This window comes from Gossypium arboreum, chromosome 11, assembly GCF_025698485.1.
Source record: "Gossypium arboreum isolate Shixiya-1 chromosome 11, ASM2569848v2, whole genome shotgun sequence".
Classification (NCBI taxonomy): Eukaryota; Viridiplantae; Streptophyta; class Magnoliopsida; order Malvales; family Malvaceae; genus Gossypium; species Gossypium arboreum.
This window is the reverse complement of record NC_069080.1, coordinates 1,014,771-1,146,441: the sequence shown is the minus strand read 5'-3', so window position 1 is coordinate 1,146,441 and position 131,671 is coordinate 1,014,771. Positions and strand designations below refer to the sequence as shown.

The 131,671-nt window shown below is 31.7% G+C and overlaps 10 protein-coding genes and 1 pseudogene across 14 annotated transcripts; 5 read left to right on the top strand and 6 right to left on the bottom strand.

The window, feature by feature from the left end:
* Window positions 1-21,297: 21,297 nt before the first annotated feature.
* On the top strand, window positions 21,298-25,631 carry LOC108454669 (silicon efflux transporter LSI2-like). The gene is made up of 5 exons (XM_017753200.2): window positions 21,298-22,669; window positions 22,763-22,952; window positions 23,856-24,212; window positions 24,301-24,570; window positions 24,656-25,631. The coding sequence occupies exons 1-3, from the start codon at window positions 21,536-21,538 to the stop codon at window positions 24,116-24,118; spliced, it is 1,587 nt and encodes a 528-aa protein (XP_017608689.2). The 5' UTR covers window positions 21,298-21,535; the 3' UTR covers window positions 24,119-24,212; window positions 24,301-24,570; window positions 24,656-25,631.
* Window positions 24,209-25,631, top strand: LOC108454670 (cell division cycle 20.2, cofactor of APC complex-like; annotated as a pseudogene).
* Window positions 25,632-27,725: 2,094 nt separating this feature from the next.
* On the top strand, window positions 27,726-30,638 carry LOC108457515 (silicon efflux transporter LSI2-like). The gene is made up of 3 exons (XM_017756632.2): window positions 27,726-29,047; window positions 29,143-29,332; window positions 30,258-30,638. Exons 1-3 carry the CDS (start codon window positions 27,923-27,925, stop codon window positions 30,518-30,520), a joined length of 1,578 nt encoding a protein of 525 aa, XP_017612121.1. The 5' UTR covers window positions 27,726-27,922; the 3' UTR covers window positions 30,521-30,638.
* Window positions 30,639-32,669: 2,031 nt separating this feature from the next.
* Window positions 32,670-36,012, top strand: LOC108456784 (silicon efflux transporter LSI2-like). Its single transcript, XM_017755448.2, has 3 exons — window positions 32,670-33,955; window positions 34,295-34,484; window positions 35,635-36,012. The coding sequence occupies exons 1-3, from the start codon at window positions 32,972-32,974 to the stop codon at window positions 35,898-35,900; spliced, it is 1,440 nt and encodes a 479-aa protein (XP_017610937.1). The 5' UTR covers window positions 32,670-32,971; the 3' UTR covers window positions 35,901-36,012.
* On the bottom strand, window positions 36,002-38,463 carry LOC108456786 (cell division cycle 20.2, cofactor of APC complex-like). Its single transcript, XM_017755453.2, has 5 exons — window positions 37,960-38,463; window positions 37,529-37,804; window positions 37,171-37,440; window positions 36,275-37,083; window positions 36,002-36,167 (listed from the first exon to the last, which is right to left on the bottom strand). The coding sequence occupies exons 1-4, from the start codon at window positions 38,056-38,058 to the stop codon at window positions 36,361-36,363; spliced, it is 1,368 nt and encodes a 455-aa protein (XP_017610942.1). The 5' UTR covers window positions 38,059-38,463; the 3' UTR covers window positions 36,002-36,167; window positions 36,275-36,360.
* Window positions 38,464-40,207: 1,744 nt separating this feature from the next.
* Window positions 40,208-42,603, bottom strand: LOC108456785 (cell division cycle 20.2, cofactor of APC complex-like). Of its 3 annotated transcripts, none has more exons than XM_053020907.1 (5): window positions 42,453-42,603; window positions 42,044-42,278; window positions 41,543-41,818; window positions 41,186-41,455; window positions 40,208-41,105 (listed from the first exon to the last, which is right to left on the bottom strand). In XM_053020907.1, exons 2-5 carry the CDS (start codon window positions 42,140-42,142, stop codon window positions 40,383-40,385), a joined length of 1,368 nt encoding a protein of 455 aa, XP_052876867.1. In that variant the 5' UTR covers window positions 42,143-42,278; window positions 42,453-42,603; the 3' UTR covers window positions 40,208-40,382. The 3 variants fall into 3 exon arrangements, with proteins under 3 accessions (XP_052876867.1, XP_017610941.1, XP_017610940.1); XM_017755452.2 differs by having other exon boundaries at window positions 42,044-42,132; window positions 42,453-42,602; XM_017755451.2 differs by having other exon boundaries at window positions 42,044-42,603.
* Window positions 42,604-43,550: 947 nt separating this feature from the next.
* On the bottom strand, window positions 43,551-46,999 carry LOC108457499 (signal peptide peptidase-like 1). Of its 3 annotated transcripts, XM_053021072.1 has the most exons (5): window positions 46,878-46,991; window positions 46,240-46,307; window positions 45,117-46,022; window positions 44,049-44,249; window positions 43,551-43,914 (listed from the first exon to the last, which is right to left on the bottom strand). In XM_053021072.1, exons 3-5 carry the CDS (start codon window positions 45,912-45,914, stop codon window positions 43,798-43,800), a joined length of 1,116 nt encoding a protein of 371 aa, XP_052877032.1. In that variant the 5' UTR covers window positions 45,915-46,022; window positions 46,240-46,307; window positions 46,878-46,991; the 3' UTR covers window positions 43,551-43,797. The 3 variants fall into 3 exon arrangements, with proteins under 3 accessions (XP_052877032.1, XP_052877030.1, XP_052877031.1); XM_053021070.1 differs by lacking the exon at window positions 46,240-46,307 and having other exon boundaries at window positions 46,878-46,999; XM_053021071.1 differs by lacking the exons at window positions 46,240-46,307; window positions 46,878-46,991 and adding an exon at window positions 46,544-46,742.
* A 3,011-nt stretch (window positions 47,000-50,010) lies between these two features.
* Window positions 50,011-64,222, top strand: LOC108456728 (tripeptidyl-peptidase 2-like). Its single transcript, XM_017755351.2, has 34 exons — window positions 50,011-50,519; window positions 50,646-50,724; window positions 50,827-50,900; window positions 51,736-51,845; window positions 51,962-52,042; window positions 52,602-52,688; window positions 52,769-52,911; window positions 53,204-53,354; window positions 53,439-53,561; window positions 53,887-53,970; window positions 54,069-54,256; window positions 54,376-54,550; window positions 54,668-54,789; window positions 54,870-54,949; window positions 55,463-55,521; window positions 55,755-55,909; window positions 56,453-56,631; window positions 56,752-56,864; window positions 56,930-57,100; window positions 57,558-57,686; window positions 57,834-57,934; window positions 58,040-58,157; window positions 58,374-58,453; window positions 58,991-59,063; window positions 59,338-59,423; window positions 59,533-59,584; window positions 59,659-59,787; window positions 59,964-60,035; window positions 60,355-60,447; window positions 61,027-61,122; window positions 61,740-61,838; window positions 62,121-62,213; window positions 62,815-62,991; window positions 63,879-64,222. The coding sequence occupies exons 1-34, from the start codon at window positions 50,318-50,320 to the stop codon at window positions 64,035-64,037; spliced, it is 3,933 nt and encodes a 1,310-aa protein (XP_017610840.1). The 5' UTR covers window positions 50,011-50,317; the 3' UTR covers window positions 64,038-64,222.
* A 2,815-nt stretch (window positions 64,223-67,037) lies between these two features.
* LOC108456512 (transcription factor LAF1-like) lies at window positions 67,038-68,504 on the bottom strand. Its single transcript, XM_017755071.2, has 3 exons — window positions 68,257-68,504; window positions 67,857-67,986; window positions 67,038-67,681 (listed from the first exon to the last, which is right to left on the bottom strand). Exons 1-3 carry the CDS (start codon window positions 68,393-68,395, stop codon window positions 67,108-67,110), a joined length of 843 nt encoding a protein of 280 aa, XP_017610560.1. The 5' UTR covers window positions 68,396-68,504; the 3' UTR covers window positions 67,038-67,107.
* Window positions 68,505-99,848: 31,344 nt separating this feature from the next.
* LOC108456119 (tetrahydroberberine oxidase-like) lies at window positions 99,849-101,756 on the bottom strand. Its single transcript, XM_017754718.2, has one exon. It carries the CDS (start codon window positions 101,723-101,725, stop codon window positions 100,124-100,126), a length of 1,602 nt encoding a protein of 533 aa, XP_017610207.1. The 5' UTR covers window positions 101,726-101,756; the 3' UTR covers window positions 99,849-100,123.
* Window positions 101,757-106,206: 4,450 nt separating this feature from the next.
* On the bottom strand, window positions 106,207-108,098 carry LOC108454411 (tetrahydroberberine oxidase-like). The gene has a single exon (XM_017752864.2). It carries the CDS (start codon window positions 108,083-108,085, stop codon window positions 106,424-106,426), a length of 1,662 nt encoding a protein of 553 aa, XP_017608353.2. The 5' UTR covers window positions 108,086-108,098; the 3' UTR covers window positions 106,207-106,423.
* Window positions 108,099-131,671: the final 23,573 nt, after the last annotated feature.

The window sequence follows — 131,671 nt, the reverse complement described above, 5'->3', positions numbered from 1 at the left end:
CTGAAAGATTATTTGATCAGAGATTGTCTAAAAGTGTCAGAAAGTGTTATAGAATAGTCTGCGAGAGGCAGCTCGCTCCATAAAGAGGTAGACGACCTGGAATTTCTGGTGGTATTAGTAGTGGTACAAGATTTGTGAGAGAAATAGTCGATAGATCTAAATTCCAGATACTTCTGATTTATGTTATCAGAACACAAGAAGAGGGAGATGCTCCTGATGTGCTTACTGGTAAATTCTCTTTATTTGATTCTTCTATAATTGTACTAATTGATCCTGGCTCTACGTATTCATATATATGTACATTCGTGAAAGAAAGAGAGTTATCAGTAGAACCTACAAAATACGAAGTAGTAGTTACTAACCTTTTCGGGCAAAGTGAGAAAGTTAATAAAGTGTGAAGAAGATTTCCCTTAAAAATTCATGATTATGAATTTCCAGTAGACCTTATGGCACTTACGTTTCATGAGTTTAATGTGATATTAGGTATGGATGGGTTGATTGCAGAAGAAAAAGAATTTATTTGAGAACTTTAGATGGAGAGGAAGTGATTGTAATCGGTGAAAAATATAGTGCATTGACGAATGTGGTGTCTACAATAAAGGCTTCTAAGATGATGAGAAGAGGATATATTATTTTTCTTGCTTACATTTTAGATACCCGTGTAACGAATTTTGAGATTGAAAAGATACCGGTGGTTCGAGATTTTATTGACATATTTCTAGAGGAATTACCAGGTTTGCCCCCAGAAAGAGAAGTAGAGTTTAGGATTAAGTTAATTTTAGGCACTGCACCAATATCTATAGCACCTTATCGAATGACACCCACTGAGTTGAAAGAATTGAAAATGCAATTACAATAGTTACTGGACAAGGGATTCGTATGTCCTAGTGTGTTACCATAGGGAGCACCAGTATTGTTCGTAAAGAAAAAATATGGGTCTTTGAGGCTTTGTATAGATTACCGTCAGTTGAATAAAGTGACTGTAAAGAGCAAATATTCGTTGCCCAGGATTGATGATTTGTTTGATCAATTAAAAAGATCCAGTGTATTTTCTAATATTGATTTCAGATTAGGGTATTATCAATTACGAGTGAAGGAATTTAATGTGTTGAAAACTGCCTTTAGAACTCGGTACGGTCATTATGAGTTCTTGGTTATGCCATTTGGATTGACTGATGCTCCAGTCGCCTTCATTGATCTTATAAATAGAATTTTTCAGCCTTATTTAGATCATTTTGTGGTGGTATTTATAGATGATATTCTAGTGTAACAGCCCTTTTTTTTAGGGTTGATCGGAACAGTGGTTTCGGGGCCACCAAATCCGAACGAGTAGGTTGGTAAATATTATATTTAATATTTACGAGTTAATTGTGATTTTAAAAATGTTTTTGATATTGTGATTTTTGTTTTATAAGCGATTTATTAAGTTCAAGTGGTATGGCCCTAAGGTCAAGTGGGTTTAGAAAATGAGGTATCGGGGCTTGTTTCTATAAACCGAGTCGTAAATATTTTTATAAATATTTACGTAGTGGCAATAAGATTGTATTAAAGTTTCGTTGAAAAATTTTATCATTTCGATAGTTAATTAAACAAAAAGGACTAAATTGTGTAAAGTGCAAAAGTTGTGTTCTATAACCTAAAGGTATTAAATAGATATAGAACTTAAAAGTAGAAGTCCTTATTTGGTAATTAGCCCATTAAAGAGATAGTGGGATATGATGGCTTGGCATTTGGTGTAATAAATAAGTGGGATATGATGGCTTGGCATTTGGTGTAATAAATAAAGTGTGTAAAGGTTAATATTGTAAATTGGTTAAAAATAATAATAAAATGAATATAATAAAACAATCAAGGTGTCATCCTTTTCATTCTCTTTCTACCAGCCGAATAAGAAGGCTTGAGAAGCCATGGAAGAAGCTTCCAACTTTCAACTAATGCATGGTAGGCATTTCTAGTCCGCTTTTAATTATTTTTATATTTTCGGATCGTTGTTGCTTAATCTATCTAATGAGGGACTATTTTGCAAAAACATTGAATAATTTGATATTTTTCATTGATGAGTATAATAGGGTTTTGAAGTTTAATGGAAGAATATGAGTCCTTATTGATAGTTAAACACTTTTTGTTAAGTGATTTTTTGTGAAATTGACAATTAAGGGCTAAATTGATAAATGTGAAAAATTTGTGGTTAAAATGTCAAATAAATGAAATGTGTGGGCTGCTAGAGACACTAGTGATATTCGTCTATAGTAGAATTTTACTCAATTTCATGAATTTGCATTTTTATGATATAGGGACTAAAGTGTAAAGAAGTTGAAATATTAGGGGCAAAACTATAATTTTTTCATAAAGTGAATTATGGACTGTTTTGATACCATGAACATTTGGCTAAGCTTAATTATGGTTTAAAATGGTTAATTTGCATGTTTTGAGCTTAGGGACTAAAATGAATAAAAGTAAAACTTTAGGGGTAATTTTGTAAAAATGACAAAAATGACCAAATTGTATGAAATGAGGTGTTTTAATGTCTAAATTAATATACTGAATGAAATTATTAATTTAGATCAAGATCGGGTGGAAAATAGAGAAAAATGAGAAAATTACCAAAATGCCCCTGAACTTTGGTATCTCTACAATTTAGCCAGGTAAGTTCGTATGCAATAAGCATTGTTAAATTGATGTTGCTAATGCTTTAATATTGTATAAATTGTATATACGTGAATATTTTAATGTCTGACGACATATCGAGAAAATGTGGCACTTAGTGTGCGGGGCAATCAAATATGATACTCAGTGTACGAAATATTGAGAATGGCACTTAGTGTGCAAGATATTGAGAATGACACTTAGTGTGCAAAATATCGAATGATTCAAAGGGAAATTATAAATTGTGATTGAATGATTAAATAAAGCAAAGTGAACAGGTATACATGCTATATTATATGAATTGTTTATGAGACGACTTTATAATGGTAATATTTGGGCTTTGAGCCTAGCAAGCTTTAAGCTGGTGAATAATATTATCGGGTTTAAAACCTAGCAGGCTAAATGCTGGTGATTTGATAAAAGTCTAAGACTATGAGACCTTGTGTTAAATCGGTAATTGAATTTGTTCAATGCATTAAGTTGGCCAGGTATGTGATATATTCTTATGCATGTTAGATCGATTGGAATTGAATCATGAATGTGAAATGAGAAGCATAGGTGAAAATGCCTATGTCATATATGTGAGTAAGGGCAAAACCATCGTAAATTATCGATAAGGGTGGACTATGTGCGGAATCATCTTATAATTGCTAATTTGAACGGTTGTGTGCGAATCATTGAGCATGATGTATTGTATTGAGATTATGCTTGAGTGAAATTATAGATATGTGATGAAATTTATTGGTGATATACATGTTTAAATAATGTGAATGCAAAGAATGTGTGAAAGAGTAAATTTGTAATAAATCACTTGGGACAAGAAGATAACGTGATTTTGGAAAATCACCATAAATTGTTGGAGTTGAGTTAGAAGCTGAATAAATTATGTAATTAAAGCTTAATGAGTCTAGTTTCTTATAAAAGAAACCTGTAAGCAAAAGAATTGCTGATAATGAGATATTTGAAGTGGCGTGGGATAGAGTCAAATAACTTCGGGGTTACGAGACATTACCAGTCAATACGGTCCAATTTCGGTCATTAATTAAAGTAAATATTTACACACATCCTAGTTTTAAGATGTCGTCCCTTTAATGGGCCCTCGCGGTCCAATATGAACAGTAAATTCAATTTGGGACTAATTTAGAATCACTACGAATTTTTAGTAAATTTTAAAATTCATACTACATACCGTTGCCAACCATAATTTACTCATTTCATGAGTACATCTACAACCTAAATGACTCTCATAAAACATCCTAGGTACATGCCATTACCAATAATTAACACACTTTACCTTAATGAATTCGGGATCGAACTGGGATGCTGATTCAACGTTCTATCTTTACTAAACTGCATGCGAAACAAACCGTCTGCAGAGTATGGTATACTCAATGGTATTTCCATAATCCGAACACTTAATAATATAACAATTAAACTTAAAATCACAATAACAATTATAAGTATTCATTTGTTTGTTTTATAGATAAATTTTCAATTACTTACCATATAAATTCTATACAAGTCATATAACAAACACAATAGCATATTTGTTCAATTCTTTTCATTTACTTACCGTATAAATTCTATACAATATATTCACAATTCACTTGTTTTCACATTTTATTTCTTAACAATATACTATCTTAATTCATTCTAACATCAATCATCATCCATTTGAACTTCACTCATTTCATGAACCTTTTGGTTCATGTTTTCAATCTCATATCTCAATTTCAATTCTCAATTCAATTTCTCATTTCATTCCAATAGCTCAATCAATCAAATTCACTCGACTTATCTTTTCACTTATTTACCCCTATTAACAAGACTCGGACCTTGGCGGATACACGGATCCAACCAAACACACCAATATGGCACCCATTGCCTCATCGGATAGTTCGAAGCAATATTTGACACCAGTGTCTCATCGGCCTAGCCAAGTAAAGTTGGTACCAGTACCTCATCGAATCTATCCAAGAAATATAGTGACACCCAGTGTCTCATCGACTCGAGTCGAAGAATCCTGAACACTTCCAATCCTATGGCATGCCAACTATATCCGACTCAAATTTCGACATCTTTTAATAGGGTATTCAATTCACTTTCAATTTTTTCAATCAATACACATTTTAATTAATCACATAAATTCGTAATCCAATACAATTCAATTCACTTTTCAATAACAAATATCCAAATATCACAAATCTCATATTTAAAATTTTCAAACAATTTATATTTCAATTCAATTCAAATAATCAATATATATTCAATATTCAATATATATATCTATATATATATACGCCAATTCAATCAATATAAATTCAATAATTTCATCACATACTATATCAATCCATTTCAGTTGCAAAACACAATAATTCTTACTTCAAAACACTTAATATACATATTAAGAAATAAATTCAACAATTAAGTATTAGGTTCGGATTATAGAAATACAAACCGTAATTTTCGAGCTAACTCCCGTTGACTTTGTCTTGTCCTTTCTTAGCCGAGATTTCAAATTAAACTTTGAGCCTTGAAACCCAAATTTTCCTTTTTCTTTTTCTTTCTTTCTTTCTCCCCTGTTTCTTCTCTGTTTCGTTTGCTTTCATTCTGTTTCTTATGTTTCTTTACTTATTTATATAATATAATATATAATATAATATACTATAATATAATAATAATTTAATATATATATTTTAACACATAAAAAATCTCGATTTTTATGTTTATGTCACCTCACTTAGGACAAATGGCATAATTGCCATTTTGGTCCTCTTCATTTTCTTTTAATCTATAATTCAACTTTCATCCTTTATTCAATTTAGTCATTTTTCCTAATTACTCTTAATTAAACTAAATTTACTTAATTAAACTCTAATTAACCACTCAATTGACTTCGTAAATATTTTTAATAAATATTTACGAATCCATTTTTCGAAACGGAGACCGAAAATACACTTTTTCTAAGTAATGAAGAAAATTCAGGTCGTTACACACATTGTCAAGTCTACGCTATCGGTGTAAGTAAATCTTAGTGTTTCGAGTCTATGGCATGTATAGGGTTGTAAAGTTGAGTAAGTAAATAATACAAGACAAAGATATTGGTAAATATTTAATAATACCTCATGAATATTTTGGGCCTTGTAAGCCCGATTAAAGGATAATATACGTGTGTATGAAAAGTTTAAAATTGATCAAAAATTTTTACGGTCTGGTTTTATATAAATGGATGAGTTTAAATCTGGTAGCACCTCGAACCCTGTTCCGGCGAGGGATACGGGCGAAGGGTGTTACAAGACATCTTCAGATTATGCTACAGATTTTAAGAGAAAAATAGTTGTATGCTAAATTGAATAAGTGAGAATTTTAGTTCAAAGAAGTCACTTTTCTGGGACACATTATATCAGTAGATGGTATTCGGGTAGATCCGAAAAAGGTAGAATCTATACTTGAATAGAAATCACCAAAGAATGTGACAGAAGTAAGGAGTTTTCTCGGATTGGCTGGTTATTATAGAAGATTTGTTGAAGGATTCTCTATGATAGCATCATCATTAACAAAATTGTTGCAGAAAAATGTGAAATTTGAACGGGCAGAAAAGTGTCAGCAAAGCTTTGCGAAATTAAAAGCAGCATTAACATAAGCTCCTGTGTTGATTCAACCAGAATCTGGTAAAGAGTACGTGAGTTTTAATGATGCTTCATACAGTGGTTTGAGTTGTGTGCTAATGCAAGGAGGAAAGGTAGTAGCATATGTTTCTAGACAATTGAAGTCACATGAAAAGAATTACCCGATGCATAATCTAAAATTGGCTGCAGTAGTGTTTGCGTTAAAAATATGGAGACATTATTTGTAAGGGAAAAATGTTATATCTACACTGACCATAAGAGTTTGAAGTACTTGCTAACACAGAAAGAGTTGAACTTGAAACAGAGAAGATGGGTTGAATGATTAAAGAAGTATGATTAAATCATTGATTATCACCCCAGGAAGGTGAATGTAGTAGTAGATGCTTTAAGCAGAAAATCATTGGCAGCTTTGAAAACAATGAATGCACATTTAGAGATTAAACAAGTTGAAACAAACTTTGTTGCAAGAGGTGAAAGATGCTCAAAAAGAAGATGAAGAATTATCGATGAAAGATATTGAATATAATATGGGTGAAAAAGTATTTTTGAAAGTGTCACCATGAAAAAAAGTTCTCTGGTTTGGGAAGAAAGGGAAGCTGAGTCCAAGACATTGAGCCGTATGAGATTTTGGAACGGGTTGATCTAGTTGTTTATTGGTTAGCTCTACCACCGGAGTTGGATAAAATTCACAATGTTTTTTATGTCTTATTGTTACAAAGATATCGATCTGACTTGTAATGACCTAAAATTCACGGACATCAGAAAAATGTGTTGTCGGGCCTCCGTCTTAGTAAAACGAATTCATAAATATTTATTAAAAATATTTACGAAGCTAGTTGTGTGTTTAATTAGGTTCTAGTTAGGTGAATTTGATTTAATTAGGAGTACTTAAGAAAAAGGATTAAATTATAATAGAGGTAAAAGTTTAATTATAGATTAAAGAAAGTAAAAAGGACTAAATAGGCAATTAAGTCATTTTAGTTAATTGAGGCGGTTTAACATTGAAATATCAAAGATTTTAGTTAATATTTTATTATAATATATTATTTTATTATTATATCAATATTACATTATATTAAATTATTATATTATATATATATAACAAAAGAAACAAAAGGAATAAAACAAAAGAAACATAAACTTGGGAGAAATTTTGATTTGTATTACTATAATTTGAATTTATTTATTATTAATTGTGAATAGTGATTAATATGCATGGTAAGAGAAATTAATGTGAGTATTGATACTGGATTGAATGAAAATGTATTGAATTGTGAAAATGTGAGAATATATGGATTGAATATTGATTGAAAGGTGGAAAAATGATTGAATTGAAAACGTGAGAGATTGGAAGTGTTCAGGGATACTTCGATCTTGAGTTGATGAGACACTGGGTGTCACTATATTATTTCGGATAGATTCGATGAGGTATTGGGTACCAACTTACTTCGTCTTGGCCGATGAGACATTGGGTGTCAATTATTTGCTTCGAACTATCCGATGAGACACTAAGTGTAACACCCCTAACCCGTATCCGCTGCCAGAACAGGGTTTCAGAGCATTACTACCATTTGCAGATCACTTAAAAAAATTAAAATACTTACCGATTCAATGCATCATATAAAATAAATATATTACCATTTAATCAACAGTTTGGCACTTGTATAAGCATCAAACAACAACATTGTTAGTATACTTGCACATATCTCATATAAATTCAACATTGATATATCTTTTTTCTCGACATGTCGCACTTGAGTTTAATAATAGCCTCAATTACATAATTTCCTTGTATCAACATATCAAAGATAATCATATAAGTACATGTCATGAAACATATCATGCTCTTACCGTTTCTTCACAAGCATATATCATTCATTTCATTATATCAATATTTTATGCTTCATCATTTCCATATATTTATGTATATTTATTCTGGTAATAGCTTATATCAAACTTAACATAAATTATATTCCATGTACTTATAGTTATTTCGTTTATCCATTTTCATAATTATTTCATACAACGCTTTTGTACATATATTTCCATATGACCGGTTCTTGTAAACATTTCACACAACCATTTCATATAACCATTCGTCATCTGATACATTTTACCTGAATATCAATTGTTCAACAGATGTTATAGCGTCTCCCATCCACGGTCTTATTTATCTTTGACGTGATGCCATAGTGTCTTTCAACTATGGTCTTACTCATTTTCTGTCATGTTGCCATGGTATCTTTCAACCATGGTCTTATTCTTTTCATGTCACGTTGCCATGGTATCTTTCAACCACGGTCTTATTCTTTTCATGTCACGTTGCCATGGTATCTTTCAACCATGGTCTTATTCTTTTCATGTCACGTTGCCATGGTATCTTTCAACCATGGTCTTACACATCTCATATCAAGTTGCCATGGTATCTATCAACCATGGTCTTACACATTTCATATCAGGTTGCCATGGTATCTTTCAACCATGGTCTTACACACAGGTTCCCATGGTATCTTTCAACCATGGTCTTACACATTTCATATCAGGTTGCCATGGTATCTTTCAACCATGGTCTTACACATTTCATATCAAAGAGCACACTCCATGAACCTCATCCTTACGGTGGGATTATCGGTCAAAGCTAAATCCTAGCGACAATTACTCTAATGAGCTTGGATCCAATTACCAGTCCAGGCTAAATTGAGACCTAATTGGATTACCCATCCGGCTAAATCCATTTTACACATATTCTTCGGGAGGGCTATATCAGGATAGGATCACCCGTCTAGGCTAGATCCTTTTTACCGTCAATTCCTTTTCAGAGATCTATCGAATTTTCCTTTCATTCAACCGAGATTTCTTCTCCTTTTATCAAATTTATCAATGTTTCATAAATTTTCATACAATGAACATTCAAATCATATTCACATAAATAACATACAATCTCAAACATTTAAGAATATAATTCAAGTTACACGAACTTACCTCATTGTTTGTTTGTGTTTATAATTTCATTAATCTGATATCTTTTCTTTTCCACGATCAAGTCTCATATTTGAGTCGTCTAGATCTTTATAAATAAATTTGATCATCATTTTCATTCATTTCATATTCTAATGCATTTAATTAATGCTCTAGGCAAAATTACCATTTTGCCCCTAAACTTTTAATTAATGACGATTTCATCCTTAGGGTCAGGACAATAAAATTCTTGCAATTTAATCCTTATTTCCAGCTATTATTCTCATATATATTGATAACAATCCATGAATTCTATAAAATATCAGAATTTTTTATAATTTCAACACTTTTCAATTTAATCCCTAAAACATGTTTTCCCGATCTTGAACTAGATTAATAATTTCATTCAATTTTGTAATTTAAATAATAAAATAATCATTTCATGCAATTTGGTCATTTCTGACATGTTTACAAAATTGCCCATAAAGTTTTACTTTTATTCAATTTAGTCCCTGAGCCTAAAATATGCAAATTAGCCATGTTAGATGAATATTCATACATATTTTCCTCCTCCTCCTCTCCATTCCACATCCTTAATGTAGATAACACACTGTAAGTAACATTATCCATAATTTTTATTATTTACTTTTATGAATATTCAAGTCGTCTATCTCATCATAGTCACTAAATTATTTATATCTGGATATATAGAACTCCAAATTAATATCCAATAATTTTCCCTGAATCTAGAATCATATATATTCTTACCATAAAAATTTCAGAATTTTTGGTTTAGCCAATAAGTACAGTTTATTCTTTAAAGTTACCCCTATTCTGTTGTCCATGATTCGACCCCTCTTCACCAAAAATTAATTATCTCCTCATACAGGATTCAAATGATGTTCTTGTTTGTTTCTCTTAAAAATAGACCCATTCAAGATTTTATAAATATAAAATTTAAGCCCCTAATTATTTTTATTCAAATTTTTATGATTTTTCAAATTCAGAATAGGGGAACCCGAATTCATTCTGACCTTATCTCACAAAATTCATTATATCTCAAAATTTAAAAATCCATTGCTTACAATATTTCTTCTATGAAAAACTATACTCAATAATCTTTAATTCCATATTTTTTTCATCTTCTAATTCGACTTCTAAAATTTATGGTGATTTTTCAAAGTTAGTCTACTGCTGCCGTCCAAACTGTTTTTGTGCAAGCTATTAATTACCATGTTATAACACCCTTATTTTCTTTTTCTACACAATTTCTCATCACTTTCTCTTATTTTCTCTTCACTAACATATCAAAAACATAGGACCTTATGTAAGAAAACTCTACTATAACATTATTTCCATGCTTTGTCAATAATAACAAACTTAAAAACATATTGAAATCTTGATATACTTACCTTGTTCAATTGATACTAATCTTTAACTTGATTTTCTCTCTCCTCCAGCTTCTATTTCTTGAATCCAACTTGATATTCTAACTCCTCATGCTCTCCTTAACATTTTTGTCTCTTAGTAGCTATGGAAATTCATTTGATTTTTGGGTGAAAATGGTGAATTTTTGGTAAAATGACCAAATTGTAAAGAAAGCAAAACTTTCTTTCTTCCTCTCTTTCTCTCACGTTAGTGCATGGGAAAATATGGATGAGAATTTCTCATCTTTCTTTCTTTATATACTAATAAAATAATAATAAAATATCTATTAAAGTATTAATAAAATAATATTTATCTAATTAAATAATTATAAAATATCAAAATATCTCTAGCATCATTATTACTTTCTAGATTTCTCTCTCTTCCAGTTAACCATTTTGCCCTTCATTATCTTTTAAAATTCCATCCTTGAGTCATCATTTAATTTGGTAAAATTGCAATTTAGTCCCTCATAGTTCTTTATCTATTCAATTTGGTCCTAATTCATCCATTTTCCTTAGTTTCTAGATCATTCCACTCTTAAATTATTTACACTATTGGTCCTTCAACTTTTTCATATTTATACTTTAACCCCTCAAATTATGAATATTTACTCTTGTGCAACAAAACTTTTCTCACTATTACAATTTAGTCCTTTCTTGAATTAATATATCATAATATACTTCTCAATATTGACTTAACTCAAAATTTCCCTTTTTGTCAATTTATTTCCTTATTTTACTATATCAAAGATAATATCTTACTGTAAAAATTTTTAGGGTATTATACTAAGTGCCATACCAGAGTGTTTGGTTGGATCCGTGTATATGCCAAAGTCTGCGTCTTGTTAATAGGGGTAACGAATGAAATGGTAAAATTGAATGAAAGTAAATGAAATAAGAAATTGAAATTGAGAAATAAGAATGAATGAATGAACCAAAGGTTCAGGGAATGATTGATGAATCAATGAAATGAGATTATGAAAATGCATAGTATGAATCATTGTTCACGAATAGACAATAGTCTATTGATGAATGAAATGAGTAAAGAAAAGCTATTTAAAATGGCTATGGTTGTTATGTAATGAATAAGTATATTTTGTTGATTTGTCAATTTTAATAAGCATGATTTGTATGTTATATCAAGTAATTTGAATTATTGTAATACTACTGAGTATATCCATACTCAGCGTACGGTTGTTTTCTGTGCCCAAATTAGTTGAAGTCAAACGTTCCGATCCAGCATCCAAAGCCAATCCCGATCTCAGAAAACTTTGGTGATGTATATTTCTTTTGGTAAATGTAACATTCCGAAATAGGGCCTAAACGGAACAGTGGTTGCGAAACCACAAATTCAGGGTAAAAAAAAATATATATATATATTTTATTATTATTTTGAGGTTCATGGTATGATTACATGATTGTGTGAAAATTTCGTGATAAAATTCTATGCATAAAGTGCTTAAATTGAGGTTAGGGACTAAATCGAATAATTTGCAAAACTTGCATTCTAGAAGTTTTAGTATGAAATTATTTTGGAATATTAATTAGGAGATCTTAAATGGTAATTTGACCAATTTTAAGTTCATGGACAAAATTAGGACATGAAAGGAATTTTTGAAAGTTTAGTAAGGAGGGCATTTTGGTCATTTGGTTATTAACATTAATAAAAGGTGAAAAGATGATAAAATTGTATCATCTTCTTCAAGTTACCAGCAGAACCTTACCTCTCTCCATAGCTGGGGTTTCTTCAACTTTCAAGCTTCATAGTAAGTGATTCCAAGCCCGCTTTTAATGATCTTTACGTTTTGAAGTCCGTTAGCTCAATAAAGCTTATGCTAGCAATAATTTAAGTTAGGAATCAAATTTGGAAAAATACCCATAGGTGATATTTGTGTATTTTGATGTTTTATGATGGAATATGAGGTTTTAAATTATGTTAGACAACTTGTGCTACTTGGTTTTAAGTGAAAACGAGTAAAAGGCTTAATCGGTAAAATACCTAATAGTCATAAGTACATGTTAGTGTGTGAATTTGATGTTGCCATAGAAGGAAAAATGATCAGAATGTCATAAAACATAAGAAAATAGGATGAAGTTTAATTTACGAGCCTTGGGGCAAAAGTGCAAATATGTGAAAGTTTAGGGCAAAATGTAATTTTGCCAAAGTTTGAGTAAAGGGTTGTTTTGATAAATGTTGATATTAAATAAGCTAAATTTGCTATTATAGATCAAGAAGAGCGAAATTAGAGTAGATCGGGAAAAGAAAAGTAAAGGACTAAATTGTAAAGTTTAGTCACATTTTGTATCGAGGTAAGTTTACAGTAAATAAATGCAATATTCTTTTATTTTACATTATTATTGTCAATTTCAGCATTTATATATTTATGTTATGAAAATATTTAAAGTCGAATTTAAGGTGAAGTGACAGAGGAAAAGTGTTAGAAAGCCGGTTGAACCCTAGGAATGTTAGGATATTAGGGTTGACAGAGACGAACGAAATGAGCCATGTAAGTCCATATTAGAAATATGGCTTTGGAGACAGGATTGAGCCATGTAAGTCCATATTATATATGGCATTGGAGACAGAATAATTCATGTAAGTCCATGTCAAAGACATGGCATTGGCGAGATATTGATAGACGAGAAGCGACCCTAGTATCCTTAGTATTCCGAGTGGTTCAACGGGTCAGGATACGAGTTAAATTACAGTGAATTAACAGCAAAGGAAAAGTAGATTATACTTATGAAAAGGAAAGGTCGTAAGAAAGAAGGTAAGGGAATAAAGAAGAAGATAGAAATTGAGAAGTAAAGAAATTTATGATGTTAGATGATATTATGCATAATTATCCATTATGTTGAATGTTGTGATTTATTTGCTTGTAAGCTTACTAAGCCTAGTGCTTAATCTCTTTATTTTCTTCTTCTTATAGTACTTATCTAGCCACTCGGGGATCGAAGGAAACGTCGGAGGCCAATCACACTATCAAAGAAATAACTCGGTATAATTAGACGTTTTGTTTTGTGTATGGCATGTATAGAAACTTAGCCACTTTTGGTATAATATGAACAATGAATGATGTGTAAATACTTGCTAGTGATTAGCTAATAAAATGGCCGATGATATGCATGTTTATTAATATGTATGATTGAATGGTGATTATCACATGAAAATTATGAAAATGTGAAAGTAACCTAAAAACAGATTCAAGTAACAGCAATGACATAACTTTGAAAAATCACTAAAAATTTTATAAACATAGTTTGAAGATGAATAATATATGAAATTAAAGCTTATTATGTCTATTTTCTTATGGAATAAGAAAAATAGGTAAAGGTATTATATTTCATGATATATCTGAGTTTTAGTGAAACAGGGTCAGAGCAATTTCTGGAACCCCTGTTTCAACTTTGGAAATTCACCATAAATTGTACAAAACTAATTATAAGGTATAATTTATATGGTTATAATCCTTGTTGAGTCTAGTTTTAAGAGAAACAAACGGCTTAGTGATATGAATTTTGTACAGGAAGAAACATGGTTCATAATAACAAGAGGTTAGTGCAGTCGAGTTTTGAAACAGGGGAAACTTTAACTAATAAACTGTACTAATTGGCCAAGTAAAAAATCTATGAAAAAAATTAGTAGATAGATATATGAGTCTAGTTTCAGGAAAAATTTACGGATCTTAATTTCGAGTTTCGGAACTCAAGATATGAATTTTTAGGCGACTACGACGCAGAATGGCAGCACATTCTGAAATGCTTAAATAAACAATTTAAACCTATTTAAGGGATAGAATAAGTTTAGTAATGCCTCGTGCTCGATTCTGGAAACAGTCTCGGGTAAGGAGTGTTACAGTAAAAGTGACATGTACCTAGGTTATGTATGAGTCATTTTGGAATTGGTAGTGAATGATGTGTTTGAATGGTTATGTGAAATGGTAAGACTATGAAATGGTACTTTTGATATAAAGTTTAAAAATGGAAATTAATGAAATTAACTAAATTAGTTTAAATATTATATGTAAAATTCTTATGATTATACCTTGAGTAAATTAAAAGTTTGATGTTTTGATTTGATTCAAGTGCAATTGTATATAAAATTGTATTGGTTGTGATATTGGTTTGAATTGGGTACGTTTTAAGTTTGCAGGGTTGGCTAGATGATTAAAAAGGGGTTATATTGAGTCCACATGGCCTGGTCTACACGAACGTGTAAGCCCTATACTTGAGAAAAATTTCTTGAGCACTCGAATTTGTTCCGAATCACTAACACGTATTTTGGGCCTCGAGGGTCCTTAAAAGGGATATTATGAATGTTTTACAATTTATATGTTATTTATTTGTATAATGTTTGTAATATGTCTGAAAGGTCTGGTAATACTTCGTAACCCTGTTTCAGTAACAGTTTAGGGTTAAGGGGTGTTACAATTATTAGTATAAGAGCTATTTAGGTTTAGCCGATTCTCGGACTAAATCGAGCTCGTAAATGAGTCTAGAGGTACATACCACTGTTGAGTCGAAACTGAGTGGGGATTTGGATGCTGATATAATTATTTGTTTTGTTTTATAGTTAAAATGTCAGATGAACATATGGACAATGTAGATTAAGAAATGTACACTGGAGATAGAGAATTAGATGAAACAGAATCATCTACACCAAGTGTAAATTTATTAAGTAATCAACCTCCTAATATAGAACGGGAAAATGTTAGAGACAGAGATGAATCCCATTTACTGAGAGTTATAGCCGATGCCTTGCAACGAGTAGCGGGGACTGCACCTGCTATGACATCTACTCCTTCTACTAGACGGGCCCCAATCAAATAATTACGTAAATAATGTGCCATTAAATTTTTGGAAAGTCATACCATACATGTTTTGTAATACCTCGAAAATCTTTACAGTAATATATTATTCTTGATATAATAAAATAAGGAAATAAAGTAATGAAAAGGGAATTTTTGAGTTATGGCAACATTGGGAAGTAAATTATGATATCTTGATTCAGGAAATGACTAAATTGTAAAAGTCAGAAAATTTTTGTTGCCTAAGAGTAAATACTCAAGACTTAAGGGGTTAAAGTGTAAATATTTTAAGGGTAAAATGATCTAGAAACTAAGGAAAATGGATAAATTAGGACCAAATTGAATAAGTAAGAACTATGAGGGACTAAATTGTAATTTTATCAAATTAAATGATGACTCAATGATGGAATTCTAAAAGATCATGAAGGGCAAAATGGTCAATTAGTAAGAGAGAGAATTCTAGAATGTAATGATTATGTTGATGATATTTTAAATTAATTAATTAAATAAATATTATTTTATTAATATTTTATGAGATATTTAATATTATTTTATTATTTATTTAGTATATAAGGAAAGAAAGATGAAGAATTTTCATCATCTTTCCTTTCCATGCAAACCAACGTGAGAAAGAGTAAGAAGAAAAGAAGTTTTTTTCTTTACAATTTAGTCCTTTCACCAAAAATTCATTATTCTCACCTAAAATTGAAAGAATTTCCATAGCCATCAAGAGAGAAAGATAGCAAGGAGATGATGGGGAGCAAGAATATCAAGTTGGATTCAAGAAATAGAAGCTGGAGGAGAGAAAAATCAAGTTAAAGATTGAAGTTAATAAGAAAAGGTAAGAACATTAAGATTTCAATATATTTTTAAGTCTAATATTGTTGAAAAAGCATGGAATTGATGTTAATGTAGAGTTTTCTTTTATATGGTTCCATGTTTTTGATATATTAGTGAAAGGAAATGAGAGAAAATAATGGGAAATATGGTAGAAAATGGAAATAGGAGTGTTATAAACTTGGTAATCAATATGTTGCACTAAAGTAGTTTTAGACAGTAGTAATAGGCTAACTTTGAAAAATCACCAAAAATGATATAAATTGAATTAGAAGCTAAGGGTGATATGGAATTAAAGCTTATTGAGTCTATTTTTATATAAAATAAATAGAGAAAGTAAAGTAATTCTATATTCTGAGACATTTATATTTTTGTGAGACTGGTTCAGAATGATTTCAAGATCCCTTGTTCTGACTTGGAAAAATCACTAAAAATTATAAAAAAATAATTTTGTTACATAATTTATATGGTTAAATTCCTTAATGAGTCTATTTTTATAAGAAACAAATTATAACATCATTTGATTTCTTTTTAAAGAGATAATTAAACTTTAGTGAAGAGTGGTCAAAACTGTCAAATAGCAAAACAGGAGAGACTTTAATGAATAAACTGTACTAATTGGATAAACAAAAAATTCTGAAAATTTTATGGTAAGAAGAAATGTGAGTCTAGGTTCAGTAAAAATTAACGGATCTTAATTTTGAGTTCTGTAGCTTAATATATAAATAATTTAGTGACTATGACGCAAATGGACAGTTTTGAATGTACATATAAGTAAATAGTGAAATTATTGATAATGTTACTTGTTGCATGTTATATAAATTAAGGATGTGGAATGGAGAGGAGGAGGGGGAAAATATGTATGAATATTCATCTAGCATGGCTAATTTGCATGTTTTAGGCTTAGGGACTAAATTGAATAAAAGTAAAACTTTATGGGCAATTTTGTAAAAATGTCAGAAATGACTAAATTGCATGAAATAGATTATTTTATTATTTAAATTACAAAATTTAACGAAATTATCAATTCAGTTCAAGATCGGGGGAAAACATGTTTTAGGGATTAAATTGAAAAGTGTTGAAATTGTGAAAAATTTTGATATTTTATAGAATTCATGGACTGTTATTGATATGTATGATAATAATAGCTGGAAATAATGATTAAATTGTAAGAATTTTATTTTCTTGACCCTAAGGATGAAATCGTCATTAATTAAAAGTTTAGGGGCAAGATGGTAATTTTTGCCTGGAGCATTAATTAAATGCATTAGAATATGAAATGAATGAAAATGATGATCAAATTTATTTATAAAGATCCGGACGACACAAATACGAGACTTGATCATGGAAAAGAAAATATATCAGAATAATGAAATTATAAACACGAACAATCAATGAGGTAAGTTTGTGTAACTTGAATTGTATTTTAAATACTTGAAATATGTGGTTATGTAATGAAAATATGATTTGAATATTCAATTTATGATAATTGATGAAATATTGGTAAATACTCGATATAACTTGAAAATAAATCCCTATTGAATGGAAGGAAAATTTGATGGATCTCTGAAAATGAATTGACGGTAAAAAGGATCTAGCCCGGACGGGTGATCTTATCTTGATATAGCCCTCCCGAAGAATATGTGTAAAATGGATTTAGCCCGGACGGGTAATCTGAATTAGGATCTGAATTTAGCCTGGACTGGTAATTCAGATCCAAGCTCATTAGAGTAATTGTCGCTTGCGGGATTTAGCTCGGACCGGTAATCCCGACAATACTCTATGAGTTTATATTACAGGGGATTTAGCCTAGACTGGTAATCCCACTGTAAGAATGAGGTTCGCGGGAGTGTGCTATCTGATAGAAAATGTGTAAGACCATGGTTGAAAGATACAATGGCAACCTGATATGAAATGTGTAAGACCATGGTTGAAAGATACCATGGCAACGTGACGGGGAAATGAATAAGACCATGGTTGAATGATACCATGGCAATATGACAGAAAATGAGTAAGACCATAGTTGAAAGACACTATGGCATCATGTCGAAGATAAATAAGATCGTGGAAGAGAAACGGCAAGATATCTGTTGAACAACTAATATTCAGGTAATATAACAAATGGTTAAATGAATTGGTTATACAAAATGGTAACATGAAATGTTTACAGGAATTGGTCATATGGAAATAAATGTACAAAATAGTTGTATGAAATAATTTATAAGATAGATAAATGAAATAAGTATAGGTACATGGAATTTAAATTATGTTAAGTTTAATACGAACCATTACCGAAATAAATATACCTAAGATATAAGGAAATGATGGTGCATGAAATGTTGATATAATGAAATGAATGATATATGTTATTAAAGAAACGGTAAGAGAATGATATGTATCATGACATGTACATATGAGATTATCTTTTATATGTTAACATAAGGAAAATATGTAAGTTAAGACGAGTATTAAATTCAAATATGACATATTGAGAAAATAAGAATTTATATGAAATATGTGTAAGTACACTAACAAGTGTTGTTGTTGATGCTTAGGCAAGTGCCAAGCCATTGATTGAATGGTAATATATTTATTGATGCATTGAATTGATAAGTATTTAAGTGATTTTTTTTTTGTGATTTGCAAGTGGTAGTAATGCTCCGAAACCCTATTCTGGCAACGGATACGGGTTAGGGGCGTTACATGTTTATTTTTATTAAATAGTATAGGAAAGTCACTTGATTGTGATTTTTTTTTTAACATATAAATGTTATATGTATTATATGAAATTGTAGAGAAAGAAAAGAAAGGAGAAGACCTAATTGAAGAAAAATGGAAAGAGAAGGCTAAGGAGTGAAGGAAGAAGAAAATACATCATCTCAACCTTTTTGTTGTAAGTACTGCAATATTTTTATGTAATTTTAATATATGTTGAATTGGTCTTAAGTGTTGAGAAGAATATATATATACTGCAAGGGGTTTTAGTGAACTTTTAAACTGATTTTAGTCAAAGTTTACCCAAGGGTATAGGTATTGATACCTAGGCTATGAAATACAAAATTTCCAAAACAGAATGTGATTTTGGTATCGTTTTTATCATTGGTATTGATTTTTTTCCCCTGTTTTGAGTAGAAACAATGTTAAAATCATTTCCAAACATAATCTAACATCCAATAATTACCCCATACGTTCATATTAATAATTTTTTGGTTTTTATCAACATTTTTTTTGAGTTAAATAAGTTAAAATCCTATGTATAAATGCTTAAATTAAATAGTGTCTAGCTAAAACCATTTTGACACCAAATGTAATAGTCTTATACGGAGTCCATATGATCGAACCAAGTATAAAGGTATTACAAATAATGTCGTTATCAATTTAGATACTAATATTAAAAGAAATAACAGTTATAATTTTGAATTCCTAACATTATTTCTTCTATGTAAACATTGTTTAGTTTTTTTTTTTCATTTTTCTTGCACTCTAGAATTTTCACTGTGGGTTTTAGTACTTTAGTTGAATAGTAAAATATAAATATTGAAAATTATAAAATTTTGGGTGAGTGTTTTCGTTATTAATTATTACTCAATTGAGTTAGAGTTTGATTAATTTATGACACTAATATCAGTAAATTTTTTACTTTTTTATATTCTTTATATCCATTTTACAATTCATATTTAAAGTTGGTAGAGATTCTTTTAACTATATTCTTTAAATTTCTTTTCTTCATACCGTTTTGAATACTTAGTTTTTCATTAATTTATTTATGATATAGTTTATTAATAATGCATAAATTTATATTTGAGCACCTAAAAAAATTATTTTATATACTAAATTAAATAAATAGTTGCGTAAGTAAATACAAATAATTTTTAAATATAATAATGAAAACATAGTTGTTGACTTTCTGGTTTAATCATAGCATGCTGTCCACATCAAATCACCACACCTTATGAAAAAATTGTCATAGCTTCTGAATTTTTAAAGATTTAATAAATAAATGTCATGTGAGTTAAATATTTTGAATCTTAAATTTTTTTCCTTATAATTTTTATCATCATTTCATTATCGATTATAATTAAATTATCATATTATTATTTTATTAAAAAAATTTTCGTCAATTTTAATTAAAAAGGAATTATTATGGTTACACGTGTAAAAGTATTAAATGAATTATGAATGTATTTGACTAAGGCCAAATATAGTAATAAGAACAAAATCGGTCGCTGTTTTGGTACCAAGAGTTAGGTCCCAGTCCAGCGTTGTTCCTAAACATTGAATTATTGGCTCCAACCCTTCCATTTAATTACTTGTTTTTCCTGGTTTTTTCATTAGTGGTATTTGTTTTTTCTGAAAAAATTATTAATCAAATTTTAAAAATTTTATATTTAATCTAAGATATTAATATTTTCCTACTACGGTACATTTGTTGGTATATTATAGGATGTTACTTGCAACACCAAAACTTACACACTTCATAAAAACCACTAAAATATATACACCTCATCTATGCATGAATTATCAAATCATCGTACAATGACTCGACTTGTTAATTAATACGTAAGGGTTATTAACTCACGTTTGATTATTTAATTTCCAAAAACTATAAAACTATTAAATTATTATTAAATTATTTAGAGATATTAAAGTTATTAGAATATTAAAACGCTATTGAATAACATTATTGTTTACAATTTTAGTTTCTTTTATAAAATAATTTTGAACCTTATAAATTTAATATCTAAAATTTAAATAGTTTTCTTCACTAATATCCAACTTTAACTGTCGAATTGATTTAGGATTCTTCTACTTTTTTTATGGGTACTAATCCACTTTATCTATCATTACTTAAAATTTTCTAGCTGATATTTTTTAAAATAATTTAATAACTCGATAATTTAAATAAATTCTTTTAAAATAATTTAATAACAATTTATAAATTTTAAAATTACAAAGATGAATTTAACACTGTTAATCGAATCCGTATAATTTTAGGAGAAAAGAAAGTACGTGGTGGCCACGGCCATGAAAATCATACAGGATTCGTCGCAATTGTATAAGAACCTCTAAAAACTCATGAAACTTAAAACCAGTGATCCAAATCTCTCATCGAATTTAAGGCGTTCACATGCAAACAAACAGTCACCATAACTATTTTGATTTAATCGTGAAGACTTTGTTCTTTTCTTCGTTTACTTTCTTATAAATGTTTTTAAGATTATAATCTTGCATGACCGAAAGAATAAAAAAAGAAAAAAAGGGTCGAAGGTTTAAGACCAGAACAACAATGGCGTTAGCCACTACATACAAAGTGGTTCTCGGCTCAATAGCCTTTGCAATCTTCTGGGCATTAGCTGTTTTCCCTGCCGTCCCACTTTTACCAATCGGAAGAACCGCCGGGTCTTTACTCGGTGCCACGCTTATGGTTTTATTCAGAGTAATAACCCCAGATGAAGCTTATGCCGCCATTGATCTACCAATCTTGGGTCTTTTATTCGGCACCATGGTCGTTAGTGTTTATCTCGAAAGAGCCGATATATTTAAGTATTTAGGTAATTTGCTTTCATGGAAAAGTAAAGGAGCTAAGGATTTAATCTGTAGAATTTGTTTGGTTTCTGCGATTTCAAGTGCTTTTTTCACTAATGATACTTCCTGTGTGATATTAACTGAGTTTGTATTGAAAATTGCAAGGCAACATAATTTGCCTCCTCACCCATTTTTGTTAGCACTTGCTTCGAGTGCTAATATAGGTTCTTCGGCTACTCCGATTGGGAATCCACAGAATTTGGTGATTGCTGTTCAAAGTAAGGTTTCTTTCGGGGATTTTCTTGTTGGGGTTTTGCCGGCTATGCTGGTTGGTGTCTCGGTGAATGCTTTGATACTTATAATTATGTATTGGAGATTGTTATCTGTTCATAAAGATGAAGAAGATGGGACTGGTGAAATCGTGGGTGAAGATGATGTGAGTTCACATCGGTTTTCGCCGGCCACAATGTCACATATTTCAGCTTCGAATTCAATGGATCATGTTCAGAGCTCTCCTAATAACATTAATGGAAGTTTAGCAACTCACCTTGACAGCATTAGGAACCGAATCAACTCGGGCGATCAACTTGAAAGCCAGAGGTCACCTTGTGGTTCGATTGATTCAAATGATATATCAACGCCGGCTCAATTTTCAGAGGAAAAAGAATCAAAAACAGAGCATTGGAAGAACAAGATGTGGAAATTCTGTGTTTATTTAGTCACTATTGGGATGTTGGTTGCTTTGCTTATGGGTTTGAATATGTCATGGACAGCCATTACAGCATCATTGGCACTTGTTGTTCTTGATTTTAAGGATGCAAGGCCTTGCTTGGAAAAGGTTTCTGAATTAAAATTACAGAGTGGGATTTTAAGTTTCGATTTTTTTTTTTTGAATGATTAAAAAAGGTTTGCTTGTTTTTTTTATGAGCAGGTATCGTATTCGCTTTTGATTTTCTTCTGTGGAATGTTTATTACGGTGGAAGGGTTCAATAAAACTGGGATTCCAAGTACTCTTTGGAACTTTATGGAACCCTATGCCAAGGTCGATCGTGTTTCCGGGATTGCGGTTTTAGCTGTCGTTATTATTCTCCTCTCCAATGTGGCTTCCAACGTACCAACCGGTAAAATATATTCTACTCTTTTTTAGAAAACAGAAATATTTGAAGTCTTTTTTATCTAGAATTTGATCGATTCTTTAATTGATCGATATTCTCTTGAGTTAATGTCTTGTCTCTGATTTGAAAAGAGTCTAAGTGATTGAGATTGTTTGAAGAGACAGTAGATTCACAAAATAGAAACGTCTTGTCGAATTAGGTCATGCGTGGCTCATGGTCACTTATTATAAGCGTTCTCGCTTTGTGAACTTATGTCTCTTAAAACAACTTCAAGAACTTAAACTCTCTATAAAGTCGTGAGATAAAACTTCGGTTTGACCTAGGAATAATACCAACTTGTTAAGAGGTTTATCGACTTTGAATGAATTGACATTTTCGATGACTTCTTAGGAAAGATTCAATCTCCCCTAAAACACACACATATATATATATATATATTATTAAATTTATTGCCCACAAGATTACAGGGTTTTTTATATAAATTTGGACAAATTTTGATGTTAGTCCTATATTTTGACAAAATTTGAGATTTAATCCTTGTACTTAGTAAAAACAATTCAATCATTATACCTTTTTATTTAATAATTTTAGACCAATCATTGTCTTCGTTAGTAATTTTAATTAAAATTTGCTAACATAACATGTTTACTTTTCATCAATTATATTCATATTACATGAAGAAAATAAAATTATTATGTCAAATTGACAAATTGACAAATTTTGATAAAAAATACTTATAATTTTAATGATTGAATTGAGATTTTAAATTCACTTAATGTTTAAGTTTTAAAGTACACTAAATCTTAAATTTTATAAAGTACATCAACTAACAGCATATTTTATAAAATTTTGTCAAAGTAGAGTAACTAACAGCTTCTCTTGGCACTAATATATATGTATGTTCTTTAGTTCTGTTGCTTGGAGGAAGAGTGGCAGCATCAGCCGCGGCGATATCAGCAAGTGAAGAGAAGAAAGCATGGCTGATATTAGCATGGGTGAGCACGGTAGCCGGAAACCTGTCGTTGTTGGGATCGGCGGCGAACTTGATAGTATGTGAGCAAGCTCGTCGAGCACCACATCTTGGCTACACATTGTCTTTCTGGAATCACCTTAAATTTGGAGTTCCTTCTACGCTTATAGTCACTGCAATTGGTTTGACACTAATTAGATGATTATTACAACATAAACAGAATTAATTATAAATTGGTTAAAATATGTCATAAGCATCCGACCAAATCCTTAAAGCCTAGAAGACATATTCCCCAGGTAAGTACAGCACGATGTGGATACTTTGGTTAGTTCAGAAAATTTTGGTTCAACAGACTCTAATATGATGCGATTTTCAATTCTTCAGAGCTCTGAGAGAACATTGGATGCTCCTGATCTCGTCGACGATTTTTACCTGAATTTATTGGATTGGGGCAGCAGCAATGTACTAGCAATAGCACTCGGGAACACTGTGTATATGTGGGATGCTTCAGATAGTTCTACTTCAAAACTTGTCACTGTTGATGACGAAAACGGACCAGTAACAAGTGTGAATTGGGCTCCTGATGGTCGGCATATTGCCATTGGCTTGAACAATTCCGAAGTACTACTATGGGATTCGACTGCCAACCGACAGGTTCCATATTAAAGTCTTTGCTGAACATTTTGCAGCTTCTTCTTATTGTTCCTCCATTTTTTAATTTTTCCCTTTGTTGCTGCAGCTGCGTACTCTGAGAGGTTGTCACAGATCAAGAGTGGGTTCAATGGCATAGAACAATCACATTCTCAGAACAGGAGGAATGGATGGTCAGATTGTTAACAACGATGTGAGAATTAGATCCCATGTTGTCGAAACTTACAGAGGCCACCAGCAAGAGGTTTGCGGGCTGAAATGGTCGGCTTCCGGGCAACAGCTAGCCAGCGGAGGCAATGATAATGTTGTTCACATATGGGATAGGTCCATGGCATCTTCAAATTCACCAACTCAATGGCTACACAGGTTGGAGGAGCATACCTCAGCTGTCAAAGCCCTTCCCTGGTGCCCTTCCCAGAGCAATTTGCTGGCCACAGGTGGAGGTGGCGGCGATCGAACCATAAAATTTTGGAACACACAGACTGGTGCATGCTTGAATTCAGCTGATACCGACTCCCAGGTTTGCTCATTGCTATGGAGCAAGAATGAGAGGGAGCTATTGAGTTCCCATGGGTTTACTCAGAATCAATTAACTCTTGGGAAATATCCATCGATGGTGAAGATGGCAGAGCAAACGGGTCATACATCTAGAGTACTTTACATGGCTCAAAGCCCTGATGGGTGCACAGCGGCATCAGCAGCAGGGGATGAGACTCTAAGATTCTGGAATGTTTTTGGGGTCCCAGAAGTGGCTAAAACTGCTCCGAAAGTGAACCGTGAGCCATTCTCTCAGTTGAACCGTATCCGGTAATGAAGAAAAAGACTAGGAGTGGTGGCGGTGCCGTTGGATTCTTTGTTTTGTAAAGTTTTTCCTCTGATGGCATGTGTAGAGTAATGTTAGGGATAGTGGGATAAATTGTGCATCCCCGTGTACATTATATTTTCAACTCCTTATTGAAATTGTTTCCTACTCTTGAATTTTTAATCTGCTGACATATTGAATTGGATAATTGAAAGAAAGTCTTATATTAAATTTTATAATTATTATATAAGCTTTATGAAAATTATGAATTTTAGTCTCTGTATATTTGGTTTATTTTTAGTTTTTATAATTTTGGAATTGATCAATTTTTATAATAGTATTATGAAGGTTTATGTACTATAGATTAGATTGTATTTTAACCTCTGCATATAAAAATAGACAAATTAATTCATCTATATTCAAGGGCAAAGCTAGAAAATTTTTTTAGGGGGGTCGGATGAAATTTTAATTTTTTATAATTTATATCTTTATAATTTGTAAAATAATTAAATCAAATTTTTATAATTTTAAGGGGTCAAAGTGTAATTTTACCTTTATTAATTTAAAATTTTTAAAAAATTTAAAGGCCTAAAAAATAATTTTACATTTTAGGAGGGCCTGAGCCCATGCCAGTCCCCTGCCTTCGCCCCAGTCTACTTTAGATCAAACAACAAATTATCTTTTCTGTTAAAAAATTTATGTTACTTTTGCTGTTAAAAACTAACATGCTTGACAAAAATAATTAAATAATAATAAGTTTGTAAATATCATTTTAATTATATGGTTCCCAAAATTATTACACTGTACCAAAATCTTTAAAATATTTGTTATATTAATGAAATGATTTTAAACATGAATTATGATGAATTGATAACGATGTTTACATGTTTCAATTATAAGAAGACAGCACTTTGCATTCGTGGGCAGTTTATAAATATTTGACGAGTCATTTAACCAAATATAATATTTTTGAAATTTTTAATGAAGTTTTGTAAATCTTTATTAATGGCGGTCCAATTCCAAAATAGAAAATGGAAATTAAAAAGAAAATATTTTTAGAGTTTGTAAAATATACACATTTTAGTAAATAATAAATAACATTACTTAAATAATAAATTTTGATTTTAAATTTCTTTTTCATAACCTTTTAATACTTAGTTTTTCATTAATTTATTTCTGATATGTTTTATTGATCATGCATAAATTCATATTTGAGAGCCTTAAAAAATTAATTTATATATTAAATTAGATAAATAGTTGCATAATTAAATATAAAATAATTTTTAAAATATAATAATGAAAACATAATTGATGACTTTCTGGATTAATCATAGCATGCTGTCCACGTAAAAACACCACACCTTACGAAAAAATTGTCATAGCTATTAGGTTCGGTTTCCTTACAATTTTTTATTTATCGACCATAATTAAATTACAATTAAACATAACATGTTTAGTATAAAAATAGAAATACTTAAAACCATCTAATTATCATATCATTATTTTATTAAATTTTCGTTAATTTTAATTAAAAAGAAATAAATAAATTATGAATGTATTTGAATAAGGCCAAATATAGTAATAGGAATAACAAAACTGGTCGCTGGTTTTTTGGTCCCAAGAGTTAGGTTTTGGTCCCAAGAGTTAGGTCTTGGCTGTATGGAAAATGTAAGATGGTCCCAGTCCGTCCTGGTTTTTTCATTAGTGGTATTTGTTTTTTACGAAAAAATTATTAATCAATTTTTAAAAGTTTTATATTTAACCTAAAATATTAATATTTTTCCACTACGGTACATTTGTTGGTATATAGTGTAGGTTGTAACTCGCAACACCAAATCTGACTCGATAACCCATTCCAAATGTTAAATTTGGTAATATTAAAACTGTTGTTTATTTATTTTTATTGAAGTTTAAACTTACACGCTTCATAAAAACCACAAAAATATATACACCTCATCTATGTATAAATTATCAAACCTCATCTATGTATAAATTATCAAATTTATCTTACAACGGTTCAAATTGTTAATTAATATATTTATGTTTTGATTATTTAATTTAAAAAATTATAAACTAATAAAATAATAGCTTTCTTTATCGATCTCCGACACTAATTATTAAATTGACTTGACATTTTTCTACTCTTTAATAGATACATATCTATCGTCAATTGAAGCTTCCTAATCAGACTTTTTAAAAAAAAAGAATTTAATAATTTAATAACTTAAATAATTTTTTTTAATAATTCAATAACATTTTATAATTTTTAAAATTACAAAGATGAATTTAATGCTGTTAATCGAATCTTATAGGAGAAAAAATAGTACGTGGTGGCCACGGCCATGAAAATCATACAGGATTGGTCGCAGCTGTATAAGAACCTCTAAAAACTCGAGAAACTTAAAACTAGTGCGCCAAATCTCTCATCGAATTTAAGGCGTTCACATGCAAACAAACAATCACCATAACTACTTTAATTTAATCGTAACGCGGCAAGTCTTTGTTCTTTTCTTCTTTTACTTTTTATAAATGTTTTTAAGATTATAATCTTGCATGATAAAAAGAAAAAAAAGAAGCCGAAGGATTAAGGCCAGAACAACAATGGCGTTAGCCGCTACATACAAAGTAGTTCTCGGCTCAATAGCCTTTGCAATCTTCTGGGTATTAGCTGTTTTCCCTGCCGTCCCACTTTTACCAATCGGAAGAACCGCCGGGTCTTTACTCGGTGCCATGCTTATGGTTTTATTCCGAGTAATAACCCCAGATGAAGCTTACGCCGCCATTGATCTACCAATCTTGGGTCTTTTATTCGGCACCATGGTCGTTAGTGTTTATCTCGAAAGAGCCGATATGTTTAAGTATTTAGGTAAATTGCTTTCATGGAAAAGTAAAGGAGCTAAGGATTTAATCTGTAGAATCTGTTTGGTTTCTGCGATTTCAAGTGCTTTTTTCACTAATGATACTTCTTGTGTGATATTAACTGAGTTTGTATTGAAAATTGCAAGGCAACATAATTTGCCTCCTCACCCATTTTTGTTAGCACTTGCTTCGAGTGCTAATATAGGTTCTTCGGCTACTCCGATTGGGAATCCACAGAATTTGGTGATTGCTGTTCAAAGTAAGATTTCTTTTGGGGATTTTCTTGTTGGGGTTTTGCCGGCAATGCTGGTTGGTGTCTCGGTGAATGTTTTGATACTTATAATTATGTATTGGAGATTGTTATCTATTCATAAAGATGAAGAAGATGGGACTGGTGAAATCGTGGGTGAAGATGATGTGAGTTCACATCGGTTTTCGCCGGCCACAATGTCACATATTTCAATTTCGAATTCAATGGATCATGTTCAGATCTCTCCTAATAACATTAATGGAAGTTTAGCAACTCACCTTGACAGCCTTAGGAACCGAGTCAACTCGGGCGATCAACTTGAAATCGAAAGGTCACCTTGTGGTTCGATTGATACAAATGATATACCATCGCCGCCTCAGTTTTCAGAGGAAAAAGAATCAAAAACAGAGCATTGGAAGAACAAGATGTGGAAATTATGTGTTTATTTAGTCACTATTGGGATGTTGGTTGCTTTGCTTATGGGTTTGAATATGTCATGGACAGCCATTACAGCATCATTGGCACTTGTTGTTCTTGATTTTAAGGATGCAAGGCCTTGCTTGGAAAAGGTTTCTGAATTAAAATTACAGAGTGGGATTTTAAGTTTCGATTTTTTTTTTTTTGAATGATTAAAAAAGGTTTGCTTGTTTTATTTTATGAGCAGGTATCGTATTCGCTTTTGATTTTCTTCTGTGGAATGTTTATTACGGTGGAAGGGTTCAATAAAACTGGGATTCCAAGTACTCTTTGGAACTTTATGGAACCCCATGCCCAGGTCGATCGTGTTTCCGGGGTTGCGGTTTTAGCTATCGTTATTCTTCTCCTCTCCAATGTGGCTTCCAACGTACCAACCGGTAAAATATATTCTACTTTTTTTTTAGAAAGGATAAATATTTGAAGTCTTATTTATCTGGAATTTGATAGATTACTTAATGGATCGATATTGTCTTCTGGTAAAGTTAATGTCTTGTCTCTGATTTGAAGAGAGTCCAAATAATTAAAATTGTCTGAAGAGACAGTAGGTTCATAGAGTAGAAACGTCTTATTAGATTAGACCATATATGGCTTATGATCACTTATCATAGGCGTTCTCGCTTTGTGAACTTATCATATCTTAAAACAACCTTAAGAACTCAAATTCTCCATAGAATCGTGAGATAAAACTTCGGCTTGACCCAGAAATAATATCGACCTGTTAAGAGGTTTATCGACTCTGAATGAACAGTATTTTCAAGGGCTTCTTAGGAAAGAATCACTCTTCTAAAAAAAACACACACACATATATATATATATATATATTATTAAATTTATTGCCTACAAGATTACAGATTTTTTATATAAATTTGGACAAGTTTTGATGTTAGTCTTATATTTTGACAAAATTAGAGATTTAATCCCTATACTTAAAAGTAAAACAATTCAATCCTCATACCATTTTTATTTAGTAATCTTAGACCAATCATTGTCTTCGTTAGTAATTTTAATTAAAATTTGTTAACATAACATGTTTACTTCTCATCAATCATATTTATGTTCCATGAAGAAAGTTAAATCATCATGTCAAACAGGTAAATTTTGATAAAAGAATACTTATAATTTTAATGATTAAAATAAGATTTTTAAATTCAAAAATAGTAAGAGTTAATGTTTAAGTTTTAAAAGTACACTAAATCTTAAATTTTATAAATTACATCAACTAACAGCATATTTTATAAAATTTTGTGAAAGTACAGTAACTAACAGTTTCTCTTGGCACTAATATATATGTATGTTCTTTAGTTCTGTTGCTTGGAGGGAGAGTGGCGGCATCAGCCGCGGCGATATCAGCAAGTGAAGAGAAGAAAGCATGGCTGATATTAGCATGGGTGAGCACGGTAGCCGGAAACCTGTCGTTGTTGGGATCGGCGGCGAACTTGATAGTATGTGAGCAAGCTCGTCGAGCACCACAACTTGACTACACATTGTCTTTCTGGAATCACCTTAAATTTGGAGTTCCTTCTACGCTTATAGTCACTGCAATTGGTTTGACACTTATTAGATGATTATTACAACATAAACAGAATTAACTATAAATTGGTTAAAATATGTCATAAACATATGCACTTTTTGTAAACTTAAAATTTAGTAATTTACTTTTATTTTTAGGAATTTAACTTAAAATTTAGATACACTGTTAAAATTATTTTATTAAATTCAAGTCCATTATAAATTTATTTTTGAGTTATATTGCTAACAAATGCATTTTTTTCAAATTACAAAATGTCACATTAACAAATTTAATAAAAGAATTAACAAATGTTAACAATTGAATTTGCATTTTGAAATTTTAAAAATAGAGAAACTAAATTCTTAAAAATAAAAAGTACAAAGACTAAATATTAAATTTATGAAGATCATAGGAAAACATATTTTAAACATTATAAATTAGATTTGGGATGGAAATGGGAATTTTTCTAAACAGTTTTATAAAAGGAATATGTAAAAATTAAATGTAGCTTTAGATGAAATGATAAAATGAAGATAATAAAGTTGTTAATTTTATATAAAAATATAAAAAATAAGAATACAATTAAAATAATGAATTTTTGATAATTTTATAATTGAATTGAAACTCAACTAATGATGAGACAAATTTTGAGAATCCATGACATTCACTTGATCAAGAACTATGAGATTTTTATTATTAAAAAATTCAAGAATAATATTGTATGATTTTAAATTCAAAGTTAATCCAATAATTTCATATAAGTTTAATATTCAAATCTCAATATTTACGATAATTTTAATTATTTATTAAATCTTTATTTAAAATTTGATTTTGTTTGTGCATATATAACCATTTTCATATGCCTGGTAATAACTAACAAGTAATGAATGGGTGATGGGTGATGGGTGAAAGTATAATAGAGGTTTTTATATTAAGAGTTGTATTGTATTTTATTTTCTCAACTTAAAAAATAGGTAAATTAGTCCCTATATATTAGATCAAATAGTAAATTAATTCTTTTGATAATTTTTTTTCATTTCTACTGTTTAAAACTAGTCCTTTTACAAATAGATGAAAATTTTACCTTGCTCTTTAATTTAACATATAAAGATAAATTTATCTATTTTTTGAATAAAAGACAAAATATAACTGAACGGTCTCTTTTATTAAGAATTTTATATTATTTTCTTTTTAGCAGGATATATTTATTTATTTATTGGATGGTTACAGTCTTCATTCATTAAGGTCCATCCAAATAGTTTAATATATCTATTATTAAGTTTCCAATAAAATTATATTAAGTTTCCCAGTTGCTTCTTAAGGTCCAGATCTGATCTGTGCCTTGAATAATTGCACTCAAGACGAGAGTAGATAGATCTTGCGTCGATTACTCATTAAATTAGTGAAATGAGATTGTCACATTTCAAGCCCTTATTAATTAAAACCATAAACACGATTACAAAATATAATACCATAAATATGGTAAAAATATGGTAAAAGTTTTTATTAGGAGTTATATTATGTTTTGTCTCTTATACTAAAAATATGTAAATTAATCATTTTACATTAGATTAAAAAATAAACAGGTCATTTCTATTAAAAATTTTATTTATTTTTACAGTTAAAAATTAACATAATTAATTTACTTTTTTAAATAAATAAAATAAAATATAATTCAACTCTTAATACATACTCTATTACACTTTTATCCAAAATTTTCACATTTGAAACCTCATGTCCCTTTCCACATTAATTGGCTTGCTACCTCGAAACCCTTACTAATCCTTAGAAAATATTTTATTAATTATTTTATATATAATTAATTAATTTTTAACAATTAATAGTCACTTAATCACTAATAATTTTTGTTATATTCAACTATGAAAAATTATAAAATAACCCTTCTTTCTTTTTTACAAAATATTTAATATTTATATATTAATTTTGTTAATTTAACTTATAAAATTAATTTGACTATTCTTTAAAAGAAAAGGACAAAATAAAATCTAATTCTGAATAAACAAGCCTTTATGATATTTTTATATAAATTTAAATTATTAATATATGTAAAATATATATCATCTTTATGATATTTTATATAAATTTAAATTATTAATATATGTAAAATATATATCATCTTTATGATATTTTATATAAATTTAAATTATTAATATATGTAAAATATATATCATCTTTATATATTGAAAGTAATTTGTATTCCATACTAATTTTATCAGTTCATTAAAAAAATAACACAAAATCAACGAATAGCTGGATCTTATCCAGGATGGAAAGATGAGAGGCAGGCTAAATTGCTAAAATACGTGTGGGATCATATTCTCATTTCTCAGTGTAAAAGCTGAATTCCAGTAAAGGGATTTATAGTTCATGTCGTTTCAATTCAACTGCTTTGTTTAAAGTTGATAAAACCCATCATATTAAACCTTGCAGTTTCTTTGATTTGGAGATTTCCATGGTTTTTCTCTGATCTTTTTTTTGCTAAAAGATGGCTATGGCAGCTTATGTGAAACTGATTCTAGGTTCAGTTGCCTTTTCAATCTTCTGGGTATTAGCAGTTTTCCCCACAGTTCCATTATTACCTATTGGAAGAGCTGCCGGGTCTTTATTAGGAGGTATTTTAATGGTCATTTTTCAAATCTTAACCGTCGATCAAGCATATCAAGCCATTGATCTTTCAATCCTTGTTCTTCTCTTTGGAACAATGGTGGTGAGTGGATACCTCGAAAGAGCCGATGCGTTTAAGTATTTGGGTAAGTTATTAACATGGAAAAGCAAAGGTGCTAAGGATTTGATTTGTAGGATCTGTTTAATTTCAGCTATTTCAAGTGCTTTGTTCACTAATGATACATCTTGTATGGTATTAACTGAGTTTGTATTGAAAATTGCAAGGCAAAATCATCTCCCACCACAGCCATTTTTGCTTGCACTTGCTTCAAGTGCTAATATTGGATCCACTGCAACACCTATTGGTAACCCTCAAAATTTAGTGATAGCTACTCAAAGTGGGGTTTCTTTTGGTGAATTCTTAATTGGGATTCTCCCTGCTGCTATGGTGGGACTTGTATGTAATGCTTTGTTGCTCATTTTCATGTATGGTGACTTGTTATCTGTTAAGAAAGGTCAACAAGATTCAACTGTAGCATTTAATGGTGATGGTGTCGATCACCAATTTTCACCAGCTACAATGTCACATGTGGAAACGACAAATGTGGACTCAGTTCATCATGAAAGTCTTAGAAACCGAGTAAACTCGAAGCAAGCAATGGGCGCGGCCGAGGTTCCTTGGTCTTTAAATGGTGCTTATTGGGACCATAGGAACCAAAAACTATGGAAATCATGTGTTTATATTGTTGTTGTTGGAATGTTGGTGTCTTTGCTTATGGGTTTTAATATGTCAGGGACTGCCATTACTGCAGCCCTTGCTTTAATGATTCTTGATTTCAAAGATGCTGTCCCATGCTTGGAGAAGGTAAAGAAAACAACAATATTGAGGTAAAAGTACCATGAAGGTCCTATAAGTTAAATTGTATTTTAACTCAAATCTTTGTATATTAGATAAAAAGGTAAATTAAACTTTTCTGTTATACATTTCTATTATTTCTGCTAAAAATTCCATCAATTTCTACTATTAAAAACTGTTAATGTGTAGAAACTAATTTGCCCATTTTTTAAGTAGAGGAGGCAAAATACAATTTAACTCCTAATACAAGAACCTCCATGGTATTTTTACTCAATATTGACACTTATTAATGTTCTTTGTGTTAATTGCTTGTTTGGGGTTTTAATTTCTTCGTTTTTTTGTAAACAGGTATCCTACTCTCTTCTAATATTCTTCTGTGGGATGTTTGTGACAGTCCAAGGGTTTAATAAAACTGGAATCCCTAGTGCTTTATGGGAATTAATGGAACCTTATGCAAAGATTGATGAAATCAGTGGAATAGTAGTTCTTGCACTTGTTATTCTTGTTCTGTCAAATTTGGTCTCAAATGTGCCTACTGGTATGTTGATTTTTTCTCTTTTATGTGCTCTGCCTTCTTTTAGGTAAAAGTATTATAAAGGCTTTTGTACTAGGAATTTATTGCATTTTGTCTAGGGGTGTGCGAATTTCAGGGAAAACCGAATTAATTCAATTAACCGACTAAATTCGGTTAATCGGTCGGTTAATCGAATTAATTCGGTCGGGGTCAGTTAATAATTTTTTAAAAATTCGGTTAATGGTTAATTCAGTTCGAAATCGGTCGGTTAACCGAATTTAATAAATAATATTATAATATATAAGTATTCGATCGGTTCGGTTAATTTTCTGGAAATATAAATTAATCGGTCGATTAAGTCGGTTAATTTTTTATACGTTTTATATTTGTTTTAACCAAAAATAAAAATATATATATAAATTTTGGTTAATTAGGTTAACCGACTGAATTAATCGAAAAAGTTCGGTTCGGTTAATTTTTTTTGAAAAAAACTTCGGTTCGGTTAACGGTTAAAGGTTTAAAAAGGTCGGTTAATTCGATTAATGGTAATTCGGGTTGATTAACCGGTCGGTTAACCGATTGAACACCCCTAATTTTGCCCCCTCTATTCAAAAAATGGGAGAAATTAGTCCTTATATATTAGACCAAAGAGCAAACTTGTCATTTTTGTTACAATTTTTATCTATTTGTATTGTTAAAAACCAGTATGCCTAACGGAATAACTAGACCGTGAAACATGACATGCCACGTTGACATACAATGATCAGTTTTTAATGGTAGAAATGAATTAAATTTTTAACAGAAAGACCAATTTTCTCTTTGATATAATGTACATAGACTAATTTATCTTTTTTTTTAGTAGAAGGAACAATCTTGATTGTTTTACCCCTTATTTAATGTGAGTTTTTGAGCATTAGAAATGTATCATATTTGGAACATATGGGAACTCTTTACTCATTAGCCTTTCAAGGATTTGTCTTTTGGTTCAAACCAAGGATCACTAACTCAAGGTACCTAGTCCAATCGGTACTTGTGTTGTCAGTCATCGGCTCGAACTAAGAGAGGCATACTTGCGGGTGACAAACCCTTCAAGGAGCTCAAAGAAAACAATATGATGTGATGAACTTTTTGTTTGTTTCGAATCATTATTTGAAGCATGTTTCTCCTGTGTCAGTTCTGTTGCTTGGGGCAAGAATGGCGGCATCGGCAGCATTGATATCAACAGCCTACGAGAAGAAAGCATGGCTGATTTTGGCTTGGGTGAGCACAGTGGCTGGGAACCTGTCGTTGTTGGGATCAGCGGCCAACTTGATAGTGTGTGAACAAGCTAGCCGTGTTCCGAATCTGGGTTACACTCTAACCTTTTGGAACCATCTCAAATTTGGAGTCCCCTCGACCCTTTTAGTCACTGCCATTGGCTTGTTGCTCTTAAAATCATAGCACACAGCATTTAAAATTTGATCATTGAATTTGTTAAATATCACCTTACTAGGAGTGTTTGGATATTAATATTCTTTATTTATATATATTTGTCATTGATATTCATGTCAAATGAACCTATCTCAATTTCATAAGAGTTAGAATTGACAACATAATAGCTTGAAGAAACAATTGATCAATTGATGTCCAAAACCACTAAAAAATGTACAAAATCTATTGTTGCCTCCCATAGTGGCAATTGCTCCAGATGAAGTAAATCTCCATCACCTGCTCAAAATAAAGACATATATTACTTGGACTCGGGTGTCAGTTGGAGAATTTGTTTTATGATACGAGTACTTTGAGAAAAGTGAAAAGTTAGAGCAACTGATTACCTTTTGGATAACTTGAAGCTGGTTTAGAAGGAACTACAACTGGACCATCTATGGTAGCATCAGGCACCATCTCCTGTCTTTCTTCATCACCGGATACGGTTCAAATGTGAGAATGGCTCACGGTTCACTTTCGGAGCAGTTTTAGCCACTTCTGGGACCCCAAAAACATTCCAGAATCTTAGTGTCTCATCCCCTGCAGCTGATGCCACGGTGCACCCATCAGGGCTTTGAGCCATGTAAAGTACTCTAGACGTGTGACCAGTTAGCTCTGCCATCTTCACCATCGATGGATATTTCCAAAGAGTTAATTGGTTCTGAGTAAATCCATGAGAACTCAATAGCTCCCTCTCATTCTTGCTCCACAGCAATGAGCAAACCTGAGAGCCGGTGTCAACTGAATTCAAGCATGCACCAGTGTTTGTGTTCCAAAACTTGATGGTTCGATCGCCGCCACCTCCACCTGTGGCCAGCAAATTGCTCTGGAAAGGGCACCAGGCAAGGGCTTTGACAGCTGAGGTATGCTCCTCCAACCTGTGTAGCCATTGAGTTTGTGAATTTGAAGATGCCATGGACCTATCCCATATGTGAACAACATTATCATTGCCTCCACTGGCTAGTTGTTGCCCGGAAGCCGACCATTTCAGCCCACAAACCTCTTGCTGATGCCCTCTGTAAGTTACGACAATATGGGATCTAATTCTCACATCGTTGTTAACAATCTGACCATCCATTCCTCCTGTCGTGAGGATGTGATTGTTCCATGCCATTGAACCCACTCTTGATCTATGACACCCTCTCAGAGTACGCAGCTGCAGCAACAAACAGAAAGATTAGTATCAGAGTAAACGTTAGAAGAACAAAAAGGACAGGCTGCAAATAAGTCTACAACATCGAACCTGTCGGTTGGAAGCCGAATCCCATAGTTGTACTTCGGAATTGTTTAAGCCGATGGCAATATGCCGACCATCAGGAGCCCAACTCACACTTGTTACTGGTCCATTTTCATCATCAACTGTGACAAGTTCTGAAGTAGAACTATCTGAAGCATCCCACAGATAAACAGTGTTTCCGAGTGCTATAGCTAGTACATTGCTGCTGCCCCAATCCAATAAGTTCAGGTAAAAATCGTCAACGAGATCAGGAGCATCCAATGTTCTCTCAGAGCTCTGAAGAATTGGAAATCGCATCATATTAGAGTCTGTTGAACCAGAATTTTCTGAACTAACCAAAATATCCATATAGTGCTGTACTTACCTGGGGAATGTGTCTTCTCGGTTTTGCGGATTTGGTCGGATGAACTGAAGTGGTTGAGTGCTCGGAAGGGAAGAGTTCGACAGGTGCCGGTGGCTTGTTCTTGAAAGCCAAGATTCGGGTACGGTTCATGTTCAAACTCTCAGCCAGCTGCTTCCTGTAGGCCTCCCTGGCAGGTGAACACACTGTTTGGTTCTCTTTTATCTTCCTTCCATCGGTCAGCATGTAATGTGCATAATCAAAGTCCATTGCTGAACGGTTTGGTATGAATCTATCCATCTAAACAATAACAGTAAAAGCACATTCAATTTCAATGTCATTACAAACTCTAATTTATCAATTAATTCAAAGCTGTTCTTTTGTGATGAATCAAAAACAAAGAAACTCCAGATTTGCAATCATTAAAATTTAATAAAATAAGTAGAAATATTTACATTTTCTTTAGAATTCTTTCTGGAGAGAAGCTGTTCCTGAAGTGGGCATCTAGATTGACCCTTCAAGTTTGAAAAAGATTTCAAAGATCCTGCATCCATAATATTAGAGTATCCAAATATATATATATAAAATAAAAGAGAAAGAAACAGAAAGCAATAAAACTATTTAGCAAAATCCAATATATATATAATAATAACCCAGAACCTGCAAAATTCAATCTCAAAATTTAAAAGAAATAACAATAAACAAAAACAAAAACAAAATCAAATGGAAAATGTTATAGACAGAGAAAAAAAAGATTAGAGAGATGCAATGCGATGCGATGCGAGAGGAGATGGAGACGTTGGGGCGAGAATTAATTGAAGATTAATGGAGAAATCGATGGAGTTTATATAGTGAACGCCGAAAATAAGCAGAGGTCTTTGTATTTCGAGTACTTTTCTAATCTAGGTTTTCTTATGGAAGGCGCAACGGCTATTTCAAGAAATATTTAGGGTTTATTTTGGAGAGGGGCAACGGCTATTTTTTTTCTTTTAAACAGGTAGTTTTTTTCTCAAATATAGTTTTTTTTATATTTTGTTATTTTTTAAAATATTATGTTTTTTTCCTGGAATTTAGACCCTCGACATCCTTAGAATATAATGAGTTGATACTATGTTAATTTTGATACCAATTAATGTCGATATTGTTTTTTTTTCAAAAAATCTTATAGAAATTTTGTACTTGTGATATGAATTTGACTTGATAAACTAAATATGAATTTGACTTGATTGACTAACCTGGACATCTTTGAATGCCAAAGCTAAAAATGAGAATTCATAGGAAAATCATTATTAGAAATACAAATAAGATAACTAGTCTAAAATATAAGTGATAGAGATTTACGAGAGGAGGTGTTCAGTTTGTTGAAATCACATTAAATTATGATGTTATCAAGGTCATGGTATTTGGACACTAAAATTAACAAGTTCTTAATCAATATATATATGCGGAGGTTGAAGATGTTGACTATGGATACGAAATTTACAATTGTCTGCTTACAATAAGGCTTCCAAATTTATAATATCAATTGGAGATTCCCAAATTTTAATATTTTTCTATTCAAGAGTTGGTGATGACTAAGATGTAGGAGATGATGCATTTAATTGAACTGAACCAATCTTATAGCCTACTACACCCATGGTAGTAGACATTCAAAGGTTAGAATGATGTAATATTGTAATTGAAATTGGGATAAGCCTTCGATCTCTGGTGGCATATATTCAATGGTCTAATAAAAATGGTCAGTTTAACATTACTTCTAAGAAACACTTTTAGGACAGAAAATACTTTTAAGATAATAATATTGCTAAACAAGATACTTTTGAACTTTTTAGAAATGCTTTTGGGGCAAAAAGAAGTTTCGCAAAGACACTTTTTTAACCAAAAACAAAAACAAAATTTTTTAATTTTTGCTTAAAAATACTTTTTGACCCAATAACACTTTCGAAAAATAATGTTAAATTAAGTTGAATCTCACTTTTTCGAACCCCCAACATTTTGGTGATGACTTCAAAGAAATGGAAGGATTTGAAGCGAAAGTCGAAGTTGGTGTTAAAGTGGACAAAGCTCCGAAATTCCTATATATCAAGCACCATCTTTCATGCAGATTGAGGGCATAACTTTTGAAAATATGCCCATCAACTCCTTACATTCAATATGTCTATGTTACTATATAATTACAAACTCCGCCTGGGCCAAATATTTCCATTAAAAAGATGCTAGAGTTAGAGCCATCAATGGGATTGAATCTACACGCCAAAGTACGAGGTATCTTGAAACCTGCAAATGAAAAAAATCTAGACAACATTTATGAAGAAGAAATAATGTTAGATAATTCAAAGGTAAACGGTTTGTTGGAGATTGTGATCTTCAAAAATAAGTTGTCTAAATGGCGGTCCAAGAATTCGTCCATGATACATCATCTATTCCAACCATTCAAAACCATGTAGAAATTTACGGTAACATGCTTTCGTGGGACTATACAGAGATAGCCACAAAATTTGCGGTACGGGCCATCGAATGGTGTGAAATTTATGCGTATAATATGTTCATCCGGCAAATGTCAATCGCTTTCCTATTGAGATTATTGAAGGCTGCTGAAAATGTTATTTTTGAAATAAGATTTAGTAACTAAATTGGTAAGGATGTTATTTTTAACATATTTAATCTCAACTTGTAATATTTTCTTGGTATTAAACCAATTCATTTTGTTAGCAGAATAAATTCAAGAGTAGGAAACAATTTCACTAAGAAGTTGAAAATATAATGTACATATAAACATGGGAATGAACAATTTTATCCCACAATCCCTAACTCTGCACACAAAACAAAGATAACTCTGCACACAAAACAAAGAACCCACCAGGCCACCACCATGTTATCACCGGATACGGTTCAATTGAGAGAATGGCTCACGGTTCACTTTTGGAGCAGTTTTAGCCACTTCTGGGACCCCAAAAACATTCCAGAACCTTAGTGTCTCATCCCCTGCAGCTGACGCCACGGTGCACCCATCAGGGCTTTGAGCCATGTAAAGTACTCTAGACGTGTGGCCGGTTAGCTCTGCCATCTTCACCATCGATGGATATTTCCAAAGAGTTAATTGGTTCTGAGTAAATCCATGAGAACTCAATAGCTCCCTCTCATTCTTGTTCCACAGCAATGAGCAAACCTGAGAGCCGGTGTCAACTGAATTCAAGCATGCACCAGTGTGTGTGTTCCAAAACTTGATGGTTCGATCGCCGCCACCTCCTCCTGTGGCCAGCAGATTGCTCTGGAAAGGGCACCAGGCAAGGGCTTTGACAGCTGAGGTATGCTCCTCCAACCTGTGTAGCCATTGAGTTGGTGAATTTGAAGATGCCATGGACCTATCCCATATGTGAACAACATTATCATTGCCTCCACTGGCTAGTTGTTGCCCGGAAGCCGACCATTTCAGCCCACAAACCTCTTGCTGATGCCCTCTATAGGTTTCAACAACATGGGACCTAATTCTCACATCGTTGTTAACAATCTGACCATCCATTCCTCCAGTTGTGAGAATGTGATTGTTCCATGCCATTGAACCCACTCTTGACCTGTGACATCCTCTTAGAGTACGTAGCTGCAGCAACCACGGGGAAGGTTAGTGTCAGGCTAAACGTTGAAAAACGAATAGCTGCAAATAAGTCTATAACATCGAACCTGTCGGTTGGAAGCTGAATCCCATAGTTGTACTTCGGAATTGTTCAAGCCGATGGCTATATGCCGACCATCGGGAGCCCAACTCACACTTGTTACGGGTCCATTTTCGTCATCAACCGTGACAAGTTCTGAAGTAGAACTATCTGAAGCATCCCACAGATACACAGTGTTTCCGAGTGCTATTGCTAGTACATTGCTGCTGCCCCAATCCAATAAATTCAGGTAAAAATCGTCAACGAGATCAGGAGCATCCAATGTTCTCTCAGAGCTCTGAAGAATCAAAATAATAATTATGATCAGTCTGTTGAACCAAAATTTTCTGAACTAATCAAATTATGCATAACAAGCTCTATTTACCTGCAGAATGTGTCTCCTAGGCTTTGCGGATTTGGTCGGATGTACGGAAGCAGTTGAGTGCTCGGAAGGGAAGAGTTCAACGGGTGCCGGTGGCTTGTTCTTGAAAGCCAAGATTCGGGTGCGGTTCATGTTCAAGGTCTCAGCCAGCTGCTTCCTGTAGGCCTCCCTGGCAGGTGAGCATACTGTTTGGTTCTCTTTAATCTTCCTTCCATCGGTCAGCATGTAATGCGCATAATCAAAGTCCATTGCTGAACGGTTTGGTATGAATCTATCCATCTAAACAATAAAAATAAAAGCACATTCAATTTCAATGTCATCACAAACCCAAATTTATCAACTAATTCAAAGCTGGTTTTCTAAAATCAATTTAAGACACCATGGATTCGATCATCTAGAATCCTTTGTGTCAAATTGAAACCCATAAATCAAGAACAAGAAAAACTCAGATTTGCAATCATTAAAAATTCAATAAAATACTGAATAATAAGTTGAAATATTTACATTTTCTTTAGAATTCTTTCTCTGGAGAAGCTGTTCTTGAAGTGGGCATCTAGATTGACCCTTCAAGTTTGAATAAGAATTCAAAGATCCTGCATCCATAATATCAAAGTATCCAAAAAATCCAAATATATATAATAATAAAAGATAAACAGAAAGCAATAAACTATTTAAGATCCTGCAAGAAATAGTTAAGTAAAATCCAAAAATATATGTATACAATATACTAACTCAGAACCTGCAAAATTCAAATCAAAATTAAAAAAGTAAACGAAAAAAGGATCTAATGAGAAACGTTAGCCAGAAAAAATTATTAAAGAGATGCGATGCGATGCTAGAGGAGCTGGAGATATTCGAGAGAGAATTGATTGAAGATTAATGGAGGAATCGATGTAGTTTATATAATGAATACCTAAAAGATAACAAGCGGAAGGTTTCGTACTTCGAGTAATTTTTTAATCCGAATTGAAGGACATATCTAGGGTTTATTATGGAGAGCAGCAACGGCTAGTATGGTATGCGGCAACGGCTAATTTTTCTTTTTAACTGGTATCGTGTTCCTTATTTGGTTGTTTTCTTTTCTCTTTTAATTTAGTTAATAAAATATAATATTTAATGGATATTTATTAAATAATATGAAAATAAAATTATTAATTTTTATTTTTATCTGTCATGATACAAATGAATTTTAATATCTATTACTATATATATATAAGATACATTTGTGCACCGTAAAAATCTGGCCCTAAGCATCTGACACGTGTACTTTTTTTAAAATATATTTCTCAACTAAAGGCTAGGAATTTGTGGTTGTGTGAAAGCAGCAGGCTTGGCCCTTTTTTCTCCCCTCAACTAGGGAGTAGGGACGTTTGGTAAAAGGAAAGCGGTAAAAGGAGATGGAGAGAATGAGAAAGGAAAATAATTTTTGTTTTTATTTTTATATTTTTATTATTTAAAAACATTGTTATAATTGTCGTATTATATTGTGTTTACATCATTTTAATTACTTTTCAAATATTGTATATATATCATATATTACTTCACTTATTATTTTGTATAAATTATTCACGAATTTTATGTTCATATTCATGATCTATATTGATATGATTTTAAATTATTTAAATAATGTTATAATGAGTTTGAAAAAATAAATCTTAATTTATAACCTATTGGTTGGGTGTTTAACATTTCCTAGAAATAATCTAACAATGGTTCTAGAACCAATTTATGGCTTAGAACCCTACATATAATAGTGCATGATGGGCCTGAACCTAAATACGTAGTCCTAGGGCAATTATACCAAAGCCACATTAGCAAAAACTCAAAGTTTAAATCTGTAAAACACTTTGTTACATTTCGATCACATATCATCAAAAGGATGAATATACAACCAAAAACGATCCCAGTAACTTGATGTGGCCTAATGCCTCAGGCTTCTAATTATCTAGCCTTGTCATTGAGATTTGGCCCCTGTAATAGACCTTTCTAACAATTAGATACTTGGAAGATATAAAAAAAAAAAATCACAATTATGAAGTTAAAGTTTAAATCAGTCAAACATCTTAACTCATAAGCTAATGGCAGGCTGGCATGTTCTGGTAAGCCAATAAAAGTTTGAAAATTTTCCATAACAGAACATCAAAAAGGAATATGCAAACAAAAGGCTCCGAGTAACCTGACATCGGCCTAGTGGTCGTATCGCATAAAGAAATGGTTCGGACTTCTATTTGTCTTAGCCTAGTCATTGAGATTTGGGATCACAATTCTATTTGTCTAGACTTGTCATTGAGATTTGGCATGGTTCCTTCCCATAATTCAGCTAGATCCTTCCTTAACCATGAGATAAAAAATATAGGTCCCAGCGTTGAAGGTACCTGTGTAAAATTACAGGATTGAGGATATAATGCCACAGAAGAACCCGGGAAAAACAATTAAATATTATTACCCGTTGAATGTAAACCGCATTGGATATTGATAAAGTAGTTTGATAAGAGTGATAACAAAGTACCTGGTAAAGAAGAGCAGGTTGAGGTGAGTGAGTCAAAATGCCAGCTGTGACGGCGGTCACCAATCCGATAGCATACCCAGGAAGGGCATACCATATATAGTTGTTCCCCTTCAAGGAATGCAAATCTAAAAGATTTACGGTGTCGCTACTATTTCGATGATCAAAACATAGGACTAATGCTAGAAGCATGGCGGGAATGGCCTACATGAACATAAAATGAAATTAATCAGAACCTCTAATGATAAGGAAAAAGACGGAAACTAACCGGCAAAATAGTGTAGAACTGGCAAACAGTGCTAGAATGTTATTCACAATATGTCACATGCATAAGTTGGGAGTGCTTGTCGTTACAAAAGCATGAATTGCAAATAGTTTATGGTTGGTCCACAGGTACACAGCACTGGTATTCCTTGTGCAAGTATCATCTGCACACTAAGATTTGATTGAGAGGACATGTTTGTTCATCTAATGGCAATCATGCCGGGAAAAGGGGCAGTAAGTAATAACAACAAACTTTTCAAAGCTCAAAACTAGACCTCACAATATCAGACATGATACAGGAAAAAAGGAACTACAAAAAACTTATAAAACATGACATGAATGCATGAACATGGAAAATCTATATAACCACAAATTATTAACATGTCAACACAAGAAAATACATGAACACGAATACTCGAATTACCAGGTTTACTTGAAATGCACCTTAATATAGATACTAATAAATGTTTGCCCGGTAACAAAGAACAACACAGACATGCAAATATGCAAGGCACCGAATGATATGTGACATGGGCAAATAAAGAGAATAATGAATTGAATACATTAACTCTAAACAAAAAAAGGTCTCATTGTAGGGAATTCAATAGTATTGCACCGGTAAAGTTGCCCGTAATTACTGCTGAAGCAGCATAGCAGACAGATATCTGAATTATTCTACATATTCATTCATGAAAAATTGAGCTCAAAAATATGAGATGCAACGATGACGGCTAATTTCATCAAGTAAGACACCTTCAAAAGGTAACAAAAATTACTTTGGAGATACAGACGATAATGCTTTCATACCATATCACCAAGACCAAGTATCATGAAGTCTGCTGTATTCCCAGCAGGGGATGCACCACCCCACAAATTCCTTGGAAATACAATCTTTACAGGCAACTCTAGCATTTTTGTTATAAATTGCAAGCCAGGAAGACTCAAACTATTAGCAACCATGTGAACCGGGTTTGATGCTTGCTTTGTCGCCACTGATACCATGACATTAGCACCAAAAAATCTTTCAGAGAAGAAAACCCAGAATATGTCATACACAAACAAACATACAAGAAACATTGCACATATTTTAATGTTCGGAAGGCGGACATGACTCACAAATGCAACACAGAGAGAGATCCCTAAAAAATTGTTCAAAATCCAATGACCTGAAACAAGCCAAGTGGCAACTATAAAGATGCATGCCAACAACAATAACCCTTGTATTCTTGTAAATGACTTCGAACAGCATTGAGACAGAAATGGGTCAGCGAAACCGAATTGCGATTTCAAGTAAGCAACATGAGGGGATAGACAGAAGAAAAGGGATGAAACAGAAGCGATAGCCGTGAATGCAGTCAAGAGTTTTGAGACAGACGAGAAAAGGTAAAACATCAATAGCAAGCTGCAGGAGCTCATTACTGGGATCATTAGAGCTTGGGACCTATCTAAAGTAATTGGTGCCTCCAACAAGTCACGGTTCCGCTCCATTTCTTTCCCATGATTCAGAGCACGAAATGCAGATCCAAATTTTACAGCCACCGCCGTAACTATAAGAGTCATAGGAGCAGGTTCAAGTAAATATAAAAGCTTCCATAAAGATTCCATAACTAATCATGTATGCTCTTTAAGCGCATAAACCAAATACAACACACGATGAGCTCAAAGTTGCACAACCTCCCTAATGAACACTATAAGCAGAGAAATCCATGCAACCTGCAAAACAGTGCCAATTCAATAACTATTAAAACACTTAAAAACAGATCGGTAGCTAAATCAAATAAAATTGATGCCGCCCTAGCCAATATATCATGCCTTACAGGTAAAAGAATAACAATTTAAGATAAAATGGAAAAAAAAAAAATCAATTTCACTTCAGAAGCCATACTTTAAAAATAAAAAATCGAACAAAGGTCGTCTATAAAATTGCAACCTTAGCATCCCCATTCTGTTTAATCCTTTTTGAGGCAACATTCATTCCTCTGATTTTGCATATAAAATCTGAAAAGCCAAACAGAGATATGAAGGAAAATATGCTCCAAACAACCACCTAAAATCCAAAAAATTTAACTGCATACACGTCTTAAAGATGTAAAACTAAAAAAACTTAATTATAATTCAAACAAATTTTCTTTAAACACACGAAGCCCCAAATCCACATTAGACCTAATTCAATTGCTTAGCTTAGTTGCATTCAACTACGACTACCATTCTCGTCGAGAAACAATTAAACTTACATTTTCGTTTCTGTTTTACGTCGATGTAAATAAAATCAACTCAGAAACTTAAATTCCATACAAATCAACATACAGAGAAGTTTAAGATGAAACGAACTGATTATTACTCAAGAAATGTGCAGACAATCTAAGGCTTACAAATTTTTATGAAAAAAAAATAGTAAATAAAATATATTTTTACATGTATGCATATTCTAAACCCCCCAAAAAAAAATGTACAACAAAAATTTGATCTTCGACGATGAGTAAAAGGACAAGGGAAAGAAACATAAATTAGGATTAAGAAAAATAATGAGGTAAGATTATGGAGAAGATATTTTCGTTAAGGACTAACCTTGGACTTGTTTTATTCACTTCGACAGATTTTTTTTTTTTGTTGTTGCTTCGATGATGGATCAATTGAGTAATGTTTGGTGAAAAAGGTCATCATGCATTGAGCTTGGGTGGCAAGTGTTTTTATTTTTTATAATTTAACATGATCTTTTATAAAGCAAGATTTAGTTGTTGAATTTCATTTTTTAATTTTTGGAATTTCGCAGTTTTTTTTTCAATTTAATCGTTGAATATAAATTCTATAAATGTTTAATGATGTTGTATTATGTGATTGTATCATATCATTTATTTTTATATTTTGAAAATTTTAAATTTTTAAATTAAAAATTAGATTTGCCATGAAAGATTATCATACCTTCACAATATCTAAATTTTGAGATCAAATTAAAAATATTTTATCAAATTCTAAAATTATTGTGGATAAAAAAATAAAAATCTAAGTTAAAAATTACCAAATTTGAATACTCATATATAGCAAAGATCCCACGTAATGAATACTACCCTTAGTCAAATAATATAAATCTCAAACCGAACAAACAAAGGTAGCTATGGTTATATCTAAAAAATATATATATATTAACCAGTAGTTGAGGGTTTGATCTTCAAATTGGGTATGAGCAGTTTTAAAACTCGTGGCCAGCATCTATTCCCTTAATAAGTCTATAAAATACGGAGAATTAGTTATTGGACTCGCTCCAATAGATACATTGATAAATAAATAAAAATTTCATGTAAAATTTTAAAATTCATTGTTAAACATTAAAAAATGCATATTTTGTAAAAATTCTAAATCAAAGTGAGAAACTAACTCTTGTTGAAATATCTATACTATAATAAAATTATTAACCGAGTTGGTATATAAAATTACATATTAAATTAAAATTTATGTATAATTTTAAAATTCTTTAAAATTAAAAATGTATTATTTTATAAAAGTTCTAAATTGACATCAGAAATTTTTCTTAAAATATCTATACTATTAATAGAACTCATGATTGAATTGGTATAAAATTACATATTAAATCAAAATTAATATATAACTTTAAAACTTGTCCTTAAATATTAAAAAATGTATTATTTTATAAAAGTTCTAAATCAAAGTGAGAAGTTAATTCCTATCAAAATATCTATACTATTAATAAAACTCCTAATTTAATTGGTGTCATGGGTTAACAACGTCTATATTATTAATAAAAATCCCAAGTTAATGCCACGAACGGTTAGGAAAGTCTAATATACCATATCATTAAATGATTATTATTTGGATGTTTTTTTGTTTTTTTTCACAATTTTATATAGTTTTAAAACAAAATAGTTAAAAATAACATTTCAAGGAATTGATCTCATATTTAATGGATTTATAAACAAATATTTTATCATTATATCAATAATATTTTTTAATAAACTTTAAAAAATTAACTTCCATCCTCTCAACAAAATTTGAGTGTATGATGACTAATTATATATTATTCTTATCTACACATTTATGTTTTAAATTTATAATTTTCATAAGCACACGTGATATTTTTTAATTTTAATAAAGAGGAAAAAACGGCTTTTTAATTTTAATAAAGAAAGTTTGAAAATAAAATTTATTAGTGTAAGTTTAATTTACCTACTTTTGTTTCTATGCATTTATTTTTATTTTTATTAATGTTTATTTGAAACTTGCTTCAATACCGTACTATATATTGTGGACTTATTTTGGTTGTTAAGCATTCCACTTTTAACGATAATTTCTTTTTACATTTAAAAATATTCTTAATTTTAATTTTAGTACATGTTTTAGCTTATAAGTTAGTAATAAATTAGTTTAATTAGTAATATTTAGTCATATTTATGACTTAATTTTAGTAAAGAGAATGAAAATTTTAGTTATTTTGAAGATGTATTATTTTTACAAGAGTTATTTTTTAATTTAAGTTTAAATTTATATTAATTATTTTTATTTTATGTTTAACTATTATAATACATATATAATAAATATTTTTTATGTTATTACAAACAAAATGTATTTTTTAAGCTTTTATTTTTATAATTTGTGCACGTTAGTAATTTGGACAAAGCAATATTTGTCGCTCGCATAGAGAGAAAAGAGCCAAAGCAATTGAAGCATTTGAGAGCTAGAATGCTATAACTTATCCCTCCCATGAGAAAGAAAAAGCATTTAGATCTGCATTGTAGCTATAGCAACAAGGACCAAGGATGGAGTCGTGTTAAAACACAAATAAAAGGTGCTCAATCACTCGTTCCAAGACAAGTGCATTGATTCCTAACAATAACTGCACTCTCCAAGTTGACAACTATCAACTCTGCAAGACAAATCACAAAGAAGACAAAAGGTGAGAACTAGAGTTAATCTCAAGCTTAGTAAAAGGCCCACACCTCCAAATGGAGGCAAGAACAACAGCCTAATCGCCCAAAACCATTGACTTCGACAAGTCAAATATAGTGGCAGAGAAACAATGCTGAATGAGTTAAAAAAAAAAGCAAACTCCAGCCAAACTCTCCCTTAAAAAGATGAAAGAATCCAAAATATGATGAAAAAGTCGAAATAAACCCATTAGTTCATTGAAAGAGGAAAACAACGAACCAATCGCACAAGCGATGTCAACAAGGCAATGTGTTGCTATTAAAGAAAGAGGAGGTTTTAGAGAGGGTATCAACTACAGATCTAAATTATTCATTATTATTTTTTATACAATGCTTATTTGTACTCATAATTCATCTTTTAAAAATAGAAAAAATAATACTTAAATAAAATAATAATGTCAAATAAAATAGTGATAAATCCACTGCTAGTAAGTTTGTAATTCAACCCAAATTCTCATTTGATACCATATTTTTGGATAAAATATAAAATAATTTTTTATGTGTACAAAGAAATAAATAAATCACTATACGCCTAGGAAGAGCTAGCTGGATAAAATAAAATAATACTTCACGTGTTTAGTATTAAGAAAATAAATTAATGTAAATGAACTAATAATACGAATAAACATTTTGTTTCATTTTTCACCCATGACAGTCAGACACGCCATTTCGTTACAATGTAAGGACAAAATGGGTAATTTAAGTACATGCCAGGCCCGCCCCGCACTTTTTTCAAATCAAAACCCACTTATCCAACTGACACTCTGGCTCATAAACATGTGGCGTTCTATCCATAACGCACCGCAACAAGCCACTGGAATTCCCAAAACACCCTTAATCCCAAGAGCAAAAGATTTTTGATATTTGAGGGACTACTGAACCACCCATTGAGCTAATATCTCCGCCATTTTACACTCTTCCGTCTGTACTCATCACTGTAACCAAAAGGGGGGGAAAAAAAAATCACTGAACCCAACAGAAAGCTAAAACTTATTACTAATAATTTCAAAGAAAAAGGAGCGTCATCATCGAAGCGGAAGCGGGATTCGCGGTGGTAACTATACTGCGATGCCTTGTTCTTTGATCGAGACTAGCAATAATTTTTGTGGTGGCGGTGACGGAGGTGATGTGAATGGGCGTATTCACAATTTCAAGCTGAACGAGCACACTTTCTTAGCTTCTCTGATGCCGAAGAAGGAGATTGGCGCCGATCGCTTCATTGAAGCTCATCCTCATTACGACGGTCGCGGCGCCGTCATCGCAATCTTTGGTACCTTCTTTTGACTGTTAATAATAAAAAAAAAGAATATGTAAATGAAGAGAAAAGAAAGCAAGTGTTTGATCCTTGATCTTTTTTAAAAATAAAAAATAATTTGATTAAAGTTGTTGTTTTCAGATTCTGGTGTTGACCCTGCTGCTTCTGGCTTGCAACTGACATCAGATGGGAAGCCAAAGATCTTAGATGTTATTGACTGGTACTTCTTTTTTTCAGCTTGCTGTACTATCTGTTTGTTGAACTTGTTATTTACTTATTATATTTTTAAGTTACTTGAGAATTTATTTTTTTATTTTTTTAGTACCGGGAGTGGAGATGTTGATACCTCAAAAGTGGTGAAGGCTGATAAAGATGGTCGAATTCAAGGAGCTTCAGGTTGTATTATTGCTGACATATTTGATGAACTTGTGATTATGGAAATGTGCAGTAGATTAATTTTGAATAAATTGATTTTACGTTTTAATTTTAATTTATTAAATATAAACCAATCATTGTTCAACTTGTTGAATATAATTGAAATATATTTACTTATTTTGATAATTCAAATATTATAATATCTATAATACTAATTAAGTGCGAATTAATCTACAATTATGGTTCTTTGCTTATCGAGCAAAGGGAATAATTAAAATCATAGTGGAAGTGCGATTCAACATAGAAAAGAAGTGTAATTCGACTTGACATGGGGGATATATAATTTTGCTTATCTTCTAATAAGTAGTATACTAAAATAAAATATTATTCTAATGTTAATTTAGTAATATAATAAGAGTATTTTTGTTAGTTCAAAAGATTATTCACATTTGTGATTATATATATTATTATAGCAAGAGATGGGAGTTCCTTTTCTTGTTCCTCGAGGTTTACTTGGTTCTGCATTGGAGTGGTTGCTAAAACTTACTGAATTAAATGCTAAATGATAGGTTATTCATGTAGTTTGTCTTCCGATTGATCAATTGGGTCTATTTTCATGTAATTCTTGGATAGTTTCTCCTTCACTTTATCTTTGTTAAGAAAATGTGTGAATCTTCAAATGTTTAGAGCATAGTGGATTATTCTTTTGTACTTGTGTGACAGTATTTTAGCTTCTTGGCAATGTTCTGTGCTATTCTCTTTTTGTATATATCCTTGTAGCATAATCATGATTCTGACTTGACTTTCTATTTTCTGATCCCATGTTCTGTTTTTTGTTAAAAAAAATGATATATAGGGGCTTCATTGGTTGTCAATTCTTCTTGGAAAAACCCTTCTGGTGAGTGGCATGTGGGCTATAAATTGATTTATGAGCTCTTTACTGACACTTTGACTTCACGTATAAAGGTATGAACTATTTTCTGTCTAATTCATCAGAATTTTTGAATTTTTGCTATTGACCATGATAAATTAACTGATGAATGACTGTCTTCTTATTATTCCCTTCATTATTCATGTTGCAGAAAGAAAGAAAGAGAAAATGGGATGAAAAGAACCAGGAGGAGATTGCAAAGGCTGTATTGCATCTTGATGAATTTGATCAGGTTGTTGAAAATTCCACTTGCTAATCTCTTTCTGTATGATCATAGACATAGATATTCATATTTCAAATAGATTTTTCTTTAGTTTGAATAAACCTGGTATCATGCGAATTGTCAAATATATATTCCATATATATTTGCATGCATAACTAGTTCTTCAGATTTATTTATTTCTTGTGCTGTGACAGTGCTGTGTAGCTAATGCCTTAATAATATCTTCACTAATTTGGCAAGATTGACTTCAATTTGAAATATATGAGCACTGAGGGATGAGTTCGCTCTTTCTTTAGTTAGCAACCAAAAGATTACATGCTTTCTGTACTCAGTATCATTCATTTTGGTGATAAGTGATTATTTTAACCTTCTTATAATTCAAGTTTATTAATCGCTCATATGCTTCAAAATATGTTTGATTTCTTCCATGATAACGAAGGTTCTCTAGGGGTAAGTAGAAAAATCTTCCATGATAAAGATGGTGGGTAAATTTCTATCATCATACTTGTGCTGCATGCATTTATTATTATTACTGTATATAATTTTTTTACTATGTCCATGTATACAGAAATATACGAAAGTGGAGGATCTAAAATTGAAAAGGGCTCGTGAAGATCTCCAGAATAGAATAGACCTCCTAAAAAAGCAGGGCGATGTGAGTACCAAGGATTTATTAATTGCTTTTATTTAACTAAATTTACATTGTTCTGAGCTTTTCTCACGTTAATGTGCTAGAGCTATGATGATAAAGGACCTGTTATAGATGCTGTCGTATGGCATGATGGAGAATTATGGAGGGTTGCTCTTGACACTCAGAGTCTTCATGATGATCGTAAATGTGGGAAACTGGCTGATTTTGTGCCCCTAACTAATTACAGGTCTGTGTCTTTGTCATTTATCTTATCACCTGGCTGACTACTCTTTCTTTGGTAGACATTTATACAAAAGCAATGAGGTGGGTTTTTTAATGATGGAGAATGTTATTAATGAAGCTCCATGCTAGACTTTGGCTTGGCTGGTTGCACGTGGCATTCTATTTGCATATTGTTTCATATTGTTAACCACTTGTCTTAAAAAATTTTAAGTGCCCCTCTTTGATTTTATGCTTCGTTTTTTCTGAAACAAACATAATATAATTATTATCTAACTCTACTGAAATAATCCTTGCAGGATTGAACAGAAATATGGCATATTTAGTGAATTAGATGCTTGTACATTTGTTGTTAATGTATATGACGAGGGAAACATCTTAAGTATTGTTACAGACTGCTCTCCTCATGCTACTCATGTTGCTGGTATTGCTACTGCTTTCCACCCACAGGTACTGTATGCTTAACTGATGGTTTATGGCATTTTCTTTTCAGAGTTCTCATAAAAATGTCTTCTGATTTGCATGATGGTTTAGGAGCCCTTGTTAAATGGTGTTGCACCTGGAGCCCAGATAATTTCTTGTAAAATTGGAGATGCACGCTTAGGTTCGATGGAGACTGGAACAGGCTTGACACGGGCACTAATAGCTGCTGTGGAGGTGGTTAAAAGTGCATTTTTCTGATGATTTATTCACCTTTGCGTTGTTATGGCCCTCGAGGCATTTATTATCTTGATTATTTTTAACCATCTGGCATATCTGCAGACTATTCATTCCTTTAATATGAGCATAGAACATATATTCATATTTTCTTTTGATGTTTGTATTCATTTTGTGTTGGTGGGTAGCTAGTTTAGCATATTGTCTCTGGTACTGCAAATGGTACTTGGGTGTCCCTTTGTGTCCATGTGTCATATCACTGACTTCAATCTGGTACATTTTAATTGTAACCATTTGGCTGTTTTACCTCCTTTTTATTTCACAGCATAAATGTGATCTGATCAACATGAGCTACGGAGAACCTACATTATTACCTGACTATGGACGCTTTGTCGATCTTGTTAACGAAGTAAGAACTCCAAATTTTCCTTATAGGCATAATTGTTTAGTGTAGCATTTTCCTCTCTCTCTAAGATGTTATGGGTGTCATCTTTGGGTCTAATTTAGGTCGTGAATAAATATCGTTTGATATTTGTGAGTAGTGCTGGTAATAGTGGGCCAGCATTGAGCACAGTTGGTGCTCCAGGTGGTACCTCTTCAAGCATCATAGGAGTTGGTGCATATGTCTCTCCTGCAATGGCTGCAGGTGCTCATTCTGTAGTTGAACCTCCACCTGAAGGGCTTGAGTACACTTGGTAAGATAATTCCAATTCTTCCATATTTGGCCTTCAAACATATAGTCTCACTTTTTCCAGCTCTCAATCCTTGTCCTTGTTCATCTTTAACTCATTGAAATTGGTTGCAACGGATGCAGGTCCAGCCGAGGACCAACAGCTGATGGAGATCTTGGAGTTTGTATAAGTGCTCCTGGAGGGGCTGTTGCCCCTGTTCCTACTTGGACTCTCCAAGGGCGCATGCTCATGAATGGAACATCAATGGCGTCTCCATCTGCTTGTGGGGGAATCGCACTGCTTATTAGTGCTATGAAGGTTTTTCTTTGGATTATTTGAGTTCCTTTATTTCAGTTTTTGATTGTTTGTTTCCCCTCTCCTTTTTTTCCCTCTTGTTGTGGTGTCTAAAGGAAAATTATCTAATGTTGTCTGTAGGCTGAGGGAATTCCTGTGAGCCCATATAGTGTAAGGATAGCTCTTGAGAATACATCCATTCCTGTAGGTGGTTTGCCCGAAGATAAGCTAACCGCTGGACAAGGGCTTATGCAAGTTGACAAGTAGGAAATTTGGCCATAGCCTTTGCTTCTTTATATATTATTTCTTAGTTCTGAACTTCTTTGATTCTTATGTCTGGCAGAGCATATGAATATATACAGAGGTCTCAAGATCTTTCATGTGTTTGTTATCAAATAAAGGTCAATCAATCTGGAAAATCAAGTAAGTTTAGGTTGATGTGCTGAAAAATGCTATCCAGTGTTCAATGTGTTCAGTACTATTATATTTACGATCCAAAAATTGGTGGATGTTCATCAAATATCAGAGGCAAGCCTCAAATCATTAATAGAAGAGTTTTTTGTTTTAAATTGATAAACTCTACCTAGTGCCAAGAGCAATAATGATAAACTTTTTATGTTTTATCTAACTTCTTAAGGACTTGCTTTGATATCGGGAGTCAGCTTTTTTCTGATTTTTATTTAATATCCTGTTTATTATGAGCATCCATTTCGCAAATGAGAACGTTTAGAAGCTTGAGTTCTCTCAATGGATTCTGGATTTACTTCTGCTATGGAACTTAACTATCTTTCGCGCTAGTTTGACATGGGGAAGTGGTGATTTAGTGGTAGTAGGTGGCAAAGTTGCTTTGTTACCTATTCCATTAGGAACTGCTTGTCCTTTGGTCCATCTCATTCATGCATTTACAATCCATTTTACTGTGTATTTCACTTGCAGCTCCTATATCACGAGGTATCTACCTAAGAGAGGCTACTGCTTGCCAACAGTCTACTGAGGTGTGCTGATTTATATACTTTATAACTTTTTTGTCCATGGCTACTTTTTTGCTCTTTGCTTTTCATTTATTACTAAATAATTATGTGGTGTTCCCTCCATCAAGTGTTCATTTTCAAAAGGAAATAAAAAATGATTATTTTACTTTCTGATATTCAATCCCCACCCACCTTACAACTTCATGTTTTCAGCTTATCCTTGATTTTTAAAGCTGCTAAACTTACATCTTAAATAGTGGGCAGTGCAAGTTGAACCAAGGTTTCATGATGATGCAAGTAAATTAGATCAATTGGTTCCCTTTGAGGAGTGTATTGAGCTACGGTCTAGTAATAATGCAGTTGTGAGAGCACCTGAGTATCTTCTCCTCACTCATAATGGGCGCACCTTCAAGTTAGTAAACATACTTCACTACCCATATGAAAGTTCTTATTTCTAATAAATTATGTGCAGTTTGTCTATCAACTCCAATTTTTTTTTTCATTTTTGTGAACTTCATGTTACTAAAATTTATTTATTTTGCCATTGCCATCCTCTTGAGTTGTAAGGTAGATGAATCAAAATTTCTGTAATTTCCATATTTGATGTGTTAAGTAATGTTATCCCACATTGTTAACTATTGGGTTTTATATGGTTTTATGTTAAAGTTGGGCCTCTCCGCCTCTTGCTAATGGGTTTATGGTTGGATGATTAAGATGTTTGAGTCTGGGTTTTGTTATGTTGTTCTTCCAGTAAAGTTGTCCATGTGTAGGTCCTAACAGCTACACAAAAGAGGAGTATTAAGTAGTGTTATCTCATATCTGTTATGCATCGGGTTTCTAGTGGTTTTATTGGGCCCTCCATCTCTTACCAGTTGGTTTTGGGTTGGATGCTTAGATTTGTGATCTTGGAAGATTGCTTGTTTGATAATGGTGCATTATTTTCGTTTCTTTTCAGTGTAGTTGTTGATCCCTCCAATCTGGCTGATGGGCTGCACTATTATGAAGTATATGGAATTGATTGCAAAGCCTCATGGCGTGGTCCTTTGTTCAGAATTCCAATTACTATAACAAAGCCCAAGGCTGTATTGAATCGGCCACCACTGGTTTCATTCTCAAAGATGTCATTCCTTCCAGGTTATTTTGTCATAGAATTCGTCCCAACTTTATTTTCTGTACCCTTTATACATTAAAAATTCTTTCATGCTATGATTGTTCCATGAGTTGATTCCCTTTTTCTCATTTGTGGTTGTCTAGGCCACATAGAACGAAGGTATATAGAAGTACCGCTTGGTGCTAGTTGGGTTGAGGCTACCATGAGGACATCTGGGTTTGATACTAGTAGACGATTTTTTGTTGACACCGTTCAGGTATTGCATGCACTTTGAATCCATACCAGATTGACCTAAGCCTTGACTTGTTTTAAAATGTGCAGCTCTGTCCATTGAGAAGGCCTATCAAGTGGGAGAGTGTTGTAACATTTTCTTCTCCTACTGCCAAAAGCTTTGACTTTCCTGTTGTAGGTGGTCAAACAATGGAATTGGCAATAGCTCAGTTTTGGTCAAGTGGCATGGGAAGTCACGAGACGACTATTGTAGATTTTGAGGTAATTTTCTGTCAAAAAATCTAGAAACTTTCTTCCGTTAATAACTTTTCTACTGATTATTTGATCGGTTCATTTTTTATTTTATTTTATCTCCTACTATCACTACTGCTTCTATAATTGCTCGGTTAGTGAATATTTGCCACCCTAGACCATTTTGTTGAGGTTGCACTTGGATGGTCTACTTTTCTTTTTCAATTTTCTTGATTTTCTGCTTTCTTCTCTAGATGTCTCCCCACCCTGGGGCCATGCCTATGTCAAAGATGCTTTATCCTGCATAAGTTTTGTTTTAGTTTTGGCTTGTGAGAACCTTACCAAGTATCTTTTACGTATTTCCTGTTGCATGCTCTGTAAGTTGTGGTATCTCAATGAAGCGAACATGGGAATACTGTTTTAAATTATCTTGCATTTGAGAGTCTTATGTTTGGGTTTTTTTTTTTTTTTTGTATGAATGGTTTAGATCGTCTTTCATGGAATTGGAGTCAACAGAACTGAAGTAGTCCTTGATGGAAGTGAAGCACCCATCAGAATTGAGGCTGAAGCACTATTGGCCTCTGAAAGACTTGTCCCTACTGCTACTTTAAACAAGGTAATGAAGTCTATCCCGTACAGTGCCATGTAGGCCATTTAGGCTTTCTCTTCCTTTGGACTTTTTGCTTTCCTTTTGATGTGCTTGCTTGGATTTAATAAGACATTCTTTTTTAATTTTCTGACTTTTTATATGTTCAATATGCAGATAAGAGTTCCTTTTCGACCTACTGAGGCAAAACTTTGTACTCTTCCAACTAATCGTGACAAATTACCATCAGGGAAACAGATACTGGCATTGACATTAACGTGTGTATTTTTTCAGTCGCTTGTGGAAGAATGTCCTTTATATGTGTATATGTAATCGATCACTTCAATTACCGTGTGTGCGCTTTACTTTTTTTGCTTCTACAGTTACCACTTTAAATTGGAAGACGGAGGAGAAGTGAGACCGCATATTCCATTGCTCAATAATCGTATATATGACACAAAATTTGAGTCCCAATTTTACATGATTTCTGACACAAACAAGGTACATTTTTATTGGTACTGTCAATCATTTTGAAAAGAATCAGTAGCAACAAATCTGGACAAATATGCTTTATTCCATATCATGTAGAATCCACATTTTACATCTCCAGTGCTTTGTTCTGTTCTACCATAATGGGTTTCTAATTTGCTCCTACTTCCTTCTTGTGCCGCAATTTTGCTGACCTGTTAAAATCCTTTTTGCTCTCATTAATTATAGCGTGTATATGCAATGGGTGATTGTTATCCAGCCTCTTCACAACTTCCAAAGGGTGAATACACACTGCGACTGTATTTAAGGTACATATAGATGTGCTTTATACTAAAAATTCATGCCTCGTTTGGTTATTTAGTATATTAAATCAAGGAAATGCAAGCTTAACCATACATAAGTGTTAAAATAATTAGTACAAATTCAAACTCAAAATTAAAAGGATGAGTAAAACTCTAGTACAAAAAAGACCTCTTGAAAATAAGTAAAAAAATTTCCTTCCATTTGCTGAAACCAAGTCATGTGTGTGGCTAAAAATTATCAAATGAAATTAGTTTATTTTGGATACTGATGTGGCTTTTCTCCTCCCTAGCCCCCAAACAACTCCTTTATAGGCCCTCTGTTCTGGTTTTAGCTAATTAAAGGAATTCCTGAATATCACGATTATCTTGTAACTTTGAGATTGTCTGTTCTTATATTCCATTTTCTTTCTTGTTTTTGAAGGTTTAGGAAATTGGTTTTGTATTAGGATAGCTGCAAACAGGAATTCTCATCCTATCAATCTCTTCTAATGAGATGCTTCAATCCAAGCTTGCTTTCACTTACATTGACTTATCATGTTTCAGGCATGACAATGTCCAGTACTTAGAAAAAATGAAGCAATTAGTTCTGTTTCTGGAAAGGAATTTGGAGGAAAAGGTAATATTGTGTCTTTGTTTGTTTGTTTTCTTTATTCACGTTAGAAATGGCTCTATATTAAAAGCACTGCTTCTAAATTACAAGGCATGCATGCAGAAAATGGTTTAACCATTGCCTCTTAGGTCTTGTATTTTTTATATTGGCATAATAGTAGATGTATTGTCAAATTGCTTTAAATAGTATTGATTTCTTTAGCTATTTTCATCTTCCATGGTTGTTTGGAAAGGTTTATGAGGTATGCTCATTACTATCCCTGTGGTTATTTTGATATCAGGACGTTATTCCATTGAACTTTTTCTCTGAACCAGATGGCCCTGTGATGGGGAATGGTACCTTTAAATATTCTATTTTGGTTCCAGGGTATGTCTGATTTCGAATATATGTAATTCATCTAGACTATCCACAGCAATCCTGTCCAATTTGTTTTCTTATGTTTACTCTCTAATTAACTTGAAGCATTATTTTTCAGGATAAAGGAATCATTTTATTTAAGTCCACCAAACAAAGATAAGCTTCCAAAGGTATTACATTTTTTGAAGTCTCTTTTACTTAAGTAAACAGCATAGAAGATGTAACAATTGAATTGTTCCTGCAGTGTTCCTCACAAGGATCTGTATTGCTGGGAGCAATATCACATGGGAAGCTATCATATGCTGGAGAGGGGAAAAATCCACAGAAGAATCCTGTATCATATCAGATATCTTATGTGGTGCCACCCAGCAAGGTTGTGATACTTTTGCCTTTACCTATGTAATATTTACATATTTCTATTACTCCTTGTATGGTACTTATGGAAAGGCCTAATAATGCTTCTATGGTTAAGTGATGCACTCTGGAGCTTTACTTCCATGTTTTGCATTCTTCTTTCTTCTGCCATGACTCATGGCATTTTATTGACAGATTGATGAAGACAAAGGCAAAGGTTCTTCTTCAGCTAGCACTAAACCTATGGCCGAACGTTTACAAGAAGAGGTACTTGCACAAATGTTTATGCTAACCTTGATATTTGGTGATCAAATAGTTGCAAAGTTTTTTTCTCATACTTTTTAAATGTTGTCAAACTATAACAATCTCTTATATTAACTTAATGATTTTTTTTGCCCAGATATTCATATAATCACTTAGGTGTTTTTTGCTTTGAATAGTTCATTTATTTTCAAAATTTTTTACTATTGTATGGTATCAATTAAGATAACCGGAACAAATTTCATCAACATCAATTAGCTTTTTAAAACATTTGTTTTCTCTGGTGTTAATATATGGAGTAATGCTTGTTCAATTCCTCAATCAGGTTCGAGAAGCAAAAATAAAGGTTTTTGGAAGCCTGAAGCAAGATAGTGATGAAGATCGCTCAGAATGGAAAAAATTAGCTCAATCTCTCAAGGTTAGAACTCTCTGTCGTCCTTTCTTTAGTTTAGGTGTACTCTATGCGAAGAGGATATATTTCTTTATGAGGAGTCATCCTCTCTTTCTAAGCATTACTTTCTCCACTTTCTGTTGAAGGGTCTCTTGGTTAGTGAATGCTACATTGCAAGTCTAGTATATATCAGGTTGAGTGTTCTGTTTTTTTCTTTTCAAATAGCGGAATGCTTGTAGCAATATTATAGATAGGAATAAGTGGTATGCAAAATTTACGTACAAGTTATACCTGAAAAATAATTTGCAGCACCTAAGTTTATTAGTTCTTTAAGTACAAGCTGATTATTGTCTTATAACTGTCTAAATGGCTGTCAAATGGCAGAGCAGATTTAGCGGCCTCCATTTTCAGTCCGGTTAATTCTTTAGTGGGAGAAGTGTGCTATTGTAGCTTGTTGTAGTCAATCGTGTTTGAGTTGCCATATAATTCCTGAAACTAGATGAAAACATGTCTAAATCTGGAAGTGGATGTTTTTGGAGCTGCTTGTCTTAGGCAGTCATTAGTGTGCTGTACCTGTTTTAATATGTAACATGTGTTCTTTGGCAGTCTGAGTACCCTAAGTACACTCCATTGCTTGTAAAGATCTTGGAAAGTTTGCTTTCCCGAAGCAATATTGCGGACAAAATCCACTATTATGACAAGGTTAGTCGTATTGAAAGCATATTTTGGTATGAAAATGCTGATGGCTCTCTTGAGTTTGCTTTGTAAAGTGTCTTGTTGAGGTTTTTCCCTTCATTTTGTTTTGTGCTTTGCTGCCATGTAACTCTTCTCGGTTGCTCAATGTTGCTAATCTGAACTACCTTCAGAGATATAATATGGTAAATCAATGAGTCACTTCAGAGTGGATTTTACTTATTTAACTCGTAAAGATGACATATATGCATGCCTAAAAGTTTTTTTTTTCATTTTTTTGTATTAAGTGGAAAGTATCCTTATAGGTTGCTAGCTTTCATATTCTTTTTTTATTTATTTTTAAGCATAACGATATTTAAGTTAGCCCCATGAAGGCCTAAAAATTTGAACCCTCTCTTGGTTCTAGCGGGGGACTTGTTGAAAGTTCATATGCTGCATCTACTGGAGATGCTTGAAGTTTATGTATTTAGCAAAAAATACTGGCTAGATTATATAAAATTACCAAACATAAGAAGTAGCTAAGAGACTGACATTAAGGTTGTCAGTTTATCTTTTACAGTACTCAAAACTGAAATGGAAAATCTGAAATAAATGCTTTCCTTAACTAATATAGTTGAACTTTTCAGGTTATAAGTGCGGCAGATGAGGTGATTGATAGTATCGATGCAGATGAACTGGCAAAACTCTTTTCACTTAAAGCTGATCCTGAGGATGAGGATTCAGAGGTTCGGTTTTAAATTGTCAATTTGCTCTTCCCTCTACCCTTTCCATCATTTTGCTCATACTATGCTGGACATCCTCTTAGTAAATTCAGCCAAGTATATTATCAGAATTGAAGTTGCTAAACGTATTTTTTGTTCTTGACTTTTATTTTTCAATGGTTATGATTGTCTCCAAGGTGTTTCCTGTGCTGCATTTATGCTTTAGTGCATCATTAGGGGTTTAGTGTTTGCGGTTTATACACAAAATGGATGAGAACCCACCCCCCTTTTTTATAATTTCTTCAGAAAAATAAGAAGAAGATGGAGACAACTCGTGATCAATTAGCAGAGGCACTGTACCAAAAAGGACTTGCACTGGCTGAGATTGAATCTATAAAGGTATTCTTTGGTATATGTATCACCTGGTTATTTTCCAATTTAAATAAACTTATTATCCAACTGATATTGGTTATTTTCTAATCTTTTCTTCAAAGTGGAAAGAAACATTGACATACATATTCACAAAGAAAAGTGAACTTTATAAGTCCATTACATAGATGAGGATATGAAGCAATGGCACAAAAATAAAACCCACGGCCGTTATACAAAACCTATTATTTTGGTAGAGCTGAGGGAATTTAATGTCTTGAACTAATCTCCATTCTGCATTACATTTTTCTTGCTAGTTCGTTGGTGAATTTGATTGGTCTCATTACTAGTTTTAGCTCAGGTTCTGTTACGTTTTTCAGCATGTCTACCACATTGATGTTGACGACTTCTAGTGAGATTGTCCACGTGTAGGATGTGTGAGCTATACGTGAGGGAACTGTTAAGTGATTTTATCCTACATACGTTAAATATTAGGTTTTCTGTGGTGTTATACCGGGCATCTCCACCTATTACTAATTGGTTTTATGGTGCTGAGACTGTTTATATCAGCATGTTTATGGTGGTTTATCGTCTTCATTGGAATTAATCATTTTCTTCATCACCATTATAGGGTGAGAAACCTTCAGCCTTGGCTGCAAGTGAAGCTGTCAGCTCTGATCTCCGGTCAGACTTATTTGAGGAAAACTTTAAAGAACTGACAAAATGGGTAGATGTGAAGTCCTCTAAATATGGTACCCTCTATGTACTGCGGGAGAGGCGATTTGGGAGGCTTGGAACTGCACTGAAGGTATTTTCTTTTGTTACAATCCTAGTAAGCACTAAAAAGAAGTTACCTGATGAAATTTTCAATTGATGAGTTGAATGGTATTTTGTTTAAAGTACATTTGAAACAATTACAATAATAATAAAGGAAACTATCTACTTAAAACCGGTATAAAACTAGATTGATATTACACCCTTTTTTTGTCTTTTTGTGCCATTAATATTTTAATGGTCTTGTCATTTTCATATTTCATTTTTATAGATCATGCATATTAAATTTTACATAAATTAAATTTTCAATTATTTATTTTATTTAAAAACTTTCAACTATTCAATAAATATTAATATATACAATATTTTAGATCTATCATATTGAATCAGTTCAAACATTTGCATGTATTATAAGTATAATTATATCGATAAATTCAACAGTTGGGTTGTTAAAATATTAATCATTCAAAAGATATTAAATGATATAGGTGTAAATGGATCCCTTAAGATTATTGATGCATTTATTATTATTTGAATTCAATGTATAGCATAGATGGGTACCAAATTTAGGGAGGGGGAGAAACATGGGTATTAAGATTCAATCCCCCACCCCACTTGTCTCTTCCCTCTTTCAATATAAACCACTAATATCATAATGGGAATAAAGAATTGGAAGGGAAAGAACGAGGACTGTAAGAAACTTGGATTGTCAATGCTTTATATCACTTGTCAGCTTGGAAAAAAAATGTTCGAATACAATGTGGAATGATTCTCTATCCCTTAATATGTTTTTAGGCTTATGCTAGTTACTGCCTTAGGCTGTTCACAAGTTATTTTCCGATACAACACATTAGTTGACTTCAAATGTGGTTAGTTTCCCCTGTACTGGAACTTAAGCTCAAGTATCTGCTATTGTCGCAGGTACTAAATGACATGATTCAGGATGATGGAGAGCCACCAAAGAAGAAATTCTACGAAATGAAGCTGTCATTGCTGGATGAGATTGGATGGAATCATTTATCAACGTATGAAAGACAATGGATGCATGTGCGGTTCCCACCAAGCTTGCCCCTGTTCTAAGGTTAGTAAATTTTATGAGACCCAATTTCAATTTGATGAAAGACATTGAGCATTTTAAGGAATTGATGATAGCTTGTCATAATAATAAACCAAGGAGATGATTGTACTTTACCCCTTATCTGTCGTAATAGAAAAACACCATGACGTGTTTCCCCTTACAAGAGTTGGGGATTTGTTTGAGGTCAGTGTTGGTCGTGCAATTATGGATGAACGTTATCACTGTTTAGTTTTATCTTTGTATGCGTTGTATTAGACTAAGCTAAAATTTACAACAACAACAAAAAAAAAAAAAAAAAAATCAATGTCATGATTTTCAGTAATTTAAATGTTCTCTGTCATGGTTAAAAGAAAGGCAGGTGGAAGATCCAATCAATCAGAGCTTGGTGTTTTTTTCTTGGTTTAAAATTGTGGTTAATTTGATTTCATAATTTAATCATTTTTTTTTAAAAGAATCATTTTTGGGTATTTGTAAAGAAGGGGATGGGAAAGGATTGTTTAGGAATTTTTTAGGAGTTTACCGGTAAAAAGTACGGTTATATGTATAATATTTGACCTATAGAATAGAATTGAATTAACATTAAACTAACACTAAGAATTGAAATATAATTGGGCAAAGTTTACATATGGCAATTGTTCATCAACTTAAATCTTAGTTTTGAATTTGGTGTTAAAGAATAGAAACAAACATAAGTTTGTTAGTAGGTCATAGTTGGATCTAGATTGATTAGATCGTGAATTTTTTGAACTGGAATAAAAAATCGATTGAGCTTGGTTGAATTAATCATTATTTAATTTAAATTGGATTGAGAATCACAACCGTTGATTCGGTTCGGTGATCATTTATTTATTGTTGGAATAGAATAGTGAATGAGTATTATAATAGACTAATAAATAAAATAGAATCGAGTATCATAAACGAATTAATATTGTATTTGTATTCCTATAATTTAAGAGAATAGATATAAGAAAAAGCCACGAATGATTAATAATTCTGCATTTAATTATATAGATAAGTGGGCAGGCCAATTTTAACAGAAATAAGAAATTGAACAAGGCCTACTTTGAGGGAGAGTAAGAGGAGAGATTTGCTACCAAGAGCTTAAAAGAATCAGAAATCACAATAAATCATTAACAACAAAAACAAAATGAATTAAGATAGGGGTTAGAGTGAGAAGACGAAAAAGAAATTATATATTTAAAGAAATGTCAAATTAAATGGAGTATAATCTAAGCACACAGAGATTGAGATATACCTTGTGACGGAGTGTTATACTGAAATTGAATCAGCTAGGTGGTTCATGGCTTGATTGGGTGAGGAAGATGAATGTGAATAGATATCTGGAGGAATTTTTCTTCTACACCAAACAACAATTCAGATGTATTGTATTCAATACCTGAATTGTAATGGGAACTTAAACAGCCCATCTCATAATAGGTTACGCACTTAAACCTAACCTTTTGTTTGGTTGTTGATTTGAGAATTAAGCCTAAACAAGTGTGAAATGCATAGTCTATTTCAACCAATCAAATTTGGTGTTAATGTTCTTTAACTATAAAAATTTTACCATATTTGGGAGAGATTATATCTGAGGGCCAGACATTTGTCTTCCTCTATACGATCAAAGGAGCACTCAAAACCATCAATAAAACAACCTTACCTTCCAATGCTATCCATAATACAAAACATAATAAGGAATATATAATGCATGTGTTACCAAAATTGCACCTTGTACTTTTAATGAGTACAAAATGATAATTCAAATCAATTACGTTTCGATTTTCATTCTACAAACCGAATTTCCTATTTTTAATAGGAATCTTGTTCTAAGGGATAAAAAAAACATTAATGGTCATTTAACGGAAAAAATTTAGAAAATTATCATTTAATTATTTAGTTTCCGCTTTATAAACAGTTGTTTAACTTAAAATAAAATATCTAAGTAATCCAAATTAGTTTTTATTATAGAGCTTTGAAGACCCAAGAACTCAATGAAATTTATCAATTACAATAAAAAAGGTAAATCAACATTTAGTATTTGAACTTGTCAATCTTTTCCACCTTAGTTCTAGAAATTTTTTTGTCAACATTAGTCTTAAAACGCGATAATTTTTTTTTAATTTGATATTTGAATTTGAATTTCATTAAAGTGTGATGACATGATACACATGAGTTTTTATCAAAATAAGATAAAAAATTAAAATGGTATAAGATGTAGATTATCTACAAAAATAGGACATTCTACATGTCATTTGGAACCAACCTTATTAATTCAAATTTGATTTTTGAAGTAAAAAAAAAAAAAAAAACAGAAGAAGACTCAAAATTCTAAAATAAAAAACAAATATTGTCTATCTTCAATTTTGATCTCTAACAAATCTTTTTCTCCGCTGTTTTGTTTGTGACCCATAAACAATTGAAACTTGTTTTATTCATTTGGAAAGGTAGGTTTAAATAGGGGTTTCAGTGCTGCTACACTGTTACACGATACCCTTTAGAACGTTGTATTTTTTTCCTTTTCAGTTTTTTTTTATAAAAGTAATTTTTTTTTAAAATTTCAAACGGTGTTGTTTGGCACATTGGCAGTATCACCTTAAAAATATTATCTTTTTTTTTCTTTTGTCAATAGTCTTAAAAAAATCAAATCGGTGTCATCAATATATTAAGCGGTATCACAAAAAAATATTTTTTTCGTATTCGTATATTATTTGTATTGTATTTAGGAAAAAACATATTGATGGTACCACTTAAAAATATTTTTTTTTAACGAATATGATTGGCTTGGGGGAAAGCCTAGAGTATCGACTGACATATTAGTGGCACTTAATAGTACTATAAAAAACATTTCATTTTGTAAATTGAATTATTATTTAATTAAAAACATAAATTTAATTCTGTTGATTTACATAACCAATTAAAAGATAAAATTACATCAAAAAATACAAACACGAAAAAAAATATCAACTAATTAAAACTTTGAAGCCTTATTTATGAGGTTTTTTTTTTTTTTGCTACTAACTAAGTTATAGAAATTATTCTCCCTTGAAAAATTTGGCCATGTAAAAGATGCCCTTATGTGTACATCAAATCATTGTTTATTTCATTACCAAGAAGTTCTTCTGAAATCTGGGTTTCGAATTTGAATTCTGAGGTAAACATTTCGTCATTCACCGATGCATAGCTCAACCCATCTGGAAAATCAATGTCAAATGATCCTAAATATGCACTCAAGAAAGGGTCCTGAAAATTTGAATTCAAACCATGGTTAAATCCATTTAAGGAAGCCGAATTCGTGACACTTTCACCTTCTTGATCGATTGATAACCACTCTGCGAACAAAAGCGTTGGCATCAGGCTGCCGTGAGGCTCGTTAGAGAAGTTTAATTGCCTTGCAACGGTTTGATCGGTACTTATCAATGGCTTTTCGATGTGATGGAAGGATTCAAAACTCGGGATTCGCATGTTGGCTAAGTTTCGAGGAGACAAAGCGGAATCAGTGTTTTCCGAGCTAGATGTGGTATATGGGGTCCTGGTTTGAGGTTCCAGTTCTTCAGCTTTTGCAACTCTTTTCTTCAGATGGGAATGCCAATAGTTCTTAATCTCATTATCAGTTCTTCCAGGCAAATTTTGTGCAATTTGGGACCACCTAGTCAATTAAAGAAAAAACATGGCATCCTAGTTAGTTTCATTGCAAAAACCATTGTTGACTTTAGCAATAATGCTACCAACTACATTATTAATTTGAGTTCATATTTGTCTCCGGGACATTCGGATTTTTTAAACACATATTCGGATATAAATGTCGGTTACGAAAAACTTACTTGTTGCCTAACAAATGGTGAAGGGTTAAGATAGTGTCTTCCTCTTGAGGTGAAAACATCCCTCGTTTTAAACCCGGTCTCAAGTAATTAATCCACCTTAATCTGCAACTTTTCCCATTCCTTTGTAAACCTGTGTATTGTTAACTTGTAAGCTACGGTATCCCTATTTTTTAAAAAATACGTTCCTGTTTGATAATCGTGTCTATAGCAGAAATTACTGCCCAAATCAAAGAAAACCTGGTGCATTTCAATAATCAGCAGCCCTTGCAATGCACTTGAATACAAATAAACTGCCAGATTATTTGCAGAGGACCCAATGTCATTTATGTTTAAATGAAATTTAGTCCATTGGAACCCTACAAATACATTAAATGGCATGTGTGTATACATATAGACTGACCTGCATTGATGGCAACAGAGGTCCAGCAACCATGGCCATGTTTGAGGACATAGTTTCTAAGCTTAAGGTCTTCTTCAGGTGACCATAACCCCTTTCTGTGCTTAGCTCTTGGCTTCTGATCTGATGATTTAGAACCCATTTTTGCTTGCTTGAAACTCAAAGAGATTAGCTTTAAAAACTTATACAACAAGATAACTAAAAGCCACGAGGTTGAAGGGGCAAGCTACAGGAACAGTACCAAAAGCAATAAATAGGCAACCCCAAAAAGATTATAAAATAAAGCTGAAATTAGTTGTAGGTTTAATCATTTTAAAAATGGAAAAATTGTGGAATAAACAATTAACAATGTGGGATTTTCTTTATTTCTTTTCCTATTTTTGTAATTTTATTTTATTTTATAATGGTAAGGTTTGGGTTGTTTGAAAATCGAATCTGATTTTGGTGTCAATTGAAAATTATTTGTTAGAGTCGAACTCTGGTATTAACTAGAATGTTAATGAATACTCGTTCAATCCATGTTTTCCATTGCAATTATTTTTAAGCTGATATGATTAAGCTGTTGCTCATGTTCATTTCATGAACCATGAAAAATAATATTTTCAGAGTTTATACATGTCTCTTCTAATAATGTCTTTTTTAGAGCTCGAAATTAAATTGTCTTTTTGAATGTACAATATGTCTTATTGTTGCACTCAACTTGAGCATCAAATTTTAAGCTCGAGCTCGATTATATTAAGCTCTTTCTAATAATAACAGTAATAATATAATCTCATAATATAAAAATATATTAAAAAAAAAACCTCAATAAGACTCGAGAGTTGTTTGAATAAAATATTATAGTGTTAGAATTCGACTTGTCCAATAACTTGAATCAATCAAACTCAAGTTCAACTCAATTATTACCAAACTAAATTCGAATTTTTTTTCAATAAAACTTAAATAGCTTACAAGTATCTCATTTACACCCGTAGAACAACAATATTTTTTACATTATTATTGACTTCATTATACCTAACCTCTTAAGTTCTTGATGGACCAAAAATAAAAGAACAAAACCTTCCAATAGTAAGATTAAGGTTTTATTATTATTATTTATAATTCTAGACCACTTACTGGTGAAATTAGTTACAAAATTCGATGTTAATACTTATTTTATATATTGCAATTATCTCCAATAATATAAGTTTAAACTCTTTTTTTTTTTTTTACTTCTTAGTACGCAGGGATATTTTTTTAATTCTTTGGTATCTTCCAGGTAAGCATAATTTCTTTATATTTTCGTTGAAATTGCTTCTTGCTCTTTAGTTGACTTCATAGAAATATGTGTATATGTTGTAATAAAACTACCTTTCAATGCCAAATTCATAAACACTTTATCCAAACATATCTTACCTTTCGATTAATATTTGAATTTATTTTTAATTTGATATTTGAGTTTATTTTAATGTTTAATTTAGTATTTAAATTAAACGTTATCATATGATTCAATAAATATTTCACACATATACTTAGTACTGAATTGAGACAAAAGAAATCAATATTAAATTAAAAAAACTCATATACTAATTTGAATATTGAAACTAAATTTAAGTACCAATTAATAGATTAATTTTATCAAATAACTCGATATTTTAATAAATCTAATTACAAATAAATAATAATCCATATATATATTGACAAAACATAATTACTTTTTTTACAAAATTTCACTAAACTCTTCAAAAATTTGAAATTTACATATTGACTCCATAACTTAAACCAATCAACATGAAGACCATAATTAACAAACTTTTCCACATTTTAATTAGCCCACATAAAGCTATTGTTTTAAAATATTAAAAAGTTAGGTGAGGTGATTAGTATTTAATTAATTTATTGATTAAAAATAAAACAAATATGTGAACTCGTTTTGGTATTTTACGATGTTACCGACAATTTGAGCTTTTGTCCTCAGCAATCATTTTAATTCCTATTTTAAATTAATGCTGAAATTCAATTAATTGGTGCATAAATTTGACCATCCAATTATTTATATACTATATGTTATTTTTTAATATAATAATTAATGTATTTGTTATTTAATAAAACGCGTGTTATATAATCATATGGTTTTTATTTTAGAAAATCTGGTTGTCGGGATTATGACCTAATCATTTAATTATTATTTTATTTCTTTCAATTATATGCTAATCATTTATCAATTATCGATTGCTAAAATCATTTATCAATTAAGCTATATTATTTTTAAATATATGAGTTCTTATTTAATTTATTTAAATTTAGAGCTTATAGTTACATTTTGCTTAATTTCTTAATTTCATTTAATTTTATTTAGGTTTAGAAGATTATAAGAACCTTCGTTAATAAAACGATAAAATTTAGGGGGTTTAAAATATTTTATTAAAATATATCTTATGTCAATTATGACTCATTCTTCAAATTAGATTAAGAGCCATTTGACAAATTGTGTCTAAGTTTTTTTTTTTAATTGGAATAAATAATATTTAAATGAATAAGAAAAAGTGTTATGGCCTATGGATTAAGTTTTAATATAAAATAGATATAATAACAAATTTAATCCTTAATGTTTATATTTTCTCAATTCAATCATTATTTTTTAGTTAAATTTGGCTCTAAAATTTTCAAAAAAAATTGAATTGTTTTTTAATAGAAATGGTGACTAAAAATTATTTTTATTAATGTTGATCGACAACCCGTGAAATAGTTTATGTGTAATTCATGCTGACATGATACTGACATCAACAAATAATTTAGAAATTATAAAAAAAATTTTAAAAATATAAAAATATTATCATGAAGTGCACGTGAATTGCCATGCAGGTTGTCATGTTTAAAAAATTAACATTTTAGTTAATACTTCCATTAAGAAAATAACAATTTGATTCTTTTTTTTAATGTTGACGGTTAAATTTGACTATTTTTAAAAGGTTAAGAGCCAAATTTTGCTTAAGAAAAAAAAAAGGGAGAATACAAATTAAATTGATAATAAAAATGTAAACACTAAGAACTAAATTTATTATTATGTCAATCAAATAATTAGATATTATTAATTTGCTTAATACTTTGTATATACAATTTATATGAATAGAACATAAAATATAACTCATGATGGATAGACAAAAATCTACCTAGCCTAGTTTGTTTTCAAGGGCGGAGCTAAGGAGCTGGTATGGACTCGGCCCCTAAAATGAAAATTTTTCCATTTAAGTCACTTTATAATTTATAAAATTTTAAATTAGTAATGTTAAAATTGCAATTTAACTCCTCAAAAATGATAAAAAATTGATTTAATCCTTTTAAAATTATAAAGATATAGACTATTAAAATGGTAAAATTTTATATTTTTTAACATAAAAATATATAATTTAATTTTATTCCCTAAAAAAAATTCACTCTGCCCCTAGTTGTCGCGTTTGTATAGTTGCCACCATAATTACGAAATGTTAGCAACCTAGGGATAAGCACAGGCTTCGACGGTAAAATTATATTTGATCCCTTTAAAAATTGTAAAATTTTAAATTAATACAATGAATTTTTTTATTTTAACCTCTAAAATTTGTGTTTCAATTCCGACTCTTTAAAAATAATAAATCTACCCTATAACTTCTCTAAAGATTATAAATTAATACAACAATAAAATCATATTTTAACCTTTTAAAAAATTAAGATTTAATTCTAACCCCTTGATTTCGTGGTGCTTACACAATATGCTTATGTCAGTACTTTTTCATACCAACTTCCATTAAAATATAACAAGATGACGCCGCCTCACACAATTTCAACCTCGACCTACCTCCCCTATTTTTGTTTCTCTTTTAATTTGATATGTAAAGTCAAATTAGGGCTTTCAAAAATAGTAATAACATGAATATTCTTAATGGTTATTTTTTACGTAAAATAAATAATTAAATATTTTAATTTCTTTAATATTTGAATACAAATATATATATATATATATATATATTACGTATTTATAGATACGTGCCTTTTCATACCAAGAAAATAGTTCAATTATTTGTTGAATAAAAAATAGTTCAATTATTTAATCTCCAGTTAAACTATTTTAAACTTAATTAATGATGCTCCAATCACTCAAGTACAAAACATTAAATTGATTATATTATAAATAGATAAAAGAGAGGTTGATTAATGTGTTCAATTGGAACATGAAATGTGTTCCAAAATTATTGGATTAAACTCTATATGTTACTGAATATTGACATTATATATACATATAGGTAGTTAGCAAGTGACTTAGAACAGATTATATAAGTCATGTATTGAGATTAAAAAATATATAAAATTCCATACACATGTTTCTCTTAATACAATCAAATTCTTAATATAACAATCTCACTAATATTTAGATTTAAAACCAATAAAAGGAGACTTGTTACTTTGCCATATGTATGTATACGCGTCCATCAAACATCATCACCAAACCAGAGAGCCAACGAGGGAGCTTGGAATGTAAAACGGCAATATTATATATGTAATTGCCATAAAAGTCAGCAAGAGACAGATTATGATAGAAAATGAATGAGACAGTGGAGCAGTACTTCCCGACCGTATCTCTGTCTGTCAATATACATAAAGCCTTACAGTCAATACTTAATTAAGCTACCTACGTTTACAGAAACATCTCTATGCTAACACGCTCCATGTATATGTATACACACACTTGCCGATTAACAGATGTCGACCCTAATGCCCTGGAGCCGTTCTTCTCCCCATGACAACTGAGATCAGTCAACAATATTTTACATCAGTAATTCACTTTTTGTCATTAATATTTATTATACATGATTTTGGGTTTAAGGTTACAGTAGATATGATGTAGTTTTTTTTTTTTTTTACTTAAACTTGCATAACATATACAACTTGTTGTAGGCCAATTTTAACTTATTTACATCAAAACCCAATTTAGCTTTAGCTAACCTATCAAAATTAAACTCAAAACCCAAAATCTTAACTACCCAAAGCCCAATTTACATCAAAACTCTAATGGCCCAAACCCTAAGCCCAAATCAAAATAAAAAACTCTAGCCCACAACCTAAACTTTCCTCAACTAAATCCTAGCCTTTGCCACCACCAACTCCACTAGCCACAATTGCTCCACCACCAACTCCACTAGCCACACTTGCTCCACTACCACTTGTACCTACAAATGAAGACATAAATAATAAAAAAATATTTTGTAAATGGCTATATAAGCCTTCTCATATTTTGTATTTAAAGAAGGAGAAAAAAGTTTTTGGAGAGAAAGTTATTGTAAAGGATTTTTGGAGAGGTTTTTTGGAGAGTAATCAAGGAGAAGAGTTATTGTAAAGGCTAGTTTTTTGGAGAGGCTGGTTCTTTTTTTTGGAGATTAATCGAAGATCAAAGCAAAAGAGGTTCCTTTGTCTATTCTCATTTTAAGTTCTTTGTTTGTTTATTGTTTTCCTTTTAATTTTATTTTGTTTTTTATACAAAAGTAAAAATAAAAGAAAGAAGCTTACCCATTTTAGAATTACCGAAAAAGAGTTTTTTTTTAGGTCCAGCTGCCGTGTACGGTGGCGCCAACGGCGGCCGACGGCGGTCCGGCGACCGGACGGTGATCGGCCTTGTGGCCGGAAATCACCCACCCTCTCCTTCTCTCTTTTTTTTTTCTTTCCTTTCAAGTGCAAAAATGATTTTTTTTGAAGAAAATGGGCCTTTTATAGCCCTCCAAAACGACGTCATCTTGGGGTTGGCCATTAAACACCAAAACAACGTCGTTTTGACTTGGACTCCTAGGATCCGCGTGTTTTTTAACGGAAGGGCTAATTGCACTTTTAGCCCTTCTGCTTTTTTTATTTACTTTACAATTAAGTCATTTTTTATTTTTAATTTGGTCCCGAAGTTTGTCGCAATTTTCAATTTAGTCCCCGCTAATGTATTGCGTTTTGATGGGAAGGAATAATTACTGTTTCGGTCCCCCTATCAGATCACATCTTATTTCAACATCGATATTAGTTTTTTCTTTTTATTTTTATTCATTTTTTTATTTTAATAAATAAGGCAACGCGCCGATTTAACATTAAGTCGTAGATTTCATCGCTATGTTGGGTGAATATCAATCGGCTTGTGTTAAAAACGGAACGTCCTTTTCAAAAGAAATCGAAATTATAAAAATTCTCGTGTTTTGATCGGATCATGATTAAATGTCACATTGAACTCGTATTTTTGAAAATTAAGACAACACATGTTTAACGAGATACCAATTTTGGGCATCGCGAGGGTGCTAATACCTTCCTCATGCGTAACCGACTCTCGAACCCTATTTTTTTCTCTGGCTTTAAACGTAGACCTAAACTCGGCCTTCTTTTTGTTTAAAAAATAAATTTTCTTTTGAAAAAGAGGATTTATTAGGTGTCCGATCACACCTAGGAAAAAGGATCGGTGGCGAATCCCTTTTTTAATAAAATCGAAAGTCGGTTTTTAAATTTCCAATAAATCGCCTCAATTAGTGACCAAAAGAAGAAATTTTTACGTCGCTATGAAAATAAAAAGGAAAAAAATAAAATAAAAACCTTAACGCGTTTGAATCTTTTCTTCTTCAATACTCGCTTTTTTTTATTTCATATTTGCTTGAAAACCTTTTGCTTTTACATTATTCTCTTTTGTATCAAGAAAACCTTTCAAAAATACAATTGTTTCCCCCCTCTTTACAATGATAGTGCGAATAGCACTTCTCCACCTGTAACGACCCGAATTTTACCGTTACCGAAAAAGTGTATTTTCGGGTCTCCGTTTCTAAAAAATAGATTCGTAAATATTTTTAATAAATATTTACGAAGTCAATTGAGTGGTTAATTAGAGTTTAATTAAGTAAATTTAGTTTAATTAAGAGTAATTAGGAAAAATGACTAAATTGAATAAAGGATGAAAGTTGAATTGTAGATTAAAAGAAAATGAAGAGGACCAAAATAGCAATTATGCCATTTGTCCTAAGTGAGGCGGCATAAAAATAAAAATCTGAGATTTTTATGTGTTAAAATATATATTAAATTATTATTATATTATAGTATATTATATTATATATTATATTATATAAATAGGTAAAGAAACATAAGAAACAGAATGAAAGCAAACGAAACAGAGAAGAAACAGGGGAGAAAGAAAGAAAGAAAAAGAAAAAGGAAAATTTGGGTTTCAAGGCTCAAAGTTTAATTTGGTAAGTCAATTAAGTCATTTCTTCTTAAATTTTGATGTTTTAGAAGCTTTGGAACAAGACTTTGATGAAATTAAGTTGATATTTTGAGAGTTTATAGATTTTCAAGTATAGTTCATGTTGAATAAAATAGTGAATTAAGGGTTTAATTGAGTAAATTTCAAGCTAGAATTGATAATAGGATCAAATTGTAAAGTAAGTTATAAGTTTTATGTTGTAGGGACTAAATTGATGAAATTTTGAAATTAGGAAAGTATGCTGGAAATTTAATATTTAAATGAGAGTATGGATGAAATTTGAATAGAAATAAAGTATGAATTAAGATAGAAAAGTAAGTGAATTTAGTTAGAATTAAATTGAAATTAAAGTAAATCAACATTTTGTACTAAGACTATTTTGGACAGCAGCAGTAGTCTAAGTTTGAAAAATCACCAAAATTGTAGAAATTGAATTAGAGGATGAATAAAATATGAAATTAAATATTATTGAGTTTAGTTTCTTATAGAAGAAACGATATAAGCAATTGAATTGTAAATTATGAGATATAATGAATTTTGTGAGACAAGGTCAGAATGAATTCGGTTCCCTGTTCTGACTTTGGAAAATCACAAAAAATTGAATAAAAATAATTAGAGGCTTAAAGTTATATGTTTAGAATCCCTAATGAGTCTATTTTCATTAGAAATCAACGATAATGTTATCTGAATTCTGTACTGTGAGATAATTAATTTTTAGTGAAGAAGGGACAAAACTGTCAGACAGCAAAATAGGGGTGAATTTAAAGAATAAACTGTACTTAATGGCTAAACCAAAAATTCTGAAAATTTTATTGTACGAAGATTTGTGAGTCTAGTTTCAGGAAAAATTAGCGGATCTTAATTTAGAATTCTATAACTCAAGATATGAATTAGTAATGTATTAATGATTATGAATTGTATTAATTTCGTAGTCAATGTGGTACCAGAAATCTCGGCTAAGAAAGGACAAGACAAAGTCAACGGGAGTTAGCTCGAAAATTACGGTTTGTATTTCTATAATCTGAACCTAATACTTAATTGTTGAATTTATTTCTTAATATGTATATTAAGTGTTTTGAAGTAAGAATTATTGTGTTTTGCAAATGAAATGGATTGATATAGTATGTGATGAATTTATTGAATTTATATTGATTGAATTGGCGATATATATATAGATATATATATTGAATATTGAATATATATTGATTATTTGAATTGAATAGAAATATAAATTGTTTGAAAATTTTAAATATGAGATTTGCGATATTTGGATATTTGTTATTGAAAAGTGAATTGAATTGTATTGAATTATGAATTTATGTGATTAATTAAAATGTGTATTGATTAAAAAATTAAAAGTGAATTGAATATCCTATTAATGATGATCGGGCTGAGTCGGATATAGTTGGCATGCCATAGGATTGGAAGTGTTCAGGATTCTTCGACCTCGAGTCGATGAGACACTGGTGTCACTATATTTCTTCGGATAGATTCGATGAGGTCTGGGTACCAACTTTACTTGCTAGGCCGATGAGACACTGGTGTCAAATATTGCTTGAACTATCCGATGAGGCACTTGGGTGCCATATTGGTGTGTTTGGTTGGATCCGTGTATCCGCCAAGGTTCGAGTCTTGTTAATAGGGGTAAATAAGTGAAAAGATAAGTCGAGTGAATTTGATTGATTGAGCTATTGGAATGAAATGAGAAATTGAATTGAGAATTGAAATTGAGATATGAGATTGAAAACATGAACCAAAAGGTTCATGAAATGAGTGAAGTTCAAATGGATGATGATTGATGATAGAATGAATTAAAATGGTATATTGTTAAGAAGTAAAGTGTGAAAACAAGTGAATTGTGAATATATTGTATAGAATTTATACGGTAAGTAAATGAAAAGAATTGAACAAATATGTTATTGTGTTTGTTATATGACTTGTATAGAATTTATATGGTAAGTAATTGAAATTTTATCTATAAAACAAATAAATGAATACTTAAAATTGTTATTGTGATTTTAAGTTTAATTGTTATATTATTAAGTGTTCGGATTATGGAAATACCACTGAGTATACCATACTCAAAGTGCACGGTTTGTGTCCGTCTGCAGTTTAGTAAAGATAGAACGTTGAATCAACATCCCGATTCGATCCCGAATTCATTAAGGCAAAGTGTGTTAATTATTGGTAATGGCATGTACCTAGGATGTTTTATGAGAGTCATTTAGGTTGTAGATATACTCATGAAATGAGTAAATTATGGTTGGCAACGGTATGTAGTATGAATTTGAAATTTACTAAAAATTCGTAGTGATTCTAAATTAGTCCCGAATTGAATTTACTGTTCATATTGGACCGCGAGGGCTCATTAAAGGGACGACATCTTAAAACTAGGATGTGTGTAAATATTTATTTTAATTAATGACCGAAATTGGACTGTACTGACTGGTAATGTCTCGTAACCCTGTTCCGATGACGGTATAGGGTTAGGGGGCGTTACATTTAGTGGTATCAGAGCTATTCAGGTTTAGTCGATTCTCGGACTAAATCGAACTCGGAATTGAGTCTAAGGGTACATGCCATAATTGAGTCGAAATTGAGTCGGGATCGGATGCTGATATATTTGTTTGGTACTGTTTTATAGTGAAAATGTTAGACAAAAATATCGATGGTATTGATTATGAAATGTGTACTGGAGACGAATAGTCTCGTGAATTAGATGAAAACTGAATCAACAACACTGGATATAAACTCAATAGGTAATTAATTACTGAATGATGACTGATGAAATAATAGGAAAAAAAAAAGGATACATAATTATTTAGAATTATAACTGATGTTTTTCAGTGAATAGAAGAAATTGTATTTGTTATGATATCTACCCCTCCTGTTTCTCAATCGGTTCCCGAAGTGCTTCAAGGTATAGAGCTTGTCTGAACGGGTAAGTTATATGCTGTTAATGATATGGACATGTATATATATGGTGTGGATGAATTGAGAATTACAGTTGAGAATGATCTTGAAAGAAACTGAAACCTGGTTAGAGAATATTATCGGGATTGTAAATGAATTGTTCTGATCACCGATTAAATGTTAGAAGGATATGATATTTCTGTTAAAAGATTCAGCTTACCAGTGGTAGAAAACATTGATTATGTTGTGATTAAGAAAGGGTTATTTGAAAGTTTTCTGAGATGAGTTCTGAAAGAAATATATATATATATCAGTCAGAGATTTCTTGATCAGAAACGTATAGAATTGTTGAAGCTTAAACAGGATCATATAACTGCAACTGTGTATGAAGGGAATTTGTTTGATTAAATAAATATATCAGAGGGTATATTCCGATAGAAACTGTATGATACAAATGGTTTGAAGATGGTTTAAATGAAGACAGAAGCTGAACAATATAGAATAAGGAATGGAATATGTGTTAGACATGATTCTCCTGATTATTATCTTAGTGATTGCTTGAAGAAAATTGAAAAAAAAACATTATTCGAGTTCAAGACCGAGTAATGTAGTTAACAGAGGTAGGTTACCCGTAATCTAAAAATACGAGTGAAAGCGAAGTGTGACAAATGACTTCACTGTAAAATCTGGAGAATGAACATCAGCCAGGGTATATGTTAATTATACATGAGAAGATTTATCTCTACCGGATGTCATTACAGGTACTTTCTTCTTTATCGACACTAATATGATTATTTTAAATTGATCTTGGTTTGACTATTCCTATGATTACATAAGTTCAGTATCTATTAAAGATTTGCCTGTTGGGTTTGCTGAAATTTTTGGGTTGAAGCATTAAATTTTTCGATTAGTATTTATGGGTGATAAGATCTGCAGGAACTGCTTGATAATGATACTCTTGTTTTCGAACGATTTGATGTTCTTACTGTTTGATATAATCTCAATAATGGAATGGTTAATTCTGCATGATATGGTGGTAAATTATAAGTAGAAGTATAATATGTTGCAAGATCAAGATGATGAAATGTTTTGTTGAATCAGAGAAGATTGAGCTAATTGTCTATTGTGATATTGAACATGCCAACACAGATATATGCCGGAAAGGGGTCATGGTATTTACCTTGTTTATGTATTGAATATTAAAATATTTAAGTTAAGGTTTAAATCAGTGGCAATAGTGCAAGAGAATTCTAATGTGTTTCCAGAAGAGTTACCCGAACTACTATTGATCGAAGAAGTTGAATGTGCTATAGATTTTGTAACTGAAATGATAGTGAAAAAAATATATTTGAAATCAGAGGTTTTCTAAAACTAGTCGGTTATTATAGTAAGATGTGGAATTGGAATGATCTGATAGACGTCAGCAAGGTTCTGATTAGTTGAAAGCTCAGTTAACTGAAGCACTAGTTCTGGTTCAGTCTGAAATCCGATGAAGAAACTTGTGGTTTACAGGGATAGCAGTGTTTTGATGTAAAAAAAAAAAAAAAAAAAAGAAAGTGAAGTAATGGTTTATGTTACGAAATGTTAGAATCACATGGGAAGAATTATTTGATACCTGCTTCGGAAGTGGTAGTTATTGTTCTTGCATTAAAAGATCAAGATATGATAATTAATTATCATCCGAAAAGACAATGAATGTATGTATATTCAAGTTGAAAGCTTTGTTTTGTGTTATGAGCTATGAACATCTGACTGTTATCATTTGAAGATGGTTCAATTTTGGTAGAGATAAAAAAAAATTAAACTGACTTCTTTACAGCAGATCTGCAAGCTCGAAATGTGGTAATGAGTTATCGATTAAATGGATATAGTATCTGATTTCGATTAAACATTTGATTGGATATGATGGTTGTTTGCTATTTAGAAATAAAAGTGAACAGAGAGATTCGAATTTATACAGGAGAATTTGCATGAAATTATAGTAGTACTATGTCTATGCATTTTGGAAGAATAAGATGTCAATGATTTGAGGAAGATGTGTTGAAGATGGAAAAGAAAAGTAGTACTTTGAAATTGTATATAAATGTTTATATCGAATCTGATATCTTGAATATTACTGACTAGAAAGGATATCAAAATGGAAGTGGGATATAATTTCTATGGGTTTGAATTGGAATTATCTCGATCTTTGAAAAAGAAAGACGGTATTTGAGTAATCATCGAAGGTATGGTGAAACTTGTATATTCTATTCTAGTATGAATAAGTTTCTTACTCAATAATTGTTTGAAATCTAGGTTTCTGAGATTATCAGATTACATGGTATGGTGGTTTCTATTATTTCTGATTGAGATACGTGGTTTATACTCGATTATAGAACAAGTACAAGAAGTTCGGGTGCGTAATAATAGTTTTCAACAACGTATGAAGTTCGAATAATGATTGATGTAAAACTGCATGGGATTTGATTAAATACAGTGAGAAAAAGAATATGTAGAGTTGTTTAATTCGTGAAATTGAAGAAAAGTGAAAGTGATTCGAGATAGATTAAAAGTAATTTTGATAGATAAGAATCATATGTGGACTTGAAACGTTGGGATATTGAGTATTTAATTAGTGATATGATATTTCTTAAAGATCCACCTTGGAAGAAAATTTTAAAGATCAGGTTGAAAAAGAAATTGAGTTCTTGTTCTGTTGGCCTATGTGAAGTTGTAGAAAAGTCAAATTGGTAAAATATTGCTTGGTTTTACTTCTAAAGTTACAGAAAGTTTATGATAATTTTTCATGATTTGAAGCTCAGAAGATTATAGAGATCAAATCTCTTGCATGTTATACCGACAAAGGATATTGAGATTTGATGTAATCTATAATACGAAAAAGAGCCGGTTGAGATACTAGCCCGAGCGGTAATGTCATAATATTGAAGAAGCAATATGGGAACCGAGAGGCACAGCGAGATCTTTGTACTTATACCCCCACCTCTCTCAGGTAAATTTCGAGGACGAAATTATAAAAGGGGGGGAGAATTGTAACGACCCGAATTTTACCGTTACCGAAAAAGTGTATTTTCGGTCTCCGCTTTCTAAAAATGGATTCGTAAATATTTTTAATAAATATTTACGAAGTCAATTGAGTGGTTAATTAGAGTTTAATTAAGTAAATTTAGTTTAATTAAGAGTAATTAGGAAAATGACTAAATTGAATAAAGGATGAAAGTTGAATTGTAGATTAAAAGAAAATGAAGAGGACCAAAATGGCAATTATGCCATTTTTCCTAAGTGAGTGACATAAACATAAAAATCTAAGATTTTTATGTGTTAAAATATATATTAAATTATTATTATATTATAGTATATTATATTATATATTATATTATATAAATAAGTAAAGAAACATAAGAAACAGAATGAAAGCAAACGAAACAGAGAAGAAACAGGGAGAAAGAAAGAAAGAAAAGAAAAAGGAAAATTTGGGTTTCAAGGCTCAAAGTTTAATTTGGTAAGTCAATTAAGTCATTTCTTCTTAAATTTTGATGTTTTAGAAGCTTTGGAACAAGACTTTGATGAAATTAAGTTGATATTTTGAGAGTTTATAGATTTTCAAGTATAGTTCATGTTGAATAAAATAGTGAATTAAGGGTTTAATTGAGTAAATTTCAAGCTAGAATTGATAATAGGATCAAATTGTAAAGTAAGTTATAAGTTTTATGTTGTAGGGACTAAATTGATGAAATTTTGAAATTAGGAAAGTATGCTGGAAATTTAATATTTAAATGAGAGTATGGATGAAATTTGAATAGAAATAAAGTATGAATTAAGATAGAAAAGTAAGTGAATTTAGTTAGAATTAAATTGAAATTAAAGTAAATCAACATTTTGTACTAAGACTATTTTGGACAGCAGCAGTAGTCTAAGTTTGAAAAATCACCAAAAATTGTAGAAATTGAATTAGAGGATGAATAAAATATGAAATTAAATATTATTGAGTCTAGTTTCTTATAGAAGAAACGATATAAGCAATTGAATTGTAAATTATGAGATATAATGAATTTTGTGAGACAAGGTCAGAATGAATTCGGGTTCCCCTGTTCTGACTTTGGAAAATCACAAAAAATTGAATAAAAATAATTAGAGGCTTAAAGTTATATGTTTAGAATCCCTAATGAGTCTATTTTCATTAGAAATCAATGATAATGTTATCCGAATTCTGTACTGTGAGATAATTAATTTTTAGTGAAGAAGGGACGAAACTGTCAGACAGCAAAATAGGGGTGAATTTAAAGAATAAACTGTACTTAATGGCTAAACCAAAAATTCTGAAAATTTTATTGTAAGAAGATTTGTGAGTCTAGTTTCAGGAAAAATTAGCGGATCTTAATTTAGAATTCTATAACTCAAGATATGAATTAGTAATGTATTAATGATTATGAATTGTATTAATTTCGTAGTCAATGTGGTACCGAAATCTCGGCTAAGAAAGGACAAGACAAAGTCAACGGAGTTAGCTCGAAAATTACGGTTTGTATTTCTATAATCCGAACCTAATACTTAATTGTTGAATTTATTTCTTAATATGTATATTAAGTGTTTTGAAGTAAGAATTATTGTGTTTTGCAAATGAAATGGATTGATATAGTATGTGATGAATTTATTGAATTTATATTGATTGAATTGGCGTATATATATATAGATATATATATTGAATATTGAATATATATTGATTATTTGAATTGAATTGAAATATAAATTGTTTGAAAATTTTAAATATGAGATTTGCGATATTTGGATATTTGTTATTGAAAAGTGAATTGAATTGTATTGAATTATGAATTTATGTGATTAATTAAAATGTGTATTGATTAAAAAAATTAAAAGTGAATTGAATACCCTATTAACAGTATCGGGATGAGTCGGATATAGTTGGCATGCCATAGGATTGGAAGTGTTCAGGGATTCTTCGACCTCGAGTCGATGAGACACTGGGTGTCACTATATTTCTTCGGATAGATTCGATGAGGTACTGGGTACCAACTTTACTTCGGCTAGGCCGATGAGACACTGGTGTCAAATATTGCTTGAACTATCCGATGAGGCACTGGGTGCCATATTGGTGTGTTTGGTTGGATCCGTGTATCCGCCAAGGTCCGAGTCTTGTTAATAGGGTAAACAAGTGAAAAGATAAGTCGAGTGAATTTGATTGATTGAGCTATTGGAATGAAATGAGAAATTGAATTGAGAATTGAAATTGAGATATGAGATTGAAAACATGAACCAAAAGGTTCATGAAATGAGTGAAGTTCAAATGGATGATGATTGATGATAGAATGAATTAAAATGGTATATTGTTAAGAAGTAAAGTGTGAAAACAAGTGAATTGTGAATATATTGTATAGAATTTATACGGTAAGTAAATGAAAAGAATTGAACAAATATGTTATTATGTTTGTTATATGACTTATATAGAATTTATATGGTAAGTAATTGAAATTTTATCTATAAAACAAATAAATGAATACTTAAAATTGTTATTGTGATTTTAAGTTTAATTGTTATATTATTAAGTGTTCGGATTATGGAAATACCACTGAGTATACCATACTCGTGACGGTTTGTTTCGTCTTGAGTTTAGTAAAGATAGAACGTTGAATCAGCATCCCAGTTCGATCCCGAATTCATTAAGGCAAAGTGTGTTAGTTATTGGTAATGGCATGTACCTAGGATGTTTTATGAGAGTCATTTAGGTTGTAGATATACTCATGAAATGAGTAAATTATGGTTGGCAACGGTATGTAGTATGAATTTGAAATTTACTAAAAATTCGTAGTGATTCTAAATTAGTCCCGAATTGAATTTACTGTTCATATTGGACCGCGAGGGCCCATTAAAGGGACGACATCTTAAAACTAGGATGTGTGTAAATATTTATTTTAATTAATGACCGAAATTTGATCAGATGTTGGTAATGTCTCGTAACCCTGTTCCGATGACGGTATAGGGTTAGGGGGCGTTACACCACCACCGTTTGCCTGCCATACAAAAACAAGAAAAAGATACTAAATATATAGATAATAAGTTTGTAAATGGCTATAAAAAGGCCATACTAAAATCATTGTAAAGGGGGGAAACAATTGTATTTTTGAAAGGTTTTCTTGATACAAAAGAGAAGAATGTAAAAGCAAAAGGTTTTCAAGCAAATATGGAAAAAAAAAAACGAGTATTGAAGAAGAAAAGATTCAAACGCGTTAAGGTTTTTATTTTTTTTTCCTTTTTATTTTCATAGCGACGTAAAAATTTCTTCTTTTGGTCACTAATTGAGGCGATTTATTAGAAATTTAAAAATCGACTTTCGATTTTATTAAAAAAGGGAATCGCCACCAATCCTTTTTCCTAGGTGTGATCAGACACCTAATAAATCCTCTTTTTCAAAAGAAAATTTATTTTTTAAACAGAAGGAAGGCCGAGTTTAGGTCTACGTTTAAAGCCAGAAAAAAAATAGGGTTCGGGAGTCGGTTACGCACGAGGAAGGTATTAGCACCCTCGCGACGCCCAAAATTGGTATCTCGTTAAACATGCGTTGTCTTAATTTTCAAAAATACGAGTTTAATGTGACATTTAATCATGATCCGATCAAAACACGAGAATTTTTATAATTTCAATTTCTTTTGAAAAGGACGTTCCGTTTTTAACACAAGTCGATTGATATTCACCCAACATAGCAATGAAATCTACGACTTAATGTTAAATCGGCGCATTACCTTATTTATTGAAATAAAAAAATAAATAAAAAGAAAAAGAAAAAACTAATATCGATGTTGAAATAAAATGTGATCTGATAGGGGGATCGAAACAGTAATTATTCCTTCCCATCAAAACGCAGTACATCAGCGGGGACTAAATTGAAAATTGCGACAAACTTCGGGACCAAATTAAAAATAAAAAATAACTTAATTGCAAAGTAAACAAAAAAAGCGAAAGGGCTAAAAGCGCAATTAGCCCTTCCGTTAAAAAACACGCGGATCCTAGGAGGGTCGAGTCGGGTTGATCTAGTCCAAGTCAAAACGACGTTGTTTTGGGGTTTAATGGCCAACCCCAAGATGTCGTTTTGGAGGCTATAAAAGGCCCATTTTCTTCAAAAAATTCATTTTTGCAGTTGAAAAAGGAAAAAAAAAAAAAGAGAGAGGGAGAGGGTGGCTGATTTCCGGCCACAAGGCCGATCACCGTCCGGTCATGAGACCATGATCGACCACCATGATTGGTGCCACTGCAGCGCAGCAATGGACCTAAAAAAACCCTTTTTCGGTAATTCTAAAATGGGTAAGCTTCTTTCTTTTATTTTTACTTTCGTATAAAAAACAAAATAAAATTAAAAGGAAAACAATAAACAAACAAAGAACTTAAAACGAGAATAGACAAAGGAACCTCTTTTGCTTTGATCTTCGATTAATCTCCAAAAAAAAGAACCAGCCTCTCCAAAAAACTAGCCTCTACAATAACTCTTCTCCTTGATTACTCTAAAAAAAACCTCTCCAAAAATCCTTTACAATAACTTTCTCTCCAAAATTTTTTTTCTCCTTCTTTAAATACAAAATATGAGAAGGCTTATATAGCCATTTACAAAATATTTTTTTATTGTTTATGTCTTCATTTGTAGGTACAAGTGGTAGTGGAGCAAGTGTGGCTAGTGGAGTAGGTAGTAGAGCAAGTGTGGCTAGTGGAGTTGGTGGTGGAGCAATTGTGGCTAATGGAGTTTGTGGTGGCAAAGGCTAGGATTTAGTTGAGGAAAGTTTAGGTTGTGGGCTAGGGTTTTTTATTTTGATTTGGGCTTAGGGTTTGGGCCATTGGGGTTTTGATGTAAATTGGGCTTTGGGTAGTTAAGAGTTTTGGGTTTAAATTTGGTGGGTTAGGTAAGGCTAAATTGGGTTTTGATGTAAATGGGTTAAAATTGGCCTACAACAGCTGCCCCTCTTTACTTATTATCGTGTAACGGGAATAAAGCAAAGGCACAAAGAAAGGCCAATTTTGCCCGGTCTTACTAAGTATGGACTTCTTTGGTGCTCGTCTCATCCAGGTAGTCTCTTTCCAGTCCACCGCATCTTGTAGCTTTGGTTCAATCCACTGCAAATTCGGAGATATGCCTTGTAGCTTCAATCTGTTCCAATGTAACTTCAAGGATATGAGATTTGTGGTTTCGATCTGCTTCACTGTAACTTCAGAAAGATAAGATCTACAACTTCAATATGCTCTTCTATCGCTTCAGTGAGATAAGGTTTTGGTCTTCTCTTCTGCCACTTTAGAAAGGCAAGATCTGATATCCTCGATCAACTCCACTGTAACTTCAGGGAAACAAAATCTGATGTCTTCAATCAGCTCTAATATTGATTCTTTACTCAGCATGTGATCCTGAGCTCAACTCATTTCTCGCAATATGAATTGACTCGCTAAAAACAGACATTAAAAACAGAAATTGAAAATAGTTCAGCGCGTGAGCCAAGGCTCAACTCACCTCTCGCAATATGAGTTAATTTTTGAAATTTAACTTGAAAAGCAAATTTTGAAAATACCTCGATATGTGACTCGAGGCTCAACTCACCTCTCGTAATATGAGTTGATTTTTGAAAAACAGAAATTAAATGGCTCAACTCACCTCTCGCAGAAATTAAAAAGCTCAAATCACCTCTCGCAATATGAGTTGATTTTTGAAAACAGAAATTAAAAGGCTTAACTCACTTCTCGCAATATGAGTTGATTTTTGAAAACAGAATTTGAAAAACAGATTTTGAAAATACCTCGACATGTGACCCGAGGCTCAACTCACATTTCTCAATGTGAGTTGATTTTTTTGAAAAATATAAATTGAAAAAAATACCTCAGTGTGTGATCTGAAGCTCAACTCACCTCTCGCAATATGAGTTGATTTTTTTTGAAAGACAGAAATTGAAAATAGCTCAGCGCGTGAGCCAAGGCTCAACTCACCTCTCGCAATATGAGTCGATTTTTTTTTGAAAGGCAGAAATTGAAAATACCTCAGCATGTGAACCGAGGCTCAACTTACCTCTGGCAATATGAGTTGATTTTTGAAAACAGAAATTGAAAATACCTCAACTTGTCTTGAGGCTCAACTCGCCTCTCGCAATACGAGTTGATTTTTTGGACAACAGAAATTAAAATTACCTCAACGTGTCCTGAGGCTCAACTCACCTCTCGCAATATGAGTTGATTTTTTTGAAAGACAGAAATTGAAAATACCTCAGCATGTCTTGAGGCTCAACTCATTTCTCGCAATATGAGTTGATTTTTTTTTTGAAAAACAGAAATTGAAAATACCTCAGCATGTCTTGAGGCTCAACTCATTTCTCGCAATATGAGTTGAATTTTGAAAACAGAAATTAAAATTACCTCAACGTGTCTTGAGGCTCAACTCATTTCTCGCAATATGAGTTGGATTTTGAAAACAGAAATTGAAAATACCTCAACGTGTCTTGAGGCTCAACTCATTTCTCGCAAGTTGATTTTTTTGACAACAGAAATTGAAATTACTTCAGCGTGTCCTGAGGCTCAACTCACCTTTCGCAATATGAGTTGATTTTTTTGAAAGACAGAAATTGAAAATACCTTAGCATGTCTTGAGGCTCAACTCATTTCTCGTAATATGAGTTGATTTTTTTTTTTGAAAAACAGAAATTGAAAATACCTCAGCATGTCTTGACGCTCAACTCATTTCTCGCAATATGAGTTGAATTTTAAAAACAGAAATTGAAAATACCTCAATGTGTCTTGAGGCTCAACTCATTTCTCGCAATATGAGTTGATTTTTTTGAAAGGTAGAAATTGAAAATGCCTCAGTATGTGAACCGAGGCTCAACTCACCTCTTGCAATATGAGTTGATTTTTGAAAACAGAAATTGAAAATACCTCAACGTGTCTTGAAGCTCAACTCATTTATCGCAATATGAGTTGAATTTTGAAAATAGAAATTGAAAATACCTCAGCATGTGAACCGAGGCTCCACTCACCTCTCGCAATATGAGTTGATTTTTGAAAACGGAAGTAACAACATCAAAATACCAAAACCTGTCATCTGGTGGAACTCAGGTGTCTTTTCCCTTGATTTAGTACAGCTATCATCACATCATCTCGCTCTACTGGAGTACCTGTATATGTCATGCATGATGTTATCATGATATGCACATGTTGGTCTTAAATGCCCTTATGCATACATGATTATGCTTTGCGCCTTGGGCTTGTTTGTCATATGTCATTTTTCGTCATGATTTTTGATGATCTGTGTTAATTGTTTTGACTCTTGACTCTCTCTTTAGGCCCTGTACCTGTCCTCAAACTTCACGAGTAATCCATTTCTCAGATATCGCTCTTTTGCCCCTGATTGAACTTTGTCCTTACTTTGAGGTTCTTGTACTTATCCAATTCTTATCCGGGTAATGCTTAAACATTTCTTTTGTTTAGAGTATGTCATTTCACTATTTATCATATAACTGAACCACATAATGAAATGCATGAAAATGGTCAGGTAGGGACAAAATGATACCTCACATTTATTCATTTCAAATGTAGCAAAAAAAGAAAGTTAACCAATGATAGTAAAAAATGTCATAAAGAGAAAGGGGATCGCATTTCAACGAATACAAATGCTTTAGATATTCAGCGCATGAACTCTTCCACGTTCCTCAATCAAGAATCTTTTCGAGCATGGCTTCTTACGTAGAAGATTTCGAGCTTTCAGAAATGCTTCAAATACTGTAGTCACACTGATTTGACCCACCATTCAAAACGCCTTACTTTTTAAGCCAGTGTTTGCTTCATTAGAACGCCCTTTCGGGTTTTCATCCTAATCTTTTGTGTTAATCAAGACACCCTTTTTGGGTTTTCACCTTGATCCCTCTTCTTTCTTTTCTTTTATTTTCTTCTTTTTTTTAGGCATAATATTTCTTCATAGCATCTGAGTTCACTGGATTCGGTAACTCCTTCCCATCTATCTCAGTGAGAATCAAAGCTCCACCCGAGAATACCTTCTTTACGACGTATGGTCCTTCCCAATTTGGTGCCCATTTTCCTCGCATGTCTCTTTGTATTGAGAGAATCTTTCTCAGCACGAGTTCTCCTTCATGGAATTCTCTTGGCCGTACCTTCTTCTGGCACATTTGTCCATGACAAATTTCCTTTAGACGTTTTTCTTCGATGAGGTTTAACTGGTCATATTGAGCTCGAACTCATTCTGCTTCCTCTAATTTTGACTTCATTAAAATTCGTAGAGAGGGGATCTCAACTTCGATAGGTAGCACAGCTTTCATTTCATAGACCAGAGAGAAAGGAGTTGCCCCCGTAGATGTCCGTACAGATGTGCGATATGCTTACAAAGCAAATGGTAGCTTCTCGTGCCAGTCTTTATATGTCTCGGTCATTTTCCCAATAATCTTTTTAATATTCTTGTCAGCTGCTTCAACAGCTCCGTTCATCTTTGGGCGATAGGGCGAGGAGTTATGATGCTTTATTTGGAATCGCTCACACACTTCTTTCATCATCTTGTTGTTCAAATTCAAGCCATTATCTGAAATGATTCTTTCAGGCAAACCATATCGACAAATGATTTCCTTTTTCAAAAACCTGTAAACTGCAGTCTTCATCACATTGGTAAACGATGCGGCTTCTATCCATTTTGTGAAGTAATCAATAACCACAAAAATGAATCGGTGTCCATTAGAAACTTTTGAGGAAATTGGCCCTATAACATCCATACCCCACATAGAAAAAGGCCACGGAGAAGTCATGACGTGAAGGGGCAAAGGGGCTACATGAATTTTATCACCATAAATTTGACATTTGTGGCATTTTCGTGCGAAATTAATGCAGTCGCTTTCCATCGTCAACCAGTAATATCTGAGTCTCATAATCTTCCTGGCCATAGTGAAACTATTGGCATATGTCCCGCAAATTCCCTCATGGACATCTTCAAGTATTTTTCTGGCTTCAACAGCATCTACGCATCTCAAGAGCACTTGATATTTTCCTCTTTTGTACAGGATGTCCCCATCAAGAACGAATCCCGCTGCCATTCTTCTGATTGTTCTTTTTTCGTTCTCGTTTGCTTGTTCGGGATATTTTTTATTCTTGATATATTTTAAGACATCATGGAACCATGGTCGTCCATCTGGCTCTTTTTCAATGCTGAAACAATGTGTAGGGACTTCATATATGCTCATTTGGAGAGGCATTATTTCTGTTTCTCTGTTTGCTTTGAACATTGAAGCCAAAGTGGCCAGGGCATCAGCCAATTGGTTTTCTTCTCGTCGGAGGTAATTAAAAGTTATTTCTTCGAATTCTTTAATCAACTCTGCCACTAGATCACTGTATTTAACCAGTTTTGAGTCTCTCACTTCCCAATCTCCACGGATTTGGTAAATCACCAAGGCTGAGTCTCCGTATACCTCTAAAGTTTTGACATTTCGTTCAATAGCTGCACGAAGTCCCATGATACATGCCTCATATTCCGCTATGTTATTAGTACAGAAGAAGTTTAGCCTGGCAGTGAGTGGGTAATAGTTCCTTTCCCGCAATACTAAGACTGCTCCAATCTCATACCCCAATGCGTTCGATGCACCATCAAAGCTCATCTTCCATGACTTCTTTTTTGGATGATTCACATTCTTTTTCTGAAATGCACATCAAGTCTTCATCTGGAAAGTTAAATCTCAATGGCTCGTATTCCTCCGTTATTCGAGTTGCTAAGAAATCAGCTATTGCACTCCCTTTTATCGACTTTTGGCTCACATAGATGATGTCGTATTCTGATAGTAGGATCTGTCATCGTGCCATTTTTCCTGAGAGTGCAAGTGATTCCATCATGTACTTTATTGGGTCCAGCTTTGAAATTAACCATGTTGTATGATACAACATATATTGCCTGAGCCTCCGAACTACCCAAACCAAAGCGCAACAAAAATTTTCAATTAACGAGTACTTTGCTTCATACTCTGTGAACTTTTTGTTGAGATAGTAAATCGCCTTTTCTCTTTTCCCTGACTCATCATGTTGCCCTAGTACGCAACCCATTGAATTCTCAAACACAGTCAGATACATTATTAACGGTCTTCCTAGAGTTGGTGGCACTAGCATCGGAGGACTAGACAAATACTGTTTTATCTTGTCAAAAGCCACTTGGCACTCTTCGTTCCATTCTCCCGATTATGTTTTCGAATGAGTCGAAAAATTGGGTCACATTGGTTGGTAAGTTGAGCAATGAACCAAGTGATGTAGTTCAACCTCCCTAAAAATCCTCTGACTTCTTTTTGCATGCGCGGAGGTCGTAGTTCTTGTATGGCTTTTATCTTATCTGGAACAACTTTGATACCTCTCTCGCTGATGATAAAGCTTAGCAATTATCCCGAGGTAACCTCAAACGTACACTTGGTTGGATTAAGCTTCAGCTGGAACTTTCTCAATCTTTCGAACAACTTCCTAAGGTTTCCTACATGCTCTCTTTCCCTCTTGGATTTGTCGATCATATCATCAACGTAGACTTATATTTCTTTGTGCATCATGTCATGAAATAACATCACCATGGCCCTTTGATATGTTGCCCCAGCATTCTTTAATCTGAACGGTATCACCTTATAGCAGAATATTCCCCACATCGTTAAGAAAGTAATTTTCTCTATGTCCTCAGGAGCCATCTTTATCTGATTATAACCCGAGAATCCATCCATGAACGAAAACAATAAATGTTTGGTTGTGTTATCCACCAATGTTTCGATGTGTGGCAAAGGAAAATTATATTTAGGACTTACTCGATTCAAATCGCGATAATTCACACACATTCTTACTTTGCCGTCTTTCTTCGATACTGGAACTATGTTAGCTACCCATTATGGATACTTGGATACTTGTAGGAAGCCAGCATTAAATTGTTTCTTGACTTTTTCTTTTATCTTTTACAGCATTCCAGGTCTCATTCGTTTTAGCTTCTGTTGAATGGGTTTGCATTCTGGTTTCAGTGGGAGTTTGTGGACTACTACATCCTCATCCAATCCTGACATGTCCTGATATGACCATGCAAATGCATCTTTGTACTCATGGAGCAAAGTGATCAAATCATGTTTAGTGTTATCTGAAATGGAGGTCCCAATCTTCACTTCTTGTTTCTTTTCTTCATTTCCCAAGTTTACTATCTCAACAGATTCTTGATGAGGTAGAATCTGTTTATCTTCTTGTTTTACCATTCTTAGTAAGTCAGGAGACGAGACATAGTCTTTAGCATTTTCCTCAGCTTCAAACTCTCCTAAACAAATAGTCTTCTCGAAATCAATTTCAAGATTTGTAACGGGTTTGTTCATATCGTTGATATCTAAACACCTGAAAATTGATTGGAAAAGAAAACGTAGAGGAGCATCAAAATATTGGGACCAACAAGCATGGTATGACGTGAGATATATGCAATGACAGGCTATGATAAGAGGAAAAAAATTATGAAGTTAATGAGGATGTAAAGACCATGACAAAATGTATCTTCATTAATGTTCATTTAAATGATAAATAGCAAATCATAAGCTCTTACAAAAGAATCCCTCTATTACTTAGGGACACACAAAAAGAAGAGTGTTAACATTGAGCATTACTCTGGAGAAGACTTAGAAACTACAAGAAGATCAACAGCAGTCCAATTGTTCAAAACGAATCCAGGTGTATCGTTGAAACATCTTTAATTACATCATCTCCTTTGCCAATGACATTTATACTGACATTCTGAAAACCCCTTTCAATTAATAACAGCGTGCTTCGTGGATTATCTTGCCCGGGGTATATCATTCCTGTAGATATAAATATTTTTGACAAAGGAGGGTACGTTATGGGTTTCCATTCTAATTCTCGGCCTAAGGCTCTTGCAATCCTCTTTGGGTCTTTTCCATCCTTTCAATTCTCTCATTAAACTCGGCTTCCATAATTCTAGCTTTTTGGCGCGTCCTATAAGAATGGCGTGATTCTAGACTTGGAGTGTCGCAACTGCGGATTATACGGTTTTACCCTCAGTGAATGATTATGGTGATGTGTACATGCAATAAATAGATAAATGGATGAATGACAAATGAATGTTAGTCATGAATGAATATGCAAGAATTTGGTGTTGATTCCAAGATGGTCCCTACTTAGGCATTTCATTAATCAAAAGAGTCTATTATAAAACGTTTCGGTCACTTGTGTAATTGACTCCTCCACCAGAAACCCATTTTTGGCAACCAATCTCTAATCAACATCTTCCTAACAAGATGCCTATGATGCATGGTGAAAACTAGAAATACAGGCAAACAACGTTGGTTAGTACAACAAAAATGACCAGAGAAAGACTGTGGAAAATCTAACAAATTAAGCTACTTGGTCCAATGGACCAGATTCCTTTGCATAACAGGCATAAATGTAAAAGAAACAGAATGTGAGAGGTGTTTTTCCCGTGTACTTATTTTGGTGACTACTAAAGGGACGGAGGTTCAGCATGGCTCTAGTCAAGTGGCTCGTACGGTTCACTATATGCGGTTTTGGTTCTAGCCAGGTACTCGAATTGTCCGTACTGTCATCTGCTAAGATTAGTACGAAGCCTCGGTCATTGCCTATCACAGGCTTGCGAGTTCAATTCGAGGGATCACATTTACTTATGCCTATGCGGAGGGACAAGTTAACTCACGAAAGCATAAGTCATATGTAACCCGAAAGTATTCACTAGCCTGTGCAGAGGGACGAGTTAACTCATGAAGGCATAGCGTTTACTTTCACTTAAACGGACGGAGCCCGGGCAAGAGCTTATGTTATGCAAAATGGAAGTGCACGGTGTGTGGGGAGAAACTCACAAACCTTTCATCTTATTTTAAAACTACGAAACTAAAACTATAAAAACTTAGAGCTGAAAAGCAAAAGATAAAACAAGTTAAAAAAATATTTACAACATGATGCAAATGCATGATTTTTTTTTTAAAACAAAATTTGAGGATCACAACTAAATATTAATTTGAACAAGGAAATTTGAAAATTTTGACAACACGCGTTTAATTCGACTCGACTCTCAAAAATTTTGTCCCCAGTGGAGTCGCCAGCTGTAGCGACGTAAAAAATTCTTCTTTTGGTCACTAATTGAGGTGATTTATTGGAAATTTAAAAACCGACTTTCGATTTTATTAAAAAAGGGAGTCGCCACCGATCATTTTTCCTAGGTGTGATCGGACACCTAATAAATCCTCTTTTTCAAAAGAAAATTTATTTTTTAAACAAAAAGAAGGCCGAGTTTAGGTTTACGTTTAAAGCCAGAGGAAAAAATAGGGTTCGGGAGTCGGTTACGCAGGAGGAAGGTATTAGCACCCTCGCGACGCTCAAAATTGGTATCTCGTTAAACATGTGTTGTCTTAATTTTAAAAAATACGAGTTCAATGTGACATTTAATCATGATCCGATCAAAACACGAGAATTTTTATAATTTCGATTTCTTTTGAAAAAGACGTTCCGTTTTTAACACAAGCCGATTGATATTCACCCAATATAGCGATGAAATCTACGACTTAATGTTAAATCGGTGCGTTGCCTTATTTATTGAAATAAAAAAAAATGAATAAAAATAAAAAGAAAAAACTAATATCGATGTTGAAATAAGATGCGATCTGATAGGGGGACCGAAACAGTAATTATTCCTTCCCATCAAAACGCAGTACATCAGCGATGATTAAATTGAAAATTGCGACAAACTTCGGGACTAAATTAAAAATAAAAAATGACTTAATTGCAAAGTAAATAAAAAAGCGGAAGGGCTAAAAGCGCAATTAGCCCTTCCATTAAAAAGCACGCGGATCCTAGGAGGGTCGGGTCAGGTCGATCCAGTCCAAGTCAAAACGACGTTTTGGGGTTTAATGGCCAACCCCAAGATGTCGTTTTGGAGGGCTATAAAAGGCCCATTTTCTTCAAAAAAAACCATTTTTGCACTTGAAAGGAAAGAAAAAAAAAAGAGAGGGAGAGGGTGGGTGATTTCCGGCCACAAGGCGGCCACCGTCCATCGGTAGCATGATTACGCGCCAAGTAACAAAGCAATGGGACCTAAAAAAACCCTTTTTCGGTAATTTTAAAATGGGTAAGCTTCTTTCTTTTATTTTTACTTTCGTATAAAAAACAAAATAAAATTAAAAGGAAAACAATAAACAAACAAAGAAGAATAGACAAAGAAACCTATTTTGCTTTGATCTTCGATTAATCTCCAAAAAAAAGAACCAGCCTCTCCAAAACACTAGCCTTTACAATAACTCTTCTCCTTGATTACTCTCCAAAAAACCTCTCCAAAAATCCTTTATAATAACTTTCTCTCTAAAATCTTTTTTCTTCTTCTTTAAATACAAAATATGAGAAGACTTATATAGCCATTTACAAAATATTTTTTTATTATTTATGTCTTCATTTGTAGGTACAAGTGGTAGTGGAGCAAGTGTGGCTAGTAAAGTTAGTGGTGGAGCAATTGTGACTAATGAAGTTGGTGGTGACAAAAGCTAGGATTTAGTTGAAAAAAATTTAAGTTGTGAGCTAAGGTTTTTTTTTTTTTGATTTGGACTTAGAGTTTAGGCCATTGAAATTTTGATGTAAATTGAACTTTGAGTAGTTAAGATTTTGAGTTTTAAGTTTAATTTTAATAGATTAAATAAGGCTAAATTGAATTTTGATATAAATAGATTAAAATTAACATACAACACAACTATATTAATAAATTTAACAATTAAAATATTTAATATTAATCATATAAACAATTATAAAAAACATTTATTTGACACTATGCAAATGTAACTTTCAAAATATTTTTTCTGTTTAAATTTTTTGAATATTAAAATTTGAATTAGACGAGGGCGAAATGAAAATGGCTCAACTCGCTTGACCTGTTTAAGTGCTATGTTTGGGAAAAGGGTTGAGTTGAAGCCCGATTGAAGCTTACGAGAACTCTCCAAACATTTGCTGAATCAGCATTTAGTTCGATTTTATATTAAAGTGAATTCAATTTTGTTTCCATTTTTTAGAATAAAGATGCTATCACTTGTTCTTAATTTTTATAAAACATTAATGATTTTTTAATTTAAATCAGACAAACTTTAAAAAATTAATAAATCCAACTCGACCAAAAAAATCACACGGTATGTCCGCATAGGCTTCAACGAAGCCGTGAAAACGACTCAAGGGATGATGTTAGCCCTTAGAATTGTGCGTCGCTTGTGTTTTCAGAGGGCTGTTTTTGGGGTCTGAAAGCAAAAAGTTGGGCTAAAATATCTTGCCAAGAACGGTTATAATCGATGGGCCACAAAGATGCATGATCAAGTTAACCAAAGAAACTGTGGGGCTGCCTCATTACCGACATAGGCATGTTTTATTTTTCTTTTTTATAGTCTTTACAAGGGATAATTAACTTTGATTAGTAAAGCACAAACCTACAATAGCTAAGTAAAGCACAAACCTACAATAGCTAACATATTTAAGAACTAAAATAAAAACCCACGCGTAAGATCGGGTCGTCCGACGATCACCATTAGCTCGGCTAGATCACCGAGGAGGATCTCAATCAATATGTTGGATCGAAATCCAAGCCGCTATGTCATTATCACATCATTACATCTTGTCAGAATAGGGTTTGAAGACCTATGAAAATTTGAGATTATACTACATAATTTCCCTTAAATATTTTCATTTTCATTAGGGTCGAATTTTTGAGGATTTATTGCGTCATTTTAAGATAAAATGATAATATTAAAAGAAAAAAAGAACAAAAGGCAGGATCTTTAAGACAGGCTTAAAGATCTTTCAAGCTTCGATTGAAAACTAAATTATTATATAAAAAACAAACTAACAAAAAAAACCTCTACTTTCAAAACGAGAACAAAGTAAATTTACAATCTTAAAAAGTAGCTGCAGCTCACAAGTGATTAAAAATGTAATCGAAGCAAAAGTGCTGAACTTGGAACTTAATCACTGCTGCATTGACTACAAAACAATGCTTGAAAACCAAACCTCCACCTGAAGGTAACAAACTCAGTGGGAAAAAAAACACCATAGAAGAGATAACAGCAGCTCATAAGAGATTAAAATGAAATCAAAGCAAAGACAAGACTTCGCTCGTTAACCCTAAACCTTGTTTTAATCATGGCTGCGATTACTACAAAACAACATTCAAAAACAAACAATTGTTTGAAAATCTTGAACTTCAAATTGAAAAAACACCGTAAAAAAGACTAACGGCACCTAATTAGTGATTATATTGGGAACATAGCTTAGGCACATCCTTCGCTCGTTACAACCCTACACCTCAATTTATTTTAAATCATCGCTGCGCTTACCACAAAACAACACTCAAAAAACCAAACAATTGTTTAAAATTTTGAACATTCGGTCGGAAAAACGTTGTAAAAAAGATAACGGCAGCTCATTAGAGATTATATTGTATTCATGGCTTAGGCAAAAACTTGGCTCGTTACAACCCTAAACCTCATTTTAATCATCGCTGCAACCACTACAAAACAACACTCGAAAACCAAACATTTGTTTATAAATCTTGAACATTCAATCGGAAAAACGTCGTAAGAAAGATAAAGGCAGCTCATTAGGGATTATATTGTAATCAAAGCTAAGGCAAAGCCTTGCCTCGTTAACCCTAAACCTCATTTTAATCATCGCTGCACTTACTACAAAACAACACTCATATTCCAAACCTTTGATAGAAAAACTCAGCTTTACCCGGAAAAATGTCGTAAAACAGATAATAGCAGCTCGTAAAACAACCCTCAAAAACTAAACCTTTAAAACATTATGATCTTTTTTCTTTATAAATTCATCATTTTAGATACGGGAGAAATTTGACTATAAGTTTAATCTTATAAAATCAAATCTAAAAAGATAAACGGAAGCTCCATTGGAAGCTTCTTGGATTCAAGAATGGTGAAAGCCTCGATAAAATTAGTGGTTTGGAAATGACGATCTCAGCTTTCTTTTATAGGCGAAATGAGGGTTACGGGTAGCTTTGTTTGAATCTTTACCCTCAATGTTTATCAAATTTACTTAAACAGTCATTTGGTTCGGTTCATATCCTGCTTTGATGGTTCCAGCTGTTACTCGGTTTCAACATTGACTAAATTTTTAGATTGTAACTAGGCCATTAAATTTTAAGTTGTCCTTTCAGAAAGAAAAAATTATGTCATTATTATAATGACGTGGCATTTGTCATTCTTTTATAACTGGTTTAAAGAGAAAATTAGACTAATTTTTATTATATTATTAGTATATTAGATTATGTACGGTTGATAATTAGAATATTCATCGCTTCATGTGCGGCGTAAATTTAGGTTATAGTAGGATTTTGTCTTCTTCTTGATTCACTAAAAATAAAATTATTAATATGTTGAAGTTTTGAAGATTTTAGTTTTAAAAAGTTATAAAATAATTTTTGAATTATTTGAAAGTCATTGTTGAAACCGTTGTTTCATGAATTTTTTATTCGTACTACCTACACTAATCGAAAGTTTTCATTTCTATTCTTTTCTATGATTTATTTTTTCGTAAAACAACTTTAAACGTTACTAATTTACAAATTAAAATCCAAATAATTTTTTTAGCCGATCTCTAGCACTGAATGTCAAATTAACTTGGATGTAAGATAGATTCTACTCATCAATAGGTACTAATCCATCATACAAATTGTCAAATTATTGCTTAGAGTTCGCTAGCTAAAATTTTTAACAAAAAAACTTAACAATTCAATGACTTAAATAAAAATTTTAAACAGTTCAATAACTATTTTATAACTTTTTAAAGTCAAGTGATCAAAACATAAATTATCCTAAAATTAAATACTTAAGTAAATTATGACTTAAATGCATAAGAAAGTCTATGTTCTAGAGAACATTCTATCATCAATTCTATGGGATGCAATTCCACAAGCCATCAACGTGTATCAGGTGCTTCATTACTTGTGACGAGGTGATATCTGATTGAAAATTTTCCGCAAATTTCGGCTTGTGACCAAATTTTTATGTCGTCCCAACTTTTTATATATGATTTCTTAGTTTCATATTAAAAGTTTATACCATCCTAATTATATATATTAAAAGTGTACACTTAGTATATGAATCAGATAAATATAAATTTAAATGTGTATTATCGTTTGATTTAAAGATATAAATAAAAATAATAATTACGTAAAAATTAGATGAATACTATTAATTTTATTTATTATACATGAAACGATGTATCATTAAATTTATATTTTAATGGATGTTATCCTTTTTAATAATTTTATCTTGAATTTTAAGATTTTCTTTAAATTTATAAAAATGTTAATATATTATTAAACTATTAAAAATGGATTTCATATATTTTTATTTTTATTGTTTTTATAATACCATTTGAATATGGTTTTATTCTAACCTAAATACTCTTTCAATATAATATAACATCAGATATTGCATCAAAATTTAAAGCATCAAATACAAAATAATTGGGAGAAAGAACTGATAAAGCCTACTTCCAAATTGTTCCAAAGAACTAAGGTAATTTATTGACACATAATTTATTAGTCCAGGGTTCTACGATCACACTATAAATGCCCTAAACTCTCTATTTAGCAATCTGACAAATCTAATTTGTATTGAAACCCTTTTATTTTACTTAATTTTCTTCAATGACACATAATTCTTTCTTTTTTTCAGCATGTTAATGCAGGGGAGGAATGCTTTGTTCATGCTTGAAAAAGTTTTGAGGATCAATTTTTGTCTTCACTTGCACCAATCGATCAAAGTTGTTTTTGAAATATTTACGACCCCAAACGCTTGCTTGCCTATAGCTTGTGATACCCACATTGTTGGAGCCAATGTCAAGATCTCGATAATTGGCATAAGCCTCTCGGGGAGATTTCGAAACAAATGGAGTCATATAATTATAAACTCTTCTTGACCAATCGATGTATTTTTGCGAGTTGACGTTGTCTTGTTCTTGCCAATTCACGTCGTAATAGATTTTGTACAAATTGCCAGCTCGATGTGGGAATGGTGTTGCGTCCTCAGGAATCCGATCCATGATTCCGCCATAAGCCATGAAGATAATGAAGGCCGACGAGGCTTCTTCATCGGAAAGTCTTGAAAATAAACCATTCAATGCAGTTTCGGAGATGGGTTCCTTTACGTAGTCAGATTTGATTTTGTAGTATTGGCCGCCAACAGAGGTTCGGAAAGTTCTGTTAAGCAAAATTTCCAAGGGTTGGTTTTGGAGTTGGTTGAAGTAAAGGACCGATTCGATCCAACTCATTTCGGAGCAATCCTGTCTTGATAATCCAAGCTCGGGGAATCTTTGTTGCATAATTGGGAGAAGCTCGTCAATGGTGCCGAGGAACAATGAACTGAACGAAGCAAGAATTGTTTTACTCCCGTCTTGAGTTGAATTAACGCTCAACATTGTAACGTCGGGATTCATTTCATCGGGAAGTTGATGAGCGATCTCTTGCCATCGAAGGATGAGTTGGGTAGCGTTTTGTTCGAGTGTTCGGTTGACGGAAAATACCGTCACAATTGCAGGAACTGGAACAAGTTTTAGTTTCCAGGCAAGTACGATCCCAAAACTACCACCACCACCACCTCGAATTGCCCAAAACAAATCTTCCCCCATAGATTTCCTATCAAGAATTCTTCCATTTACGTCGATGAATTGAGCGTCAATCACGTTATCACCGGCAGTACCATATTTTCTGAACAATAACCCGAAACCTCCGCCGCTAATATAACCGCCAACTCCAATTGAATGAAAAATGCCACCCGCAAAGGCGAGTGTTCTACTTTTTTCTGCAATTCTATAATAAATTTCACCGAGAATCGCACCAGCTTGAACCCATGCAACTCTGTTTTCAACGTCGACATCCACCGTTCGGAAATTAACCAAGTCGACGACAACAAAGGGGACTTTGGAAACATACGAAAGACCTTCGTAATCATGGCCGCCACTTCGGGTCCTAATTTGGAGCCCATGTTTCCTCGAACAGTAAATCGTTGCTTGAAAATGGGATGTTCGCGATGGTGTTACGATGACCAAAGGCTTTGGGGTATTAGTCGAATTGAACCGAAGATTTCGTATTGTAGATTCCAAAACAGTTGAATAAGAAGGATTATTTCGTGTGTAAATCACACTGGAAATAGTAGAAGAATCATTTGAACGAAGGGAAAGGCATCGAAGAAAATCTTCCTGAGGCAAAGCCCCCGTTGAAAATGACAAAAGAGCAGCCAAAACAAGAGAAAGCAGTAACATTGAGAACTGTAGGGACTTCATTTTTTGAGCTATAAATTAATATGGCTGAGGATATGATGAAGATGAATACGGAGGCTCCATATTTATAGTATTCGTTTGCAGAGAAGAAGAAGAAGAAGAAAAATTCAAGTTTATAAAAAATATTGGAAAATGTCCATGTTTATCATTATATCCTTTACCATGACTAGTTGTCTTCATACATAGCGGTCCAGATTATCCTTGACCATGAGGTTTTGCTGTAGTTGAGAATGTTGAAATCAAACTTGAATTTCTAATGGGATGGCAAATGGGAACGAAATATGTATGGAAGAAGATAAACTCCATCAGGCCATCGATATGTAGTTCCATCGTTACTCGTTAAGGCCACATTTGCTTGAATTTAAATTTTCCCAGAAATTTCAATGTATTACCGAATATAATGTCTATAGAAATTATGAATAATAATTATTATTATTATTTAAAAAGTGATGAATTATAAGGAAAAATAAAACTTTAACAGTAAAACAATTAACATAACTCGAATCTTAAATATTACACTTGAGACGATAAACACATTAACCATCAAACTAATTAAATAAAAATTTAAATTTCGACAAGCATAACAGCACTTGTATTTGAGGGATTGACGGTAGGTTGGAATTTACATACGATTTTATCTAAAATATTAACTTTAAATACAGTTAAGCTTCATTTATGATTTGTATATGGAAATTCCAAAGCCACTCTTTTTTCTTTTTTTCCAAAATAAAATATTATCTTTTATGTATATATTTGTAATTGCTTAATATAAAGATAAATAATATTTTATTATTGAAAAATAAGTTTAACCAAACTAGAACTTTTCAAAATTAAGTTTTCTATTATTTAAATGAGATTATATTTGATGCAATATTAATACATAAAATTTATAAATCACAGTTCTCTACATCATTAATGAATTAAATTAAAAATTGAAATACTTAAAATTTTATTTAATGTTTTCGGGCCATTTTATGTGTTTTTTTTTTGAAATTTTGATTGTAGTGTTGATCTCAATCTATCTGGTCTATCTATAAACTAGACAGATTTTACGTGGGGGCGGGGGAATAAGTTGGTTATTTTTAATTATTATTTGGAATCAAAATTTTTTGTATCACAATGTTATTTTATAAGTTCTAACATAATGTCATTATTATAAATAATATATTAATTAAAAGTAAGGGCGAGTGCGAATTTGAAAAATATATATCCATTTCACAATATGTATTTATATTCAATTTTAGATGTAGAAGCCCAAATTGCCCGGGCCCGATTTCATCAAAACCCAACCAAACCTCTAAACCCACTAAAACCCTTAACTCATGACCCATTTACATCTATCCAAACCCATTACAAAACCTAAACATTAAACCCAATTCAAAAACCCATTAAGCCCCCCAAAAAAAAACCTAACCCAAAAAAAAAAAAAAAGAAAAACCTAACCCAAAAAAAAAAGAAAAAGAAGAAAAAAGAAAAACCTAACAAAAAAATAAAAAATAAAAAAACCTAGCCACCTAACCACTTTCCCACTTGCCCCATTTTTCCTCCCATTGTCTACCACCACCACCTACAAAATAGAAAAAAAAAATAAAAATAAAAAATCATGTAAAAGATGGCTATAAAAAGCCATTCAAAAATCATGTAAAAGGAGGAGGGAATTTTGATCAATACAAAGAATTTATCTTCAAAAAATACCTAAAGGTGATTTTATCTTCTTTATTATTTTACTCTTATTTTTATTTTTATTTTTTTCCTTTTTCGAATCTATTAATCTATATATATACATCATAATAAAACTATAATAAATATATATATACAAAACAAATATAAAAAATTTACATTTTTCGCCATCACAGCGTCTTGGCGACGGTTGTCGACCATTGACCGCCCTTGGCCGGATTCCCCTCCCCCCCTTCTCTCTTCCCTCTCTTTTTTTTTTCATTTATTTTTCAGATTTACCTTAGATTTCATATTATTTTGCTATTTAATTTAGCTTTAAATATTAATCATGTTATATATGTAATATTGTTATCACTATTATTTTTATATATTGTTATTATTATATTATATTTAGCTATATATATTTTCTTTATGTTCCGCTTCTTACTATTGTATGCATATATATCTATTATTATATTTATTATTAATATTGTTAGCATTAGTACTTTTACTTAATGTGTATGTAGATATACATGTACATATTAATAGTTTTTATCATATGTGTATATTGTATATATTATATTTATATTATATATATATTCTTAATGTTATTAGTTGTATACTTCTTGTATATTTCCATGTATATATTTTATATTGTCTCATGTACATACTCAAATACTATTATATATATACGTATTTTTAATACCATATCATGTATATATTATTATATTTATTTTATCCCTATTATATTTATTATTAATATTAGTACACATATTTTATTATAGGAGTATATATATTCTTTTCTTTATATAGTATTATTTTCATATATCGTTATATTTATTATTATATTTATCATTTTTCTCTATTGTTACTTACTATTTTGTTTTAAATTATTATGTATTATTTGGTATATATCGTCTTTTATTATTACTCTTATTATCATTATTAGTACATGTCCATTATATATGTAGATATTTTAATACATATAAGTACATATTCATGTAGTGTCGTTAGCATATATATATATAAAATATATTTTTCTGTTATTAATATTTCTAATATATGTTGTATATTTTCATTTTGGTATGTCGTGTATATATATATATATATATATATATATGTATGTTTTATGTATATATTGTTATTTTCTATTGTCATTATGAATATATTATTTTTCTTATTATATTGGTAGTACATCATTTCTATTTTTTGTAAATATTAATATTGTTGTTTTAATATTCTCGGTTTAACATTTCATTATTAATTGCATCGTTGTTTTGTATTATTTACTTAATTCTTATTTTAAATAATGTTTTACTCATAATTTTAATTTCAATAAATAAGGCAACATGTCGATTTAATATTAAGTCATTGATTTTATCGCTATGTTGGGTGAATATCAATCGACTCGTGTTAAAACGGTACGTCCTTCTCAAAAGAAAACGAAACTTGAAATTTATCGTGTTTTGATCGGATCACGATTCAATGTTACTTTGAACTTGCAATTTTGAAAATTAAGACAATACTTGTTTAATAAGATACCAATTTTGGGCGTCGCGAGGGTGCTAATACCTTCCTCGCGCGTAACCGACTCCCGAACCCAACTTTACTTTGGCTTTTGACGTAGACCTAAATTCGGCCTTCATTTTTGTGCAAGAATAAGTTTTCTTTTCTAAAAAAGGATGATTTATTAGGTGTCCGGTCACACCTGGAAAAAAGATCGGTGGCGACTCCCTTTGTTAATAAAATCGAAAGTTGGTTTTCAAATGTTTAATAAATCACCACAATTAGCGACCAAGTGAAACTAAATTTTTTTTTACGTCGCTACATTAGAAATTAACAGGTGTCGTCAGTCTAGCACTCTCCATCTTTTTTTACTCGTATTTTATTTTGTATATCGATATCGTCATATAATTCAACACGTCTTCAAAAGTTTGAACTCATGTTGTTTGGCATAATAAATAGTTACTTGAAAATAGGATGTTAACTACAGGAAATTGCAAGACTTTTGATCGAATAAACCCAAAAAATCAAAATTGGAAGATGATCCAATTCAATAGGATTATTGTAAGACTTTTCTTACATACATGCCGGTCGACTTCATCCTTTGCTGTGTGTCTTTGAAATATGATATTAGAATATTAATAAATTAATCAAATCTATTAAGTCAATTAAAATGATTAGACAGATTGAAAAAAAATAACACATTACAATATTTTTACTATAAAGAAATTCACAGTTAGAAAATAAAAGGAATTGTAGATACCAGTATTCAAAATAAAAAATAGCCAATATGAAAGTTATGATTGTATACATTAAAAAGAATATATTAAAAAAAATAAAAAGTAACCATAATTGTGGACCATCCTTTCCGTTCAAGAATGGTTACTTGAGTTTTAGGAAAGCTTTAGTCAACAAAGAAATAATAATTAAATCAATAATTTTGTAGGTTATGTATCTGTTTCGAATAGATGTGAATCCATGTCATGGTTATGTACTTATTTTTATAATTAAGAATTTATAATGTCTAATTTTTTCAATTAATGTAATTTTAATTCTATGAACTTAATATTTATTGATTATGTATTTTTTTTTTAGTGTAGCATGCTTACAAGCCTTATGTATTTTTAAGATATAATATTATTTAAATATATATTTTGATACATTCGTGTTTGTATTATTTTATGTTGTATTTGTATAACATTACCGTATTATATTTATATTTATATTGGTCAAATTCATCGACTTTTATAGTATCGAGAAAGAAATTTCTTTATTACATGTTACAAAATTTACTTATAAATAATTTGTAAAGAATAAAATAATTTATTCTGTGGTGGTAAATTTTATTAGAAATTCATTTGATAGGGATTTAAATTAGGATAGTCCATCCCGATCCCTATTACTATATAAAAAAGAATAATACAATTTTCTGGCGCATGATTTATTAGTTTATGGTTCAACTATCACACCATAAATGCCCGATACTCTTTTATTTGTATTGAAGACGTTTTATTTTTCTTAATTTTCTTTTTCAACATTCTAAAACAAAGGAGGGATGCTTTGTTCATGCTTAAAAAAATTCTCGGGATCAATTTTTGTCTTCACTTGCACCAATCGATCAAAGTTGTTTTTGAAATATTTACGACCCCAAATGCTTGCTTGCGTATAGCTTGTGATACCCACATTGTTGGAGCCAAGGTCAAGATCTCGATAATTGGCATAAGCCTCTCGGGGAGATTTCGAAACAAATGGAGTCATATCTTTATAAACTCTTCTTGACCAATCGATGTATTTTTGCGAATTCACGTTGTCTTGTTCTTGCCAATTCACGTTGTAATAGATTTTGAACAAATTGCCGGCTCGATGCGCGTATGGTGTTGCGTCCTCAGGAATCCGACCCATGATTCCGCCATAAGCCATGAAGATAATGACGGCTGACGAGGCTTCTTCGTCGGAAAGTCTTGAAAATAAACCATTCAATCCAGTTTCGGAGATGGGTTCCTTTACGTAGTCAGATTTGATTTTGTAGTATTGGCCGCCACTGGGAGTTCGGAAAGTTCTGTTAAGCAAAGTCTCCAAGGGTTGGTTTTGGAGTTGGTTGTAGTAAAGGACCGCTTCAATCCAACTCATTTCGATACAATCTTGTCCTGATAATCCGAGCTCGGGGAATCTTTGTTGCATAATTGGGAGAAGTTCGTCAATGGTGCCAAGAAACAATGAACTAAACGAAACTAGAATTGTTTTCCTCCCGTCTTGAGTTGAATTGAAGCTAAACATTGTAACGTCGGGATTCATTTCATCGGGAAGTTGATGAGCAATGTCTTGCCATCGAAGGATAAGTTGGGTCGCATTTTGTTCGAGTGCTCGACTGATGGAAAACGCTGTCACGGTTGGCGGAACTGGAACGAGTGCTACCTTCCATGCCAGGACGATCCCGAAGCTGCCACCACCACCACCTCGAATCGCCCAAAACAAATCTTTCCCCATAGATTTCCTGTCGAGAATCCTTCCGTTTACGTCAATGAATTGAGCATCGATGACATTATCACAGGCAAGACCGTATTTTCTGAACAATAACCCAAAACCTCCGCCGCTAATATGACCGCCGACTCCGATTGTAAAGTAAATACCACCTGCGAAGCCAAGGGTCCTACTTTTTTCTGCAATTCTGTAATAAACTTCACCGAGAATTGCACCGGCTTGAACCCATGCAACTCTATTCTCAACATCTACATCCACCGATCGGAAATTAACCAAGTCGACCACAACAAAGGGGACTCTGGCAACATACGAAAGACCTTCGTAGTCATGGCCGCCACTTCGGGTCCTAATTTGGAGCCCATGTTTCCTCGCACAGTAAATCGTTGCTTGAAAATGGGACGTTCGCGAGGGTGTTATAATGACCAAAGGCTTTGGGGTATCCGTCAAATTGAACCTAAGATTTCGTATCGTAGATTCCAGAACAAATGAATAAGAAGAATTATTTCGTGTGTAAATCACATTGGAAATGGAAGTAGAATCATTTGAACGAAGGGAAAGGCATTGAAGAAAATCTTGATGAGTCGATGCCCCCATTGAAAACGACAAAAGAGCATCCAAAAGAATAGGGAGCAGTAACATTGAAAACTGTAGGAACTTCATTTTTGAACCTATAACTTTAAATACCTCTAGGACTGTAGAATATGGATTAAGAGACTCCATATTTATACTGTTCATTTGCAGAGAACAATAAAGTAAAAATTTTTCATGTTTTATCAAAGCATATGAAAACATCTCGAATAAAATGTCCACGTTTTTGTCAACTACAATGATCGAAAGACTTTTTGATCGAATTAGCGAGAAAAAAAAATTACCACACTGTTAAAGGGAATTATATTTTTAAAGATAAATCTCGAATTTTTATTTTAAGAAGAATATTATATATAAATTTTGATTTTATATAATTTTATATATTATATTTTAACTTTGATTCAAACGTAATATTTACAATGTTTTTTATGTGACATTATTTTCTTTGGAATCATGTGAAAATTGTTTTAATATTTTCACATAAGTTAAAATTATGTTTTTTAAATAATTAGAATTACTTTTTCATTTATATAATGATAAAAGTATGTATTTTTAATTGATGGGAAAACACTTTAAATTTATTTGTTTATGTTTTAGTTTAGTAAAATGTGATGATATTAATAATTTTTACATAACAAACGAAAAATAGTATGATAGATGTACGGATGAGGTGAAATTTATTAAATTCCATTTACCAAAGCTGTCAATTTTCAAACTTGAAAAATCAGCAGGATTGCAATGACTTTTTGGATGGAATCCTAGCATTTTTGGGTTGAGATGTCCCCATGGCGTTTGAAGATATATCTCTTAGCTTCAAAATGCAATTTGAATCACTCGATTTTGAGTTCAGGAGCTCAAGTTATGATTGTTTTAGTGAATACTGCGTAAATTATAAGTTTATGAAAACAAAACTTCTGAACGAGATTATGACAGGAATTATGAGTTTTGAACTTTTAATTTAAGTTTAAATCATATTGAGTTCGGGTTTTAGGCTTAATTTTTATTATATATGAGTCCAATATTGTATTTATCAGCTCTTATTATTTTATTATTATTTTAAGTTATTTAGAAGTTTTATGTTAACAAGAAAGTTTAGTTTAAAACTACTTATTGTTTAGATTAAAATAGAGTTTTATTTAGATTTATTTAACTAGCTTGTACACAAATCATTATTATTATTCAACTTCTCTCTTGAGTTAATAAATTTTCTTTGAGTTTTTTTTTAAGACTTTCTATCGAGTTTCTTTTAGAAGAGTTTTAACAATCTTTGGGGCTGTGGATTCTTCATATTTCTAAGGCTTCTTAAGATTTCTACATACCACATTCTATCTTTTCATCTATCTTCCTTATTTGCTTCATTATTGTTTTAATCGTAAATTTATTATTCTATTTTAATTATCTTAGTTATTTATTTTAATTGTTTTATTTAAATTGAATTTGATTGCGTTTCAGGTTGTATCAAAAATTCAAATTTTTTTCCGAACGTCTAGAGCCCTAAGTCAAATCTGCGACTTTAACAAATTTTACGATCCACTTCCGCATTCATTTGTCTCATTCTTTATCATAGTGTCAAATAAGCAACGGTGCTAATAAAATGTAAAATTTAAATTAAATTAAAATTAAAATTGTATATATATAATTATATTAAATTAAAGTCAATTTTATATAATTTTAAGATTTATGGTTGACTATGAATAGTTGTGAAGGTTCCATTAATGACGGTCGAAATCAAACAAATGGTATTGAGTTTGTAATGCTTGGAATGAGAATAATATATGTATACGACAATGTAGATCTAATACATTATTTTATATTTTATTTTGACACTTCTTATAATATGGTATTTGGATTGATTTTTTAGCTAATATGATATTTATCATGGCAAAAGTTATAAATTTCAAGTTTTAGAGTTAATTTAATTAAAATTAGTAATTAATTGATAAAATTAATAATTAATTTTATAATTAACTTTAAATTTTTTAAAAAACTTACAACCATCCGATTATATTTAATAATATTAGTTGTTATCTTAAATCAAAACCATCTTTAAATTTAAATTAATTATTAAAAAGTTCACACGACTACTTTTATATATTAATATATAAAATTTTATCAAATATAAATATTTTATTAAACACAACATACAGATAATACATATAAAATTATTAAATTTAAATACTAAATAATATATACCGAGAAAGTTACAATTCCTAACCCATGGAATAGGTTCCATCATTACTCGTTAAAATTTAATTTTAAGTCTAATATTTTTATTTAAATTGTTTCAAATATGATGGTTAAATTTAATCTTAAATTTAAATTTATTGTGAATTTTTTCCAAAATACATTATATAAAAATTTCAACACTTAAATTATCACCTATATATTTTACCAAAATGGGTCCATTTTTATATACAGTTCTTTTGATATAATGTATTTTTAAAAAATTAAACAATATATTTAATTTCAACTTATTCAAAGTTCGTACCAATATTTAAAAGTTTATTTTACACTAATATTTTATATTTTATATAGATTATAATTAAATTTACATAAAAATACTTTTGAAATATGAATAATCTAAATTAAAATAATAATAAAAACTAGTTCAAATTTTATTTAATATAGCGGAATGAAACCATTCACAGAAATAATTTTTTGAATTTTTATATTTTTCATATTTTTAAATTATTTAAAATGATTATTTAATTTTTTATTTTAAAGAGTTTCACAATTTTTATATTTTTATTAAAATATAAAGAAAAATTAATTTTAAAATGTAATGACCAAATTAACAAAAAAATATAAATAATAAAGGTTAAAATATTTATTTTACTTTTTTTATAATAGTTACATTAACAATGCTAACTTCAAAATTGAAGAGGAGACTTGAATTTTAAATTAAAGAAAGTATAAAACTTAATATATCAAAATTAAAATATAGAAACTAAATTTTAAATATCAAAATAATACAGAGAAATTCCACATATTCAAACTATTTAAAATATACGTTATTTGTAGAAATTGTACATTGTTTATCTCCAAGTCATTTTGGTTACCTATATATTTTTTTAAATTTTTAAAAATAAATGTTATCATCTTATGTCTTTTGGTTTATAAATATTATATATTCCTTTATTTTTAAAATCTCTAAATATAATTCAAAGGAGAATTGTCTAATTCGTGCTTGAATAACATTATATTACTAAAAGAAAAAAGTTGGATTCAACTCAAGCTACTTGTAAATAAAATTTTATTATTTAAAATTTAATTTTTGAGTCCAATGTTTTTATTTAAATTGTTTCAAATATGATGGTTGACTTTAAATTATAAAATTAATAAAAATTTAAAGTCAACAAAAGTACATTCTATGCTTTTAAAGGCAATGAGATTTGAAATTTTGATTTCTTAGTCTCATTTTTAAAGTGTATTGAATGTATACTTTTATAATCATTTATTTACTACAAAAACTTTTTAATTAAACAAAGATTTAATGTTAAATTTAATCTTTATTGTTTATATTTTTGTTAATTTAATTTTTATTTTTAGTTAAATTTATTTCTCAATTTTTAAAAGAGTTAGTATAATAATAAATTTATCCATTAAATTTTACATCTTTTATCAATTTAGTTATTAATTTTTTAGTTAAATTTGACTTTTAACCCTTTTAAAAGAGTTAAATTTAGCTAAAACATTAACTTTTTAACTGACAGTTTGTATGACAATTTATGTGTATTCCTTTTCTTTAATTTTTATGAATTTTTATTTTATTAATTTTAATTTATTTGTTGTTATGAAATATAAGACAAATAGTATTATGTTAAAATGAAATATGCTTAAAGTATCACGCAAGCCATCATACTAACATTGTTAAAAATTAATGTTTTAGTCACATTACTATTTAAAAAAGTGATTTGACACTTTTTAAATAGTAAATGACCAAAATTTAGCTAAAAATAGGGCAAAATTGTTGCTCTCTCTCTCTCTATATAAACATTGTAAGCTAAGATTATCACTATGCCAAAAAAGTCTAATTTAACAGATCAATCTTTTAAAAATAGTAAAACTGGTTTTTTTAAAACTAAAATACTTACTAAAACATTATGTTTTAAACATGACAATCTGCATGTCATCCATGTATGTTTCATGCTTAAACATATTTAAATCCATACTTTACGAAAAATTTATAATTGCAATAATAGAAAGCTAACTAAAATTTAATTGATTATTAGTGGTGGAGCCAAAAAAAATTGGGGGGGGATCGGAATTAATGGTCCGTTTGTTTGCATGTAAAAAGTTTTACAGAAAATATTTTCTGCATTTTTCTATATTTGTTTCACAGAAAATAGTTTGGTCAAAGTAAAATGAATTATAGGTCAAAGTAAAATAAACCCTTTTCCTGTAAAATAATTTACCTTTTGAAAATGTAAGTTATTTTCTAGAAAAGAACTCATCTATAGATAATTTTATTTTTATATAAAATTAACTTAAATCAATTTTAATATTATTATATTAATAATAAATTATTTAATATTTAAATTTTATTTTATTATTAAATTTTAAAAAAATTTTAAATAATATTATTCACATATTATTGAAAATATTCAATATTACTATTTTAATAATAAATATTTATTACAATTATAAATATATTAATAATAAATGTTTTGTAGTATAAATGTTAAAATATGTCATAAGTCTATGTACACTTCATAGATTTGTAATTTAGTTTTTGTACTTTTATTTTCAAGAATATAGTCCCTGTACTTTTCAAATTTGAAAATCAAGTCTAATTGTTGACATCGTTAAATTTTTTGTCAATTTTGTTGATGTCACATTTTAAATAAAAAATACTCACTTAGTAGTCATGTAACTAAAAATGACGTTGTAATGAATCTGAATTTAACATAATATTTTTAATATATGCAAAAATAATGTAAAATATAAATTATAGATAAAAATAAATTCAATTAAACGATGAAAATATCAAATGTATGTTTGTTTAATTGATATTTTTAGGAAATCTACCAAGCAACAGAAAATATTTTATACAGATTCATTCAAACAACAAAAAATATTAGCTTTTCCAGAAAAGTAAATTATTTTCTAGAAATCATTTTTCGGAAGTTATTTTCAGTGAAACAAACGGAGCCTAAATTATATGTTTTTACGATAATAAAAATGTAATTTCGCTATTTTAATAACCTAAATCTTTATAATCTTTAAAGGATTAAATTAAATTTTTACTATTTTTAAAAAAATTAAATTATAATTTTACTGTTATTAATTTAAAAAATTTCATTTTAGAGGTGGCCACCCCAGCCAGCCCAAATTCCACCGCTGTGGACTATCGACTTAACATACTTAAATATAAGTTTATAACATCGAAATTATTTTAACCCAACCTCTTTTTGTCTGGATGGAGTACTTTTAGATTTTTTTTTTTTTAAATAAGAGGTAAAATGACAGAGATTATCAAAGATCGAATAAAAAAAATTAATATAAATTGAAATGTTTAATCTAATTTCGAATCGAGTACTTTTTATGCCGCAAATAAAATGTAATATATGACAGTAAATGTATCAAGAAAATACTAAGAAAGCCCCTGTACTTACAGGCTGATTATATTTCTATTCTTTTACTGAAAAAATAGGTAAATTAATTTTTATACATTTCGAAACATGTAAATTAACCCTCCATTAAATTATTTCTGTCAAATGATGAAGTAGGTATACTGAAAATTATTTTTTATGGGTAAACTATAAAAATGATCACCTAACTATGTCATTCGTTCTATTTTAGTCACCGAATTATAATTTTTTCAATTTAGTCACTAAACTTTTCAAAATTAAATACTTTAGTCACTTTGAGCATATGTGAACTTTTTTTTATTGGTCTAGTAACAAAATTAGCTTTCTAATGTTTACACATTCTGTCAATTTGATATTATTTTTAAAAGTTCAACAAATTTAGCCCTCAATGTTCATAAAATTTATCATTTTAGTTCTAATTCTAAAAAATTAATAAATTTGGCCCTCAACATTTACAAAAGCTATCAATTTAGCCCTAACTCTAAGAATTTAAAAAATATTTTTAGCCCTTTATAACCCATCGGTTAACTCATGTGAGATATTAAAACAATAAAAAAAATACCCTCTTTCAAGTCACTTGCAAAAGAACTCTAAAAAGTCGAACTAAAGACAAAAAAAATAAAGCAATTAAAAACATTATCGGTTTGGGTATTAATGAAACCAATTATACCAAATAGGTTTTAAATCAACTGGTTTGGTCAAGTGTGAGGCGTAAATTATAGTTAAAGAGATTGTTGCAAGTGACTTGAAAGAGGATGCTCTTTTTCTTTCTTTCTTTCTTTTATCTTTTTAAATATCTCATATGGCTTAATCGATGTGTTATAAAAGGGCTAAAATGAATTTTTATATATATTTTCTTAATTTTTAGAGTTAGGACTAAATTGATAGATTTTATAAATATTGAGGGCCAAAATTATTGAATTTTTTAGAATTAGAACTAAAATGATAAATTTTGTAAACATTGAGGGCTAAGTTTGTTGAATTTTTATATTTAGGATTAAATTGCTAGAATGTGTAAACATTAGTGGCTAATTTTGTTATTAGACCAATAAAAAAACCCCGCAGAAACTCAAAGTGATTAAAATATTTAATTTTGAAAAGTTTAATGACTAAATCGAAACAATTAATAGTTGGGTGAGTATTTTTATAGTTTAGCCATAAAAATAATTTTCATGTCCAAGTCATCAGTAAATAAAAAAGATTTAACAGAGGAGCTAATTTTCACGTTTCAAAATGTATAAAGATTTATTTACTCACTTTTTCAGTAGAAGAACTAAAATATAATCTGCCACTAAGTTCAGGAGCTTCCCTTGTACTTTTTACCTATGACATCAATAAATAGCATGTGAATTTCAAAGTGTTACCAATTTAGAAGGAAAATTTTAGTTGACTTTAAATTAATCCTTGAGGAAATTTCAAAGTGTTACCAAATTAATGTTTGATTAAATTTACAAATAAAGAGGTTAAAATTATAAAAATTAATAAAAAATAAATAAAGTCAAATATATATTTTATATTTTTAACATAATTATACTCAATACAAATAAGAACGTGGATTATATCAAAACATAAAAAGTTTGTATCATTAAATTGAATTTAGTATATATTTAGTAACCCTCATATATAAATAATTCATACTAATTTATTTTTACCAAACATGTAACACTTAGCATTTATTTTACAACTTCAACATGTTTTAGAATGTTTACAAATAATATTATAAAAGCATTTAATATTTATATAGTATAAATTAGTTAATATACAAAAGTAAATATCATATATTTGCCGATTAAGTATCAACTCGATTGGCATGACATTATTGTCAATGTAGAAAAACGTGAGTTTGGGTTTGTTGGAACGCATTATCCTTCTATTTATAGGTAATTTTAGATATTATGTTAAAAAGAGTAGATATGGTCGAACCTAGTGATTTAAATTTTTTTTTTTTAAAATCATATCAAATTAAAAAATAGATTTTCAAGATTAGATAACTTAATCTTTGAACAAATCCAATTCTTTTCAGGAATTTTTGAAAAAACCAATGGTAAACGATCTACCAAACTATAGCTCAATACTATGTAATAGGCTAAGGCTTAACACAAATGTAAATTCCAACTCTTAGCAAATTACTCGTTCTAAACAAAAAGGATACATAAGCGAAAATTAAATTAAATACTTTTTGAAGGTAAAAGAAAATTAAATGAAATATTCATTTCAAAGAAAATTGTATTCAAAGATGTTTAAACACATTATCAGATTAAGTATAATTAAAATGCCATACATTCATAATTAGAGTATATTTGATCATATATGAAAATAAATCTTGACAAGATCTATATATAAAATGACTCAAATCCAAAATAAAATTTAAATCGAAAATTTATGCATGTGTAAATAAGCATGGTGTGATTTAAATTTGCGAAATTCTAATCCAAGATCGATCATTCTTAACACCGTTTGCAAAACCTTATAACTTGCCATGTGGCACTATAAAACAAGGGACAATCCTCTATATTAAGGGTGAAGTTAAAAAAATTTTTGAGGCCAAAGTATAATTTTATGAAGAGTTAAAATGTAATTTTACAATTAAATCAAAAATTATTATTTTTGTGGTCAAAGTTTAATTTCAACTTTTATTAAATTAAAATCTTAAATTTTAAAAGATCAAGTCTCTACCCGATATAAGCCTGAGCAGAGAACAATGATCTTCTTCTCCTTAAGTTACTTTCACCCTCTTATCCTTCCTTACTGCTGGCACTCTGCCTGGTACGAGCAAACCGAACTTCATTTCGTCCACCATTTCCTCCTTTAACCTAATATCAACGAAAATCAAGAAAACAGAAAACCACAAGAGAGCAGCCAAAAGAAGAGTAAGTTTATATACCTCTGGGCATGTAGAATACGAATTAAGAGACTCCATATTTATTCTAATAAGGTAAAAATTCTTCATGTTTTATTGGCTATTTTACTCATCTAATCCAAAAAAATAAATATTTATAAAAATAACTCTGGTTCAAAAACATTCACCCAAATGACTTAAAATGAACAGTAAATTTAGGTTATGGAAACCCAATAGCCGACACCCTTTTATTTTGACCACATAATTGCCTGATGATTATTGTGTCAGGCTTTAAAAAAATTTTCCATGTTTTATCAAAGTATTTGAAACATCTAGATGAAAATGTCCACGTTTTTGTCAACTACAGTGATGAGATTATTTTTTTAAGGATAAATATTAAAATTATAAATAAATTTTGATTTAAGGTGTAATATTATATATAAATTTTGATTTGGTCTACTTTAATTTTTAACACTTGCAACTGTGATATTGTTATTTTTGGAATCGTGTGAAAATTGCTTGGTGACAATTTACTTGAGTAAATTTTAATATTTTTACATAAATTAAATTTTTTTAAAGTAATTAGAATTATTTTTCATTTATATAATGATAAAAAATAATTTTATTTATTTATTTATGATTTAATTTAATAAAATGTGATATTAATAATTTTCACATAATAAACGAAAAATTATACCAGATAAATAACGATACTAATAAAATATAAAAATTAAATCAAAATTAAAATTTATATATATAATTATATTAAATTAAAGTAAATCTATATATAATTTTAAGATTTATGTTTGACTATCAATAATAGTGAAGGTTCCATTAATGGCGTTCGAAATCAAACAAATAGTATTGATTTTCTAAAGTTTCCTCAAGGGAATAAAATATGCATACCACAATATAGTAATACATTATTTTATACTTCATTTGGAAACTTTTATAATATGGTATTTGTATTTATCTTTTAGCTAATATCATATTTATCATTGGCAAAAGTTATAGGTTTTAGGTTTTAGAGTTAATTTAATTAAAATTAATAATTAAATTTTATAATTAACTTTAATTTTTTAAATTTACAACGAATTATATTTAATAATATTAGTTGTTAATTTAAATTAAATTCATCCTAAAATTTGAATTAATTATTAAAAGGTTGACACAAATTACTTTTACATACTAACATATATAATTTCTATCAAATATAAATATTATATTAAAAGCAAAATGCAAATAATATATATAAAATATCAAATTTAAATATTAAATAATATATTAAACTGATAAATATGCAATTCTTAAGCCATCGACATGTATATGATCCATCATTGCTCACTAGAAATTTTATTAAACCGAGAAATATATCTGTTTGACTTTAAATTTTGATTTACCAATAAATTTCAGCTTGTTCTTTTTCTTTTTTCTTTTTTGTGTTTTTCTTTTTCCAATTTCGTATGGTATATAAAGTCAATAATTGGTTAAATTTGGAAAATTAAATTGATAAAAAATATTTAAAAATTGAATGAAGTCAATAGAATTTTAAACATATCCATCCATGAGATTTGAATATTAGATTTCTTAGTTTCATATTAGAAGTTTATATCATCCAGTTTTATATTTATATTGTTGTTATATGTTATGTAATGAAATCCATGAATTCCACAAAATACTTATAAAAAGTTTGAAATATATTTTTTTTTTGGTTTCATTGTGAACTTAAAGCTAGTCTGGTAATAAGTAAATGGTTCACGAACCACGGCCTGATGAGCTTTAGAACTGAACATATTCGTTGAGGTATCAAATTAGATTTCTATATCAACAATCTTAGGACATGTAGCTAAGTTTGTCTTCAATTATAAAAATATTACGTAAACAACTCATGTAGATCTATTCTCACATACTTCCCTCACTGAACCTCTAGACTATCTCCAAGTTTCCTTCTAACCTTCACACTCCTTCCTTCTTAACCAGGCCAACATTTTCTTCCCTTTGATCATTTCATTGGTTAACAATTATTATTTAAACTTTTGATTGAGTCGGTATCACAAGTTAACTGGGTATCAATTTGGTTAGAAAATTTACAAAAATATTTTTCCGCAACTAAAATAAATTATATTATTTGATGGTAGTTTAATCTATTTTAAAAAAAGCGAATAAAAAATAAATATGGTAGAATTTGAATTTGTGTTATTTACATCAATAAAACATTAATTTGTTACTAAACCAAAATTTTATTTTAATATGATATTTACATTTTAATATCATAATTAAATGATGCATGTGTTATTATTAATTAGTTTCAAACCATATGTTTTAATAGAGTTTTAAAAGGTTTAAATATATTAGACATCTCTACTCTTTTGAAATTTAAAATTTAATCATTATATTTTAATTTACAGACATTGAATCTCCGTATTGTCCTTTATTTAAAAATCTTGTTAGGCTACCCATTTTTTGTTTCTAATTTTTAAAATAAATGCTATCTTTTATGTTATTGGGTTTAGATGATTACATGTGCCCATTTATTTATGTTTTAGAATTTTAAATATAATTAACCCATGCTTCAATAGCATTATATTAGTAGAAAAATGTAGGACTGAGCTCAAGCTTTTTGTAAAGAAGTATTTTTTATTTAAAATTTAATTTTTGAGTCTAATTTTTATTTAAATTGTTTCAAATATAATTGTTAAATTCAAATTAAATTTAAATATATTTTTTTGAAATACACTATATAAAAATTTCAAGAATTAATTTATTATCTATGTATTTTACCAAAATGGGGTCCATTTTTATATAAATTTCTTTTAATATAATGTATTTTGAAAAAAATAAACAATTTATTTAATTTTGATCAATTCAAGGTTGGTATCAATATTTAAAAATTATTTTATACTAATATTTTATATAGCTTATAATTAAATTTACATAAAAATATTTTTGAAATATAAATAATCTAAATTAAAATTAAAAAAAACTAGTTCAAATTTTATTTAATACAACTGAGTGAATAATTCAAAGTTTGGAGATATCTTTTACCATTCATAGAGTAAATAATTTTTTTGAATTTTCTATACTTTTCATAATTTTAAATTATTTAAAATAATTTAAATTTTTTAAATTTTAAAGAGTTTCACAATTTTATATTTTTATTGAAAATACAAAAAAATTAATTTTAAAATATTTTTAATAGAGTAATGATCAAATTGACAAAAATTGTAAATAATGAGGACTAAAATATTTACCTTTTCTATAATAGCTAAATTAAGAAATCTAACTTCAAAATTGGCGAAGAGACCAAGATTGGGATTAAATTTTAAATCTCTAAAGATAGAGGGAGGGAATCTAGGGATATTTATATCCTTAATTTCATGGAGGGGATGTGCTTCAATCTTGGAATTAATTTAGCGGGCAAATTGAATAGGGTTTGGATGGATGGTAGGCTGGGCTGAAGGGAATGGATGGAAACATTATGCATGAAGATAGTCGAATATCAATTGTAGACGGCAAAATGAGACCCAAATCAGATTCTAATGTCTCACCAATTTCTTTCCATAAGGATTCGAACAAGATTGCAGATGAGCTTACTAATGCGAGCCAATCTACAAGATCGGTTGAACCTGTTAAGCAGGCCAACCAAATCCAATGAAGATATTAAATTGGAATGTTCGTGGTTTAGGAAATTCACGGTCTATTCAAAGGTTTCAACATATGTTGAATAAGATTAATCCCCGGGTTGTGTTTTTAATTGAAACTAAGTTGGATGTTAAAAGGATGGAATGTAGAAGCCCAAATTTCCGGCCCGATTATATCAAAACCTAACCAAACCTCTAAACCCACTAAAACCCTTAACCCATGACCCATTTATATCTACCCAAATTCATTACAAAACCCAAATATTAAACCCAATTCAAAAGCCCATTAAGCCCCCAAAAAAAAACCTAACCAAAAAAAAAAAAAACCTAACCCCCCAAAAAAAACCAAGAAACCCTAACCACCTAGCTACTTTCCCACTTGCCCCATTTTTCCTCCCATTTTTTATATCGATTGTCTACCACCACCACCTATAAAATAGAAAAAGAAATAATAGAAAATCATGTAAAAGATGACTATAAAAAGCCATTCAAAATCATATAAGGGGGGATTTTACAAAGATTGAAAAAAAAAACACAAAAATCCCTTCAAATTTTGAACACAAAAGAAACATCAATAAAAATGTTGCATTTTTTTCTTTTTTCCTCTTCGTTCGAATCTTTTTTTTCTTTTTTTTGTGTTGTTTTTTTTCTTTCTTTATATATGCATATATTGTTAAAAAAATTGGTTTTCAAATGTTTAATAAATCGCATATATATATATATATATATGTATTTTATGTACCCAAATATATCACAATTATTAGTACATGATTTGTTTTATTTTGTAAATATCATTATTATTGTTATTCTAATATTCTAGTATTCCATGTTAATAAACTAATTTTTTCGCTATGTTGGGTGAAATTAATCGGCTTGTGTTAAAAACAGGACACCTTTCTAAAAAAATCGAAAACTAATAGTTAAATATTATATTGAACTCGTATTTTGAAAATCAAGTCAACAAATGTTTATGAGATGACTCCTTCCTCGCACGACTCGAACCCCAATTTTTCTCTGGGTAGACTTAAATTTGGCCTTCTTTTTGTTTTAAAATAATTTTATTAGGTGTCCGATCACACCTATAAAAAGGATCGCTTTTTAATAAAATTGAAAATTGAGTCGAGTCGAATTAAACTCGCGTTGTCAAAATTTTTTTTAAAGTTCCTTGTTCAAATTAACATTTAGTCGTGATCCTCAAATTTTTGTTTTCAAAAAATCATGCATTTGCATCGTGTTGTATATATTCTAACTTGTTTTATCCAGTTTTTTTCAAATTTTTGTGATTTTAGTTTTGGTTTAGTTTTTAAATAAAACGTAAAGGTTTGCAAGTTTCTCCCCACACACCGTGCACATGCATTTTGTTGCATAACGTGAGCTCTATACCCGCCCGGTCCTGTTAAGTGAAAGTAAACGCTATGCCTTCGTGAGTTAACTCGTCCCTCCATACAAAGCTAGTAAATACTTTCGGGTTACATATGACTTATGCTTTCATGAGTTAACTTGTCCCTCCGCATAGGCATAAGTAAATGTAATCCCTCGAATTGAACTCGTGAGCCTGTGATGGGTTATGACCGAGGCTTCGTGCTAATCTTAGCAGATGATATTACGAGCAATTCGAGTACCTGTCTAGAACCAAAACCGCATATAGTGAACCATACGAGCCACTCAACTAGAGCCATGCCGAACCTCCGCTCGTTTAGTAGTCACCGAAATAAGTATACGAGAAAAGCACATCTTACCTTCTATTTCTTTTATATTTGTGCTTTCTAAGCAAGGGAATCGAGTCCACTGGACCAAGTAGCTTAATTTGTTAGATTTTCCACAGTTTTTCTCTGTTTATATGTGTTGCGTTAACCAAGGTCGTTTGTCTGTATTTTTATTTTTCATTATGCATCGAAGGCATCTTATTAGGAAGGTGTTGATTAGAGATTGGTTGCCAAAAACGGGTTTCTAATGGAGGAGTCAATTATACGAGTGTCCGAAACGTTGTGTAATATTCCTTTGATTAAGGAAATGCCTAAATAGGGGCTATCTTGAAATTAACACCAAATTTTTGCATATTCATTCATGACTGACATTCATTTGACATTCATGCATTCATTCATACATTGCATATCCCATACTCGGTCGCTGAAGATAAAATATATAATTTGCAGTTGTAATACCACAAGACTGGAACCACGTCATCCGTATAAAACGCGCTGACAAGCTAGAGTAATGGAGGCTGAATTCAATGAGTGAATTGAAAGGATGGAAAGGGCTCAAAAGGAATTACAAGAGCAACTGGCCTAATCCCGAGAGACCGCAGTTTACTCCCATCCCTGTGTCGTATGGGGAATTGTACCCAAAACGTTTGGAGAAACAGTTAATATCCCCCTATTACATGGCACCCCTTAAACCTCCATACCCGAAATGGTACGATCCAAACGCTAGTTGTGCATACCATGCCGGGAACCAGGGGCATTCTACTAAGAACTGTCTTGCTTTCAAGAGGAGAGTTCAAGGACTCATTGATGCGGGCATTTTGCAATTTGATGGTACTGGCGGTACAACCGGGAATCCATTCCCAAACCACACTGAAGGGAATGTGAGTGCAGTAGGAGAGGAAAACGAACGACAAAGTAGAAGATGGGTTTCTAAAATAAGAACACCTCTGCAGAAAATCTGGGAGGTACTAGTTGAAAAAGAGTTGCTCTATCGTCTTGACGGAGTATTCGAAGGAAAAGATGCAAAAGGTCACAGTTTTTGTGAGTTCCATGGCGTTAAAGGGCACGACATTCAGTCCTGCGATGAGTTCAGAAGATTACTGCAAAGTATGATGGATAACAAGGAGATTGGGATCTTTTATAAAAGCGAGGAGGCCGATAGAGGAGAAATGTGCGCTTCTGGCAATCAATTATCAGGTTTCCCATATAGCACTGACCGACCGTTAATAATTTATTATGACGCGAAAAAAGAGCCGGTGAAGCCCAAAATGATAATCGAAGTAACATCTCCTTTCCATTATAAGAACAATAAAACAGTACCGTGGAGATACGTTGTTAATATTTTCACACCAGAAGTTGAAATTTCCAAAGCTATAACTGAAGATGTGGGAGAGGTAGGTCATTTTACCCGAAGTGGACGGTGCTATTCTAAAGAAATTGAACCGGCAAAGAAAAGTAGTGACTCGAAGCAAAAAGGGAAAGCAGTGATGCACAAAGTCGAAGTCGAGCAAGAAATTCCACCCGTAAGAAACTAAAAGCACGTGAACAAGAAAGAAGCTCAGGAATTCTTGAAATTTATCAAGCACAGCGAGTATAGTATGGTGGAACAATTAAGCAAGCAGCCAGTAAGAATCTCAGTTTTATCTCTACTCTTAAATTCAGAGCCACATCGGAACGCTTTGCTAAAAGTGTTAAATCAAGCTTACGTAGCTAACAACATATCCGTTGAGAAGCTTGATAGGTGGGTAAACAATCTGAATGCGGACAATTTCATCTCTTTTAGTGATGATAAGATACCGCCAAATGGTAGAGGCTCAGTGAAAGTGCTGCATATCACGACTCGCTGCAAGGGCTACATAATACCGAACGTGCTCATCGATAATGGGTCAGCGTTAAATGTTATGCCATTGGCCACGCTTTCCAGAATACCGATGGATTTGTCCTACTTAAGGCCCTATCATTCCACGGTAAAGGCATTCGACGGGACGAGGCGCGAAGTCATGGGAAAGATCGAAATCCTTTGGTGAGCCTTACATTTATGATGTCGAGTTCCAAGTCATGGACATTACACCCTCTTATAACGCCTTTTGGGAAGACCTTGATCCATTCTCACGAGCGGTCCCATCATCCCTCCATCAAAAGGTGAAATTTATCATGGACAGTTGTTTGGTCACTATCGAGGGAGAAGAAGACATTGTCGCATCTGTCTCTGCCGATGCACCGTACTTGGAAGTGAACAAAGACGCATTGGAATGTTCCTTCCGATCCTTTGAATTCGTTAATGCCACTTTTTTTATTGAGGGAAACAGAATTCAGGTGCCAAAACTATCGAGAAATACTAGAATGGGTGTCAAATTGACCGTAAGAAGGGGAGCTCGAGCGATAAGAGGTTTAGGGAGATATCGGCAAGGAATAGTCAGGGCTTTAAAGCCAGTGCACCACAGGTCCGATCTGATTTGGGGTTCCAAATGACATGCGCCAAAGAAGAAGATAGTGGCAAAAAATCGGAAAGAAGGATTGTAAGAACTTTGGGCCGAGAACCAGAATGGGAACCAATAGAGTACCCTCATTTGTCAAAAACATTTACATTTGCGGGAATGATGTACCCGGGACAAGATGGTCCACGAAACACGCTATGGTTAATTGAAAAGGGTCTTTAAAATGTCAGTATAAATGTTATTGACAAAGGGGCTGATGTGAGTAAATACGTCTCGAGGATACGCCCTTGTCCCCCTGGTTTCATGTTGAACAATTAGACTGCCGAGAAGCTTCTTGTAGTTTATAAGTCTTCAGAGTAATGCCAAACATTAACCTTCTATTGTGTCCTTAGATATAATAGAATTATTTTGTAAGAGCATGCATTCACTCTTTATCATTCAAATGAATATCAATGAAGATGCATTTTGTCACGATTTTTTTCGCATTATCGCTAATTTCATAATCATTTTCTCATTTCATAGCCTATACTCACATTTGCCTCATTGCCATGACATGACATTTTTTTGTTGATTCCAATACTTGGATACCCCTCTATAGCTTCCTTTTCCATTCAACTTTCAGGTGCTCAGATATTGACGACATGAATAAGCCCGTTACGAATCTTGAAATTGATTTTGAGAAGGCTGTTCGCTTAGGAGAATTTGAAGCCGAAGAAATTGCTGAAGATTACGTCTCGTCTCCTGAATTGTTAAGAATGGTGGAACAAGAGGATAAACAGATTTTGCCTCACGAAAAATCTTGGGAAACAATAAATTTGGGCTCTGAAGAGAGGAAACAAGAAGTGAAGATTGGGACTTCTATTTCAGAGAGTACCAACCATAATTTGATCACTTTACTCTACGAATACAAAGATGTTTTCGCATGGTCATACCAGGACATGCCAGGGCTAAATGAAGATTTAGTGGTCCATAAGCTCCCATTAAAGCCAGAATGCAAGCCCATACAGCAAAAATTAAGACGGATGAGACCAAATGTTGTTGAAAATAAAAGAGGAAGTCAAGAAACAATTTGATGTCGACTTCCTACAAGCCTCCAAATATCCGAATGGGTGGCTAACATAGTCCCAAAGACCAAAGAAAGATGGCAAAGTACGAATGTTCGTGGATTACCGGACAACCGAAAGCAAGCCCAAAAGATAATTTTCTCTTGCCACATATTGATTTGGTGGACTATTTATTGTTTTCATGGATGGATTCTCGGGTATAATCGATCAAGATGGCCCCGAGGATATGGAGAAAACTACCTTCATAACAATGTGGGGAACGCTTACGCTACAAGGTGATGCCATTCGGGTTAAAGAATGCTGGGGCAATATATCAGAGGGCTATGGTGACATTATTCCATGACATGATGCATAAAGAAATAGAGGTCTACGTCGATGATATGATTGTTAAATCTCGAGGAGAAGAAGAACATGTAGTGAACTTCAATAAGTTGTTCGAAAGGCTGAGAAAGTTTCAACTAAAGCTTAATCTAGCCAAATGTACGTTTGGGGCTACCTCGGGGAAGTTGCTAGGCTTCATTGTCATTGAAAGAGGTATCGAGGTTGATCTAGATAAAGTAAAAGCCATTCAAGAGTTACCACCTCCACGCACGCAAAAGGAAGTTAGAGGATTTTTAGGGAGATTAAACTACATCTCCTGATTCATTGCTCAACTTACCAACCAATGCGACCCAATCTTTCGGCTTCTTCAAAAACATAACCCGGGAAATTGGAATGAGGAATGTCAGGTGGCCTTTGATAAGATAAAGCAATATTTGTCTAGTCCTCCAGTACTAGTACCGGCAACTCCGGGGAGACCATTGATATTGTATTTGACCGTGTTCGAAAATTCAATGGGTTGCGTACTGGGGCAACACGACGAGTCAGGGAAGAAAGAAAAGGCGATCTACTACCTCAGTAAAAAGTTCACTGAATATAAGGCAAAGTATTCATCCATTGAAAAATACTGTTGCGCTCTGGTTTGGGTAGCTCGGAGACTCAGACAATATATGTTGTATCACACGACATGGCTAATTTCAAAGCTAGACTCAATAAAATACATGATGGAATCACCGGCACTCTCAGGAAGAATGGCACGATAGCAGATCCTCCTATCAGAATATGACATTGCCTATGTAAGTCAGAAGTCGATAAAAATGAACGCAATAGCTGATTTCTTAGTGACTCGAACGACGGAGGAATATGAGCCCTTGAAATTTGATTTCCCAAATGAAGACTTAATGTGCATTACAGAAATGGAATCCGAGTCATTAAAAGAGAAGTAATGGATGATGTGCTTTGATGGTGCGTCAAATGCTTTAGGGTATGGAATTGGAGCAATCCTGGTATCACCAGACGGGAATCATTATCCGTTCACTGCAAGACTGAATTTCTTCTGTATCAATAACATAGCAGAATATGAGGCCTGTACCATGGGACTTCGTGCAGCTATTGAACGAAACATCGAAATCTTAGAGGTGTACGGGGACTCAGCCCTAGTGGTTTACCAAATCCGTGTAGAGTGGGAAGTGTGGGATTCAAAATTGATTAAGTACAGTGATTTAGTGGCTGAATTGATCAAAGAATTCAAATAAATAACTTTTCATTACTTCCCGCGAGAAGAAAACCAATTGGTGATGCCCCGCCACCTTGGCTTCAATGTTCAAAGCAAGTAAAGAAGCATTGAGAAAGAGCATATATGAGGTCGTTGTAGCATTGAGAAAGAGGCGATTTGGTTCCATGATATCTTAGAATATATCAAGAATCAAAGCTATCCCGAACAAGCGAATAAGAACGACAAAAGAACAATCAAGAATGGCAATGGATTTGTTCTTGATGGGGATATCTCAGATAAAGAGGAAAGGATCAAGTACTTTTTAGATGCATGGATGATGTTGAAGCTAGAAAGATACTTGAAGATGTCCATGAGGGAATCTGTGGGACACATGCCAATGGTTTCAGTATGGCCAGAAAGATTATGAGACTCGGTTACTACTGGTTGACGATGGAAAGCGATTGCATTAGTTTTGCCAGAAAATGCCATAAATGTCAAATCTACGGTGATAAAATTCATGTAGCCCCTTCGCCCTTCACGTCATGACTTCTCCGTGGCCTTTTTCTATGTGGGGCATGGATGTTATAGGGCCTATTTTCCCGAAAGCTTCTAATGGAAATCGATTCATTTTTGTGGTTATTGATTACTTTACAAAATGGATAGAAGCCGCTTCGTTTGCCAATGTGACAAAGACTGCAGTGTGCAAGTTTTTGAAAAAAGAAATCATTTGCCGATATGGTCTGCCTGAAAGAATCATTTCAGATAATGCCATAAATCTGAACAATAAGATGATGGACGAAGTGTGCGAGCAATTCCAAATAAAGCATCATAACTCCTCGCCTATCGCCTAAAGATGAACGAAATGTGGAAGCGACCAACAAAATATTAAGAAGATCATTGGGAAAATGATCGAGACATATAAAGATTGGCATGAGAAACTACTATTTACTTTGTATGCATATCGCAGATCATGCGAACATCTACAGAGCAACTTCTTTCTCTCGGTTTATGGAATGGAAGTCATGCTACCTATTGAGGTTGAGATCCCTCTCGCTAGTCTTAATGGAATCAAAGTTAGAAGAAGCAGAATGGGTACAAGCTCGATATGATCAGCTGAACCTCATTGAAGAAAAGTGTCTAAGGGTAATTTGTCATGGACAAATGTACCAGAAAAGAATGATCACAGCCCATGACAAGAAGGTACGGCCGAGAGAATTCCATGAAGGAGAACTCGTGCTGAGGAAAATCCTTCTAATGCAAAAGGACCTGCGAGGAAAATGGGCACCAAATTGGGAAGGCCCATATGTCGTAAAGAAGGCATTCTCAGGAGGAGCTTTGATCCTTACCGAGATGGATGGGAAAGAGTTGTCGAATCCAGTGAACTCAGATGCTGTGAAGAAATATTATGCTTAAGATGAAAACCCGAAAAGGGTATCTTAAAAAAAAAAAGGAATTAAGGCGAAAACCCAAAAAGGGCGTTTTGATTAGTGCAAAAATATTAGGATGAAAACCCGAGAGGGCGTCCTAATGAAACAAACCTGGCGGTCGAACGATAGGTCAAGCAGTGAGGCTACAGTATTTGGAGCATTTCTGAAAGCTCGAAATCTTCTACGCAAGAAGCCGCGCTCGAAAGGATTTTTGATTGAGGAACGAGGAAGAGTTCATGTGTTGAATATCTAGAGTATTTGTATCCGTTGAATACGATCCTTTCTTTCTTTTTGACATTTTTTACTCTCATTGGTTAACTTGCTTTGTTTGCCACATTTGAAATAGATGAATATGAAATATCATTTTTGTCTCTATCTAACCTTTTTCATGCATCTCATTATGTGTTTATTTACATGATAAATGGTGAAATGACATACTCTAAACAAAAGAAATGTTAAGCATTACCTAGATGAAAATTTGATAAGTACAAGAGTCTCAAAGTAAGAACAAAGTTCAATCGGGGGCAGAAGAGTGATATCTGAGAAACGTCGATTACTCGTGAAGCTTGAAGACAGGTATAAGGCCTGAAGAGAAAGTCGAGAATCAAAGCAATGAACACAGATCCTCAACAATCGTGGCCAAATGGACATCCGACAAACATGCTTAAGGAGCACTGCATAATCATGTAGGCATAAAAGCATTTAAGACAAACATGTGCATATCATGATAACATCATACATGGCATATACAGGTACTCCAAAGAGAGCAAGAAATCTTAAATGAGAGTCGACCGAATCAAAGGAAAAGACACCGAGTTCTACCAAAGGACAGGTTTTGATATTTTGATGTTTTTAATTCATGCTTTTCAAGGGAAATCAACTTATATTGCGAGAGATGAGTTGAGCCTCAAGACACGTTGAGGTATTTTTAATTTTGTTTTCAAAATCAACTCATATTGCGAAGTGAGTTGAGCCTCGGGCACGCCGAGGTATTTTTAGTTTATGTTTTAAATTGACTCATATTGGGAGAGGTGAGTTAAGCCTTTTAATTTTTGTTTTTCAAAATTAACTCATATTGCTAGAGGTGAGTTGAGCCTCGGGGCACGCTGAGGTATTTTCAATTTTTGTGTTTTAATTTCAACTCATATTGCGAGAGGTGAGTTGAGCCTCAGGTCACACTGAGGTATTTTCAATTTCTGCTTTTCAATTTACGTTGTTCAAGAATCAACTCATATTGCGAGAAGTGGGTTGAACCTTTTAATTTCTACTTTTTCAAAATCACTCATATTGCAAGAGGTGAGTTGAGCCTCGTGTCATGCCGAGGTATTTTCAATTCTGCTTTTCAATTTATGTTGTTCAAGAATCAACTCATATTGCGAGAGGTGGGTTGAACCTTTTAATTTCTACTTTTTCAAAATCAGCTCATATTGCGAGAGGTGAGTTGAGCCTCGGTTCACATGCTGAGGTATTTTCAATTTCTGTCTTTCAAAAAAATTCAACTCATATTGCGAGAAATGAGTTGAGCCTCAAGACACGTTGAGGTAATTTCAATTTCTGTTTTCAAAATGAGTTGAGCCTCAAGACACGAGTTGTAATTTCAAGACACGTTGAGGTGCAACTCATATTCTGAGAAATTAGTTGAGCCTCAAGACATGCCGAGGTATTTTCAATTTCTTTTTCAAAAAAAATCAACTCATATTGTGAGAAATGAGTTGAGCCTCAAGACATGCCGAGGTATTTTCAACTTCTTTTTCAAAAAATCAACTCATATTGTGAGAAATGAGTTGAGCCTCAAGACATGCCGAGGTAATTTCAATTTCATTGTCAAAAAAATCAACTCATATTGTGAGAGGCGAGTTGAGCCTCAGGTCACACGCCGAGGTATTTTCAATTTCCGTTTTTCAATTTCTGCCTTTCAAAAAAAATCAACTCATATTGCGAGAGGTGAGTTGAGCCTTGGCTCACGCGCTGAGCTATTTTCAATTTCTGTCTTTCAAAAAAATCAACTCATATTGCGAGAGGTGAGTTGAGCTTCAGATCACACACTGAGGTATTTTTTCAATTTATATTTTCCAAAAAATCAACTCACATTGTGAGATGTGAGTTGAGCCTCGGGTCACATGTCGAGGTATTTTCAAAATCTGTTTTTCAGATTTTGTTTTCAAAAATCAACTCATATTGCGAGAAGTGAGTTGAGCCTTGGCTCACGTGCTGAGCTATTTTCAATTTCTGTTTTTTTTTTCAAAAAAACTTCAACTCATGTTGCGAGAGGTGAGTTGAGCTTTTTAATTTCTGCAAGAGTTGAGTTGAGTCTTTTAATTTCTGTTTTTCAAAAATCAACTCAAATTGCGAGAGGTGAGTTGAACCTTCAGTCACATATCGAGGTATTTTCAAAATCTGCTTTTCAAGTTAAGTTTCAAAAAATCAAGTCATATTGCGAGAGGTGAGTTGAGCCTTGGCTCACGTGCTGAGCTATTTTCAATTTCTGTTTTTAATGTCTGTTTTTAGAGAGTCAATTCATATTGCGAAAAATGAGTTGAGCTTAGGATCACATGCCGAGTAGAGAATAAAGATTGAAGCTGATTGAAGACGTCAGATTCTGTCTCCTTAAAATTGCAGTGGAGTTGATCGAGGGTATCAGATCATGCCTTCATGGAGTCGCAGAAGAAAAGACCACAAACCTTATCTCACCGGCGATAGAAGAGTAGATTGAAGTTGTAGATCTCACCTTTCGAAGTTACAGCCAAGTAGATCGAAGCCATGCATTTCATATCCTTGAAGTTACATCGAATAAATTGAAGCTACAATGCGTATATCACAAGATGCGATGGAGTGAACCAAAGCTACAATATGCGGTGGATGAAAAGGACTAACTAAACAAGAAGAGTTCCAAAGCAAGTCAAGACCTAGCAAGACCGGGCAAATTTGGTCTTCCTTGAAAGTCTTTGCTCTATTATCGTTGCACGACAATGAGCAAAGAGGGGCAGCTGTAGAAGCCCAAATTTCCCGGGCCCGATTATATCAAAACCCAACCAAACCTCTAAACCCACTAAAACCCTTAACCCATGACCCATTTATATCTACCCAAACCCATTACAAAACCCAAATATTAAACCCAATTCAAAAGCCCATTAAGCCCCCCCAAAAAAAACCTAACCCAAAAAAAAAAAAGAAAAAACCTAACCCACCCAAAAAAAACCAAGAAACCCTAGCCACCTAGCCACTTTCCTACTTGCCCCATTTTTCCCACTTGCCCCATTTTTCCTCCCATTTTTGATATCCATTGTCTACCACCACCACCTACAAAATAGAAAAAGAAATAATAGAAAATCATGTAAAAGATGGCTATAAAAAGCCATTCAAAATCATGTAAGGGGGGGATTTTACAAAGATTGAAAAAAAAAAAACACAAAAATCCCTTCAAATTTTGAACACAAAAGAAACATCAATAAAAATGTTGCATTTTTTTCTTTTTTCC

What these genes read in the sequence shown, in the direction of transcription:
- LOC108454669 (XM_017753200.2), top strand. Translation starts at nt 21,536, where the DNA reads ATGACCGAAAGAATAAAAAAAGAAAAAAAGGGTCGAAGGTTTAAGACC. An exon ending in CAAGGCCTTGCTTGGAAAAG is followed by an intron (nt 22,670 to 22,762) that starts GTTTCTGAATTA and finishes TTTTATGAGCAG; the next exon opens with GTATCGTATTCGCTTTTGAT. An exon ending in GGCTTCCAACGTACCAACCG is followed by an intron (nt 22,953 to 23,855) that starts GTAAAATATATT and finishes TATGTTCTTTAG; the next exon opens with TTCTGTTGCTTGGAGGAAGA.
- LOC108457515 (XM_017756632.2), top strand. Translation starts at nt 27,923, where the DNA reads ATGATAAAAAGAAAAAAAAGAAGCCGAAGGATTAAGGCCAGAACAACA. An exon ending in CAAGGCCTTGCTTGGAAAAG is followed by an intron (nt 29,048 to 29,142) that starts GTTTCTGAATTA and finishes TTTTATGAGCAG; the next exon opens with GTATCGTATTCGCTTTTGAT. An exon ending in GGCTTCCAACGTACCAACCG is followed by an intron (nt 29,333 to 30,257) that starts GTAAAATATATT and finishes TATGTTCTTTAG; the next exon opens with TTCTGTTGCTTGGAGGGAGA.
- LOC108456784 (XM_017755448.2), top strand. Translation starts at nt 32,972, where the DNA reads ATGGCTATGGCAGCTTATGTGAAACTGATTCTAGGTTCAGTTGCCTTT. An exon ending in CTGTCCCATGCTTGGAGAAG is followed by an intron (nt 33,956 to 34,294) that starts GTAAAGAAAACA and finishes TTTTGTAAACAG; the next exon opens with GTATCCTACTCTCTTCTAAT. An exon ending in GGTCTCAAATGTGCCTACTG is followed by an intron (nt 34,485 to 35,634) that starts GTATGTTGATTT and finishes CTCCTGTGTCAG; the next exon opens with TTCTGTTGCTTGGGGCAAGA.
- LOC108456786 (XM_017755453.2), bottom strand. Translation starts at nt 38,058, where the DNA reads ATGGATGCAGGATCTTTGAAATCTTTTTCAAACTTGAAGGGTCAATCT. An exon ending in GAAAGAATTCTAAAGAAAAT is followed by an intron (nt 37,805 to 37,959) that starts GTAAATATTTCT and finishes GTTATTGTTTAG; the next exon opens with ATGGATAGATTCATACCAAA. An exon ending in CGAGAAGACACATTCCCCAG is followed by an intron (nt 37,441 to 37,528) that starts GTAAGTACAGCA and finishes CCAATTCTTCAG; the next exon opens with AGCTCTGAGAGAACATTGGA.
- LOC108456785 (XM_017755451.2), bottom strand. Translation starts at nt 42,142, where the DNA reads ATGGATGCAGGATCTTTGAATTCTTATTCAAACTTGAAGGGTCAATCT. An exon ending in GAAAGAATTCTAAAGAAAAT is followed by an intron (nt 41,819 to 42,043) that starts GTAAATATTTCA and finishes TTTATTGTTTAG; the next exon opens with ATGGATAGATTCATACCAAA. An exon ending in CTAGGAGACACATTCTGCAG is followed by an intron (nt 41,456 to 41,542) that starts GTAAATAGAGCT and finishes TTGATTCTTCAG; the next exon opens with AGCTCTGAGAGAACATTGGA.
- LOC108457499 (XM_053021070.1), bottom strand. Translation starts at nt 45,914, where the DNA reads ATGGAATCTTTATGGAAGCTTTTATATTTACTTGAACCTGCTCCTATG. An exon ending in TACTTGGTCTTGGTGATATG is followed by an intron (nt 44,250 to 45,116) that starts GTATGAAAGCAT and finishes ATGTTCATGTAG; the next exon opens with GCCATTCCCGCCATGCTTCT. An exon ending in AACCTGCTCTTCTTTACCAG is followed by an intron (nt 43,915 to 44,048) that starts GTACTTTGTTAT and finishes AATTTTACACAG; the next exon opens with GTACCTTCAACGCTGGGACC.
- LOC108456728 (XM_017755351.2), top strand. Translation starts at nt 50,318, where the DNA reads ATGCCTTGTTCTTTGATCGAGACTAGCAATAATTTTTGTGGTGGCGGT. An exon ending in GTGCCCCTAACTAATTACAG is followed by an intron (nt 52,912 to 53,203) that starts GTCTGTGTCTTT and finishes TAATCCTTGCAG; the next exon opens with GATTGAACAGAAATATGGCA. An exon ending in TTGTCGATCTTGTTAACGAA is followed by an intron (nt 53,971 to 54,068) that starts GTAAGAACTCCA and finishes GGTCTAATTTAG; the next exon opens with GTCGTGAATAAATATCGTTT.
- LOC108456512 (XM_017755071.2), bottom strand. Translation starts at nt 68,395, where the DNA reads ATGGGTTCTAAATCATCAGATCAGAAGCCAAGAGCTAAGCACAGAAAG. An exon ending in CTCTGTTGCCATCAATGCAG is followed by an intron (nt 67,987 to 68,256) that starts GTCAGTCTATAT and finishes AACAATACACAG; the next exon opens with GTTTACAAAGGAATGGGAAA. An exon ending in CACCATTTGTTAGGCAACAA is followed by an intron (nt 67,682 to 67,856) that starts GTAAGTTTTTCG and finishes TTAATTGACTAG; the next exon opens with GTGGTCCCAAATTGCACAAA.
- LOC108456119 (XM_017754718.2), bottom strand. Translation starts at nt 101,725, where the DNA reads ATGAAGTCCCTACAGTTCTCAATGTTACTGCTTTCTCTTGTTTTGGCT.
- LOC108454411 (XM_017752864.2), bottom strand. Translation starts at nt 108,085, where the DNA reads ATGGAGTCTCTTAATCCATATTCTACAGTCCTAGAGGTATTTAAAGTT.